General features: G+C 45.3%; 2 protein-coding genes across 2 annotated transcripts; one reads left to right on the top strand and one right to left on the bottom strand.

Moving 5' to 3' along the window:
* The first annotated feature begins 23,732 nt into the window (after positions 1 to 23,732).
* On the top strand, positions 23,733 to 79,088 carry CMTR1 (cap methyltransferase 1). The gene is made up of 24 exons (XM_046639058.1): positions 23,733 to 23,920; positions 25,879 to 26,016; positions 41,168 to 41,319; positions 42,861 to 43,019; positions 45,639 to 45,731; positions 47,168 to 47,239; positions 48,369 to 48,463; positions 48,580 to 48,652; positions 53,382 to 53,580; positions 54,353 to 54,471; positions 56,709 to 56,805; positions 57,134 to 57,266; positions 57,982 to 58,161; positions 68,381 to 68,437; positions 69,195 to 69,252; positions 69,754 to 69,822; positions 70,806 to 70,937; positions 71,824 to 71,946; positions 72,627 to 72,718; positions 73,539 to 73,607; positions 74,995 to 75,042; positions 75,919 to 76,031; positions 76,661 to 76,769; positions 77,607 to 79,088. The coding sequence occupies exons 2-24, from the start codon at positions 25,884 to 25,886 to the stop codon at positions 77,737 to 77,739; spliced, it is 2,508 nt and encodes an 835-aa protein (XP_046495014.1). The 5' UTR covers positions 23,733 to 23,920; positions 25,879 to 25,883; the 3' UTR covers positions 77,740 to 79,088.
* A 1,418-nt stretch (positions 79,089 to 80,506) lies between these two features.
* On the bottom strand, positions 80,507 to 95,509 carry CCDC167 (coiled-coil domain containing 167). The gene is made up of 4 exons (XM_046639059.1): positions 95,427 to 95,509; positions 82,583 to 82,677; positions 82,336 to 82,388; positions 80,507 to 80,858 (listed from the first exon to the last, which is right to left on the bottom strand). The coding sequence occupies exons 1-4, from the start codon at positions 95,466 to 95,468 to the stop codon at positions 80,755 to 80,757; spliced, it is 294 nt and encodes a 97-aa protein (XP_046495015.1). The 5' UTR covers positions 95,469 to 95,509; the 3' UTR covers positions 80,507 to 80,754.
* Between the last annotated feature and the right edge of the window lie 28,167 nt (positions 95,510 to 123,676).

Genomic DNA, 123,676 nt, shown 5'->3' with positions numbered 1-123,676 from the left:
CATAAACTATGTTTTTGAGCCATTGGAACCTGACTTCTTTCACCCAGCATTTGTAATTCTTTTATGTTGTTGCATATGTCAATAGTTTGTTCCCTTTTATTGCTTGTGTAGTATTCCATTATATAGGAATACCATAGTTTGTTTATCCGTTCTCCTATTGAAGAACATTTGAATGCTTTCTAGATTTTGACAATTATGAATAGAGCTGCTCTCTATATAAACATTGGTATTTCTTTTTTTATGAACATAAGATTCATTTATATAGGGTAAATAGCTAAGTGTGACTGCTGGGTGATAAGGAAAGTATTTCTAACCTTGTAAGATACTGTCAAACTGTTATCCAGAATGCTTGTACCATTTTGTATACCCACCAGCAACAACAGGAGTTCCAGCTGCTATGCATTTTCACCAGCACTTTGTATTGTCAGATTTTTTTTCCGATCATAGGCATTCTAATAGGTATTTATCTTACTGTAGTTTTAATTGGCATTTTCCTAATGGCTAATGATGTTGCGTATCTTTTCAGGTGCTTATTTGCCATCCATACATTTTGTTTGGTGAGCTATCTGCTCAAATCTTTTCCCTATTTAAAAAATTGGGAGTGGGGCTGGCCCAGTGGCATGGTGGTTAACTGTGCGCACTCTGCTTCAGTGGCCTGCGGTTCATGGGTTTGGATTCCAGGTGTGGACTTACACACCACTCATCAAGCCATGCTGTGGCAGCGGCCCACATACAAAATAGAGGGAGATTGGCACAGGTGTTAGCTCAGGGACAATCTTCCTCACCAAAAATAAGTAAATAAACAAACAAATAAATAAATAATTGGGAGTGACATCAGCATCAAGGTGGAGTGAGCCATTCCCCTCTCCCCTCTGAGTTACAGGGACAATCTTCCTCACCAAAAATAAATAAATAAATAAATAGGGCGTGACATCAGCATCAAGGCAGAGTGAGCCTTTCCCTTTGTCTCTCCCCTCTGAGTTACAAACAGTCGGACATCTGTTGACCAACAGAGGATTCCCTACATAGCACAACAGGATGCATAAGAGATCATGCATCTCTACATCTCAATGTGGGTGGACTGGATCCCTCAGGAGGCAGATGAAGTAGAGGTGCAGCCCTCTCCCCGTTCCCCAGCAGCAGGAATCCAGGGCATGGATCTTCATCCTGGCATGTGCACCTCTAAGCAGTCACTACAGAAACAGAAATAGTGGGTGCTGCGCCTTGCACAATCATGAGGGGAGCGGAGGCAGCAGGTGCCACAGCTCACGCAACTTCGAGCAGACATGGTGGGAGCAGAAAAAACAGGCACAGCTTGCTCCCTGCCTGTCTCCCAGTGGACCCAGCACAAACGCCCCCTTCCTCTCCCCTGGCAGTAGCCAGGTCTTTCCATCAGTGGAGGTAGTACACAAAACTCAGATATGCCTGGCTGGGGCAGGGTGCCCTGGCCTGAATTTTTAAAGCACACTGGCTAGCACCAGAGAACACAGGATGCACATAGAGCAACCACAACAACCTCTTTCTTCTTATCCCCTGCTCCCCCCAGCAGTGGAAGGAGGAAACTGCAACCAGAGGCTTCAGGAACCACAGCACAACTGGTGATCCAATTCCCAGTGGTGGGACCCCCAACACTGGCTCCACCAGCAGTGGGGGCTGCATAAAAATCCCCAGGTCTCTGGGCACATGGCAGTGACAGTGACACCCGTGACCCCAGAAACCCTGGCAGCAGTTCAACCAGAACCTGCAGACAACCTGGGAAGAGCAGTGCAGGTGATGCATAGGACAGCAGCATCCAAGCTCTTGGAGAGCCAGCAGAGGAATATGAGACCCAGGCAACCCCAAAGAAGCAGAAGTGCTCACTGCCTGGTGATCCTGGTGGCAGCACCTGAGACTGCAGCAACATCATAAAAAGCAAAGGACCAGCAACCTCAGAGGTACAAGCGGCACAAGGAGGGCATTGATGATGCCTCTAGCAAAGGTAATGGAGGGTGGAAAGTGCAGGCTTTCAAATACGACCAGAAGCAGCTCAGAACCAAAGTCCTACCCAAATAGGAAAGGTGGTTACTACCATAAATGTGCCAGCTTTGGATCAATTAATCAAATGCCATGAAAAACTACAGTAACATGGCAGAACAGAAAGAGAATGACAACTCTACAGAAACCAAACTTGAAGTCACAGAAGATTACAATCTGACAAAATTCAAAATAACTGTCATAAAGAAACTCAATGAGTTACAAGGAAACTCAGAGAGACAGTTCAATGTGCTCAGGATTAAAATTAAGGAACAGAAGGAATACTTCACCAAAGAGATTGAAACTCTAAAAAACCAAACAAACAAAAGTTCTGGAGATGAACACAATTAATGAGATGAAAAATAATGTAGAAAGCATTAAAAATAGAGCAGGCCATATGGAGGAGAGAATTAGTGAGCTCAAAGATAGAAACCTAGAAATTATTCAAGTGGAGGAGAGAGAACCAAGATTTTTTTTAAATGAAGAAATTCTTCAAGAAATATCCAACTCAATTAGGAAAAGTAGCATAAGGATTATAGGTATCCCAGAAGAAGAGAGGGAGAAAGGACCAGAAGGCTTAGTCAAAGAAATAATAGCTGAAAACTTCCCAAACCTGGGGAGGAAATTGGACATGCAAGTACATGAAGCTAATAGAACTCCTAATTACCTCAATGCAAAGGGACCTTCTCCAAGGTGCATACTATTAAAACTGTCAAAAGTCATTGACAAGGGCTGGCAGGGTGGTGCAGCAGTTAAGTTCACACATTCCGCTTCAGTGGCCCAGGGTTCACTGGTTCGGATCATGGGGGTGGACCTACGCATTGCTTATCAAGCCATGCTGTGGCAGGCATCCCACACATAAAATAGAGGAAAATGGGCATGGATGTTCGTTCAAGGCCAATCTTCCTCAGCAAAAAGAGGAGGATTGGCAGCAGATGTTAGCTTAGGGCTAATCTTCCTCAAAATAAACAAATAAATAAGTTTTTAAAAAGTCAATGACAAAGAAAACATATTAAAGGCAGCAAGAGAGAACAAAATAACCAACCAAAGAACCCCCATCACGCTTTCAGCAGATTTCTCAGCAGAACCCTACAGGCTAGTAGAGAGTGGAATGATATATTCAAAATACTGAAAGATAAAAATTATCAGCTAAGATATATTTCCAGCAAAATTATCCTTCAGATATGATGGAGAAATAAAAGCTTTCTCAGACAAAGAAAAGCTGAGGGGGTTCATTGCCTCTAGAATTGCTTTTCAAGAAATGTTGGAAGGAGCCCTCCTACCTGAAACAAAAAGGCAAAAGTTTACAAAGCTTTGAGCGAGGAGATAAATAGACAGACAGAATCAGGAAATTGCAGCTCTATGTCAGAATAAGTATGTAAACAGTTATAACAGAAAAGATAAAGGAAAAGAAAGCATCACAAATAACTATAACAACTTGAATTTGGTCACAAAGAAGAAGAATAGTTTGTGACAACAAAAACATAGAAGGGAAAGAGGAAAAGGATGGAATCTGCATAGGCTAATGGAGATAAGAGGCTATCAGAAAATTGATTATCTCATCTATGAGATCTTTTATGCAAACTTCCTGGTAACCACAAAACAGAAAATTAGAGCAGAGTCACAAATCATAAATAAAGAGAAAACTGAGAAAAACTTCACAGAGAACCACCAAACTGAAATGGAAGGCAGGAATACAAGGAAAGAGAAACAATGGATATATAGAACAACCAGAAAACAAAAGATAAAATGGCAATATCAAGTCCTCATATATTAATAATCACTCTAAATGAAAAATGGTTTGAATTCATCAATCAAAAGACACAGAGTGGTTGGATGGATTAAAAAAACACCTAATAATATGCTGCCTCCAGGAGACACATCTCAGCTCTCAAGACAAACAGGCTTAGAGAGGAAAGATGGAATATTATACCCCAAGCAAAAGAAAGCACTGTAGGCATACTTATATTAGATAAAACAGACTTCATGACAAAAAATATAACAAGAGACAAAGATGGGCGTTATATAATGATAAAAGGGACATTCCACCAAGAAGATGTAACACTTATTAATATATATGCATCTAACACAGGAGCACCAAAGTATATAAAGCAACTATTCACAGACCTAAAAGGAGAAATTGACAGCAACACAATAATAGTAAGGGACCTTAACACCCAACTTAAGTCAATGGATAGATCATCCAGACAGAAAGTCAACAAGGAACTAGTGGCCTTAAATGAAACACTAGATCAGATGGACTTAATAGATATATATAGAACATTCCATCCAAAACCAGCAGCATACACATTCTTCTCAAGTGCACATTAACATTCTCAAAGATAGACCCATATGTTGGGAAACAAAGCAAGCCTTAGTAAATTTAAGATTTAATAAGCTTAATATCAAGCATGTTTTCTAACCATAATAGTATGAAACTAGAAATCAACTACAAGAAAAAAACTGGAAAAATCACAAATATGTGGAAACTAAACAACATGCTACTGAACAACTATTGGGTCAATGAAGAAATCAAAGGAGAAATCAAAAAATACCTAGAGACAAATGAAAATGAAAACACAACATAGAGAAATTTATGGGATGCAGCAAAAGCAGTACTAAGAGGGAAGTTTACAGCAGTACAGGCCTACCTCAGGAAACAAGAAAAATCTCAAATAAACAATGTAACACTATACCCAAAAGAACTAGAAAAAGCAGAACAAAGCCCAAAGTCAGTAGAAGGAAGGAAATAATAAAAATCAGAGCAGAAATAAACAAAATAGAGACTAAAAAATCAATAGAAAGCATCAATGAAACTAAGACCTGGTTCTTTGAGAAGATAAACAAAATTGACAAACCTTTAGCCAGACTCACTAAGAAAAAAAGAGAAAAGACTCAAATAAAATCAGAAATAAAAGAGGAGAAATTACAACAGATACCACAGAAATACCAAGGGTTATAAGAGAATACTGTCAAAAGCTATATGCTTACAAATTGGATAGCCTAGAAGAAATGGGTAAGGTCTTAGAATCATACAACCTCCCAAAACTGAATCAAGAAGAAATAGAAAATCTGAATAGACCAATCACAAGTAAATAGATGGATACAGTAATCAAAAACCTCCCCAAAACCCAAAGTCCAGGACTAAAAGACTTCTCTGGTAAATTCTACCAAACATTCAAAGAAGATTTAGTACCCATCCTTCTCAAAGTCTTCCAAAAAATTGAAGAGACAGCATGCTTCCTACCTCGTTTTACAAGGCAAGCATTACCCAGATACCATAACCAGACAAGAACAATATAAAAAAGGAAAATTACAGGCCAATATCACTGATGAACATAGATGCAGAAATCTTCGACAAAACATTAGCAACCTGAATCAGCAATACATTAAAAGGATTACACACCATGAGCAAGTGGGATTTATCCCAGGGATACAGGGATGGTTCAATATCTGCAAATCAATCAATGTGATACACCACATTAACAAAATGAATAAAAATCACATGATCATCTCAATAGACACAGAGAAAGCATTTGACAAGATCCAACATCCTTTTATGATGAAAACTCTCATTAAAATGTGTATAGAAGGAAAATACTTCAACATAATAAAGTCCATATGTAACAAACCCACAGCCAACATCATACTCAATGGTGAAAAACAGAAGGCTATTCCTCTGAGGAGGGGAACAAGACAAGGATGCCCACTCTCACCACTCTTATTCAAAGGAGGAATCAAAAAGTACCTGGAGACAAATGAAAATCAAAACACAACATACTGAAACATATGGGATGCAGCAAAAGTAGTACTAAGAGGTAATAGCCAGAGCAATTAGGCAAGAAAAGAAATAAAAGGGATCCAAATTGGAAAAGAAGAAGTAAAACTGTCACTATTTGTGGATGACATGATTCTACATGTAGAAAACCCTAAAGATTACACTAGAAAGCTATTAGAAATAATCAATGAATACAATAAAATTACAGACCATATAATCAACACATGAAAATCAGTTGGACTTCTATACACTAATAATAAACTAGCAGAAAGAGAAATCAAGAATACTATCCATTTACAATCGCAACAAAAAGAATAAAACACCTAGGAATAAATGTAACCATGGAGGTTAATGACCTATACACAAAAAGCTATAGGACATTACTGAAAGAAATCAAAGAAAACATAAAGAAATGGAAAGATATTCCATAGACATAGATTGGAAGAATAAACTTATTTAAAATGTCCATATTACCTAAAGCAATCTACAGATTCAATGCAATCCCAATCAGAATCCCAATGACATTCTTCATAGGAATAGAACAAAGAATCCTAAAATTTATATGGAACAACAAAAGACCCTGAACAGCCAAAGCAATCCTGAGAAAAAAGAAGTTAGAGAAATCATAGTCCCTGAATTCAAAATATAACACAAAGCTATAGTAATCAAAACAGCATGTTACTGGCACAAAAAAAAGACACACAGATCCATGGAACAGAATTGAGAGCCAAGAAATAAGACCACACATGTATGGACAGCTAATCTTCAACACAGGAGCCAAGAACATACAATGGAGAAAGGAAAGTGTCTTTCATAAACGCTGTTTGGAAAAGTGGACAGCCATATGCAAAAGAATGAAAGTGGGCCATTATCTTACACCATACACAAAAATTAACTCAAAATGGATTAAAGATTTGAATGTAAGACCCAAAACCATAAAATTCCTAGCACAAAATACAGGTCAGTACCCTCTTTGACATCAGTCTCAGTGGTATCTTTTTGAATACCATATCTACTCAGGGAAAAAAAAAGAAAAAATAAACAAATGGGACTACATCAGACTACAATGCTTCTGCATGGCAAAGGAAACCATGAACAAAATGAAAAGACAACCCACCAACTGGGAGAAAATTGAAATCATATATTTGGCAAGGGGTTAATTTCCAAAATATATAAAGAAGTCATACAACTCAACAACAAAACAATGGACAGCCTGATCAAAGAATGGGCAGAGGACACTCTATGTATCTCTTTATCTGGTTATTCATTTGTATCCTTTATAATAAACTGGTGATTGTAAAAAAAAAAATGGGTAGAAGATATGAACAGACATTTTTCCAAAAAGATATACAGGTGGCCAACAGCCTCATGAAAAGATGTACAACATCACTAATTATTAGCAAAACGCAAATCAAAACAACAATGAGATATTGCCTCATACCTGTCAGAATGGCTATTATTAAAAAGACGAAGGAGCTGGCCCTGTGGTGGAGTGGTTAAGTTTGCACGCTCTGCTTTGGTAGCCCAGGGTTTTGCCAGTTTGTATCCTGGGTGTGGACCTAGCACTGCTGATCAGGTCATGCTGAGGTGGCGTCCCACATAGCACAACTAGAAGGACTTGAAACTAGAATATACTGCTACGTACTGGGGGGCTTTGGGGAGAAGAAAAAAAAAGGACAAGAAATAACAAGGGTTGGAGAGGATGTGGAGTAAAAGGAACTCTTATACACTGCTAGTAGGAATGCAAACTGGTGCAGCCACTATGGAAGACAGTATGGAGATTCCTCAAAAAATTAAAAATAGAAATATCATATGATCCAGGCATTCCACTTCTGGGTATTCATCCAAGGAACATGAAAACACTAATTCGAAAAGATGCATGCACCCCTGTGTTCATTGCAGCATTCTTCACAATAGTGAAGACTTGGAAGCAACCTAAGTCCCCAAGAAGTGATGAATGGATAAAGATGTGGTATATATATATACAATGGAATACTATTCAGCCATAAAAAGGACAAAATTGTGCCATTTGTGACAACATGGAGGGACCTTGAGGGTATTATGCCAAGCAAATAAGTTAGGCAAATACAAATACAGTATGATTTCACTTGTATGTGGAAGATAAACAAATACCTAGATAAGCAGAATAGATTAGTGGTTACCAGAGGGGAAGAGGTGGGGGGAGGGTGAAAGGGGTGAACAGGCACATAAGTATGGTGACAGATAAAAACTAGACTATTGGTGGTGAACATGATATAGGCTATACAGAAACTGAAATGTAATAATGTACACCTGAAATTTATGCAATGTTATAAGCCAATTTGACCTCAATAAAATAATTTTTAAAAAATAGATGATAAGATCTAAATAAATGAAGAGATGTGTCCCCCCCCTAAAAAAAAACTGAGAACTCAATGAAAAAAGTCTTTTAGAATATAAGATTTTCTAGGGCCTGGCCCTGTGGCCTGGTTGTTGGGTTCACAAGCTCCATTTTGTCAGCCCAGGGTTTCACCAGGTCAGATCCTGGATGTGGACCTAGCACCACTCTTCAAACCATTTAGAGGTGGTGTCCCACATAGCACAGCCAGAAGGTCCTACAACTAGAATATACCACTATGTACTGGGGAGCTTTGGGGAGAAGAAGGAAAAAAAATGAAGAAGATCAGCAACAGATGTTAGCTCAGGTGCCAATCTTAAAAAAAAAAAAGAGAATATGAGATTTTCTAATAAAATGTTGAATAGGTGATTTCTTAATTATTAAAATATGAACAGCTTGAAAATAAAAAAATATTGGGTTATTTTCTTACTCTCGAATATTGAGAGCTCTTTATATATTCTCACTACAAGTCCATTGTGGGATATATGATTTGCATATATCTTCTCTCCATTGTAACTTTTCTCTTCATTTTCTTAACAGTGCCTTTTACAGAGCAATAGTTTTCAATTTTGATATGGAATGGAGCTTCTCAGCTACTGGATAGGTTAAACAGTGACAATTCTCTGGGAGTGGGGCTTTTGGGGAACTTCAAGCCTGTTTTGGCTTCTTCACTGGCTGCTAGGCTGCTTGTTTTCAGTTACCCTAGCTGCAAGGTGGTTGGCTTTCAAGTCTACCAGGGAGCTGGCAATAAGGGGATAGGATTGGAGCAAGTTATATGCCACAACGCTCGTTGTTTTTACTGAGAGCTTTTTCTTGAAGAAACACTCGTTGGATTCTTGTCAGTCTTTGATTAATTTCCAGGTTCTGGAAAAGTTGATTTTGAAAGTTTTGCCTGTATTTTCCTTGCTTTTATGTATTTCAGAGTCCTTACTCTGCCATTCTAGAAGTTGGAATTCCTGAATCTTTTTTTAAGAGGTTGCTGTAGGGATTAAAATATACATACTTTTTTTTTTTTTTTTGCTGAGGAAGATTTGCCCTTAGCTAACATCTGTGCCAGTCTTCCTCTATTATATACGTGGGTTGCTGCCACAGCATGGCTGCTGATGAGTTGTGTAGGTTCGTACCTGGGCTGCTGAAGTGGAGTGTGCCGAACTTAACCACTAGGCCACAGGGCCAGCCCCTATATACTTAACTTTTCACAGTCTATGTATAATGAATATTTTACTACTTTCAGTGTAATAGAGAAAACTTATCACCTTATAGGTTCTTTTGCCCTCTCGTACTTAACGTTGTAGTTGTCACATATGGTACAACTACATACGTTGAAAACTTCATTGGACCATGTTATATTCTTTGCTTTCAGCTGTTATGTAAATTTTAAAGAATTTAAGAGAAGGAAAATAGTCTATTATATTTACCTAGATATTGACCATTTTTATTGTTCTTCCTTTATTCCTCTCATTTCTGATGTGCAATCCACAGTCATTCTAATTGTTGTCCCCATATATGTGATGCATGGTTTTTCTCCAGCTGTTTTTAAGATACTTTCTTTGCCTTTAGTTTTCAGCAGTTTGGTTATTACGGGAATAGGTTTCTTTGCTTTTTTTTTTTTTTCCTGTTTGGAGATTGCTGAGCTTCTTGAATCTGTACGTTTATGTCTTTTGCCATCTTTTTGAAGTTTTCAGCCATTATTTCTTCAAATATTTTTTCTGCACCAAATATTTTTGTTTCTCCTTTCCTTCTGAGACTCTGAGGACATGATTGTTAGACCTCTTGATATTTTTCCACAGGTCCCTGAAGCTCTGTTCAATACTTTTTGCTCATTTTTTCTGTTTGTTGTTCAGATTGGATACTTTTGATTATCCATCTTCAAGTTCAGCAACTCTCCCTGTCATCTCCATTCTGCTCTTGAGCCCATCTAGTGAAATTGTTTCTGTAACTGTATTTTTCAATTCTAAAATTCCCATTTGGTTCTTTTTTATATCTTTTCTTTCTCTGCTGAGACTTGCTATCTTTCTATTCATTTTAAGAGTTGCCACTCCTTTTTGGATCATGATTATAATAGCTGTTTTTTTCAATTGTAAAAAAATGGATAACAGAAAATTTATGACCTTAACTATTTTAAAGCATATGGTTCAGTAGTAACTATATTCATATTGCTGTTCAATAAATCTTTAGAAGTTTTTCATCTTGAAAAACTGAAACTATACCTATTGAACAACTCCTCATTTCTCCTTCCTCCTAGTCCTTAGAAAATACAATTCTACTTTCTTTTTCTATGAATTTGACTACTTTAGATACCTCATATAAGTGGAATCACAGTATTTGTCTTTTTGTGACTGGCTTATTTCATTTAGCATAGTGTCCTGAAGGTTCATCCATGTTATAGCATGTGACAGGAGTTCCTTCTTTTTTGAGGCTGAATAATATTCCATTGTATATATATATACACCCCATTTTTTTATCCATTCGTCTGTGGATGGACACTTGAGTTGCTTCTACATTTTGGCTATTGTGAATAATGCTGCAGTGAACATGTGTGTGCAAATATCTCTTTGAAGTTCTGCTTTCAGTTCTTTTGGATATATACCCTGAAGTGGAATTGCTGGATCATAACGTAATTCTATTTTTACCTTTTGAGGAAAGTCCATAGTGTTTTCCTTAGTGGTTGCACCATTTTACATTCCCACCAACAGTGTGTGAAAGTTCCAATTTCTCCACACCCTCACCAACACTTGTTATTTTCTGATTTTTCTTTTTTTGTAGTGGCCAGCCTAATGATTATGAGGTGATATCTCATTGTAGTTTGGATTTGCATTTCTCTAGTGAATTGTAATGTTGAGTATATTTTTATATGCTTGTTGGCCTTTGTATATCTTCTCTGGAGAAAGGTCTGTTCAAGTTTTTTGTCCATTTTATATTGGGCCATTTGATCTTGTTGTTGTTGTTTGTATAATAGCTGTTATAAGACCTTTGTCTCTTGCAGGATAGAAGGTTAATATACAAAACCCAATCACTTTCCCATATACCAGCAATGATCAAGCAGAATTTGAAATTAAAAACAATAGTATTTACAATCACACCCTCAAAAATGAAATATTTATGTCTAAATCTAACAAAATATGTACAATATTATATGAGGAAAACTATAAAACTGACAAATGAAATCAAAGAAGAACTAAGTAAATGGAGAGACATTCCATATTCATGTATAGGAAGACTCAATATTGTCAAGATGTCAGTTCTTCCCAAATTGATCTATAGATTCAATGTAATCCCAATCAACTTCTCATCAAGTTATTTTGTGGATATCAACAAACTGATTCTATAGTTTATATGGAGAGGCAAAAGACCCAGAATAACCAACACATTATTGAAGAAGAATGAAGTTAGTGGACTGACACTAACTGACTTTAAGACTTACTATAAAGCTATAGTGATCAAGACACTGTGGTATTGGCAAAAGAATAGACAAATAGATCAATGGAACATAGAGAGCCCAACAATACACCTTCATAAGTACAGTCAACTGATCTTTGACAAAGGAGCAAAGGCAAAGAACAATGGAGCGAAGATAGTGTTTTCAACAAATGGTGCAAGAAAAACTGGACATATACATTAAAAAAAATTAATCTAGACACAGACCTTATACCGTTCACAAAAATTAACTCAAAACGGACAACTGACATAAATGTAAAATACAAAAGTATAAAACTCCTAGAACAGAACATAGGAGAAGACCTAGATGACTTTGGGTATGGCAATGACTTTTTAGATGCAACACCAAAGGCATGATCCATGAAAGAAATACTTAGTATGCTAGACATCATTAAAATTAAAAAGTTATGCTCTGTGAAAGATCCTGTCAAGAAAATGAGAAGACAAATCACAGACTGGGAGAAAACATTTGCAAAAGGCACATCTGATAAAGTATTGTTATCCAAAATATATTAAGAGCTCGTGGAATTTAACAATAAGATAACAAAAAGCCCAGTTAAAAAATGGGCCAAAGACCTTAGACGTCTCACCAAAGATGAAAAGATGCTCCACATCATATGTCATCAGGGATAAGCAAATTAAAACAACAACAACAAAAAACACTACACACTTATTAGAATGGCCAAAATCTGGAATACTGACAACACTAAGTGCTAGTGTGGATGTGGAACAATAGGAACTTTCATACATTGCTGGTGGGAATGCAAAATGGTACAGCACAATGGTATTTTGGAAGACAATTCAGCAGTTTCTTATAAAATGAAACATACTTTTACTATATGATCCATCGGTGTGCTCCTTGGCAGTTACCCAAAGGAGTTGGAAAATTATGTCTAGGGGCTGGCCCCGTGGCCGAGTGGTTAAGTTCCCGTGCTCCGCTGCAGGTGGCCCAGTGTTTCGTTGGTTCGAATTCTGGGTGCGGACATGGCACTGCTCATCAAACCACGCTGAGGCAGCGTCCCACATGCCACAACTAGAAGGACCCACAACAAAGAATATGCAACTATGTACCAGGGGGCTTTGGGGAGAAAAAGGAAAAAATAAAATCTTTTAAAAAGAAAAATTGCGTCTAGAAAAAACCTGCCCATGGATGTTTCTAGCAGCTTTATTCGTAATTGCCAAAACATGGATGCAACCAAGATGTCCTTCAGTAGGCGAATGGATTAAAAAAACAGACAATGAAATGTTATTCAGTACTAAAAAGAAATGAGCTATGGGGGCCGGCCCGGTGGCGCAGCAGTTAAGTTCATACGTTCCGCTTCTTGGCGGCCCGTGGTTTGCTGGTTTGGATCCCGGGTGCGGACATGGCATTGCTTGGCACGCCTTGCTGTGGTAGGCGTCCTACGTATAAAGTAGAGGAAGATGGGCATAGATGTTAGCTCAGGGCCAGGCTTCCTCAGCAAAAAAGAGAAGGACTGGCAGTAGTTAGCTCAGAGCTAATCTTCCTCAAAAAAAAAAAAAATGAGCTATCAAGTTATGAAAGCACATGGAGGAAACTTAAAAGTACATTACTAAGTAAAAGAAGCCAATCTTGCAAGACTACCTACTGTATGACTCCAATTGTATGATATTCTGGAAAAGACAAAACTATGAAGACAGTAAAAAGATTAGTGGTTGCCAAGGGTTGACAGTGGGGATGAATAGGCAGGGCACAAAGGATTTTTAGGGCTGTGAATACACTCTGTATGATACCATAATGATGGATACAGGTCATTATACATTTGTCCAAACCCACAGAATGTACCAGAGTGAACTGTAATATAAACTATAAACTTTGTGTGATTATGACATGTCAATGTAGGTTCATCAATTGTAAGGAATGTGCCATTTTGGTGGAGGCTATTGATAATGAGGTAGGCTATGCATCTGTGAGGGCAGAGGGTATATGGGAAATCTCTGTGCTTTCCCCTCAATTTTGTTGTGAACCTTAAACTGCTCTAAAAAATAGTTAATAAAACAAACAAAAATAACCCTTTGTGTGACAATTCCAACCTATGTGTCCTCACAAGGTAAGAGGCTATTGATTTTTCTTTTACCTTAAAAAATATTGAAGATTTCCTAGTTCTTTGTATATTGAGCAGTTTTGTATACTTGACATTTTGAGTATTACATTATGTGACTGTGAGTCTTGTTTAAATCCTATGGAGAATGTTGATTTCTTGTTTGTTTTGTGTTTGTTTGCTTGCTTGCTTTAACCGGGAACTGACCTGTTTAGATCTAAGCCACAAATTCCTACCTACGGTCTATGGGCTGTGGTTCTAATGGGTTGTGAGCTATGCTGCCACTGTCACCTTGTGACTGCCTGAAAACTGGGGTGAAAGTGAATCACGGAAGCAAAATAAAAACCAGGGGTTTCCCCTACTTTCTCCATAGAGACCTCTTTATTGCTTCTGGAAGGAGAAATAGATGATTTCTCTTGGAGCTCTATCTGTACCTGTTATACAGTTCAAGGTTTCAGGCTGCCCTTCAGTCCTGGCTGGGAGGTACCAGAGGGGAAAAATTGAGAAACTCACCCCTGATTTGTTGGTTCTTTGACTTCTTGTTTCCTTCCACAATAATTCTGCTACCATTTACTTTTTAGAATCTTCAGATAGGTGTTCCATACATTCTGCCCAGGTTTTAAATTGCATTTAGTGGGAGAAATGAGATGGAATGTATTTTATCCATTTTGAGAGGAATTGGAATTTTCTGTTTTTCTTTTTATTATTGGGTATTATATATATATATGTTTTTTAGATACAAGTCATTTGTCAGATGTATGTGTTGTGAATGTTTTTCTCTCAGTCTGTGGCTTGCCTATTCAATCTCTTAACAGTATCTTTTGATGAGCAGGAGCCTTTTATTTTGATGAAGTCTATTTTATCACTTTTTATTCTGATTAATGTTCTCTGAGTCCTGTGCAAAAAAAATATTTGTCTACTCCAAGTCTGCAAGGATATTCTCCTATGTTTTCTTTTTTTTAATTCCCCTGCCTGTTTTATTGAGATATAATTGACACATAACATTGCATTAGATTAAGGTATACAACATAATGATTGGGTATATGTATATATTGTGAAATGATTCCCACAATAAATTTAGTTAACATCCATCACCTCATGCAATTACAAATTTTTTTTCTTATGATGAGAACTTTTAAGATCTACTCTCTCAGCAACTTTCAAATATACAGTACAGTATTGTTAACTATAATCACCTAAATTCTCTTTTATGAGCTTTATCATTTTAGCTCTTATGTTTAGGTCTGATCCATTATGATTTAACTTTACACATGCTGTAAGGTAGGAATCAAGGTTCATCTTTCCTCTATATATTTTTATGGTTGTTCTAGCACTATTCATTGAATTCATTCATATATATTAAAAAATAAATTTATCTTTAACTTTCCTATTTAAGATAAATGTATTCCCCCATTATTTAATGCTTTACATTAAAATTTAAAACAGGGGGCTGTCCCCGTGGCCGAGTGGTTAAGTTCGCGCACTCTGCTTCGGCGGCCCAGGGTTTCACCGGTTTAGATCCTGGGTGCGGACATGGCACCGTTCATCAGGCCATGCTGAGGTGGCATCCCACACACCACAACTAGAAGGACCCACAACTGAAATATACAACTATTTACCTGGGGGCTTTGGGGGACACTGCTCATCAGGCCATGCTGAGTTGGTGATATCAAACCTCAAGTGAGTTTCCTCACCCATTGTGCAACAAGCCAATCTCTGACACCGGGTGAAGTGGAAGAAAGTAGGAATTTTATAATTGCACAGCGCTGAGCAAGGAGAGAGGGCAGCTAACGCTGAAATCCCAAATTCCCTGAAAAGCTAAAAGGAAGGGTTTTTATTTGGGGCTTTAGGCAGGGGAGGGGGAGCATATGGCCTTGATGGTCGGAGCTTTCCCACCAGCCTGTCTTTGGCCTTGAGACTACTTGCAGAGAGGAGGGAGCCAGTGACCTTGCCGGTCAGCAGCTTTCCCACCAGCCTGTATCTCTTTGCAGGGAGGAGATAATGAATCCAGGTGCTTGTCCTTGGTGGTGTCTGTCTCTATGGATGATAGTGGATTCTGGAGCCAAGAAGCCAGGGAGTAAGCAGGGAATGAGTGTTTTGGTTTTAACCCCATTTATGCTGGGTTTAATGTAGGGAAACTGATATCAGGGTCAGTATCAATTCCCCCCTATTTTATGTCCATCCCTCAATCTTGAGGGATTTGGGACAGCGACCAATCTAGCTACTTCCTGCTGAAATGGGGAGTAGGTTGTTTCATCTCCTTGAACCAGTCTTTTAATAAGGCGGTGATGCTGGTGGGCTCCCGAAGTTAGGCCTGTATCATGTTAGTAAGTAGCCAGGTATTTTATAAAAAGTTTTTCTAGAGAAACAAAAAGAGAAAAGGTTAATGGTTGGAGCAAATTATAAACCAGTTTCTGAGCCTGGGGGCAGCCAATCAAGATTCCTAGCAGTCAGGGTCAAAGCATCTTTTGCAGTTTGAAATGTCTCTGATGGTGCCATTGGGCACTCAGGTAGCTTCTTGAGAGGCTTACACAGCAGCAGACATGAATTTTTATTAAGTTTATATTAAGTCCTCCAGCTTCAGTTTGCAAGGCTTTAGGAAAAAGGGCAGATTTAGTTTTCAATGACTCCAAATAAAAATGATGGGAAAAAAAACCCTGAAAATGTTAGTTTGGAGGTTTGTAGCCAGATATTTCAGGAGACTAGATGAATTCAAGATCTACTCCAGTTAACAGATGTAAAACAAAAATGTCAAAAACAATTGAAAGAACCAAAATCCAATATCCATAAATGTGTATTACAGTTTCTATTGAAACATAACTTTTTCTCTAAAATCATTCATTTTTATAAAGATAGCTAAATTAAGACTGACCGGTTTGCAAAATAAGTCTAGTTTTAATAAATTTGGCATAATTATTTACATAAGTACAGCAAGAATAGTAATGTATATAGGCTCTTTTAAATCTGCTTTGCTGGAACCTTATGAGGAATCTCAGGTTGAACTTTAAAGGCCTCTCGAGGCCAGGAAAGTCAGACCAAGAACTTGTTATCAGATTTTGCCTGTAGTACCTACAGATTTGGGTGAATTCCTCTCTTCGTGAGGTTCCCCAAAATATTAAGGTTCCTTCTACCTGCCAGAGGGAGCGACATTCTTTGCTCAACCTTACCAGGTCACTGAACCCATAAACACAGTACCAGGCCAATATTTCCAAGTGACTTTATTCCAGAATGTCAACCTTCATTCCCCAAAAGCTGTCTTGTTATATCCAAGCCCATATGTTTTTTTCAAATATGATGTTCCAGTCAAAGCCTTGGTAATATAACCAGTGTTTCCAATTGTGTCCTGTTATAAGAACAGATTCATATTGAACTTATGCAAACAACCATATTGCCATGAGAATGAGAATACTTACTCACTAAGACTTTCTAAATTCTGGAGGGCTCAGGTAGGGAGAGAAAGATAAATGCTTCAATTTTGTTTACAAATTGCTATAAGTCATAGTTCCTTAAGAGAATAGAGAAAAAGTTTTTTTTTTAAATCTGTAAAAACACAAAACATCAAAAATCAGCAATATCTCAATCAAAAAGCCATAAAAATTATAATCATCTCTATCGGTTTATTCAGTCCTGTGTAATTGGTTCTTGATCTTAATCTTCTATCAGCAGTTTGTGAGGTCATGAGTTTCTCTGTTAGAGTTCTGTAATTTTTACCCAGTTTAGTTTTACAATCTAAACATTTGTCAGAACCTGTACTCTAGAGTAAGCACCAGAGTCCTTCCCATGAATTTCTCTGAAGATGAAACACATTTGTAAAAACATTAAACAACTGTCTGTAAATAACAAAACATTTTAAAATGGTAATTGACAAAGACGCTTGACCATTCTTGTGACATATAATACTTTGAGATAATAACCAGAATTATGGCTGACAATCAGAACAGATCAGAATTTTAGATAATTTTTAAAATACTTATATCAATAACACTCATTTACATAATGCCATTTAAGAAAGTTTATTATTACTTATTTGACAATGCTTTCCTTATAGTCTGATATGTCAAACAAGCCTAATTAGTTTAGCACTTTTTCTTAGAGGAAGAGAGCAAATCTCTCTGAGAAGTCTCTGGGGCCCTCTGAAAGTCCCCAGAGAAACTCTTCCTCCTCTTCCAGTTCAAAAAAAGCTTTTATACAGGACTTGAATATTTTTGTGGGGGGGGAGGGAAGCTCCTCAAAAATATTAAAAGCTTTAAAACATTTGTTCAGATAGGAAATAAAGCTCATCACAAAACCACGTTCAGGTATCCATTCAAAGTGACAACAGAAACAGTCAAGGGGAAACAGAGTTAAAATAGTAAAAAAAAACCTTTTTATAATCATTTTATGAAGAGCAGATTAAAAGTTTAGGAAAATTATCCTTTTAAGAAAGAGGAGACCAAGTTTTAATTTTGTCCCAGTTGACTTTTGATATATAAATTTATTTACTTAATTGGATTTACTTTAATCTTAGCCAACTGGACTATGCACAAAATTTTACAGGGTTTTACTTTCACAAACCTTTTGTTGTTCATTTTACATTCTGAATTTGTCCCAGTACTTCAGGACAAATTTATCTTTCTTAACTCAAGAAAAAAATATTTCTATTCTTTATACCTTTTTACTGAAAGCATACATTTTACTTTCCTTGTATACAGACCATTTAGAAATCTATGTTTTCTTATAGAAAATTCCTCAGCATACATAAAACATGTTTATCAATAAGCCAAAGCATTTTTCAGTTTCTTTGATATAAGAAACCAAAGGGAGACAGATACATGCTTAGTAGTTAACCTTTAATATTTTACCTTATGTGAAAATGACCTAGATACCCAATAAATTATTATTTGATTTACCTTAATAAAGTTTGTTTCCAAAAAGATTTTGGAAGCTGTTTTTTAAGTATGCAGACTATAAAACATGATTATTGTACTTAAAACTCTTACCCAGTTTTAACAATTAATCTTAAAAACTTCATGCGACTTCACAGCAGTTAACTATTATCTTCAGTTGTTTTAAGTACCTACATCAGAACACATATAATTATTGTTAAAAAGTTTTTCCAAAACTTTTATTTTTTCCATTTATTTAGTTTACCTGTTCTTAACAATTATATTTAGATCATCTACAAAAAACCCATGAGACATTAAACAAAATTAGCTATTATACCGAGTTACTAGTTTTGCTGATATATTTTGTAACAGAGATGACATGAGCTCGTTTGACCAGTAAACCCAGGCTGTATGTCTGCATCATAGCCAATGCTGATAACTTTGAGGACATGTCTATTTTAAAGCAAACCAGCAAACTTAAACAGGCTTTCATTCATCAAAGTTAATTTTATATCATGTTAAATAACTTTGTCTCTTAGAAGTTTTTGCATATTAATTAAAGACTGCATTCCATTATGAGAGATTTGAATCCTCTTCTGAAACAGGTTTCCAGAATGGCCATTACAATTCCAAATTATCTCAAAAGTTTACTTATTTTTACTTGTTCAATTTTAGACCAGGAATTTTGGGGGAGTTGAAGCGAAGCTCAGCTTACTGGGAAGCTCGGCAAGAGAGTAGACAAAAGCAGCAGATTTGGGTTCGGCTGCTGGCATGTTTAATTATTTAATTATTTTCTCTTAAAGAGGCAGTAAAGTATTCCTAATTTTATTTAGAAGCCTCAAAAGATTAAAACAGGCTCCCTGTTGTTGCAGCTGGCTTTTCCAATTGCATACATCAGTTTGGGTGAACTGAAATTGGCCCATTTAAGTATATCAATTTTTGCAAAGCTTTATCTTAGTTTTACTAACCCTTATACTTTTAATTAGAACTTACATTAGAATTCCATTAACAAGTTTTGGTATCACAACATTGTGTAGGGGACGCATTCCCAGTTAGACATAACATTTATTCCCTAAGCAAACATTCAGGCAAAGTTGACATAACCTCTTCATATGATAGTAGCTTAAACACTTTAATCTTTATAGTCTTATTAACCTTAGTAGCCTAACTGTTGCCCCAAACAATTGCTGGTCAGGTTCCTCATTCTGATTTCTGACTCCTGACCTTTTAAATTTTTCAAACTGAGTTAAATATAACAGGTTTGTCTGAGGTCCTTTAATGTTGGGGAACCAATGGGGGGGGGTCCCTTTAGCCCATCCAACCTTAGGCAGTGTTTTATTAAAACCTTTGTTTGAACTTTATTCATGTCTGTTCCATTTATCCCATTTTTCTTTTAATAACTAGCTAAAGATTTTCATTCTGTTGAGATGAGTCCCGTGACTCTTCCTTTTCTAATTTCTCTTTGTTAATTTAATGTTTTCATTAGCATCTGTAAGACCATGAGAAGAAGCTGAGGCCCCCAAGTTTGATTAAGTCCTTATGACTTGTCATTGTATTTTCCTTTTAATTTAGTTTTTTTATAGGTACCAATAAAACAGCTGTTTATCATGAGAGCTCTCTAAAAAGTTTCCCAACTTAAGGATCTGTTGTTTGGCCCTTTTTTCCTCCGGAGACTAAAGAATATTGTGGCCGCGTGGTGTTACAAAAGAAAATCATCCCTCTTTAGACATTGGCTTATAACTATAGGTCGACCAGTTAGCCAAAGTTTTTCCTAAGGGACTCTCAGGTGGAATAGATGTGGCACCTACCATGTTAACACTTTTAAAAGGAAAGACAAACAGACAAACAACAACAAATACCAAACAAGCGCACTTTCCCAAAAACCCTCAGCCACAAACGGAAGCCAAAACAAGGACCAAAACCAAAACCAAAGTGCTTCCAGTCCCAGCTTAGTCCGTGTCCTACACTTGGGGTGCGCCCAACAAATGAATCCACTACGCAGCTCTTCCTAAATGAGCAAGGACAAGGGACCTCGGTTGTGCACACCCGGGGGACTTACCAAAATTTGGCCAGGGCGTCACAACTTCAAAACAAACGGAGGCTAGAGGGCTGCCGTGTACCCATTATTTTAGCCCAGTCCTGTTGGAAAAGGTTAACACAAAGACAAAAACAAAAACTACCAGCTACTTACAAGAGATGTCTTCCTAAGTCCTGAGCCTAGTTTCTTCCACTACCAAAGCAAAAGTGCCGTGGGCCAACAACGGCTGGTTAGCAGCCAGTCACTTGGGGCTGTCCCTGAGACAACAGGCTCAGGCAAGCTGCAGGACAGCTTTCAAGAGAGGCCTTTAGCCAGAAGCTGGTGTGCCACAGGCGAGACATCCACCTGAGACATTGTCCCATCTGGGTCACCAAATTGATATCGAACCTGAAGTGAGTTCACTCACTCGTTGTGCAGCAAGCCAATCTCTGACACTGGGTGTAGTGGAAGAAAGTAGGAATTTTATAATTGCACAGCGCTGAGCAAGGAGAGAGGGCAGCTAATGCTGAAATCCCAAACTCCCTGAAAAGCTAAAAGGAAGGGTTTTTATTTGGGGCTTTAGGTAGGGGAGGGGGAGCATATGGCCTTGATGGTCGGAGCTTTCCCACCAGCCTGTCTTTGGCTTTGAGACTACTTGCAGAGAGGAGGGAGCCCAAGACCTTGCTGGTCAGCAGCTTTCCCACCAGCCTGTATCTCTTTGCAGGGAGGAGATAATGAATCCAGGTGCTTGTCCTTGGTGCTGTCTATCTCTATGGATGATAGTGGATTCTGGAGCCAGGAAGCCAGGGAGTAAGCAGGGAATGAGTGTTTTGGTTTTAACCCCATTAAATGCTGGGTTTAATGTAGGGAAATTGATATCAGGGTCTGTATCAGAGGCATCCCACATGTCACAACTAGAAGGACCCACAACTAAAATATACAACTATGTACCTGGGGACTTTGGGGAGAAAAAGGAAAAATAAAACCTTAAAAAAAAATTAAATTAAAAACAAATCACAAAATATGTGATTTTCAATATAATTTATTTCCTTTGTAATCATATACATTTTATTTTATGCCCTTCACATTATTATTTTGAGCATGAGACCATAAGTTTTATAAGATTACAAAGGTGTCTAAGGCACAGCACATGTTAAGAACCCCTGATGAGGTGGAAAGACTCAGCTTTAGAACCAAAGAGACCTGGGTTAAAATGCTTATTTGCTGCTTCCTACTCTGTGACCTTGGGCACATTGTTTAACCCTCATTTATCTTCCATTCTTCCACAGATTCAATAAATGTCTATTGAACACCTACTTCCAGGCACAGTATTAAGGACTTAATACAGACAGACAGACAGACATAACCTTTCCTGTACAGAGTTTACAATTGAGTGAGGGAGGCAGGTGAGTCAACAGGTCATTACACAATACTGTGGTAAGTGCTTTAATAGCAGAAGGACAGAGTCCTATGGGAACTCAGGGGTGGGACTCCCAACCCAGACTTGTTGGGTCAGGAAAGATTTCCAGAGATAAGTCAGTAAACTGAGACCTCCAAGAGAAGTGGACATTAGGCAAACAAAGAGAGAGGAAGAGCAATCTAGGCAGGGGGATGAACCCTTAAGAGATATGGCATGTTTGAGAAACTGAGAGAAAACCAGGATGGGGAGAAGTAAGGGACTAACAGCACAAGGCACAGTAGCAGAAGGGGTCAGACTGGAGGGACTTGTAGCCACCTTAAGGATATTAGCTTCACCCTAAGAGAAGTGGGAAACCATTGATGGGTTTCATTTATTTATTTATTTTAAAGACTGGCACCTGAGCTAACATCTGTTGCCAATCTTTTCTTCTTCTTCTTCTTCTCCCGAAAGCCCCCCATACATAGTTGTGTATTTTAGTTTTGAGTGTCTCTGGTTGTGCTATGTAGGATGCTGCCTCAGCATGGCTTGATGAGTGGTGCCTTGTCTAGGCTCTGAACCACTGAAATCCTGGGCTGCTGAAGCAGAGCATGTGAACTTTAACCTCTTGCCACAGGGCTGGCCTGATTTTTTTTTTTTTTTTGAGGAAGATTAGCCCTGAGCTAACTACTACTAATCCTCTTTTTTTTTTTTTTTTTTGCTGAGGAAGACTGGCCCTAAGCTAACATTCATGCTCATCTTCCTCCACTTTATACAAGAGGCGCCCACCACAGCATGGCTTTTGCCAAGTGGTGCCATGCCTGCACCCAGGATCTGAACTGGCGAACCCGGGGCCACCGAGAAGTGAAACGTGTGAACCGAACTGCTGCGCCACAGGCCTGGCCCAGTGATGGGTTTAAATCATTGATGGATTGTGACAGATCAGAATAAATTTTTTAAAAAAATCACTTGGGTTTTGTGGAGCATGCACTAGAGGGATCACGACTGGAGTCAGGCACAGTGATTTGGAGATTATTGGAGAAATCTTGGTGAGAGAAGGTGAGTGTGTGGGTAGTGGCAATGGGGATGGAGAAGAATGGATAGATTTGAGAGATAATTAGGAGGTGAACTCAATGAAGTGTATATTGGAGGTTCTGCGTAATGAGGAAGATGGAGCATCCTCAGATTTCTGCTTGGACCAACAGGATGAATGGTGGTGCTATTCACTGGAAAAAGCAGGCTTAAGGGAGACCATAAGGTCAGATTTGAACTTATGGGTATGAAGTGACTGAGTGAGGATGTTCCGCAGACTTTTGGCCATATTGGCCTGAAAATCGGAAGACGGTTTTGGGATGGGAAGCCATCTGTGTCCATATGGTAAGATGCCATAGGCAGCATTTCTTCTTTCCTCCCAACTTGTTCAACATCTGTTGAGGATGTTGTTGGGGATACAGCAGTGAACAAGAAGACTGGGTTTCTGCCCTTAACCAGTTTGCCGTTTAGCCCTAAACTTGTTCTTTAGCTGTAAAAGGAAGACAATGAGATTAAATGAGATGAGGTTATGTGACAGCACCTGGCCCTTTTAATTTTTACATTTGTTTCCCTTCCCCAGAACCGGAAGAGAAGATACTTGCTGACTTTTGCTTTTGTATCCTGTCCCGGTTGGCTCTTCTGCGCAGGCTCCCTGGGCCGCCCGGGGGCGGGGCGAACCAGCACCCGAGCGGTCTTCCCCGGGGCCACGACCTGGCCGGGAGGAGGAAGCAGGCTGCCCTGTGACGTCATCAAGCTGCGCGGCCCGCAGGGCGGGACCCGAGTGCGACAGCACGGCCGGCGGACCGGGGCTGGTCGTGGGAAAACGAAACTGAGGGAAGCGGCGGCGGCTCTGGCAGTGGCAGGGCCAGGCTTGGTGGCTGCGGCGGCGGCAACAGCGGCCTGACCCCCCTCCGCTCCCTGGCAGCTCGCCCTCCCCCCTCAGCGTGAGTGCCGACGCGCGGCCCCTGGGGAGCGAGCGGGCGGGCGCGCGGGCTCCGCATCCTTCTCCCCTCCACCGGCGCCTCGGCCCCCTCGGCGGTCGTGACCCCCGCCGCCCCTTCCCTCTCCCTTTCATCCCCCACCCCCACGCCGCCAGTTCCTCGCAGCCCGAGCTGCCGCTGATGTACGTCCCTGCGCACTTGTCCACACACTCACGTTATCTTCAAATGAGAAGCCTGGCCCGGGGAGATGGGAGCTCTCCTCCTCCCTCTGTGAATAGGGGTGGCAGTGCGAAACCCAGGCCCAGGGGGAGAAGCCTGGGGAGGGAATTTGAACCCCATCCTAGGGGAACAGCAGGTAGAACCAGGCCTTCTGCCTTCCACTTAGAAGTTCCCTGCGAGAGCACATTCTTCTGGCCTGTGTAGGTCGCTTGAGCTGGGCATTGGTTAGCTGTGCGGCCTTCCCCGCTCGAGCCTCAGTTTTTTCCAGCGGAAAATGAGAGGGTTGGATTAGATGATTTGGAAGGCCCAAACCTAAGGTGGTCTGGGGAGGAGCATCAGTGTCTCCTGCCTTTCATACGACTGTTTCCTCCTTTCTTTTACCCACCCCAACATAGTCTGCATTGAGTTTCCCCTGCTTCCAGTCTCCCCCGCAGTCGCTAAGAATCAGAGGACTGTTTTTGCTTTGCTTATGGGCCTTCTGGGGGGGATTTAAGACTGGTTTAAAGCGAAGTGTGGCTCAGCCTGGTCTTGCTTTGTTCCATGTCTCCCCTTCTTCCTACTTCCCCAGCATAGCCCCAGCCTGTACCTGGTTAGAGGCTGCCTCCTTCGGAAGGATAAGATTATACATTGGGTTGACTAGCTCATCCTTGAACTGGAAAGAAGTGAACCATGTGATTCAGGGTTTTGTGAGGTTGAGGGGATCAGTTATGTTTGGATTGCCTTGCGCTCTCGCTGCTGTGACCGACCCATGCTGTAAGCCTGTTCTTGTGCCCCTGCACTTCCCTTTCCCCAAGGGATTGCAGCCCAGCTGGTCACCCACCTGTTTGCTCCTGTGTTTTGAGTCCTCTCTCTTTTCTGAGTCCTCTTACAGCCAATCAGTTGTGTGTAAACCACACTGTATTCACGACTACCTTTGCTTGCTCATTAACTTGAACATTCCTTAAGATTTCAGGGTCTCATGGTCACTTTATTCCATCTCATTTTTTATCTCATGTTTACTTTTCATGTACCTACCAATGGTGCCTGCCTGTTGCCATTCTTTGTTGTGGGGGTGGGTTCCTGTTCTTAAAATTGTTTTTGTACCTGAGTCCTATGATATGGCTACCTCCAGTCCCAATAACTTTCCTACTGTTCTCTTTCCTCAGTCCTGAGTCAACCACAGCTTCCATTCCTTTCTCTGGTTAAAAACTTGCCCAATTCTTTCATGTTTCCAAACTTCCTGAAGTAAACCAAAAACCAGTATTGGTATTATATTATGTAATCTCTTAATTGTCATGTTAAAATAATAATGGTGATGGAAGTATCATTCAGGGATGGTCTCTTTACCTTGGAAATATTGGTTGAAACTCATTAGGTTTCATAATTAATTTCCAGTGTACGTTGTTGTCATGCATGGCCAATATTGCATCAAAAGTATAGAAAACAAGTATCCAAGGCCTTTTTTCCTCTGTGGCTTGTGGAGTTCATCCATAACTTTTTGGTGCCTGAACCAATGGCCCAGAGGCCTTTGGGTCTGTGAGCACTACATTTTCCAGTAAAACTAACAGCTATTGCTGAAATCCAGAACTTGGCTACGCTCCTTCCTGGATTTCATTCCGAGGAAGAGACTATTCAAGTGCTGGCATCAGAAGCTGTTTGGAGTTGCCAAATCCCATCCCATTGATGATTTATACTTTAGAATCCCTGCTCTGATCCTAGTGGCTCTGACAAGGGCAGCTAACTGTCTGGATTTATGGTTGCAGTAACAATGAAGAGGAGAAGTGATCCAGAATGCACTGCCCCTATCAAGAAACAGAAGAAAAGAGTTGCAGAGCTTGCCCTGAGCCTCAGCTCCACGTCCGACGATGAACCTCCCTCCTCTGTCAATCATGCAGCAAAAGGTATGCTTCCCATGTGGTCTGAGGCTCCTGGCCTTCTGGTTGTTTGAATTCCTGGAGCCTGAATTGGGCAGAATGCCGTACACTGCCCTTTGAGGAAATAAGGCAAATTCTACAGAGTGATGTTGGCTGTAGACTCTCTTCCCTGTTGCCTTTCTCCTACTAGGAGTGGGGAACTTGTTTTTAATTAAAAAATTGGAATTTTTACAGAAGCGCGTTAGTTCTGTTGTGAGTCCTTCAGTAGGTGGCACTCTTTTGCTGCCTCAAGCCAGTTAGAAGTAGTTGTGAGTGTTGAGTCCCCTGTGCTCTTAATAGCTGTTAATGATCCTGGGGTTCTTTCACAGGGGGTGGACTCTTTGCTGCAATGATCTGGCCTAATTCCCCTCAGGTTTTTGCATTTAGTCTTCTCAGTTCCCTCAGCAGTTGTGATCAGAAATACCCAAATGAATTGGAGCATCTTTGTGTTCACTGTTTACATTAAGCTCAAAGGATGTCAATGATCTGGTTGAATAAAACTAGCATTTTACTTTGCCTTTTTTTTGTGGTATGGACATTCACAGTTTACACAGATGCTTTCCGTGAGAAATTGTAAAGTGTCTAGGAGCTTGCCTCAAATACCAAGCAATTAGAAATAGCTCTGTTTGCATTTACCTTGACTTGCAAGTTATGTTAATTTCCTAGGGCTGCTGTAACAAATTACCACAAATTGAGTGGCTTAAAAACAACAGAAATTTATTCTCCATGTTCTGGAGGCTAGATGTCTGAAATCAAGGTGAGAAAGGCTTTGAGTAATTGAGGTTACTAAGTGAGAAGGCAAAAAAATATTGGGTGCATTGGTTTTAGGGACTGTTGAGGAAAGGGAGTTTTGATTCTCACCTGGGACTTGAGCAGTATTGGGAGAAATGGCCTACAGAGGAAAAAAGGAGAGCATGTCTGGGGGAATAAATGATACTCAGGTGGTGGAGGTAGCTAGTTCTAAGTAGACCTTGGGGAACATTGCTCTCAAGTGACATCTCTTTGAAGGAGAGGACAACTCTGAGGTAGAGGAAGGTATATGGTTAAGGATCTTTCAAGAAAATCAGTCTGGTTTAAATTTCAGGCTTTTAAAAATGTGACTCTGTGGGCTAGCCCCATGGCCGAGTGCTTGAGTTTGTGTGCTCTGCTTTGGTGGCCGAGGGTTTCACTGGTTCAGATCCTGGGCGTGGATCTAGCACCACTCATCAAGCTATGCTGAGATGGCATCTCACATAGCAGAGCCAGAAAGACCTACAGTTAGAATATACAACTATGTACTGGGGGGCTTTGGGGAGAGGAAGAAGGAGGAGGAAAAAAAAAGATTGGCAACAGATGTTAGCTCAGGTGCCAATCTTTAAAAAGAAAGTGACTGTGAATTGAGATTATCCCCTCCCCCACCACAAACTCCCTTTAATTGTACCAGATAGCTTTAACCTTTTCTGGAAATAGCACCACATGACTCAGTCAGGATTGACTATTACTGTTGTGTGTACAGAATAGAAATCTAGAGGTGGCCAGTACCTTGTATGACTGCCAGTAGGCCATTTGGTCCCTTTCATTTGCAGAAAATGAGGTAGGAGGCGGAGGCAAACAAACATTGCTGGATTTCCTGGGTCAGTTTATTTTAGGAAAGGGCAGCTCCATATTGACACAAAAACTCTGAGGGCTAGAGTCTGGTGTCTTCATCAGCAAGATTGCTTTCTGTACCCCTCCCCTCCCAATCCCATGCCTGGCATGGAGTAAATGCTCAGTGAATATTTACGGAATAGAATTGATAGAAGGCAACAATAGTATCTTTTCCAAGAAGCTTAAAATGCTTCACCTCTTTCACTTTGCCTATCTCAGCTTCAGCCTGCAGAAGATCATTTCATTAAGTAATTAGCATTTATACCATCTCCGTTTTGTGTTGGCTCCTTTTAGGTGTTCCCTGGACAGTGTGCCCTGGTAGTTTACTGTTTGGCCAGAAACTACGTATCCCCTGAGATCTATACGCAGCTTTCCTATTCAAGTCATTGCATTCAAGCAGGTGTATTGCCTTTTGCTCCACTTCTACCTGGTCATACTGTTGAACAAGTGATTGAAAAATGCTCTTTAGGGAGTACAAATAGAAAACAGAAAAACTGTAGTTACTGTTTCTGTCTGGGCCTTTTTTTGTTTCCTCTGCTAGATCAATGTGATGACTCATTAATAGATCTATTTAGTTTAATCAGTTTGTTTATTTTACATTATTGACAAGGTAGCTACATTACCAGGTCGGAGACTGATGTTTGACCAGAGTAAAGAAGAAAAAGGGATGTTGTCATGGTTGCTGTGGCATCATGCGTTCTTTTGAGTATTTTAGGATGAGTTTTTATGTATTTAAGAGGAGTTTGAAGGCATTTTCAAGCCTTAACTCTTGGAAATTTGCTATTAAATAAGAACCTGTTGAAGTGAGGAGAGGCAGATGGAGGTCATCTTGTTCTTTGGTTGTTTCTCGCGGGGAAACTGTGGTCTCGACCTCCAGACAGTTTCCTTTCTCCTCAGCTGTGCATCCAGTGTGGCTCCTGGCCCTCCCACAGGGCGCTGCTTTGGAAGTTGCCAGGCTCCTTCCCCTCCACCAGGTTTCATTCTTCCCTAAACAGGCTATTTTCCCTGAAACACCATCGCTTTCCTGTCAGCCCAGATTCATGACCTTAATCAAAAACTTCCTTTATCCGTATCTGTTTAAATTGCTCTAACGAGTTGCCATTTGTCTGGCATGAAGGAAAAATTGAGTCTTTAAACAGGAATAAGTGTATTCCACAGCAATTGTTAGGCAAGATGTGATGTTTATTAAAATCCATAATTTATTCTTCTGTATCTGTGTGCTGCTCACCTTGGCCATTAGGGATTGGAGCTGCCCCTCTTTGTGTGTTGTCACTGTCATTTTTAATCTTGGCGTGTTTACCCTACTGTTCTATTGCCTTGTGAAAATTTTGCCAGTATCTGGGAAACCTCTGATTCTTTTATAAAGTGAACCTTTCTTCTTTAAAATGACTTAAGAGTAATGATTTCCATCAGGTAGAGAAGAAATCTTAAATAAAAACTCTAAAGAGTGTTTTGGGCTTCCTGGTAGGTTTTAGAAGGGGAGCTCCTGGGAAGGTAAATGGGAATGCCACCTAGCTTTGGCAAGTTCTTAATGAAACCAATGATTTTAATAGACTGACCTTATTACTCCTGTTAATTTATATCCTCATTACAGGATTGCTCAGTGTTTGTTAAATTCTTATCAGTCTTGGGAGGCTAAACCTCCTCTTTCGTTCCTGTTGCAGCCATGATAGTTATCTCCTTTTTGTCTAAAAAGAGTGGCCCCAGAGGCCCAGGGGTAAAAATAAGTAGTGGCTGTGGCAGTCTGTGGACATCAGGACTAATTTAGGAACTTTGTCTTAAATCATGTCAGGCTAAGAATTGGTTTCAAATACCACTTGAAATAAAAGAGAGAAGTAAGGCTTATCTACTTATTCAGTGCACTTCTGGATAGCACAAAGAAATGCCTAGTAGGATATATTTTAGCTTTCATCAGCCTCACTCTCAGAACCTGGACGGGACAGCTGTACGCTAGGTAACACCTAGGGAAGAGGAATGGAGTGCAAGGATCTTTGTGCCAGAGTCTGGGCTGGAATTTTGCACTAGAATTACCACCGATTTGCCTAATGAGACTTCCAGCCAAATTTGGTTCTCCCTCTCATTTTGGTCCAAAAATGTTATAAAGACAAAACAAAAGATCTCCCTGTGAGATCTGAGGGTGACAAGAAGCTGCATGCCCAGGAATGATGTTCGTACCACTGTCCTTAAGCAAACTTAACAGACTGACACCTCCCTAAAGCTGGACCAAGGGCACACTCTCCTTTGAGAAGGATACCAGATGTTCCTAAACTTTTCATGGATAGACCTGTGAATCCCCACATAGCTGGTGAAAGGGATAATAACTGGTTTAACATTGTAGCTTGTAATTAGTTAGGACCCTGGATCCTGGGCTGCCCAGAAGGAAACTTTAGGGCTGTGCTTAGGGAGCTGCCCGCAATCCTGGTACCACCTCTTTCTATAGAAAGCAGTACAGATTGAAGGCATAGAAGCAACCGAGTGAAGAGAATCTGCGCCTTTGGAAGCGTGCAGTTCTTTAGCATGTGGGCACTCTGTTGCAGAGCGCATCTCTCTCCTCTGCATGAGAGATAATAGTTAGAGGCCCAGGCTTAGTCTTGAGCCACTTAGGAGGTCTTTCCCTTCAAAGCTGTCTTCTGAAGATTTCTCTGGAAAGGAACCAAATTCTTGCAAAGGCCTGGAATGGTACTTTATTTCTTTATAGCTTTATTTTTTTAATCCTGATTTTCAAACTAATAGATTCTTTCTTACACAGAAAATGCAGAAAGGTGCAAAACAGACGATAAATATCACCTCACTTTTCGGTTTCCATGGTTACTCACTGTTAATGTTCTGGATCTTTCCTTGTGAGTGGTACTCTCTCGCACTCTGCAATGTGTGCTGCATTGGTCCATGTAAACGAGTCAGCTCTTTATTGAGGGAATTGGATAGCCACCTTAAGAGAATGGGGCAGATTTGATGCCTCTCCTACAGGGATATTCTCAACTAAAAGCCCTCCTTGCTAATGCTTAGGAGCTAGAATTTTGGTTTTAAGTTTATTCTGATTTTTTCACACATGTTCACCTTCCTTTTTTTTTTTTTTTCCTTTTTCTCCCCAAATTCCCCTAGTACGTAGTTGTATATTTTAGTTGTGGGTCCTTCTAGTTGTGGCATGTGGGACGCCGCCTCAGCGTGGCCTGATGAGCAGTTCCATGCCCGCACCCAGGATCCGAACTGGTGAAACCCTGGGCTCCCAAAGCGGAGTGTGCAAACTTAGCTACTCGGCTGCGGGGCTGGCCCCTCCTTTTCTTTCTTTTGCAAAATGTTATATCCTTAAAAAATGCATATTTATCTTAGCTATTAAATTTTTAAACTCTCTGAGGATAGGGTTGTTACTTTTGGATAGTACTCCATTGTATATGGCGTGGACCTCTTATAGAACAGGTCCTGAACCCAAGTTGTCCCCTGATCCATTAAACAATATCAGTGTTTTGTTCTCTGACAGATCTGACAGATGTCCTATTTCAGCCTAGGGCGTGGGGGAGGTGCTAACCACTAGTCCCAGGAGGACCCAGTTCTCTTTTTGGCTATAAATATTCCATCTTCATGCTTAAACTTTTTGTTGTTGTTGTTTAATCTTTTTGAAAAAGATTTTTTTAAAGATTTCCTTTTTTTGGAGCAGTTTAAGGTTCACAGCAAAGTGGAGAGGAAAGTACACAGGTATCTCCTAAACCCTCTGCCCCTACACATGCATAGCCTGCCCCATTATCAACATCCCTCATAGTGGTACATTTGTTACAACTGATGAACTCACAGTGGCATTATTATCCTGAGTCCATAGTTTACATTGTGGTTCACTTTTGGTATTGTATACTCTATAGGTTTGGACAAATGTGTAATGACATCTGTGCTTACACTTTTTAAAAAAATTTTATTGAGGTCGTATTGGTTTATAACATTATGTAATTCTGGGTTTACCTTATCATAAATCAGTTACTGTATAGACTGCATCGTGCTTACCACCAATAGTCTAATTTTTATCCATCACCATACATATGTGCCACTTTATCCCTATTGCCCAACCCCCACCCCCTTCTCCTCTGGTAACCACTAATTTGTTCTTTTTATCCATGTGTTATGAGCAAAATCATATGGTGTTTCTCTGTCTCTGACTGGCTTATTTTGCTTGAGATAATACCTCAAGGTCCATTCATGTTGTTGCAAATGGCACGATTTTGTCTTTTTTATGACTGAGTAGTATTCCATTGTATATATAAACCACATCTTCTTTATCCACTCATCAGTTGATGGGTACTTGGGTTGTTTCCACATCTTGGCTATTGTGAATAATGCTGCAGTGAACATATGGGTGCATAGATCTCTTCGTGTTGTTGATTCCATGTTCTTTGGATAAATACTCAGTAGTGGGATAGCTGCATCATATGGTAGTTCTATTTTTAATTTTTTGAGGAATCCCTGTACTGTTTCCCATAGTGGCTGCACCAGTTTGCATTCCCATCAGCGGTGGGTGAGGGTTCCATTTTCTCCACATCCTCTCCAACACTTATTATTTCTAATCTTGTTAATTATAGCCGGTCTGAGGTGATATCTCATTGTTGTTTTGATTTGCATTTCCCTAATAATTAGTGATATTGAACATCTTTTCATGTGCTCGTTGGCCATCTGTATATCTTTGGAAAAATGTCTGTTCATATTGTCTGCCCATTTTTTGATCGGGTTGTTTGTCTTTTTGTTGTTGAATTGTATGACTTTATATATTTTGGAAATTAACCCCTTGACATATATGATTTACAAATATTTTCTCCCAGTTGGTGGGTTGTCTTTTCGTTTTGTTCGCGGTTTCCTTTGCCTTGCAGTAGCTTTTTAGTCTGATGTAGTCCCACTTGTTTATTTTTTGTTTCCCTCCCTGAGTAGACATTGTATTCGAAAAGATGCTGCTAAGACAGATGTCAAAGAGTGTCCTGCCTATATTTTCTTCTAGGAGTTTTATGGTTTCAGGTCTTACATTCAAGTCTTTAACCCATTTTGAGTTAATTTTTGTGTATGGTTTGAGATAGTGGTCTACTTTCATTCTTTTGCATGTGACTGCCTGGTTTTCCCAGCACCATTTCTTTTTTTCTTTTTCTTTTTGTGAGGAAGATTGGCCCTGAACTAACATCTGTTGCCGTTCTTCCTCTTTTTGCTTGAGGAAGATCATCACTGAACTAACATCCGTGCCAGTCTTCTTCCATTTTATGTGGGATGTTGCCATACTGTGGCTTGACAAGTGGTGCTAGCTCTGCTCTTGGGATCTGAACCTGCAAACCCCAGGCTGCCAAAGCAGAGCACATGAACTTAACCCCTACGCCACTAGACCAGCTCCCCCAACACCATTTATTGAAGAGAACTTTCCTTTCTCCATTGTATGTTTTTAGCTCCTTTTTTGACGATTAGCTGTCCATAGATGTGTGGTCTTATTTCTGGGCTTTCAGTTCTGTTCCATTAATCTGTATGTCTATTTTTGTGCCAGTATGATGCTATTTTGATTACTGTAGCTTTGTAGTATATATATATTTTTTCTCTTTTTTTTTTCTTTTGAGGAAGATTAGCCCTGAGCTAACATCTGTCACCAATCCTCTTTTTGCTGAGGAAGACTGACCCTGAGCTAACATCCATGCCCATCATCCTCTCCTTTATATGTGGGTCGCCTGCCACAGCATGGCTTGCCAAGTGGCGCCATGTCTGCACCTGGGATCTGAACTGGTGAACCCCGGGCCACCGAAGCGGAATGTGTAAACTTAACCGCTGTGCCACCAGACTGGCCCTGTCTTTGTAGTATATTTTAAAGTCAGGGATTTTGATGCCTCCAGCTTTGTTCTTTTTTTCTCAGGCTTGTGTTGGCCGTTCAGGGTCTTTTGTTGTTCCATATAGATTTTAGGATTCTTTGTTCTATTTCCATAAAGAAATTGGGGTTCTGATTGGGGTTCTGATTGGGATTGCATTGAATCTGTAGATTGCTTTAGGTAATATGGACATTTTAGCTATGTTTATTCTTCTAATCCCATGAATGTGAAATATCTTTCCATTTCTTTATGTCTTCTTCGATTTCTTTCAATAATGTCTTATAGTTTTCAGTGTATAGATTGTTCACCTTCTTTGTTATATTTATTCCTAGGTATTTTATTCTTTTTTTTTTAAGATTTAAAAAAATTTTTCCTTTTTCTCCCAAAGCCCCCCCAGTACATAGATGTGTATTTTCAGTTGTGAGTCCTTCTAGTTGTGGCATGTGGGATGCTGCCTCAGCGTGGCCTGATGAGCAGTGCCATGTCCGTGCCCAGGATTCGAACCAGCGAAACCCTGGGCTGCTGAAGCAGAGCACACAAACTTAACCACTCGGCCATGGGGCGGGCCCCTATTTTATTCTTTTTGTTGTGATTATAAATGGGATTGTAATCTTGACTTCTCTTTCTGCTAGTTCGTTATTAGTGTAGAGAAATGCAACTGATTTTTGTAAGTTGATTTTGTACCCTGCAACTTTGCTATAGTTGTTGATTATTTCTAATAGATTTCTGGTGGATGCTTCAGGGTTTTCTGTATGTAGAATTATGTCATCTGCAAACAGTAAGAGTTTTACTTCTTCCTTTCCAGTTTGGATACCTTTTATTTCTTTATCTTGCCTAATTGCTGTGGCCAAAACCTCCAGTACTATGTTGAATAGGAGTGGTGTGAGTGGGCACCCCCTGTCTTGTTCTGTTCTCAGAGGGATGGCTTTCAGTTTTTCACTGTTGCATACGATGTTGGCTGTGGGTTTGTCATATATGGCCTTTATTATGTTGAGGTACTTTCCTTCTACACCCATTTTATTGAGAGTTTTTATCATAAATTGATGTTGGATCTTGTCAAATGCTTTCTCTGCATTTATTGAGATTATTGTTATTTTTATTCCTCATTTTGTTAATGTGGTGTATCACATTGATTGATTTGCAGATGTTGAACCATCCCTGCATCCCTGGTATAAATCCCACTTGATTGTGGTGTATGATCCTTCTAATGTATTGCTGTATTTGATTTGCCAATATTTTGTTGAGGATTTTTGCATCTATGTTCATCAGTGATATTGTCCTGTAATTTTCCTTCTTTGTGTTGTGCTTGTGTAGTTTTGGTATCAGGGTAGTGTTGGCCTCATAAAATGAGTTAGGAAGCCTCTTGTCGTCTTCAAGTTTTTGGAATAGTTTGAGAAGGATAGGTATTAAAATCTTCTTTGAATGTTTGGTGGAATTCTCCAGAGAAGCCATCTGGTCCTGAACTTTTGGTTTTTGGGAGGTTTTTATTACTGTTTCATTCTCTTTACTTGTGATTGGTCTATTCAGATTCTCTATTTCTTCTTGATTCAGTTTTGGGAGGTTGTGTGAGTCTAAGAATTTATCCATTTCTTCTTGGTTGACCAGTTTGTTGGCATGTAGTTTTTCATATTATTCTCTTATAATCCTTTGTATTTCTGTGGTATCCATTGTAATTTCTCATTTCATTTTTAATTTTATTTATTTGAGCCTTCTCTCTTTTTTTCTGAGTGAGTCTGGCTGAGGATTTGTCTATTTTATTTTTTCAAAGAACCAGCTCTTAGTTTCACTGATCCTTTCTATTGTTTTTTTAGTCTCTATTTCATTTACTTCTGCTCTAATTTTTGTAATTTCCTCCTTTCTGCTCACCTTGGGCTTTGTTTGTTCTTCTTTTTCTAGTTCTGTTAGGCGTAGTTTAAGATTACTTATTTGAGATTTTTCTTCTTTGTTGAGGTAGTCCTGTTCTACTCTAAATTTCCCTCTTAGCACCACTTTTGCTGCATTCTGTAAGAGTTGGTATGTTGTGTCTTCATTTTCATTTGTCTCTAGGTATTTTTTAATTTTTCCTTTGATTTCTTCATTGATCCAATGGTTGTTCAATAGCATGTTGTTTAGTCTCCACATATTTGTGACTTTCCTAGCCTTTTTTTTGTAGTTGATTTCTAGTTTCATAGCATTGTTGTCAGAAAGGATGCTTAATATGATTTCAGTCTTCTTAAATTTATTGAGGCTTGCCTTGTTTCCCAACATATGGTCTGTCTTTGAGAATGTTCCATGCGCACTTGAGAAGAATGTGTATTCTGCTGTTTTTGGATAGAGTGGTCTATATATTATCTATTAGCCCATCTGGTGTAGTGTTTCATTTAAGGCCACTATTTCCTTGACTTTTGTCTGGATGATCTATCTGTTGATGTAAGTGGGGTGTTGAAGTCTCCTCCTATTGTGTTGCTGTCAGTTTCTCCCTTTAGGTTTGTTAGTAGTTGCTTTATATACTTGGGCGCTCCTCTGTTAGGTGCATGTATGTTTATAAGTGTTATGAACTCTTGGTGGAATATCCCTTTTATCATTATATACTGCTCCTCTTTGTCTCTCATTGTCTTTTTTATCTTGAAATCTGCTTTGTCTGATGTAAGTATGGCAACACCTGCTTTCTTTTACTTGCCATTTGCTTGTAGTGTTGTCTTCCATCCCTTTACTCTGAGCCTGTGTTTGTTTTGAGAGCTGAGGTGTGTTTCCAGGAGGCTGCATATTGTTGAGTCTTGTCTTTTAATCCATCCTGCCACTCTGTGTCTTTTGATTGGTAAGTTCAAACCATTTACATTTGGAGTGATTATTGATATAGGAAGGCTTAGTACTGCCAATTTTGTATTTTGTTTTGTTTTTTTGAGGAAGATTAGCCCTGAGCTAACATCCACCACCAATCCTCTTTTTGCTGAGGAAAATTGGCCCTGAACTAACATCTGTGCCTATCTTTCTCTATTTTTTATATATGGGACACCTGTCACAGCATGGCTTGAGAAACGGTGCGTAGGTCTATGCCCAGGATCCAAATTGGCAAACCCTGGGCCACCAAAGCGGAGCCTGCAAACTTAACCTCTATGCCACCATGCCAGCCTCAATACTGCCATTTTATCTTTTGTTTTCTGGTGGTTCTATATTTCTATTGTTTCTTTCCCCTTGTATTTCTGACTGCCATTTGAGTTTGGTAGTTTTCTGTGATGTTTTTCTCAGTTTTCTCTTTATTTATGATTTATGGCTCTGCTTTGACTTTTTGTTTAGTAGTTACCATGAAGTTTGTATAAAAGATTTCATAGATGAGCTAGTCCATTTTCTAATAGCCTCTTATCTCTATTAGCCTAAGCAGGTTCCATCCCTCCCTCTTCCCCTTCTGAGTTATTTTTGTCACTAATTGTTCTTTTCTGTGTTGTGAGTTTGTGACTAAATTGAAGTGTTTATAGTTGTTTTTGATGCTTTCCTCTCCTTTATCTTTTATGTTATCATTAAGTGTTAACTAACTTGTTCTGATATAGAGCTCCAATTTTCTGAAGCCGTCTATCTCCTTGCTCAAGGTTTTTTAGTTTTAGATGAAAAGTTTTAGTTTGCTTTTTAGTTTCAGATGAAAAGGCTCCTTTCAACATTTCTTGTAAGGCAAGACTAGTGACAGTGAATGCCCTTAGCTTTTGTTTATCTGGGAAAGCTTTTATTCCTCCATTGTATCTGAAGGATAGTTTTGCTGGATAGAGTATTCTTGGCTGAAAGTTTTTGTCTTTCAGTGTTTTGAATGTGTCATTCCATTCCCTCCCAGCCTGTAAGGTTTCTGCTGAGAAATCTACTGAAAGCCTGTTAGGAGTTCCTTTGCAAGGTATTTTCTTCTGTCTTGCTTCCGTTAATATTTGTTCTTTGTCATTGACTTTTGCCAGTTTTAATAGTATGTGCCTTGGAGGAGGTCTTTTTGCATTGATGTAATTAAGGGTTCTGTTGGTTTCCTGTACTTGTAAGTTCAGTTCCTTTCCCAGGTTTAGGAAGTTCTCAGCTATTATTTTTTTGAACAAGCTCTCTGCTCCTTTTGCCTTCTCTTCTCCCTCTTGAATACCTATAATCCTTATGTTTCTTTTCCTAATTGGGGTGGATATTTCTTGAAGAATTTCTTCGTTTTTTTTAAATATTCTCTCTCCTTCTCCACCTGAAGCATTTCTGTATTTCTATCCTCTAACTCACTAATTCTGTCCTCCATAACATTAGCTCTATTTTTTATGGGTTCTAGATTATTTTTTATCTCATTAATTGTTTTTTTTCCATAACCAGAATTTGTTTGGGTTTTTTTTAGAGTTTCAGTCTCTTTGGTGAAGTATTCTTTCTGCTCATTAATTTTATTCCTTAGCTCATGGAACTGTCTTTCTGAGTTTTCTTGTAACTCATTGAGTTTCTTTATGATAACTATTTTGAATTCTCTTTCATTTAGATTGTAAATTTCTGTTAGTTCAGGATTGGTTTCTGGAGACTTGTCATTTTCCTTCTGCTCTGATGTGTTAATGTAGTTCTTCATGGTGTTTGATGAAGTGATCCTTTACTGGTGCATTTGTGGTAGTATCAGGGGACAGATTCCACCTGCCCCTGCTGTGTCTTGGGGCCAGGAGCTGTGTTTTCTGATCCTGCCCCATCTACTGGAAGTTGTGCTGGTGGGGCTTCTCTGTGTTTGCATGCTGGCCACAGCTGCTTGGCCAGTCATGCACGCACGCACAATCAAGGCCTCTGTGCTCTGCCAGCGGATTGTTCTGCTCTGGGACCACTGTGCTCAGCCAAGGACTGACCGAGCTGGTGCAGTAGGCGGGAAAAGAGGGGCACTTCTTTTCATGCTTGGGCTGGCTCTGTGCTTGCAGGCGGCTCAGCTGAGCTGCTGTGCTTGGTGGGGACTCCTTCACAGGGACTAAGTCGTGCCACTCAGTGGGGAGTATTCCCACGGGCAGGGCTTCCATGGCACAGTGGGTGCTCCCACAGGCTGGCCTACAACTCCAAAAGCATTTGTGCAGGCCCTGGTGCTCCCGCCTCCTCTTACAGTCATGCTGGCCACTGTGTGAGTAGCCACGACCTAGATCACTGCTCCTGGGGAGGGGAAGGGGTGCACTCACCTAGTTTCACGGCTTCCCAGGGATCCACTCCACCCACCTTCAGATGCATGGCTGCATGGATTTCTCAAATGTCCTATTGTGCTGTGCAGGGAATCCTCTGCTGGTTAATGAGTGTCCACGTAGTTGTAACTTAGAGGGGAGAGACAAAGGGAACAATTCATTCTGCCACGATGCTGATGTCAACTCTCTATCCTTATACTTCTGAGGGGTGTGAAAATCTTGCACTACTTGTGTGAGGTATTGTAAGAGGAAATATCTTAAGGAGCTATACACTCAGTAGGTTCTTAGCAAAGATGACAACTGGGTAACAGTTCTTGAAATTCACTACAGTGAGCATTGAATTAATTTCTATTGAGTAAAAAGCTTCTGTCCAGATGTTGGAGATAGAAAGTTGACTGTGACACAGTTCCTGCTTTCTAGGAGTGACCCTGTCCAGTGGGGTGGCATGTGACGATAACTGGCTCTCAGGCAGTGTGATGAGTGCTCTGCTGATGTTGTGAATACTTGTGCTTCTGGAGCACAGTGGAAAGGAGAATTAGGTCAGGGTGCTGGGAAAGGCTTCGCTCTTCTCAAATGTCAACCCTTAGCGATTTTGTGTTCTTGGAGCGAAATGGATGGATCAGTGCAGAAAGGCTTTAGAATTCTGATGTCATCCTCAAGTTATGAATGTCAGAATGGTGATCATCTTGGGCATAATAGGAATTGTTTTACATCGCTGCCCTTTGTGCCTTTCCTCAAGCAGCCAAGCTTTGACTCAGCATCTCTTCTTGGGGACTTCCTTTCTTCCTTAAAGGAATTGGACCACATTGCTAAGTCATTTTTTTAATGTTTATTTTAAGTTTTAGTAGATAATATATTCACATGATTGTTAAATCAAAAAATATGAAAATATAGCCAGCATAAACTCTAGTGATATAAAAATGTAAATCAAATTTCACTTCTTTCACTTTCACTTATTCCAAGTAATCATTTGGTGTTGTCTCCATGCCTCAACCCCACATGTGAGGATCATCAGTTCTCTTGGTCTTCTTGTATATCTTTCCTTCCAAACACCCTTTTGGCAATTACAATAAATAAAAATATATATTCTTACTTTCTCTCTTTAGTGCACAAGAGTTAGAATGCCATTCTTATGCATATGGGCTAGCTCTCCTGTTATTCATTTGACAGCGTGTCTTGGTGATCTATCCATTTCAGTATATAGAGCAGCACTTCTCAGGTGTTCTTGGCACCCTTTGTGTTGTCTTAACTTTTTTCAGCATGACCCTAGGCCAAAAGAAATACCTGACAGTTCAGTTTATTAAGTATTTAGGTCTAAATAGCAAGCATTCGTATCTTGAAATCAAATACATGTTTGAAAGAATAGTACACATAAATTGAAAACAATTTTTATTTTATTCTTAAGCACAATTAACTTATTAATGAGATGTGTATGCTGTTGAGCACAGTACAGTTTTAAGCCTCAGGATCGGATGGGACACCACCACTCTCATTTCCTGTTCTACATTCCTCCTGGCTTGCAGTTTATACCATTTTCATTGGGAATATGCAGAAATTGTTGACCAGATTTCTGAGATATAGTCTATTTCCAGATTTGGGTGGCTTTGCCTGAGAAACTACATGAATAAAATTACACTGGATTGAAATAGCTTTCAATTTAAGAGATTCATGTATCTATAAAGGAGAGAGAAAGAGCCAGTCACAGTGAATATCTAGACCGTGGATCATCCCCCTTTTGGCCAAGAGACAGGTACTGCATTACTTTTGGCAGCTGCTAAAGTGGTTCTTATTTGAAGTCCTTTGGCAACAAGGTTGTTGACCATGAAGATAATGGCTTAGCTCACTCAGGCAGCAGCTCCCTCCTGGAGTATTTAGATGCAACTCCTCTACTCTCCACCTCAGTTGGTACTGCTGCCTAAGCATCTCCCCTCTTTCCTGTTTTCCTCTCTTTCCTCCTCTTCCTTCTCTTTTCTTTCTTTCCCTACCCCTTCTCTTCTTCCACTTCTTCCCCTTTGAGCCAGCTCTTCTCTGGAGCTGTGTTATAGACCCACCCTCTCACCTATAAGTTTGAAGGACTGAAAACGGAGGAAACTAGGAGATTAATCAATCGGAAATTGTTAGTCCAATGATAGGATTGTTGAAAATGGAACCAGGCGCCAGTGTTTGGAATGATGTTCAAGTAATAAACAGCAGCAGCAAAAATAACAATCATCTTCAATAAATACATTTTATATTTGACAATATACTTTCAAATACGTTATTTCATTTAATCTTCAAGCAACCCCATGAGGTAGGTGTAACCATCCCTGTTTTATAGGGAAAGAAATTGAAAGAATGAGAAAGGAAAACTGATATTGTTGAGCTCCTGCTGTGTATCAAGTACCATTGGGAACTTTCAGTGACTTGCCCAAGATTATGCAGTGAGAAGTAGAGAATACATTTGACCCTGGGTCATTTTGTCAACTTTATATGTGCAAGGCATATACTTAACACTACTAGTTGAATAAATGAAACTTAGAGGCTATTTTGTGCCATAAACTCACCTAAGTATTTTCTTTTTTTCTGTTCCAGCGTCTGCCACAAGCCTAAGTGGATCTGACAGCGAGACTGAGGGGAAGCAGCGTAGCTCTGACTCTTTCGATGATGCATTCAAAGCAGACTCCCTTGTGGAGGGAACTTCCTCTCGCTATTCTATGTATAATAGTGTCTCCCAGAAGCTTATGGTATGTCAGCACTTGGGTTGTGTTTCTAAGCTCCATTAGCAGAGTGAGAGAAGGGAAACTGTATTGGTATGAAAAGAAGAAAAGCTAGGGCGTGAATTTTTCCTCTGCTTTTTCAGCTACTGAAATTTAGTAGAGAGAGTGTGGCTGCCTTCTTGATAGACATATCTATCACATTGGACTCATTCATAGGAAATGGCTGCTCAGGCTGCTTCTCCTGTCCTGTCCAGAGCTGGATCACCCTTTGGTCTGCTTAGTGATGAATTCTTATTATGAGCACATGTGAACATACTTCCCTACACATGGATGTGTGTCAGTGGGTAAAGAGGCTTCATGCTGTGAATTTTTGTTCTAGTGAGTGATCTCAGAAAAAATGACTAAAATTCTGCCCACCCCCGGATGCCTAAAATAAATGAGAGTAGTACAGTCTTCTGTGTTATTTCCAAAAGAAGGCACAATTCTTCTTCCAAACTTCCATACCCTGTTGATATGCCATAAGAAGGAAAGTAAATAGGAAGACCTACTCACTTTCCTCGTCAAACTTTAGTGTATGTACATAGGTTAGGGAAATCCGAGTTTGCCTTCCGTCTGGCTTCAGGAATATTATAGTTGACTTCTCCATTTTCTGTTGGATTTATTTGAGAATGAGAACTGCCACTTCTTAAGTCATAGTCAGGATTCTAGTTTCAGGGCCACAAACTTTGGGGAAGTGGAAGATGGAGAGGTTTGTGACTCACTCAGCCTCTTTGACCTGGGGGAAGGATTTATGTCCATTGTAGGAATTCCATGCAGCTCTTGAGCTGGTAGTGCCCTTCCCAAAAGCAATATAGACCCTCTAGGAGGACTTAGATCTTCTCAGGGTTGCAGTTCTTTTATTAGGTAAGGGTCTGTGGGGTTTGGAATTTGGGTCTCTGATTTTTGGAGTGTGCTACTTGGGCCTATGACTCTAGAGTTTAGTGTAAGAGCTTATAGACGGTTGTGACATTTAAAAAAATATTTCTGTCCAGCATTTTATAGTGCCTTCCATAGCTCAGTTTTACATGGAGTGATTTTTCATTTTATCTCTTAGTTGAGCAGGCTTCTACAAGCCCTCATTGTCCTTGCCTAATAAGACTGTTTGACTGGTTGAGGGTAAGGTAGAAGTTGCTGCTTAAAGCGGTTCCATTTTAAATTATGTTCTCCATCATCTCTACTCTAGATCTACTTCTCACTTAATCAGACAAATTAGCTACAAGGGTGGTTGTGCAAATGTCCCATGAGATTCATTAAGTACTCTTGGTGCTTTTAATTACAGCTATGAGGTCCCTTCTTATTTATCCAGCTTCTGGTTGCCCTAGATTCTCGCCTCCAGGATAGACAGCCACTGGGGCCACAGTTAAACTGTGGTTATTTATTTCTACTTCTTTTCTCCATTAGGCTAGAAGGAAAACTTTAGACCTTACTGATCTACATTTCTCAGGGGTTAACACAATGTCTGGCACATGATAGGGGCTAAATAAATGTCTGCTTATTTATATAAATTCTTCATTACTTCTCTTTTTCAGGCCAAGATGGGCTTCAAGGAAGGTGAAGGATTGGGTAAATACAGCCAGGGTCGGAAAGACATCGTTGAGGCCTCTAATCAGAAGGGTCGAAGAGGCTTGGGTCTGACTCTGCAAGGCTTTGACCAAGAGCTGAACGTAGATTGGCGAAGTGAGCCAGAGGTAACTGGTGTGGGGAGGAGGAGACAGGAAAGCCACTTGTGTTTTTGGATGCGTGGCTTTAAGTAATCATATTAACAAACTAAAAGTCTCCAGAAGCAGTATGATCAGGGTGGTTAGTGGGGATTGGAACTAGTTTCTTACCTGGAAGGTAGTGGAGATGTCCAGAATGGAAAACAGAAGACTGGAGGAGATGTGATAAGATGTAGATTTGTTTCCTGTTGCTTCATATAGGACTATGTAAGACCAATGAGTAGAAGATGCTGGAAGGCAGAGTTTGACTCCACAAAGAAGTTTAATAAATAAATATAGCTTTCCACTAGTGATTAAGATACCTCACAAGGTAGTGAGCTCCCTCTGCTGAAGGATTCAAGTGGGCTGAATGAGGACCCACCCTCTGACTATGTGAGTGACTGACGGGATAAGGTGCCCTTTAAGGTCCTTAAACCTCCACAGGTTTATGACATCCCAGTTGTAAATAGGTGTTTGTTTATGCCATATTGCTTTTCTGTTCTGGGTTTAGTTTGATTATCTACTTGGGCACCAGTTTGTTTTAACCCCGAATACCCAAAAAGACTCTTGTCCCTTTCCATGGCACAGATAATGTTGAGATTTTATTTTTATTCATTTATTTATGTCATACCTTATTCCACAAAGGATTTGAAGTAGGTATAATAAAAACACCTAAAAATAATGGTGAAATATTACAGAGTCAAAACTGGAGAAAATAGAATACAAATGTCTAGCCTTCTACCTAGTTGCTACAGTTGAGCTTTAGATGTGGCTCTGAACTCTGGAAAGTTGATACTTTGTCTCTTTGATGTTCCAGTTCAGGAAAGAACTCCATGAACCTGCACATGATAAAAGTCTAATAAGTCTTCAGAGTAAGATGCTGACAAGCTAGGAGCTAATGGGTTCTGGGGGTGGTCCTGCTGTGTTGCCTTGTAGTTGTCAAGAGAGGAGACCAGCAGAATAGCAGATGAGACAGTGCAGAATAGGGCAAGTGTCTGTAATTGGGTGCTAGATGCAGATTTTCACCTTAGAAATACTTGGTGCTTTCCATATCCTCATTTGTGTGAAAACAAGTAGAGTCCCAGTCCTCTCAGTGGGGCAGAATTAAAACTAACATTACCAACGTGAAATCTGAAATTTGCCCATGAAATCTCTGTTTTTAATGGGGACAGTCTGTTGAAATTCCTTTTGGAGGCAAAACTATCCTAATTACCTTTTACACATAATTCAATTCTTTTCTTACAAAAGATGCCCTATGTTTCGGTTAAGACTTTGGTTCAACTGTAGTTGGTGGCCACTTCTTTAAGGTATATGAGTTTGGGTGGCCTGAGCTGAATATTCAGTTTCTGGAGTCACTGCAGGGAAAGTGCTCATTGGCTCCTACAGCCCAGGAATGTAGAGTGCAAGGTTTGACCTTTCAGACAAAGTCCACTTTGCAGGTAGCCTAAATGTTCAGATGTCCATGGGGAGATTGAGTCCGCTTTTTCTCTTCAAAGGGGCATCCAAAGTGTATATGAGCTGTTTTTTTCCTAGAGTTTATAATTTGCAACTATTTATGCTTAAAGGTGATGGATTTGACCAGGGGAGATGCGTGATTCCCTGCCAGATTCATTGACAAAAGGCTTCAGTAATTTTTCTTTTAAACTTTCTCTGTTGATGGTGGTTGGCTTGCCCTCAAGACCTTGCATTGTGTTACCATTTTATGCCTTTCAGAGCATGTAATATTACCTTTAATCATATTGCTTCAGTTTGCAATGGTGAATCTCTTCTCCACACTTGCTTGGGAGGCAGTGTGTGAAGCTGCCATGCAGGTTAGCCACCTGTTTAGGTTTTATAATCCACATCTTCTCTAACCCAGTGAACTTAGCCCTAGCTGCACATTAGAATCATCTGGGGACTTCTGAAAAGTCCCCATACTTTTAGCGTTTTGGTCTGAGGGTCCCCACCTCAAACCAAGAGAATAATATACTCTGAGGTAGAGCCCAGGCATCAGTACTTTTTAGAAGGACTGCAGATGACCTAATGTGTAGCCAGGATGAAAACCACTGTTTTAGCTTGATAAAGTAATTGAAAAATTAAGAAGCAGCAGCATTAGAGATGCCAGTTTCTACTCTGGCTTGGAATGAACAGGCGAAGAATCCTGTTTATTTCGTGAATAACACCTTGAAAGGCATCAGAAGGTGAGACTCACTGCCATTGAGTCTTCCTGATGTAATTACCTTATCATAGACTTATATGCCATGCGTACTTGTCTGTGTACACACTGCTCTGATTGTGGGCCCCTTGCATCAAGGACCATGTCTTTTAAACTCTGCATTCTGAGCACTTAGCCCATAGTAGGTATTCATCAAATAATATTGGAACAAATGAAAGAAACCTTGGTTTGGGAAGTTCCTGAGTGTTCAAACCAGAATTGGAGCTGGCCTTCAGAAGTGAAACTTAAGAATTCTGGCTCTCAGTTCTCATATCTGACCACTGCATTTAGCCTCAGCTTCCTGGACCCTTCTCACTCTGAGTCTCTCTTGATTGTTTTGGGGAAGCCCTGGTGGTTTGGGGCCTAGCCCTCAGGGTCTGTCTTACTTGACTTATTTGCCTCTCTTTTGTTTGTAGCCCAGTGCCTGTGAGCAGGTGTCATGGTTCCCAGAATGTACCACTGAAATTCCTGACACTCAGGAAATGAGCGATTGGATGGTTGTGGGAAAGGTAGGATTTCAGGATAATGTACCCTGAATTCTTGGCACTTAGCTCCTGACTTTCTCCTCTTCAAGTCCGATATATATGTATGTATACTCACAGTTTAAGAACATTATGAATCTGACCCTTCGGGCAGGAATAAAGCTGCGTCAAGAGAATGTGTCAGGGCCTTACAGATATGCCACTGGGGAGATGTGGCAGACAGGATTTTATTCTCCTAGTCATTTAACTTGCAAGGCAGTACAAAATGCCAAATGTCTGTCTTCCTCATGAATGCTTTTTTAGAGTAGCTTATTGTACATCTGTGTATATTCCGGTCACTCCTGGGTACTGTTCCAGGTAGGTGAAAAGATACTGTCCCTGTCCTCAGAAAGTAATGAGGGAGTTGATACAGAGGAAATTTGCTAATCTCCTTCTGGAAAATTGTAAGAATAGAGTAGATAACTACCAAATCAGTGTGGACTAGAGAGCAGTTCTCAAAGTGTAAGGGCCGCCGGGGATCTCCAAGACCCTTTTGGGGGGGTCTACAAGGTCAAAGTTATTTTCATAATGATATTGAAAACTTGTTTGCCTTTTTCACTCTCATTCTCTCACAAATGACCGGTGGAGTTTTCTAGAGGCTATGACATGCAATATCACAGCCAGTTGAATGGAAACACAGAGAGCAGAATATAGCTATCTTCTGTTAAGCCAGATATTAAAGATTTGCAAAGATGGAAAACAGTGCCACTCTTCTCACTAAATTTTTTTAAATATAGTTATTTTTCATTAAAATGTTACTTACGTTAACATAACATATTCTTTTAACTGAGTTAATATTTTAAAATTCTTAGTTTTAATATCTAATAATAGATAACAGATATCAATATACTCTCCACATAAAGAAAAGCTCTTTTGGGTCCTCGGTGATTCTGAGGAGTGTAGAACCTGAGGACACCAAGTTTGAGCATCATTGGTTTAGACCTAGCCTCATTCAGACATAGGGTTGGACTTGACATCCCTGTGAGGCTCCCTTGAGCCCTTGTTTCTGTGATGCTACCAGTTCCTAGTGTTCTGCATTCATACTCATCAAAGAGCAAGAGGCTTCCTGGTTGAAGGACAGCCTTCTGTCATTTGGGGAAGTCCCCACCCTTCTGCCTCCACGCTCTAGGGGTAGACAGCTTGAATGTCTCCTTCCTGTTTGCTTTTCTCAGCCCCATGAATATGAGTCTTGTATCCATATGGTGCTCTAGTCAGAGCACCCGGGGGGCTGCTTCATCTCAGAGCCATCTGGAGTATAGCCAGAAGGATTGAGGATTTTCTCTTTCCTTCCCTCAGGGGTTGATGTTCCTTGGCAGGGACTCAAGCTCCTTCTTGCTCTACTCACTTGGAACCCTAGTGTTTCCATTCATGCCCCCAAATGTAGTTGCACGTGGTCATTATCTATTGTTTTCTTCTCCCTATAGAGAAAGATGATTATTGAAGATGAAACAGAGTTTTGTGGGGAAGAACTGCTTCACAGTGTGTTGCAGTGTAAGGTAAGGCCTTCTGGCTAGAGCTGGAGTTGAAAACCTTGTGTGCTGGGCTTTTCCAGTTCTTTTGAGTCAGTTACGGGAGAGTGAAGTTTAGCTAAGATTTTTCCTGGAGGTCAGATGTATAGTTTGCTACATTTCTCCAAGGTGTCCTTTTTCCTGGTGACTGTCCCACCTTGTAGTGTTGTGCTGTCCCTGTAGTCAGTAGCCAGGAAAGGATCCACTTAACCTCAGTGAGTCGGCTTGTTGTAATCCTGAGAGGGCTTCATGTAGTGAAAGGTTTGGAATCATTCTTTAGCATCAGGTAGACCTGAATTCAAATCCTAGTTTTGTAACTTTTTTGCTATGTGACCTTGGGCTAGTTACTTTAGCTTTTCTGAGATTGAGTTTCCTCGTCTATAAAATGGAGAAAATACTTCCCAGGGTTGTTGTGAGAATCAAATGAAACAGCGGGTGTGAAGTTCTTAACATGCTGGGTGAATGTTAGCCTCCCCTTGATATCTTTTGGCCTGATTTGGGTCAGGAGGTGCATTGCCTGGGGCAGAATAAGCCAAGGAAACTCTGAGGCGGAAGTGGTTAGAGAAGCAGGACCAGACCAGGCTCACAGAGCTTATTTTTTGGCAGGCAGAGGGTTGGGAATATCCTTTAGGTGACTGGAACTCAGGTGAAGTGAGGCTTTTCTTTTTTCAGAGAGAAAATTGGAGAAAGGAGAAGGGATCCCTACTGTGTGCTAGGTGCCATCAGAATACCCTAGCCTTGTTTGCCCTCTGTCTGAGTGAGCCTTAGTATCAGAACTCGGGTCCCTTGGAGAGTTGCTGCTGGAGTGGAGAAACAGATTTGCTATGAAGATTAGCAATGCCAATCTGTGCATAAGCACAGGGGCCATTTATTAACCACTTACTATGTGTCAGGGACATGTTTACATTTTGTTTTTTACCATTTTGCAGGCGAGGTAGTTGAGGGTCAGAGTAATTGAGCATCTTGTCTGGGGTCACACATCTCGTCATTTCAGAACTGGGACACAGCGGAGCCTGGCTCTTCAGAGGGCTGTGAGTCGGGCTCCACAAGCTCTTAAGACCCTTGTCCCATCCTGGAGGGTGATGCTTACCTTGAGGTTCTGATTCTCTCTGGGCAGAGTGTGTTTGATGTCCTGGATGGGGAGGAGATGCGGCGAGCTCGGACCCGGGCCAATCCTTACGAGATGATCCGAGGAGTCTTCTTTCTAAATAGGTTTGCTGACATCACCCTCCCCTCCCCTGACATGTACTGTTCCACTTTTTCCTTTGAGCCTCAGCTTTCCATATGTCTGGTACTGAGTTGCGCTCTTCTGTCTTGCTTTGTTGCAGGGCAGCAATGAAGATGGCTAACATGGATTTTGTGTTTGATCGCATGTTTACAAATCCACGGGACTCTTATGGGGTGAGAACAAGATTCTGCTTCTGAATTTATAGTGCTAAATGGGCTTAAGCTTCAGTGGCTCAGAAATTGCTGTTTGTGCAATGCTAGTTTTCCTGCTGTGTGATAGAGATATATTTTGTGATAGATATTTTGCTTTGAGTTCCTCAGATAGGATTCCATAGTGCTGCTTATGGTCCCAGAAGTGCCCCAAGAAGCAGTTGTCTCTAGGGCTTCAGGCCCAGAGTCCCAGTCCTTGCCTCTGCAGATCCTGCTGCTCACTCCACGTGGAGGTGGGCAGGGCTTGCAGAATTGCAAAAGGACATTCCTGGGCAAAATCAGCAGCTCTGACATCTATAGGCCTAGGCAGCAGGGAGGTGAGGCCGTGAGTTAGAGCATGAGCTTTCCTTCTGCTTTAATTAAACATGTATTTATCCAGCCCTGACTTTGTGCCAGGCACAGTACGAGGCACCAGGAATATAATTTTGAATGAGATAGATGTGATCCCTTCCCCCATGGTGCTTAGGTTCTGGATATTCTAGTGGACTTGAGAGCTGGTAAAGGTGCAGGGTTGGGATGTTTGTAAAGCCTTTCTGTGCTCCTTGGTGTATGAAGGCCAGTTGCCACCAGGGACACTTAGCCTGCTGCCTTCCTACTGGATGAGGTAGATCATAAGGGTGAGTATGTAGTCCTAACAGTGACTTTATTTTCCAAATCGAAACTTGTCATGTTATCTGATTTGGGTGCTGTTTCTGGAATGAGAGGGGAGTGCTCTGGGAAATGTTTGAGTGTTGAATGAAAGGGAGGCATCGGGGTCCTTTCACTGGTCTATTTAAAATCTGTCTCATGTGTGAGAATCCAGGCTGTGTTGTTCAGTGGGGGTCGGTGCAGGGAGTGCAGCACTTCCATCACAGGTGGTGTCACTTCAGTTCATACCTTCTTTGGGTCTCAGCTGCCTCATCTCTGGAATTAGCCCTACTGACCTACCAGAGGGCTGGGGTAGGACCAAAAGGCTCTTAAGATTTATTCCAGCTCTAAGATCTGTGATTTCAGATGTGGCCACTTTCCCTTTCTGCCTCTGAACGAGCCTTGTGTGGGATCATAATTATCAGGCTTTAGCCCTTCTCAAGAAGTGGTAGAGGAAGATGATTTTCTACTCTGCTACACCACATTTCTCTGAACACAGGCCCTCCATAATGAGAGAGAAAGAAAAAAGGAAATTGCATGCTAACATTCCCTTCAGGATTTCAAAGCATTTTTACCCAGTCCTAGGAAGTTAGTTCCCTTTGATAGTGAAGGGGCCAGGAGCCAGCTGTTCCCAAACCTGTTTTTGCTTCGCTCACCCTCCTTCCACTAGGATTATTATCTACCGGCTTAAGAAACTTATTTTCCAAGTTCTTTAACGTTTCAGCTTCACCTGCCTAACTGCTTTCTCCATGCTGGCAAAACTGGCGTGTAGACCCCTCCAGCATCTTGTCATTTCTCTCTCCTAGGTCTCCCTCCCCATTTTCCAGAACCAGCAGGCAGCACAAAAGGGCTCTTGGAATTAGTGTCTTGAGAAAATTAGGTTGATATAATGTTGATTTAATTTTCTGAGCTCCAAATGATTTCCTTTAAATCCCCGCCTGGCAGAGGAGCTCTGTTAAGCTGATGGGAAATCACAGCGTCATTGTGGTCTTTTGAATGTAAACGCCTCCAGCAGCTGGTATCTGGTTACTGTCTTTTGCTGTCATGAAAATGAAGTAGGCCCCAGGGTAGTACCATTCAGGTTGAGGGTGGAGATGTTGGTTATGGAAGAAAAGGCAGTGATGTTTGTAACGCTTCAGGCAGCGTCTTGACCTGAATTGATTGTTAGTGGCCATGGAGAATTGCCCTTTCAGGGTTGTTTCTCTAAACTCCACTATAAAAAGTGATTTCTCTCCAGCCCGTAGAGTTTTCTTCCCTCTTTTCATCTCTGTTTTCTTCTGAGGGCCAGAGTGACAGCCAAGCCCAACAGGCTTGGTATGTTTTTCAGGCAAACAGACACCCTAGAGCAGTCCCCAGCAGAGGTGAGAGTGGCTGAAGCCCCAGGCACACACCTGGATTTGCTAGGGTCTCAGTGGCTCTTGGCTCAAGCAAATTATAGAATAAGAGCACAGAGAACTTGAAGCTTGGGGAATTGTGTAGAGGTGGGAGGTGGGAAGTGGGTGCGGAGGGACTCTGAGGTGATTCAGTGAGTTTCTCCTTTTACCACAATGCAGCTCATGGTCAAAGGAGAAAGACTAGGGTGGGGAAATAAAGAAATTGTAAACAAGAATTGGAAGAGGCGAGGGAAAGAAGAAAATTTAGATTCTTTGGGTAAATGGAAGCATATTATAGACCATAAACATTACGTGAGGGATTTATGTGCCTGGGGATATTGTTGAAGTAGGAAAACATTGTCTGTGAAGCATAACAGGAGACAAACACTGAATATAGATCCTTAAGTTTCAGCGCTGTCTTAGAGGACATAGACAGCACTTAGAAAATGCCCACTGAGTGTAGAGTACCGCACTAGGCATTGGAGGGTGAAAAAGATAGAAAAGGACAAGAGTTTTGACTCCAAGGAAATTGATCTAGTTAGTTGAATATGGTATCCTCTTTTGTTTGTTTAGTGTTTTACAGTTTATAAAGAACTTTGACATAGTGGTACTTTATTTAATCCTACAACAGCCTTAAGAAATAACCTGCATTAGGCTCAATTTACAGTTGCGGAAGCTTGAGCTTAAAGACATAAATTGTTTGCTTGCCCTTGACTGCACAGCCAGTAAGTGGCAGAGGTGAGAAGCCCAGCTGTTGTTTCTATGAAAAGACCTTCTGGCCATGGCCACGTGAGGGCCACACGTCTTGAAATCACAGAATGAAATCACATTTATGCTCTCTTTTTGGAAGTGAGATACTTGCATTGATTCATTCCCCTTCCTTCCACCAGTCTTCCTTTGGGCCAATGACTCACCCAGAGAGGCTGGAGCCTGGGGCTAAGGCATGGCCAGTGGTGAGAAACATTGTTTTTCCTCCTTCCAGTGTGTACAGGCCTTAAACTTGTGACCCCTGCCTCATTCCCACTGTGCTGCCTGGAAGGTGCTACATAATGTTCTTGGCAAATGTTATTAGGGTTTTTTGCCTGTGCAAATGAATATAATCCAAAAATATGAATAATTGCTGGCTCAAGAACAAAGAATGCTGGGGTGGAGTGGTGGGAAAAGGGAGAAAGAACTGATATATCCCAGCATGCCTGTGTGGGCTTGTCACGGGATGGTGAGGTTTATATTTAGCTAAAGTCACTTTCCCCAGACGTTGTCACTGTTCTGATAAAGCTAGATAGCTATCATCAGAGGCAAGGCTCTTGTCACCTAGGAAGTGACTGGATTGTGAATATTAGTATCTCCATTTCTTTCTTAAAACTGTTTCCCCTAAAGCTTTCTGATCTTTGTTGAGTAGTTACAGACCTCTGGACATGCACTCAGCCATCCCAAACCTGTAGAAAGGAAGGCTGAGCTGCCTGAGCCCCTTCCTGCTGGGTGTTCCTCAGGGTCCTCTGCAGTCATCGCTCTAGAGCTCAACCTCTTGTTGTCACCAGTGTATTTGGTACATCTTCTCTGCTGTGGAGGGTCGGGACAAGTAGAATTCACCATCTAGGGCCCAGGTATGTGACAGAGAAATGTAAACACACAATATGGTCCAATGCTGGGTTCAGCATAAATTTTAGATTGAGGGTTAAAGGTACTCAAGTGGCCAAAACCGTTATCCAATAAAACTGCAAATGACTCTTGTAATTTAGTTATTCCTGAGCTGGGTGGGGGCTCTGAGGGCTGCCTGGAAGCTGCGTACAGTGTCTCCTTCCCTCACTACCTTGTCAGCTCCCAGCTGTGTACTGTCCCAGACCCTGGCTGGCAGAGGGGCAAAGGCAGGAGAAAAAAGGTGTATAAGAAGGAGACAGAGTGCACTGTGGTATCTTGGATTGGATCCTGGAACAGAACAGGGACTCTACTGGAATCTGAGTCTGGTCTGGAGTTTAGTTAACAGTAGTGTACCAATGTTGGTTTCTTAGTTTTGACAAATGGCAATGTAAGATGTTAGCAAAACTGGAAACTGGGTGAAGGCTGTGACTGTCATTGGAGCTTTTCTGTAAATCTCAAATTATTCCAAAATAAAAAGTTAATTGGAAAAAAAAGGGAGAGCCAAGGAGGAAGGGGAAAAGGGAAGTAGAGGCTATGGTTTGGAAAGACAGGCCCTGTGGCTGGGGAAAGGTGATGTTAGAGCCCCAGACTTTGGTTGGACAGGAAGACCTGAGCAGCGGTCTGGCTGACTGGATTCTGATTTAGCTTTATTGCAGACTGGCTGTGAACAGGTCACTTTGTGTCTTGATGTCTCTTTTTCCTTATCTGTAATGTGGGGGATACAGCGTTTGTTCTCAGTAGGACTCTTGTAAGGCAGGATATGGCGAGGAAAAGATGCTGAGAAATAAAAACATGCACACTCAGATGTCCATTAAGCTGTTTTTATTAGGAGTCTAAACTAGGCCTGGTGATGTGAAAGGCATCAGGGGTATTTTGAGGTGAGAATGGGCATCTCTAGAGGGTGAGAATCACAGAGGATACATTTCCTGGGTGTTGTGGCCCTGGCGGGAGCTCTGTATTATGCTTGCTAAAAGTCTTATTTTATCTTCCTGCTTTCTCCTTCCTGCTCCCCATTGAGCCATTTTTTTCCCCTTCCTCCCGTCCTCCACTTGCAGAAACCACTGGTGAAGGACCGGGAAGCCGAGCTTCTGTACTTTGCTGATGTTTGCGCAGGCCCAGGTGGCTTCTCAGAGTATGTGCTGTGGAGGAAGAAGTGGCATGCGAAGGGCTTTGGAATGACTCTGAAGGGCCCTAACGACTTCAAGCTGGAGGACTTCTACTCGGCCTCCAGTGAGCTCTTCGAACCCTACTATGGTAGGGACACCAGGGACTAGGAGGGACAGTCCTCTGTGGGGACTTCATGTTGGAAGCGGTTATTATCCACTTACCATGTGTTTTTTCCTAGGTCTGTCAGCCTGGGGTTCTCAGTCCATGTCAGGAAGGTCTTGGTTCCCTCTTGACTGTCCCTTTTTACCCCAAGCCTGCAGAACACAGGTTAAACACTCCACTAGGCAAACTTTCATGAAAGCCATATTAATTCTTACTTTCTTCTCCTGTGGTGACAGGAGATAATGAAACTGCCTGATCTCCGGCTGAGAACTGGCAAGGTTATTAACAAATACAAAGCCCACGCCCATCTCCAGCCCTGTGTGCCTGTGTGGAATGCATCAGGAAATAGAGCTCAACCACCTGGCAGCAGTCCCCTCCATTCTATCTTGACTGTTATGATTTGGCAGCAAATCCTAAGTCCTTTCATAACAGTTCTTAGTGAAAAATTGATACTAGTTCCTAAAGGTAGGTGCTTTAGTCCTAAATGTAGGTGCTTTCAGTTTCAGTTGATGACTCTTGGCTGGTCAACTCCTTTTAGACTCTGGTTTATTACAGTAGGGCCATGTTTTTGCCTCCTTGTCTGTCACTGCAACGCAGCCTTGCAGTGTGGGCCCTGCAGTGAATTGCTCCTCACGGGCTTTTCTCCTGGACCTCAAGGCCCACTTGGTACCTGTGTTAACTGTCCCAGAGAGCATGTGTTCCAGCTCCTGGGATGTATGGGGCATGTGAGCTTACTGTGAATTTTGTGTCCTGCCAGGTGAGGGTGGGATCGATGGAGATGGAGACATCACCCGCCCAGAGAACATCACTGCTTTTCGGAATTTTGTCCTGGATAATACAGATCGCAAGGGTGTCCACTTTCTGATGGCAGATGGGGTAGGTGACCTGCTCTCCGTAGGGTGATACTTTAGGGACTTATTTTGTTAGAGGCTTGAGAATTCTTTTTCTTATGTTTTATTTGGTCCTTTAGCTGTCCTGGAAGGTGGTAGCTCACTGTTCAGATAGTAGGGATGTATGTTTTTATTCTTTTTGTACATATTTTCAATGATAACTTTGTAAAGCCTGTGATGTTGTTGACACCTTTGCTTGGAGCAAGTGGATCTTCTCAGCTCACTTCTTCAAAGGGCCTTGATTGGCTGTAAGACATGGTGATGGGAAGACCATGACTAAAATGAACTGACCGGGTACTGACTGGGAAGAACATTTCCATCATTTGTCACCTAGGTGCTGCTCCTGGCAGAGGCTGTCTATATGTGGCCACTCCTAAGCCTCTGGATGGGCTGGCAGGTGACCACATAACCAAAGGCAGCAGCTCAGGGGAATCCACAGGAGACTCTGTCAGTGGCTGGGCTAAAGTGAATGTTCAAGGAGCCTTGTTTCTTGGGCAGCTGCTTGAGACACAGAGGTGAGCCCATTGCAGCTTTCTCACCCAGTATCTGATGCAGCAGGTAGTCTTTTTCTGGAGTGAGCCACGACTTAGTCTTGAGTAGGGACAGAGAACGTGGCAGTTTGCTTCAGGGTCCTATGGCTAGAGTTGAGAAAAGCCTCTGGAGCTCCTTGGGTGGCCTCTCAAGCAGTCGCCATGTGGAAAGGTAAAGGAATGTGCAGGATGTTAGCACAGAATCTGAAGATGCACTGGCTCACCAAAGCTTTGTGTACAGCAGGGAACAACAGATAGACAGGTTTGGGGGAGGCCGGGGAGCGGCTGCTCCAGCTGAGCAGATGTGGGGGTCTGATAGTGCTTAGGAGGCAGCTGTTGCAGTGTGGCAGCTAGAGTGGCAAACGCAAGGTTGACTTTCTGCTTAGGCAGTGTGGACTAGTGACCTGGGGCTTTTTTTTTTTTTGACTGACCCTGTAAACAGGCATGCATTTTGAGAAGCATTTATAAATCTGGAAGACATTGCTAACGTTTTTTTGTTTTGGTTTTTTAAAGATTGGCACCTGAACATCTGTTGCCAGATTTCTTGTTTTCTTCTTCCTCTTCTCCCCAAAGCCCCCAGTACATAGTTGTATATCCTAGTTGTGAGTCCTTCTAGTTGTGGCATGTGGAACACCACCTCAGCATGGCTTGATGAGCAGTGCCATGTCCGCGCCCAGGAACCGAACTGGCGAAACCCTGGGCTGCCGAAGCAGAGCGTGGGAACTTAACCGCTCGGCTTTTGATTCTGAGTTGTTTAGCTATTACCTTCTCAGGACTGAGTCAGGAAGACCTGGCCCAGCTGGGGGGCCTGCTTAATGGAGGCCAGCCTCCGTTACTTTTTCATTATTGTGATAAAAAAACACATAGAATTTACCATCTCAACCATTTTTAAGTATACGGTTCAGTAGTGTTAAATATACTCATATTGTTGTGAAACAGATCTACTGAACTTTTTCACTTTGCAACACTGAAACTCTGTACCCCCTAAACTCCCCTTTCCTCCTCCTCCAGCCCCTGGCCTCTGATTTTTATGTGAGCTTGGCTCTCTGCTCCCTGCTGGGATCTCACAGGGAGGGAGACCGCTCCCAGTATAGCCAGCTGGTGGGAAAGGCTCTGTGCTCTTGGGACAGGAAAGGGAGTTTGTGACTAAAGTCTTGGTAGGGGAGAGAGATTACTATGACTGTCAGAGTTATGCTAACTTTTCCCCTGTCACCAGACTGGGGCCTCTTCAGTGGTCAGCACAGCGGCTGAGTGAGCCCGAGCAGAGTATTCATGCTGCACACACTCCCTGGGTCTCACTGGGTTCACCAGGGCTTTGTTTCCTGTCTTATAGTTAGCCTGTGACTAGCCAATATTTTGCTTCTGTTCTACCTTACTCTTCCTTGCATTCCCATGAGTCTTAACATTTTCCGGACTGTCTCCTTGGAAAAGCAGACTTGGTTCCATCCCCTGGAAGTGATAGAGCAGGAAAACAACTGCAGTATTCAGGCCTGCGTCTTAGTGCTAGCTTCATCCATAATGAGCCATATGACTCTGCCAAAATAATTTAAACACTAAGCTGTATCTTTATGAGTCAGATGGTGGAGATCAATGCACACACTTCAAGAAACCTCAATGAAGATGAGGTAGGGGTTGCTCTGTTCCTTCCTCCTCATTTCTCTTTCCCACCCCAATCCTTGTGCTCTTGTTTCAGGGTTTCTCAGTGGAAGGGCAGGAGAACCTACAAGAGATCCTCAGCAAGCAGCTGCTGCTCTGTCAGTTCCTCATGGCGCTCTCCATTGTCCGGACAGGTGGCACTTCCTCAGCTGTCTTCCCACCCCAGGACTCACTAGAGGCCCTATTGGACAAGAGCTTGTGTGGGGTTGGCTTGTAGTTAAAAAAAGGAAATCTATTTATATCAGGTGACAGGTGGCTGAATGAGGAATTGAAGGAAGAAAGGGCTGTAGAATCCCCAGAGTTCCTCTAAAGCAGAGACCCCCTTAAACTGCCTCTGACTTTTAATGGACCCAGGTGCTGGCCCCTTGACTTTGTCATATTTACTTCCTGAGACTACATTACCCACCTCCTGGAATAGAACCCACTGACTTGACTGCTACTGGTGTTTTCTTTCTAATCCAGGAGGCCACTTCATCTGTAAAACTTTTGATCTGTTCACACCATTCAGCGTGGGGCTCATCTATCTGCTGTACTGCTGCTTTGAACGAGTATGTCTCTTTAAGCCGATTACTAGCCGTCCGGCCAACTCAGAGAGGTGAGGCCTTCCTCTCCATTTTAGTAAGACTGGTTGGCTAAATATCAGAACAACAAATCCTGGTGCATCTCTCTGGCATGACTGCTACATTAAAATCCTTGACTCTAAAGAAGTTATTAGAGCCAATAGGAGTCAGGATTCTTGGATCTTATCGGTCCTGTGATGTGCCAGTTAAGCCTCTGCCTCCTCTACAAGCCTTATTCACCACACTTAGGTGGGGGATCCTTGGCTTGGCCCAGGAGGGAGAAGGTGACCAATAGTAGGGACACCTGGAGGGACACGGGCTGGGAAAGGGTAAGGGGGCTGCCAACCAGAGGCACTGTTGGCATCCCTGCTGGGACACAGTGCCCATGCACTGTGTGAGAGCAGATGCTGCCAATCAGGATTGCCAGGTAGCTTGTTAAAAACACAGATTTCTGGGCCCTGTCCCTGGAGAGTCTGTAATTTAACAGACGCCCCTGATGATGGTCTTGCAGCCAGTCTGGCATGGGGCACTTGGAAACCACTGTCATAGAGAGGAGAGATACAGCCCAAAATAGAACGGAAAGATTTGAGGTGAACGTCTGCAGCACAGAGTCTGTGCTGTTCCTTGTGTGTAGACTTGAGGCTGAATGGGGAAGCTGTTTAGCTTCATGACTGAGCAAGGGATTGGGGTTGGGGGAATGTGGGAGGGGAGAGCCCTTGGTCAGTGGAGTAACAGGGTATCTCCTGCCAGGTATGTGGTGTGCAAGGGCCTGAAGGTGGGCATAGATGACGTGCGGGACTACCTCTTCTCAGTGAATATTAAACTCAACCAGCTGCGGAACACTGATTCCGACGTCAACCTTGTGGTCCCCTTGGACGTGATTAAGGGAGACCATGAATTTACTGACTACATGATACGGTCCAACGAGAGGTAAGCAAACCAGGTGTTTTTTTGCTGGCACCTCTGGGGTATCAAGGTAGACCAGAGAATGAAGGACTAAATGACTAGCTCTTGGTTTCGCTTCATCAGCCTTGACAACTGGTAACTGGAATTGGTCTGCTGGTGCCAGGGCTCCCTGGGACTTTGGATACCTTGGGAATCCTTGTCCTGCCCCATCGCAGGGGTGGCCAGTGGGTGCCTGGCTGGCATAGCCCTGCCCACAGCCTGATGTGATAGTGAACCCAGACAGAGAACAGCCTCGTCCTGTGTCCCAGAGCAATTTCCCTTTGATTGCATCTGTTTGTAAAAGGCCAATTTGGTGGTTGCCTTGGGAAGTCCTCCTGTTGGGGACAGAAGATGGCTGGAAAGCAACTATACAGCCTGCTTTGGAAGTTTCTGGTACCAGAGCTTTTGCCATTTTGAGTTCCCCAGATGGGTGATCTGAATGCTGGTTTTTTAACCTTCTTTAATTGTTCCCCCTCTCTGTTAGTGGCAATAATTTAAAGTTGTGACAGTTGGCTCAGTTCTTCAAGTGGGCGAGCCTTAGAGAAAAGTGTTTTGAGGTAGGCTGGAGAGTTGTATAGTAGCAATGAATCAGTGAAAGTACTTTCTTAGGGGGCCAAACAGGTATTAGAAAGGTCATTTCTAAGGATGTAATCCCAAGTCTCCTAGAGAGGTTTGAAGGTATAGGTGGCCCTAGAGAATCATAGAAGGAGAGGAAATCTTTATCCATCTTATCCATTATCTCACAGTATTTTAACTTGCCACAGTGCTGCCACATAAGCTTTCTCATCTCGATAGTAATGCTAGGCACCAAGATGGAGCAGATACCAAGCTTCAGCATGTTACAGATGAAGAAGCAGGCCCAGGGGCTGGCCTAGAGTCAGGAAAGCCAGGGCTTTGTAGTATTTCTGGACTTCCTTTTTTTTTTCTTTTTTTTTACCTGCTACGAGTGTGTGTGGATGCGTGGCAAAACTGGACTTCTTCTCAATGTTCCCAAAAGCACAGGATGTTTAGGCAACCCTATAACCAGTTTCCTTTCTTTTTAAAAAAAATTAAGGGGCTGGCTCGGTAGCCAAGTGGTTAAGTTCGCGCGCTCCACTGCGGCGGCCCAGGGTTCGGATCCTGGGCGTGGACATGGCACCACTCGTCAGGCCAAGTTGAGGCGGCTTCCCACATCCCACAACTAGAAGGACCTACAACTAAGATATACAACTGTGTACGGGGGGTTTAGGGAGATAAAGCAGAAAAAAAAAAAAAGAAAAAGATTGGCAACAGTTGTTAGCCCAGGTGTCAATCCTTAAAAAAAAAAAAAAAGATTGGCAACAGTTGTTAGCCTAGGTGCCAGTCTTTAAAAAAAAAAAAAAAATTGAGGTATAATTCCATAAGTGAAATCCAGATCTTATGTGTGCACTTCTGTCAGTTTTGACAAATGCATATATCCATGTAGCCTGCATCCCTATTAAGATAAAAATAAATTACCGTCTCCTCAGGAAATTTCTTTGTGCTCCTACTTAGTAAACCCTGAAGTAACTACTCCTTTGATTTTTATTACCATAGATTAGTTTTGCCTGTTTAGAACTTTGTATAAATGGAATCATACATGTACACTTTTGTGTCTTTTTTTTCCTCCTCACCTTGTTTTTGAGATTCATTCACATACTGTTTATTCCTTTTTATTGCCAAGTAGTATTCAGTTGTATGGATATACTGTAATTTATTCTTCTGTTGATGGACACTTGTAGTATTTCCAGTTTGCTGCTGTTATGAATAAAGCTGCTAAAACATTCTTGTACAGGCCTTTTGGTGGACAGATATTTTCATTTTTCTTAGATAAATACTCAAGAGTGGAAATTCTAGGTCATAGAGGAAATGTGTATTTAACTTTTAATAGTGCTATATGGTTTTCTAAAGTGTTTGTACTGGTTTGTACTCCAGCACAGCATTAGAGTTCTGATTGCTCTGTCTCCTTGCCAACATTTGGTATTTTTAGTCTTTTTCATTTTAGCCATTCTAGTGGGTGTGGTATTATATCATTGTGGTTTTCATTTGCATCTCTGTGATGGGGAATGATGTTGAACCCCTTTTCATGTGTTTATTGGCCCTTTATGTATTTTATGAAGTGTCTCTTCAAGTCTTTTGACCACTTAAAAAATGGATTTATCTTTTTATTAAGTTGTAGGAATTATTTATATATTCTGAATACAAGTCCATTGTCAAATATGTGTGTTGTGAATAGTTTCCCCAGTCAGTGACTTGTCTGTTCATTTTCTTAATGGTGTCTTTTGATAAGCAGCAGTTTAAAAATTTTTTGTCATTTTTTTATTGTGGTAAAATATACATCACATAAAATTTACAATTTTAACCGTTTTTGAAATGTATAATTCAGTGGCATTAAGTCCGTTCACATTGTTGTGCAACCATCACGACTATACATTTCCAGAACTTTTTAATCATGTAAAACAAAAACTCTGTATCTACTAAACAATAATTCCCCATTTGCCCCACCTCTAGCCCCTGGTAACCTCTATTATACTTTCTGTCTCTATAAATTTGCCTATTCTGGGTACTTCATATAAGAGGAATCACACAATATTTGTCCTTTTGTGTCTGGCTTATTTTACTTGGCATGATGTTTTCAAGGTTCATCATGTTGTAGCATGTATCAGCACTCATTTCTTTTTAAGGCCAAATAATATTCCATTATAGGTACTTAACCATATTTTGTTTATCCATTCATCTGTTGATGGACATTTGGATTGTCTCCACATTTTAGCTATTATGAATACTGCTGCTATGAATATTGGTGTGCAAGCACCAACACTTGTTAGTTTCCCTTTTTTTTTAATCATAGCCATCCTAATGGATGTGAAGTTATACCTCATTTGTAGTTTTAATTTGCATTTCCCTAATGACTAATGATATTGAGCATATTTTCACATTTCATGTGCTTGTTGGCCATTTGTATATATTCTTCGGAGAAATATCTATTCAAGTCCTTTGCTTGTTTTTAAATTCATTTGTCTTTTGTTGTTGAGTTGTAGGAGTTCTTCATATATTCTGCATATTAATCCCTTATCAGATACATGATTTGAAAATATTTCTCCCAGTGGGTTGTTTTTTTTTCACTGTATTGATTATGTTCTTTGATGCACAGCAGTTTTTAATTTTGTAGTCCAGTTTATTTTTTCTTTTATTGCCTATTCTTTTGATGTCTTCTTCAAGAAATCATTGCTAAATCCAATGTCATGAAGATTTCCATATGTTTTCTTCTAAGAGTTTTGTAGTTTTAGCTTTTATGTTTAGATGTTTGTTGCATTTTGAGTTAATTTTTGTAGATGGTGTAAAATAAGGGTCCAACTTCATTCTTTCTCATGTAGATATCCAGTTTTCCCAATACAATTTGTTGAAAAGACTGTCCTTTCTCTCTTAGATAGTCTTGGCACCCTTGTTGAAAATCATGTGACATATATATGAGTTTATTTTTGAGCTCTCTATTCTATTCCATTGGTCTGTATGTCTGTCTTTATGCTAGTACTACACTGTTTTACTGTAGCTTTTTAGTAAGTTTTGAAATCAGGAAGTGTGAGTCCTCCAGCTTTGTTCTTCATTTTCAAGATTGGTGGGGCTATTTGGGGATCCCTTGAAATGTCATATGAATTTTAGGATGGGTTTTTCTGTTTCTGCAAAAACTGCTGTTGGGATTTTGATAGGGATTGCATTGAATCTGTAGGTTGCTTTGGGTAGTATTGTCATGTTAACAATAGTGAGTCTTCCAATCCATGAGCACAGGATGTCTTTCCATTTATTTATGTCTTCTTTCATTTCTTTCAGCAGTTTTGTAGCTTTCAGTGTACAAGTCTCTCACTTCCTTGATTTAATTTATTCCTAAGTACTTAAATCTTTTTGATGCTATTGTAAATGGAGTTTTCTTAGTTTCCTTTTCAGATTATTCATTGTTAGTATATCGAAATGTGAGTGATTTTTGTGTGTTGATTTTATATCTTGGAAGTTGGCCGAATTTGATTGTTATAACAGTGTTTTTGTGGAATCTTTAGGGTTTTTTGCATGAAAGATCATGTCATCTGCGAACTGAGAATTTTACTTCTTCCTTTTCAATTTGGGTAACTAGAATTTTAAAAGTTTGCTGATGAAATCCAATGTATCAATTTTTCCTTTTTGTTAGTGATTTTTGTTTTCTTTCTAAAAATCTTTGCCTCTGCTAAAGTCATGAACGTTCTCTGTTTTCATCTAAAACTTTTATAGTTTTAACATGTTTAGGTCTACAGTCCACCTGAAAATAATTTTTGTTTATGGTGCTGTGATGTAGGAGTCAGAGTTCTTTTTTTCCTTATAGGTGTCCAGTTGTTCTAGCACCGTTTGTTGAAGATACTTTCCTTTTTCCATTTAATTGCTTTGGCACCCTTGTTAGAAATTATTTGACTGTGTATGTGTGATTTTATCCAGGGCACTATGTCTGTTCCATTAATCTGTTTGTCTGTCCTTTGCCATATTATCTTGATGACTATACCTTGAAAAAAGTCATCTTCAGGTCAGGTAGTGTATAGTTATCCAGCTGTGTTCTTTCTCAAGATTGTTTTGGCTAGTCTAGGTTTTTTGCATTTCCATGTAGATTTCAGAATCAGCTTGTCAATTTCTAGAAAAAACCTGTTGGAGTTTTGATGGAGATTACATTGAATTTATAAGGCAATTTGGGGAGAATTGACATCTTAACAGTATTGAATTTTCCCATCCATGAACAAAAAAATCCGTATACGGTCATGCGCTGCATAACAACATTTCAGTCAGTGATGGACTGCATATAGGACAGTGCTCCCATAAGATTAGTACCGTATAGCCTAGGTGTGTAGCAGGCTCTGCCATCTGGGTTTGTGTAAGTATGCTCTGTGATGTTTGCACAATGATGAAATGGCCTAACACATTTTTCAGAACATATCCCATCATTAACTGATGCGTGATTGTATTTAGGTTCTCTAATGTCTCAACAATGTTTTAAAGTTTTCAGTATAGAGGTCTTACACATCTTTTGTTAAATTTATCCCTAAGAATTTTATAGGTGTGGATGCTATTGTAGATGGTATTTTTAAAATTTTAGTTTCCAATTGTTCATTGCTAGTATATGGGAATACAATTGATTTTTGTGTATTGTCTGTGTATCCTGTGAGAATGCTTAATTTACTTCTTAGTTCTAGTAGTTTAGTAGATTTCTTAAGATTTTTTACATATGTAATAATGTCTTCTGCAAATAAACAGTTTTACTCTTTCCTTTTCAATTGGTATGCCCTTAAAAAAATTATTTAGGGGCCGCCCTGGTGGTGCAGCAGTTAAGTTCGCACATTCCGCTTCGGTGGCCCAGAGTTTGCCGGTTCAGATCCCAGGTGCGGATATGGCACTGCTTGGCAAGCCAGGCTGTGGCAGGCGTCCCACGTATAAAGTAGAGGAAGATGGGCATAGATGTTAGCTCAGGGCCAGTCTTCCTCAGCAAAAAGAGGAGGATTGGCAGCAGATGTTAGCTCAGGGCTAATCTTCCTCAAAAAAAAAAAAACCCAAATAATATTCCCTTGTATGTATATACCACATGTTCTTTATTCATTTATCTGTCAATGGACATTTAGCTTGTTTCCACATCTTGGCTATTGTGAATAGTGCTGCAGTGCACATGGGGATGCTGCTGTCTTTTTGAGATCCTGTTTAGTTCTTTTGGAAATGGAATTGTTGGATCATACGGTGGTTGTCTAATTTCCACGCCTTATTGTACTGACTAGTTCTTCCAGTACGATGTTGAATTGAAATGATGAGAGCAGACATCCTTGCCTTGTTCTAGATTTTAAGTGTAAATTGTTTAACCATTAAGTATGATGTTACCTATAGGTTTTTTTGTAGATGTCCTTTATCAGACAAAGTTTTCTTCTATTCCCAGTTTGCTCAGAGTTTTTATCATGAATGGATGTTTAATTTTGTCAAATACTTTTTCTGTATCTGTGGAAATTATTATATTCTTATTTTATTCCACTAATACAGTGAATTACATTGAGTGATTTTTCAAATGGTGAGCAAATCTTGCATTTTTGGATAAACTCCAGTTTGTCATGAATATCACTCTGATATATTGCTATATATATATATATATATATATATTTTAAAGATTTTATTTTTTCCTTTTTCTCCCCAAAGCTCCCCAGTACATAGTTGTGTAGTTTTTTTTAGTTGTGGGTCATTCTAGTTGTGGCATGTGGGATGCCACCTCAGCATGGTTTGATGAGCAGTGCCATGTCTGCGCTCAGAACCCGAACCGGCGAAACCCGGGCTGCCGAAGCAGAGCATACAAACTTAGCCACTTGGCCACGGGGCTGGTCCCATGTTGCTATATTTGATTTACTAACATTTTATTAAGAATTTTTGTGTCTATGTTCATGAGGGATATTAGTCTCTAAATCTGTATTCTTTTGAAGTCCTTGTCTGGTTTAAAAAATATATATATAAAAATACATATGTATATTTATATATATATTTTTATATATACATATAAAATACATATACATATAAAATACATATATATTTACATACATATATATGTATTTTATATGTATATGTAAATGCTATGTTTCCCTGTTTATAATCCCTTTATTAATATATATATTAAAAGAAGAAAGGATTTAAAATCAAAGAAGCTAGAAAAAGAAGAGCAAATTAAGTCCAAAATAAGGAGAATAAAGGAAACAATAATTTCCTTTTATTTATTTATTTATAGCATGTAAATATATATGGATATTTATATGGATACATTTATTATTTAATATATTGTATATTATGTAGTATTGTATGTTTATGTAGACTATTGGATGTTATCTGTTCATTAATATGGTTCAAAATATTCTTTAAATTTCTTATTATTTGTTCTTTGGTTCATGGAGTATGTAGATGTGTGGTATTTGATAGCCAGATATTTTGGGGTTTTCAGGATATCTACTCGATTTAGTCCTATTGTACTCAGAATATACTCGGTATGATTTTGATCCTTTGAAATTTATTGAGACCTTTTTTATGGCTAATCACATGCTCTATCTTGGTGAATATTCCAACTTCTGTTGTTGAGTGTAGTGTTCTATAAATGTTAATTTGGTCAAGTTGGTTCATGGTGTTTTTCAAATCCTCTGTATCTTAACTGATATTTTGACTATTTATTCTGTCCATTGCTAAAGGAGGGCTGTTAAAGTCTTCAACTATGATTGTTTATTTCTTTAGTTTTATCAGTTTTTACTCCATATATTGGGATCTTTGTTATTAGTTACATGCACATTTAAGATCATTTTGTCATTATGAAATATCTTTATCTCTAGTAATACTCTTTGTCTTGAAGTCTACTTTGATATTAATATAGCCACATCGGCTTTCTTTTGCTTAGTATTTGCAAGGTTTATCGTTTTATGTCCTTTTATTTTCAACTTGTCTTTTTCTTTTGTAAATAGCACATGGTTGGGTCTTATCTCTTTATCCAGTGTGACAGCTCTGTCTTTTAACTGGGGTGTTTAGTACATTTATGTGGAATGTAATTATTGATATATTTAGGTTTAAATCCTCTCTCTTGGTTTTTTTTTTTGCTGGGAAAGATTTGCCCTGAGCTAACATCTGTTGCCGGTCTTCCTCTCTCTCATTTTCCGCCCCCTCCCCAAAGCCCCAGTACATAGTTGTGTATATTCTAGTTGTAAATCATTCTAGTTCTTCTTTGTGAGCCACTACCACAGCATGGCTACTGACAGATGAGTGGTGTGGTTCCATATCCAGGAACCAAACCCAGGCCTCTGAAGCAGAGCATGCCAAACTTTAACCACTAGGCCATCAGGGCTGGATCCTCTTGGTTGGTTGATTTCTGTTTATCTTGTCTTCTCTTTGTTTCTTTCCTTTTTTTTTTTTTTGTTTTTTAGGAAGAATTTACCCCCTGCTAATTCTGCCCATTCTCCTCCTTTTTTTTGGGGAGGGAGGACGATGGGCATGGATGTTTGTTCAGGGCCAGTCTTCCTCTACTTTATACATGGGATGCCTACCGCAGCATGGTGTGCCAAGCAGTGCCATGTCCGCACCCGGGATCCAAACTGGCGAACCCTGGGCTGCCGAGAAGCGGAATGTGTGCACTTAACCGTTGCACCACTGGGCCTGCCCCTTCTCTTTGTTTCTTTATTCCTTCCTTCCTTTTGGGGGGAGGGCAAAGTCAGTATTTCCTAGTGTCCCTTTTTATCTCCTTGGTTTTTTTTCTTTTTTAAGCCTTTTGTGTTATGTTTTAGTTATTGCTCTAAAGATTACATTATGCAGCTTTAATTTATCATAGTTTACTTTCAAAAAATATTTTCCTGCTTCATGAACTATGTAAGAACCTGATCACAGTAAACATATATTTACAGTCCTCCTGCCTTTGTGTTCTTGTTTTATATAAACCTACTTTCCGTTGCCATTATTTTTATTTTAAACAGTCTATAGTCTTTTAAAGAGAAAGATACATACATCTATATATGTACATCTAATCTTTTTTAAGAAGGTCCTTGATATTTACTAACATATTTATCCACTCCTTCATTCCTTTCTGCAGAACCAAGTTTCTATTTGGAATCATTTCCTTTCAGCCTGAAGAATTTCTTTTAACCTATTTTTGTAGTGCAAGTCTGCTGGAGACTAACTCCTTCAGCCTTTGTCTTTTGAAAATCCTTTCATTTCTTGAAGATATTTTCATTGGATATGGAATTTGAGGTTGGCAGTGTTTTTCTTTTGGCACTTTAAAGATATTCTTCCATTGTTCTCTGCCTTTCTTATTTCCCATGAGAAGTCAGCCATCATTCTTGTTTGTTCTCTGCTTTCCTTGTTTCTGATGAGAAATCAGCCATTGTTTCCCTGTAGGTTATGTGTCCTTTTTCCTCTGACTGCTTTCAAGATTTTCTCTTTATCTTTTGTTTTCAGCATGTTGACCATGATGTGTTTATACAGTCATGCACCGTATAACGACGTTTCGGCCAGCGATGGACTCATACAGCAGTGGTCCCATAAGATTAGTACACTATAGCCTAGGTGTGTAATAGGCTATACCATCTAGGTTTGTGTAAGTACATTCTATGATGTTCACACAACGATGAAATTGCCTAATGACACATTTCTCCAAGTGTCTTCCGTCATTAAGCGATGCATGACTGTATACAGTTTTCTTTGTATTGCTTCTGCTTGGGGTCCCCTGACCTTGGATCTGTGGATTAATTTCATTCATCAGTTTGGGAAAATCTTGGCTATTATCATGTCAATATTTTTGTCCTATTCTTTCCTTTGCTTCCGAGACTCCAATTATGTTAAACTGTTTTTTATTGTCTCATGGAGCTCAGATGCTCTGTTATTTTTTTTCACTTTTGTCTCTCTTTGTGTTTACTTTGGATTTCTGTTGACCTGTCAGTCCTCAAGTTCACTGATTCTTTTCTCTACTGTGTTCAGTCTGCTGGTAAGCCCATCAAAATCATTCTTTATCTCCAATACCATATTTTTCATTTCTAGAGTTTTTATTTGTTTTAAAATATAGTTTCTATATCTCTGCTGATATTCTCCATCTTTTTATGCATGTTGTACACCTTTCCACTAAATCCTTGAACATGTTTTTTACAGTTATTTTAAAGGCCCTGTCTGATAATTCCAATATTTGGACCATCGCTGGGTCTTGTTCTGTTGGATTGTTTTCTCTCTTGTGAGTGGGTCACGTTTTCTTGCTTTATCCTGTCTCATACTTTTTTATTAAATCCCAGACATTATGTGTGAAAGAACAGTGGAGACTAAAGTAGAACAGGCATCTGTTAGTGTAGGTGGTTGAGTCAGTTTAGTCTGTAGTTGAACTGAGTCTGGGCTTTATTGTTGGTTTGTGAAGGATCAGTTCACCACTGCTTTCAAATTTTTAAGGATGGGATCAAAACTTCATTTTAGCAGGAGTTGGGATCTGAGTGTCTGGAAGATTTGACTCAGTTCTTCTGCTTTACTCTCAGCCATCAGCAGCCCCCATATAACTGTACCTTGGAGTGTGGTCGAGGGGGTTCTCTTTCAACTCTCCATCCCCTCCCCTAAATATAGATGGCCTCTGCTCCAGCTAAATTTCTCTGTCCTGATGTCTTTTGGTTGTCTTTTTTTGGTAATCTTTCTGAAAGCAAATAATTTTTTTTTCTTGTAGCCACTGTAGTCTGCAGATCAAAGCTCTGGCCAAAATCCATGCCTTTGTTCAAGACACGTGAGTGTTTCCCACTTTCCAGAATTCATCTATTTCAAGGGAAGAGCTTTTCGTTTAGCTTCTCCCCCTGAGCTCTTTATTTCATTTAAACATTTAAAATACCTACTCTTCTATCTCATACTCTGCTGTGGTCTATGCAGGATCCCAGAGAAGCATATGGCCTGAACCTTGCCCTCAAAGACTTTGTCTTTGGGCAGATAAGAATAGCCCAGGAAAAGGATGCAGGAAAAGTTCCTAACAGTGGATTAGAGTGTGTGGAGTGGCACAGCACGAGTAGAATACATAATGTTCAGGGGACACAGAGTAAAGAGTGATCAAGAGAGGAGAGGTAGAACTGTTCAAGGAGAACCTCTGGTAGGGGGCAGACCTGAGCTAATTCAGCTTTCTGGGGCAGAGTCACATGCACTGGGATGGACTTGAAGTGGCCTGTATTAGCAGAGGAAGAGCCAGAACGTGCTGATGGGTAATTGGAAGAAGGGTATATGGCATCCAGGGTGGTCAGGAGGGCAGACTTCTCCCTTCCCTTTGTGGTGGGAAGGGGAGGTCATCCCATTTTGTGTACATCTGAGCTCCCATCTTCAAGAGACAGCTGTGTGATTGTTAAAAGCACCCTAGGCTAATGGCAACGTGGTCTCCAGGTGTGCATGCACATGTTCATTCATGCAGGCTTCCTTTCTGGGGTACTGAGGGGCGCACAGGAGGCAAATTCCTTGCATATCTTGGAGGTTTTAATCGCTTGCTGGCTTCATTTTTCCAGGACCCTGAGTGAGCCTCGGCAGGCAGAGATCCGGAAAGAGTGCCTCCGACTTTGGGGGGTGAGCATCTCCCCAGACCATTGTTGCTCCAGGGTAGGGAAGCTGTAGAGAAGAATGGGATTGACTCCCAACCCTGTCACCTGAGGGTCTCCCCCTGCGTGAAAGTGTCTGTCTACCCTCACAGCATTTCGGAGCTGGACATCTCAGCATTGTTGGGAATGATCTTGTCCCTTTTGCTGTCAGTTTGCTCCTACAGCTGGGTCAGAAAGGACAAGGGTGGTGGGTGAACAGGCCTCAGTTTTCTGCTGGTGGCTTTGTGTAGCAACACTCACCACAGAGAGCCCCGGTGAAAGGGAAGTGGCCTTTGGGGTGTGCTACCACAGGGTGTGAAAGGGAGCAGTGACAGAATTAACCACCTCCATCCTCCACTTTCTCCCCTCCTTTGTAACGTGCCATTTCCTCTTCTCCTGTTTGAACCTGTCCCCTCACTTACATAGATTCACACACAGCCTTGGTCAGAAGCACATTTGAAAGTCAAAGCTCTTTGCTGTCTCTTTTCAGATCCCAGACCAGGCTCGAGTTGCTCCTTCTTCCTCAGACCCGAAATCTAAGTTCTTTGAGCTAATCCAGGTAAATTTGGTATCTGGAGAAGGTAAAACTTTAGAGAGGCCTAACTCTAGATGTGGCAGGTTTCATGAGACCCCCAGATGCCTGGCCTCTACAGGGCTTGTGCAGCTGCCACCCGTGCTCCACAGGGCTGAGCTGAGGCCAACATAGGTGGGAACCTTTGGTATAGGGTATTGAGTTTCCCAAGACCCCATTGAACTGCCTGAAGATTCTTGTCCTGAGATGTGTTGTGCTCAGCATTCCCATGCCCAAAGGGTGGTGCTGGCTCTTACTCCCTGGCAAGTTCAGGGTCCCATGAGATTTGCCTGCAGGGGAGACATGAAGTATGGGATGACTTTAGATGGGGGAGCTGGGCAGAGGGCTAAGAGAGGCTACCAGGAGAGCTCCACAGTGGGGCTGGCCTAACCCTAGGCTCTTTGTCCTGTTTCTGCTGAGCTGGTCCTTGGAATTCTTCTGCCCTGTTTTTTTCTACCATCTGGTTTCCGGCTTCTCCCTGGGCTTCATATAAATCTGGCCCAGATCATGGGCCATTGTTGCTGGTTTTGTGGGTCAGAGACTAGAGAATGAGTTTCAAGATGGCCTTAAAAGACTAGCATGTGTACATTTTTGTGAATGGGGTGGAGAGAGAACTGCGCTCAGACCAACTGCTGGTGAGTCCTTGCCTTCAGTTTTATTGAAGAAGTGGCTTTTATATTCTGGTGACATTTCCTTATAGCCCTGCTAAATCGATCTGTACTTGGGGACTCGGTGTTCTTTCCTTTCCCAACCTCTCCTAATAGGTCCTAAAGGAGCACTCCAAGCAGATGGAATTAGATCCAGTTAGTGCATGGTTAGGTAGAGCAGGGTCACAGGGGGCATGTTTCAGAGAGCAAGTACTTCCTGTCCTTTCCTTTCCCAGCCTGCCCCCATCCCCCATGCAGGCACCCATACTGAGCGCCTGTCCCTTCCCCCGACCCAGCCCTGTTTTCTCTGACCTGGGTTTACAGGGCACTGAGATTGACATTTTCAGCTATAAGCCCACGCTGCTCACCTCCAAAACCCTAGAGAAGATCCGCCCAGTGCTCGACTACCGCTGCATGGTGTCTGGCAGCGAGCAGAAGTTCCTTATCTGCCTGGGGGTAAGTCTACAGCTGCCTTCTTACCTAGCCTGGGGTGGTGGAACCTCGCCTCTGTCTGTGGGAATCTGAACAACTGCCTACCACAATTGGTGCATGTTCTTCTTGGCACTAAGGAGCTGGGGCTTTGACCCCAGCTTTGAGTTAGCCAAGTGTCTTTCATTCTTTCATTTATTCATGCATTTGCTTATTCATCTCTACATTGCTAAAGTGAACACTACCTCCTTTCTTGTCATATGGAATTTCCTAGGCTAGCAGGATGGTTAGCGGGCTAATCTGGCTTGAGCCCATGCAGCTGTTTCTTTCCAACACCTCCACCATCCCATGTCATCCCTTGTCTTGCAAAGACACCACCTATCCTTACTCTGGGGCCCTTGGAGTCTAAAATGAGGTGAGGGAAAGCCTTGGCAGTTCTATATCTTACCTAATTAGGTAAAGTCATCATTGCTTTCTTTCCACTCTGACTTGTCTTTCTGTATAATTTTATCTCTTCTTGCTCACTTACTTTCTCTGTGTCCTCGCACACTTTATCTTTTTCTCTTTTTACTTCCTCCTCCTCTGCTCTCTGGACCCTTCACCAAACCCACCTCAGAGATACACCAAGCTGGATCTTTCTTGAAGGCCACTAATTATGAACTTAGGCCTTTTGAATGGTGCTCTGGGTCTGTTCCAACCACCAGGACCAAGCCAGATTACTCCTCCTCTTCCACTGAGGCAGTGCAGGACAGCACTATCCTTATCACTGAAGTATAAGTGACTAATCTCTCCAAGACATTGTCTTCTGACATTTTCAGCTTGTAGATGCCAACTAAAAGCCCTTTTGAGAACTGAGCCTCTCACCCACTAATCTCCATGCCTGCCTGACTCGGCCCTTTCTCTCTCCCCATAGAAGTCCCAGATCTACACGTGGGATGGCCGCCAGTCAGACCGCTGGGTCAAGCTGGACCTGAAGACAGAGCTACCCCGGGACACTTTGCTCTCTGTGGAGATTGTTCACGAGCTGAAAGGGGAGGTCAGAGGTGGTTCTGCTCACGTGTTCTGATCCTGCCAGCTAGGCAACTGGGGCACAGCTGAGCCTGGCCTTTTTCCCCGAGTTAACTGGGTTACCTTGCACGTGGTGCTTGTCAGGGCCTAGGGCCTGGGGAAGGCTTTGCAATTATTCCTTCTCTTCGAGCAGTTGCTCTAAGCCACAGTATATTCAGGCAGGAAGGACCATAGTCTCTATGTGTATAGGAGGAGCCCTTGATCCTCTCTGTGCATCAAGAGTCCTGTTGGAGCTACTGGGTTTTTAGCTGCTGATTTAGTTTTTGACCAGAGATCTGTTAGAAAAGAAGCATGAAGAAGCATTGTTATTTCCCATGAGCTTTGGGTATTACAGCCATACTGATGACTCTCAGAATAGTCAGTGGAACTGTTGGCAAGGGTGGGAAGCCAGGTCCTGGCTGGAGTACCATGGTGGCAGCCTCACTGGGTTTGAGGTTCAAGGGGGCTCATTATCCAAAACCTCAGATATCTATTCAGAAGCCTGGGCCGATTGGTGCTGAGAACCAGCTGGGAGGGAGGCAAGAGAAATATCCTGGGTTTTAAAGTCCTTCCCCCAGCTGTAAGTAGAATGGAGGCCAGCGTGCATGGTGGGCAGAGTGGGCCCCAGGCCAGTGCCTAGCAGGGTGGGCAGTGTACTTATCCTTCTAGGGGAAGGCCCAGCGGAAGATTAGTGCGATCCACATCCTCGATGTCCTTGTGCTGAATGGCAGTGACGTGCGGGAGCAGCACTTTAACCAGCGGTGAGACCTGGGCCCTGGGGGAGGGAGGGAGGGGTGGGCCAGAACAGCTCTGTGACAGCAGCGTCTGAGGCTTCGCCCTCCACCCAGGCCTCCTCTGCTTAAGGGCATCCTTAGTTTCCCTCTACTACCCACTGGCTGGTTCCAAGGACAGAATGGGAAATTGATGTTGGCACTTCAGAGTTTGTTAGAGCTTGGGCCCTGATTGTCATGGATACCAACATACTCCATTTTGCCACAGCTGTTCAGATTAGTGCTGATGTTTGTGTTAAGGTTGAGCAAGAGGGCAACCTTATAGGGTCTTCTCCTGTGAAGAACATGTCTTATGCTTGGGTGGTCCTATTTAAGTCCACAACTGGATTCCACAACTCCCACAGAGGCGCTTTTGTTCATGAATGGATGCCTAATCAGTTGCTAGAAAAGGAGGGATGTCTTATACTGCCATGATGCTAATGTCACTCCTGAGTTGGTTCATCTGAGTGGGTGTACTGTGGTATCTGTGGTCTGGGGTGATGGAGCAGACATATCCAGTAAAGATGATACTTGAAGTGACTGAGCACAGCGAAGGTACACATCGGGAAAACCAACCAAGATGTAGCGAAATTAGAGGTCAGAATCCAGAGAGAGGGGGAGGATATGCATAAAGACATCAGTGGAGAAGGGCACGGTGGGCTTCCTGGGGGAATATGAGTGCTGCCTCTTGGAGCAGTTTTGCTGCAAATTCAAGCGTCTTCTCCCACTGATGCTGTAAATATGCCCTGGGGGTGGGGGTGCTGGTGGAAGCACCCTTGCTTGCCTCTGAGAGACTCTGTTTGGATTGTAGAATTCAGCTTGCTGAGAAATTTGTGAAAGCTGTTTCCAAGCCCAGTCGGCCTGACATGAATCCTATCAGGTGAGCATATTATCTCTCTCTCTCCCAAATCCCCCTTCTTCATTGCTTCTTTCTGGCCAATGCCTGCTTCCCTGTCCTGTGGGGGATGGGAAGGCTCAGTGGAAAGGACCAGGCAAGGTTGGCATTAGAGGGAAGAGTGCCCTTGAGTGATTTGTTTAGGGGTGCGAGGAGGGGGCTCGTTCGTCCCAGAATATCTCCCATCCTGCCTGTCACAGTGGGTGAAGCTCCACAGGAGATTCATTCCTAGGGGTTAAAGCATCCTTATTTAAGACGTGCTTCTGAGAGCGGTAACACACCTCGGGAGTCACACATTCACGCTTGAGTATCATTAGCATATCACCTGGCCTTTTCATTTTTTTCAGGTAAGAAAAGGGTGCTGAGGGAATGGGAGTTTTTGAACATGAAATAGAGGAGGATGGTTTGAGGGAGTAAGATCCTTGGTGCTTGGGAAGAAGGCCAGGGTTTGTCGCCATGTTAGGTAGTGTGAAAGTTCTAGGCCCCTGAGGGAGGAGAGGAGGATGAGAAGAGTTAAGGAGCAGATAGGTGGAGAACAGACTTTTCCAGGCTGGGCCGAGGTCTTAGGTTATTGCCTTTGGGGCTTCATGGGACTAGAGACTGAGATGTATATTTATACTTTATCAAAATAATTTTTATTTTTATCTTTAATAGAAATTTACTTAGTTAAAATTAAATCCAGTAGTGAGAATGCACTTTATAGATGTCTTCTAAAAGTGCAACAGCAGTTTCTTCCTGTGCTTTAAAATGGCCTGTCTGCCAGGTCCTGAGAGGCAGCTTCCAAGGACCCTGCCTCCGTTGCTTGTGGTCCAGTTGCTGAGTCTTGGGGACCTGACCCAGCAGCAGCTCCAAAGGCATGTTCAAGGCCCCAGAGGTGGAGGGCGGGGCGCCAAACCAGGAGCCCTGCATCCTGGGTAGGGGCCTCCCCGCCCCCCTCATGGTAATTGGCCTATTAGGACTATTTGGAAGTAACTGCTACAGGAAGGCCTAAAATCCATGCAGACAGACCTGGGCAAGAGCCTGGCCCTTGGTGTTCTTGCCTTTGGTAATGGTGAAGGTGACCTGGGTGGGAATGCTGGCAGAGACATCGTTTTCTGCCAGACCTTCCTCTTGCTCCCGCCTATCTTCCAGAACCACAGTTATAGTCTGAGGGGATGCCTGGCTGCTCTGAAACCTAGAGCTTGTCTTTGTAAGACATCACTTCAATGGGCTTGGGATCCAGGCTAGGGGTGCTAGTTCTTGGCGGGTTGGGTAGTGTAGGGGCCCAAGGCAGAGGATTAGGACAGGCACAGCCTCCTGCCTACCAGCTGCTGCCCAGACAAGAATGTGCCCCCAGGAAGCCTTTGTCCCCTCTCCATCCCTCTACCTACAGGGTAAAGGAGGTGTACAGGCTGGAGGAGATGGAGAAGATTTTTGTCAGGTGAGTGACTCAACCAGGGTAGCTCAGGATTTGAGAGCAGTTGGGGTGGGGGTGCAGCAGTGTCCAGGATTCATTCTGTTTTTTTGTAGATGGGTTGGAGGTGGGGTAGTGAGTTGGCCCTGACGGGCAGCCTCTACCCCCCACCTCCTTTGCCTCAGCGTGGCTTCGCTGCAGCCAAGAGGCCCCTGGCTGAGAGCTGATTCAGCACCCTGTCAGGAGGGGAGCAGGGCGGGTGTGTGTCAGGCAGAAATACGGGCTCATTGATGCTGTAATAGTTACGATTGTCCCTGCGAGGGGCAGAGCAGCAAGCTGCCTGAAATACTATAAATCCCAGCTCCTGGTGCTGACAGAAAAATTGAGCCTGGAGGGGTGGAGGGGGCATAACTGCTTCCTCACATTCTTAGCAGTGTGAGGGGTGCTCAGATCTGGGGGGTTCATCCTGGGTGTGCGCCTGCTGTGGCCACGGGAGCTGGGCCAGGTCTCAGTGCTCTCATGTTAACTCTTTAGTGGCCACAGTGATGCCATAGGTGGTGGACTGACCCAGTGGCACCCATGATCTCAGATCTTATCCTTACTGGTTCACCTTAAACCCCCCAAACAGTAACAACATAGGAGGGGCATCTGTCACTCCCCTGCCTCCATTGCTTGGTTGGAAGTGCAGAGCCCAAATTCTAAACCCAATATTGCACTAGCTCACTTGCTGTGTGGCCTGGAGCAACTCAGGTCTCTGCCTCAGTTTCTTACACTGAAACAAGATAAAATACTGTGTTTGGTCTGCTTTTGATATTAGCTAGAGACTAGTGTTAGGACTTTCTCTCTCTCTCTTTTAACGCACACACTCACACTTCCTGTTTGCACGCCTACTTGGGAAATCAGGTTAGAGATGAAGATCATCAAGGGCTCCAGCGGCACACCGAAGCTCAGCTACACGGGGCGAGATGACCGGCACTTTGTGCCCACTGGCCTCTACATTGTCAGGACAGTGAATGGTGGGTGATGAGTAATTGTTCCCTGTGCCTCCTTCACTCAGCCAGGGTGAGTGGCCCAGACCCTGGCTGAGCCAGAGCCAAGGGCTCCCTACTAAGATGAGTAGCAGCCAGGCTGGCATTTATTTGAGGTGTATGTTGGGAGGGACTGTGTTGCCTGAGCCTTTTCTGTTCTTTGGTGAGTCCCAGGGATTGGGTTGGGGCTGGGGAGAGGAGCTCAACTTATATATGCACACATGGTCTCCTTGTGGTAGGAAAAGGGCCTTCTGGGTCGGCAGCAGCACATCCAGAAAGCCAAGCTTAGCCATTTGCATCCCATATAGAATCCCTTTTCTTCACTGCCCTCTGGCTAATAAAGTCCTGCTGCCTCTGCCCAGGTCCCAGAGATGTTGCCCTGGTGGCAGGATGGCAGGACTGGAGTAAGGTTATTGAGAAGTAATTATCTTAGTCAAACTCCTGGGGCCCCTTTGGGCTGGTGATAAAGGCAGCATCCTCACAGGCTGTTCTCTGCCTGCTTTTTTTGGGAGGGAAATGGAAGTACGGGAATGGAGGAAGGCACACCCCTGCACTGGCCTGACCTATCCCCCATGGGAATTTTGTGTGTTTTCTGGGCTTCCCCTCTTCCCTATCAGAGCCATGGACTATGGGATTCAGCAAAAGCTTCAAGAGGAAGTTCTTCTACAACAAGAAAACCAAGACCTCTACCTTTGACCTCCCTGCAGACTCCATTGCCCCATTTCAGTAAGTAGCCCTCCTCCAGAGCTGGCCCCTCAGCAGCCCTGGGTACTCCTGTCAGGACGCCAGCCAGCCCTCTTGGGGAATGCCCTGGGTCCTGAGATTGACTACTGCCCCCGCAGGGACTCCCCTGAGCATGGGCTGGGTGTCTCCCCAAAAGGGTGGGGATGGTGCCTCCCCCCAACCCCTTCTTCACCTCTGCCGCCCACACCAGGGTGTGGCTGGGCCTGGGTAGTAAGCTCAGTGAGAGGAGAGTGATGCCAGGACCTGCTTTGATGGTTTGGGGTCCTGGGTGTGAAGGGCACCACCCTGGCAGGGCATCTGCTCCATGGAGCAGCCACTGGTTACATGACTTTCTGACGCTGGCCTGGTGATGGGAACATGCTGAGGGCCCACAGCCTTGCCCCTCAGGACTTAGGGTTCTAGCTGTCCCTTGTCAGGACCCAGTGTCCATTTGCCAGATTGTTGTTCATAGATTTTGACAGTAGCCAGCAGCCTTAATGTGCCTGTAATTAGCCACTGACACTAGTTTCTGTCACCACACTAATACTGTTGTATTAGAGCAGCACAGACAGACCAGGAATATCAGTAATTGTAGGAATCCAGTTGGATGCAATTAGCAGTCACAGCTGTTTGTTGGGAAAAGCTGGTTCTAGAAGGCAGGGAGGAGGGACCTACTGGGTACCTTTTGGCTGCTCAACTGGAGTCACAGATAGACCTTCCCCTCTCTGCCCCGATTCTTAAGAACACCCATCCCCTAAGTCAGTTGCCAGGGGTGAGATGGGGATCTCTTGGTCCTGCTTCACCTGGGTGCAGCCCTTTGACCTCCTTTCTCCTCCCCAGCATCTGCTACTATGGCCGGCTCTTCTGGGAGTGGGGGGATGGCATCCATGTGCATGACTCCCAGAAGCCCCAGGACCCAGACAAGCTGTCCAAGGAGGATGTCCTCTCCTTCATCCAGACGCACAGCGCCTGACAGCCTGGGGACGCCCACCCCTGCCGAATGGCCCGTCATTCCCTGTCCGGGCGCTCTGCCTGGGGCCCACAGGACTGGTTCCTCTCCCATAGTGGAAAGGGACTGGGGAGCACAGGCACTGCAGCCTGGCCGTGAGGGGTGGGTGGTCTCCTCTGCATCTCCCTTGAAGAGCTGTCAGGGGCCTTCGGAGGACACTCACGTTCCTTCTGGGACACCTTTTGGACTTCGCTCCCCTGCCTGGGAACTGTCTTCCCTGCCAGGACTCAGCCTGAAGGACGCGCTCCTATGGCGGGTTTGAGGTCAGGGCCCAGGGCACATGGGGCTGGTGGAGGACATGTCAGAGAGCAGCAGGGCTTTGGTTCTGCCGGCCTCTCCTGTATCCTGTAGACTCACTTTTCTGAGTTGCAAGCATTGCCCTGAGGGCGGCCATGCCCCTGCTTTGCCCAACTTTTTCTTGGGCCAACCCTCATGGGTGGAAGCCCACTCTAGTGAGCTGGCCAGGAGCAGCTGCTGTACAAATCAAGGTTTTGTTTCTTTGAACTTGCTCTGTTTTGATGCCAAGTTGGAGAAAATTTTCTTGTCTCCTCCCTGACCCCTGTCCTGTTCTTCCCTGGAGTTCTTCCCAGCCCAGACCTCTGACAGTCCCGCAGGCCGGGAAGGGAGGCATGTGGGCCCCACATCCCTGACACCACATTGGGATGCAGGTAGTGCTGTCTTTGTGGATGTGACTGCCTCCTGGGGTTGTAGAGCCTTCCTGGGCCCCAGCCCCTTTTGATCCGAACCTTGGGCAGCTCTAGAAGGGGAGGAAGCGGCCTTGAAGACTTGCCTTTTTCTATGTGCCAGCAGCAGTGGCCCCACCGTAACGGGGGGTACCTCCCGGGTTGGGTCGCACCCAGCCCTCTGGCAATCATGGCACCCCTGTTTGCCACAGCCACCTTGCTACCCTCCCCCCCCCCTTTTTCTTCCTCAGTAGGAGGTACAGTCGCTTTTGTTCTTTTGTGGTCACTCCATTTCCTCTGTCTTGGCGGAGGGGGACGAAGGGAAGCTGGGCAGTAGCTTTGGGTGGGGGAGGGCACCTGTGGTTGTTTTTAATGGGAAATACCTCTCAGAGATGCTCATCCAGGCTCCCTAGGGCCCCATCCCACTGCTACACTGGTTTCCATGGAGACAGGGCACTGAGGCTCCCCATGAGGTTGGAATTGACTCCACCTCAGGGGTCTCCAGCCAGCCTCCAGCCCCTCCCCCCAGGTTGGCAGCAGCACCGCTAAGATGCTGTATTTCCACCCAATTCTGGGTATATCAGTGTGTCTTGCAGAATCCTGGGTCATTAAAGATAAACATATTTTTAATGCCTGTGTGGCTCTGTGCTGGGGCTGCTGCTGTTTGTCCTCGGTGCTTTGTGGTCTGGGACTGGCTTGGATGAAACAGCTTGGGCTGGAGGTGAAGGGGAGGAAGCTCTCCTTGAAGAGGGGAGAAAAGAGGGTTTGTTTAACCAGAGCCTTGTCCAAGCTCAGGGCTCCCAGGGCTGCTGCTTGCTGCTTGCTGCTGGGGAGGGAGCCCAAGGAAGAGTCGGGAAATTATGCAGCTCCTGTTAGAAGAGAATGAATGAACCTACAGCTCAGCAGGGCAGGGAGGTACCTTCCCCCTTAAATAAATCACACAGCTTACTCCGTGGTGGTACTGTGACAATCCAGGATCAGTCTGTGTGACTAAAATAACAGAGGCGTCAGACCAATTAGTGTCACTAGACTCGGGGGAGAGATGGTTTTGCTGACCTCTGGCCCGCCTCCCCTCTTCCATGGCTGCACTAGGGGAGGCACAAGGGGGTGGGGGCCGTGTAGGTGCTCATGGTGCTTCCCTGTCTGCTCCAGGCTGGAGTTTCTCACCAGTGCCATCACTCTGGTGCAGGTTTTCCCCGGGAGCCTGCCTACACTTTGCTTGGCTCCTTTCACCCTGGCCCCAAGGGTCCGTCCTTGATGTTTCAGTCTTAGCTCCCAGGGCAACTCCTTTCCTTGTTTTTCACTTAATTGGAATAATCTCAGCGCCCAAGCCCTTCATCCTTTTGGTTGCTCTACTCTGCTCTTCCTTGCCCCAGCCTTCCACTGCCAACCCTCCTGGCCCCTGTGCTTGGAGTAGATAGAGTTGGGGGGTGTGCTCAGGGGCAGCAGGTGATGTCTCTGGTTGCTGCTCCTGCCTCCCACTCCGATCAGCCCAGCCCCTACTGCTTCTCCTTGCAAACCCTGCCTCATTTACTGGCCACTGTCACCATAAGTCTGTCTGGTCATTACAGTGACTCTTGCTGCCCACTCGCTCTGCCAGGCCTCACCAGCCCTGCCTGCCTCTTGAAGATGGATTAACTCCTCACTCCTATGGGACTGCCACAGGACCATTTCAAGTCCCCAAGTTGCCCTTGTCTGCACAGGCTGCATTTTGTCTGCCATAATTACAGGCAGTGGCACTCAGTGGAGGGCAAGACAGTGTGCTTGGTGGGGGTGGTAGACAAGTGGTACAACGTCTGCCTCTCGGCCCCAGCAATGCCCCAGCCCTGAAAATGGCTCCCAGCATAGTTTTGGCTTGGCAAGTGCTTCTTGCCACCTCCTTATTCCCCACTTAAGCTGGGGGCTCACCTTCACAGCCCTCCTTCTCCCTTCTTTGTGAGTTCTAAACCAAGAGCTTTCTCTCGAACATTTCTTCCTTCATTCCTGATTGCCGCCCCCACCGCCCCCCAGCTGCAGTCAGACCATGACATTTACTCAGCAGACAGGAACAGCGTGGATGTTCTTTATTGCCATTCCCTTGGGCTAAGGGAGGGGCCAGCACACAGTCCTTCTGGAGACCCAGGCCCCATAGCAGGACCAGGAGGCAAGAGGGGCTGGGCTGACGGGAAGCCTTGCTCCAGTGTCTGGGTCTGGGAGAAATGCCCCTGTACCTTGGTCCTCCTAAGGCTTGAAGGGCCTGCTTGGTAGTGACCAGGGAGCTGAGGGGAAACGTGTGCTGACTGGAGAAATCTCAGGCTCACATGGTCCAGTAGGTGTAGACAAGGGTCAAGAGGACGAAGATGGCCACAGACAGAAGCATGTTTTTCCGGTTCTCCTGCCGAAGCAACTTGAGCTCCTTCTCTGGGAGGAAACAGGGTGGTAGACAGGTAGGTTGGGCTCATCTGCCTTCTCCTCTCCCACCAATGGGTACACACAGTGCTGAGGGCAGGTGTTCCTTCCCAGCCACTTCCTTATTCATAAAAATGGCTCTGTCTTTGATCTGCCTAGATCCTCACAACCTTTTGGCTACAGATCCCTGTCCAAAAATGTCCGAACACCCAATGCTGCTCAACCACTTTTCTTCAAATGCAGTTGAAGTTGAGGATGGAATATATGAGGGGGTCACCAAAAAGGCCACCCCTGAAAGCCAAGCTAGGTGGTGGTGTGGCATCACCAGGTGTGAGTCCTCTGACGTGTCACTGGTGGGCTCTGTGGTGCTCATCCTTCCAGGATGTCCCCTCTGGCCAACTAGGAACTCAGAGCAGCTGAGACCACCTTGGGCCTGACACTGGAGTAGGTGCAGGGTGGGGCCTCACCACCAGTGCTTCCAGTCCTGCCCTCTGCTGGATGCCCAGCTAAGCCGGAACTAGGGTTGCTAAGAGGAGGCAGTTTGTGCCCACAAGGTAGTTGGGCTCACCTCTAGAGGAAGCCAGTCCTGCTACTGTACAGCCACACTGTACCCAGTCATCCCCTTGTGTGACACGCAGGCGACTGGTGCTCTATGAGGGCTAAACTGAGCAGCGATGCTGCGGTTTTGTGTGAAAATTGCTAGGCTTGAGGGAGGATGTATGTCCTACTCCTACTAGTGTGAGGGAGTGGGGAAAGACCTACAGACCAGCTCTGGGCGGCCAGACTGAGCCCGTGGTGCAGGTAGATGTGCAGGTGTGTGTGTTTACAGTATTGATTTAAACTGGTCCCTGTGGGAGGTTTCCTGCCATCTAGACTGTTCTGGAGCTGATTCTTGGCTAGGTCTGGCCCTCAGGGAGAGAATAACAGACAACTCTGAGGAGCCTCTGCAGATTATTTCCCCACCCAGGCTGTGGGGTTGGGGTGGATCCAGCAGCCTCCCTCCAGCTCCATGTCCTGCCTGGGCTCTACCTTGCTCTGCCCCAAGCGCCCAGAAGGTGGCAGCATTGCTCCACCCACAGTAGCCCTTGTACCCCCGCACCCAAATGGGCGGTTCATCCTTCTTCACTCTGGCCCCTCCAGTCCCCACTCCCATCGCAGAGTTTTCATGGGAGGGAGTGGAGGTTTGGGAGAAGGGGGCAGGGAGGACAGACCTCCCAAGCCAGGGTGGATGTGGGAGTCTCTTCTGGACTGGGCTCAGCTACAGCCATATGCCTTCATCCCACAGGCTCTCCATCTCCCTTGAAACAAAGGAACGAACCTGCTCTTCTTCCAGGCTGCTAGGCCTACAGTGGGTTCCTGCATCCTCCTAGGGGCTGCTCCCTCTTGAAGAACCTCCCTGATCCCCATGACCTTGTGGGCTCCCTGGGCGTCTGCCCCTCCTGACCCTGGGACTAGGGAGTAGGGCTGGGAACAGAAGGCCCTTTCTTACCATAGTTGGAGGCTTTGTTCATCAGGCTGTTCTTCTCCCTCTCCAGAGACCTCCTGTGAGCAGGAAGGAGTTCTATGGCTCAAGCCCTTTTCCTTCTTTCCACCTGAGGGCAGCTGGCACACCAGGGCAGGCTGGACAAGGGCCCAGGTCTCCAGTGGCGGGGGTAGGAAGGGGGGGATGGAAGCTCAGGGCCAAGGCTCCAGGATATGTGTGAGGGGCCAGAGGAGGGTGGGGGCAGGAGCATTACCTGGCCTCTGGGCTCAGCTCGGCCCCATGGAGCCTAGAGTTCACAGCTTCCAGGGCTCTCTGACATTGCGACAGCTTCTCCTCCAGCCCATCGATCTGAAACATATGGCATGCCCGGCAGAGATGGGTAGCAGAGCTTTTCAATCTCAAAACAGTTGGGATCCCGGGATGGGGAGGAGGGAGCCTTTAGGAGGCTTCTCGGACAGCCCCTGCTCCGCCCAGCATCACTGTTTTGCCGTCCTCTACCTCCTCCTGTTGCAGCCTGGGCCCCACTGGAAATGGCTATGGGTGTTGCTCAGGTCCTCACAGTTGCCCTGACCCTCCCAGTAAAGCATGGGTTGGGGACAGATAGGAGCAGCCCCTCAGTCAGCTGTCTCCCCAGCACACACCCCAGTTGGAGCACAAACAGGAGCAAGCAGAGCTCCGAGCGTGTAGGCGCGCGCCACACAGGCCTGTCATAGAAAGAAACGAGATGCTGCGGGAGGCTCTGCCTTTCCACGGCACTCCACAGTGTGGGGCAGTGATTAGACATCTGGGGGCCAAAGCACAGAAGAACTTTTTGCATTGACACACTTATCTTAAAGTAGTCTAAGTTGTAAAAATATACATTTTTCCATGAGAATCAATAAAAATTAGTATAAAAAATGCAGCTGAAAAACACTTCTAGTTCTTTTTGACTTGATTCTTGTGCAAAAACATTGCCCATCATCAAGGTAGCTGTAACAGGTGGGGCAAAATAGCTAAGCTCCTGAAAGGCTGCTTGCCAGAGGGATCAGTTCCCCCATTTGTTTTGATCACAGTTTCAGAGATGTGTTCTTGGGGAAACCATTTGAGTTGTGGGAAAATAATTCTGTAAAATACTAGACTGGATCATCCAAAACTGGGTCCTGGTATCACACATTTGGCTGTGAAAGTTCATCTGTCTGTCCATCTGTCTCCACGTCTGTCTGATGGCCACCTCTCTGGGCCTGCTCTGCTTGCACCTCTGCCCTGCTGGCGGAAGCCTAGATTTCAGCGGGTGGGAAGGTTCAGAGGGCCTTGTGTCCCTCACAGCGGCTGACAACAGTGCCTTGGGTCCCCATAATACTCGATTTTCCATCTGACTTTATTCATTCTCACCACATCCCTGGGAGCAATAGCAAATGTGACCTTTATTTCACAAATGGGAGAACAGGCCCCCAAATGGAATGACTTTTCTGAGGGGTGAGAGTGGAGTACCCCTCTCCTTATAGGTCTCAGCTGATTCTCTGCTCCATTCCCTTCTGGAGTAGCCCCTGCAGAGACTGCAATCAATGACTGCAAGTATGACTCCCAGAGTCCCAGGCAGGTGTTCTGGGGCCAGTGTCAGGAGAATTGCACTTGAAGTCTCTGGGCCTTCTGCCCCCTCTCCCTGGCCAGTACCCATCCTGGCCACCTCTGGGTCAGCCACTTTCCCTCATCCCAGTGCCCACCCCAAATGACACACCATCTCTCCCCTTCCCTGCAGCCCCAGCCCACTGCCAACTCCAGCGCTGGAAGACAGGCCCTGTGGGAGGGAGCAACTGCAGAGCCTTGAGTTAATTGCCTGGTTAATTGTGGCATTTCCCTGCTAATGGGCACCAAAGGGAGGGCTGTCCTGGGAACAGGAGCTGGGGCCTGTACCTGGGGAGGCCAAAGCCTGTCCTGGAACCTGTGCTGTAGAGAAATGAACACTGGGGAGCCAGGCTCAGGGAACAGCAACAGCCTGATGCCACTGTTCGTGGAGCCAAACCGGGAGGACCAGGTGTTTCAGGCCACCATGTGGCCCACCCTTCACAGCAGCACCCCCAACACACAGCCCAGCCCCTCAGCACCCTTAGACTTGCTGTTTCCATCCATGGTACAGAAACCACAATCAGGGTACCAAATGCTATATTGGGTCCCAAACAAAGGGTAATTCTTAAAGCTCTCCCTCCTCCATAAGGCCTTCTCTGCTGCCCTTGGCTGGAAGGGTACTGCTTCCTTCCCCTGGCAAATTAATCAGTCCTCCTCTCATGAGGCTGAGTGCACACTGTCATCCTAGCTATGGATGTCCAAACCTCATCTTCCCAAACTCTGGGAGCCCCCAGGGCAGACAGTATAAACCTGCAGCCCGGGGGTCACGTCTAGCCCAGATTGGCTCATTCCACTTATGTGACTGCCTGGCCTCTAAGGATGCCTGACTTTGGCACTCCTGTCCTAGAAGGCATGGTGGCCATCAGTCTCCTCTTTGTGGCCATCACAAGGCCTGGCCAGCTGCAGTCTTTGTGGTTGTAGCCATGGAGGAATGGGTAGGGCTGGGTGTGGGGCCAAGGGGCTGGGGATGGATTTAGGCCTCATGTAGCAACTGGAGTCTGAAACACTCCCCGTGTGTTCACAGAACCTGGAAGCAGCTAGGAGGAGAAGTAACTACACATGCACACAGATTACGTACTTTGTGGATTACCCAATGCAAGTCTTAGTCCTAGGTTAGATTTCTCCCTGTCACCCCTTGGGCCAGGCCGTGGTTTGCGTGTCATTCTGGAAGCAAGTTGGGGATTTCCAACCCTAAACACTTCTGAAAGGCTACCAGGTGCCCGAACAAGTGGTAATTGGCTCAGAGCAAGGCCAGGAACTCATGCTAAGCAAAATCTTTAAATCGAGGTTGGCAAACCCCAAGTGGCCAAGCCAGTCTGCTGTCACGCTCTGGGCAGGGCCTGCAGAGCTGGCAGTCGGAGGCCTTTATCTGAACAAGCCCAATTTATCTGCAGTTCCACTGAATATCCCCACTTTCATTTACCACTTTTTAATGAGGCTTAAATGGACGAACACAAATCAAGGTTTTAGGGACTCAAGCTCTAACCTCCCTCTATGAATATTTATGTCCTGCTGACAGCTCTCTCTGATTCCCTTCTAAATAGCAAGTTCCCTTCTTTATAACCCAGCTGCTTGATGTGGGCTGAGTGAGGAGAGGCTGAGACTGTCAGGAGGCTCTTCCGTAGGTCACAGACCCATCCTCAGAAGGTGACCCCGCCTGCAGTCAAACACCCTGCAGCATTTGCTGAGGCGGAAGCCAGCTCTCGGGCAGCTGTAACAATGGGTACAAAGATTCCAGGTGAGCTCCTGGCTGCAGAGAAGGCAGGGAGGGTCATGAAGCATCTTTTAGTTGTGACTGGGGTCAAGAGTGGCGACTACAGAGTGAAGCTGGCTCAGTAAGATGGGCCCAGAAATGGGGGAGAGGACTCAGAAAGCGGGCCTTAAAGGAAGCTCCTAGTTGGATTTTCAGTCAACTCTCAATGACATGCACATGCATTATATACTTTGTGGATTCCCCAGTGCAAATATATAGTCCTTGGTTAGCTTTCTCTCTGCCACCAGGCTAAAAGCAATGGAGGACAAGATAGCCAGGACCAGGAGAGAAGGCAGGGGTTAGGACCAGAATAAGGAGACAAATGTCAAGAAGATTCTAGAAGCATAAGGGTCAGAGCTGAGCAAACAGTTGGGAGCCAAATGCCTAGAAGCCTGAAATCGTGGGTCCTGAAAAGTGTGGTAGTAAGGAGTGTGGGCTCTAATCAGGTGCTCAGCTTGCCGCTCACTTGCCGATATCTAGGTGACTTCCTTAATTCGGTGCCTCAGTTTACTCACGTGTAAAACAAAGATAATAATGTTTCATATTTCAAAGAGTTGTTAGGATGATATGAGGCAATATGTGTAGTAAGGTGCTTAGAAGAGTGCCTAAGACATAGTAAGAGTTCAGTAAATGCTATCGTTATCAGAGAAGGTTTTCACTGGATCTTTGTGGAATAAAAAGAAAACTGAGTTAATTTGTGGCAAGAGAAAGAGGTAGAAGTGAGGGTGTGCGATGGACAGAAATCTCCATTGGTCACTGGCTGGCAGCGGTGGGAAGGGGAGCCCCTTTGGCTCGGATACGGCCATCTGAGTCTATGGAGGGATTCAGTGGCGGGGTCGGGAAGGGGGCTGCAGGATCAACCATCAGAACAGCAACCCCTCTACAGGCCAGTGCATCTAGCTGGCTCAGGACCCAGCATGCTGGGAACCTCATGATCCTGCCCGGAGATGAAGCCCGCTGGTCTGGAACCAGCACCAAATTGTAGAGGCTGGGCCTGGTGGAACCCGAGGATGAGAGGCCTAGAGCAGTGTCCAAGGGCAGAACAGACTCATGTGTGGTCTGGGCACCAGTGGGCATCTGAGGATACCTGGAACAGCAAGTGGAGCCTAGCAGTTGGAGACTGGATTCAGCCACACCATAGCTCTACGGGGCCTGGCATCCAGCTAAGCTGGGAGCAGGAGTGCAAAGTCCTAGGACTAAGGCAGAAAGAGGCCCCATCAAAGAGATCGGACCAACTCCAATGGGAGGAGAAGGTTATACTCTGGAGGCCAGGAGGCTGCCAGGACTCTTGCCTGACAGGCCAGACAGAGGATCAATTGGCAGGAAGAACGTGGCTGACCTGAGACTGGCTCAGGTGCCAGGACTTTCCTGGAGCTGTAGTGGGCAATACTGCTGGCTGTGACTGTGACAGGCAAATAGGAACAGCCAAGGTGGGCACTGACACAGGGCACTCATTCAGGCAGTGCAGGGGCAGAGAGTGGATGCCGGTGGTGCACAATGTTAGGAAATGTCCCTGCATTATGTTTATATTCACAAGACCAAGTGTCTGTTTTTATGCAGGGTAAAAGAACATCGTGTCTGAGTCACTGAGATGACAGTCAGTAGGTGAAACACAGCTACGAAGGGACCCAAGGAAGTCAGAAAGGCAGTGGTGTGAGCTCCCTCTAAGTTAGCAAACTGTGCCTCTGGAAGCTCACAGTGCTGAGGACCTGGTAGGTTTTGTGTAAATCTGTTGTGCAAGCAGTTCAGGGGACCAAGAAGTAGGTGGTGAGCATGCAGGGTGTCCTGGTGGGAAAGTCTGTTCTTGACCCTGAGACCAGCAGCGGCTAAAGCCTGCCCATGGGGACTGCTGGTCCGAGCCCAGGCAGGGAAGACGCAGAGCATTAGGGGAGAAGGGAGGAGGAAAAGGAGGGAGAGAGAGGTTTTTAAGGTAGGGAGTGCGAAGGAGCACCCCTCAAGGAGGAGGAAGTTAAAGGTGCCAGGGGAGGCCCTGGAGACTGGGTCCAGGACGTCTGTACTCGAACAGGAAAGGCCCAGGAGGGGTTCCACCGCAGTAAGGATGAGATCTGCTGCCTTTCTTAGCTGAGCACAGACTGGGGAATCGGGGCCTGGTGGGCAGCTTCGAGTGGGCAGAGGAGCAGGCTCAGTGAAGAGAAGTATAAGACCGAGGATTCTCCACAGAGGTGGGGATGCTTCCTGCAGAAGAACGTGAAGATCTGAAGTCAGCCCAGCGCCAAGGTGGGCAGAGGCCTGAACCCAGCCAAGCAGGGCCATCGCTCCCGCTGGTAGGTACCAAGGGAAGAAAGGGCTTCTTCGTTTCCAGTCATCGGGGCAGAGACTCCTCCGTGACCTTCCCCGAGGGCCCCGCCCTCAGATGCAGCTCTGAGTGCTGTGTGCTGCAAGGTGCTCCACTAGCACATCAGCAGCCCCGCGCCAGCTAAGCAAAATCCCCTCTGCCACCTGACTTGGGGAATAACACCTTATCCTTGGAGCTTTAGGGATGTCTCCCTGGGGTCCTATACACCATAAAACTACTGTGTTAAGAGAAACTGTAAAATTCTCTGAAATCCCCATGAGGCATCTTTTCAGGAGTATGGAGCCTCCTGGAATTGAAGCCCTGAATGAGGCCTCTTCGGGGGCAGGAACGGGAGTACCAGCTCACGTACAGATAACTGCCCAGCACACTGGTCAGGTCAGGCCCCAGGAGGGCCAGCTCCAGATGGTGGCTGCTGCTGCAGGAGGCCTCACTTGAAACTTTTATTCTGCCAACAAGAACGAGCCACAGGCTGTCGCTCTCCTCGTGAAGGTGGCTGAATGGCGCTCCCACAAGCACTGGACAGCCTGGGAGGGGGCTCTCCACACTCCCTAAGGAGCCACTGTCTAGGCCCAGACTTTCTTCTGGGAAAGGGCAGAAGGCACCGCAGGGCTGGGCTGTGGGTCACACAGCCCTCTCTGCTTTCTGGTTTAGGAAGTCGTTTCTGGTCCTGCTGGTCTTGATCTCAGGAGCTTCTGCCCTTGAGTGACAGAAGTTGCTGAAATGGGTTAACCTCAGGAGTCAGGCAGTGGTCATGGGGCAGAGCCTCCACCTGCCTGGCCAGGTCCTTGCTGGGCACCAAGACCTAATACAGAGCATGGTGTTGGGGTATCTGAGTCCAACTCAAATCACGGAGTTCCATGTGTCTGGATGGCGCGGCATGAGTCAAAGCAGCCTCCGGAAGTCAAAAGTCCATACAAAACTAGACCACAACAATCCCAGTAGCAGCCAACACTTCTGTAGCACGCACTATGCCAGGCACTGTAGTCAGCGCTTCCACTGAGGCACAGAGCGCTCACCATAACCCCATGACGGGAGCGGCAGGATCAGTATCCACCGTTTTGCAGATGAGGAAACCTGGGCCATGGAGATGAAGTAATTTGTCCAGGGTCACACAGCCAGCACAGGGGGGAGCTGGGCAGTCCAAGTGTGTGCTATTAGCCACCACCCCGCATCGAGAAAGCAGAGAAGCACCAGCTCCGAACCGCTCTCAGTTCCTGGGTCCACCTCCACTCCTACGCCCTGGGCTAGGCAGACTGTGGGCAGCTTCGGGTATGCCACCCAATGTCTCCATCCACTCTGCAGAGAAGGCACTGGCCCAGTTTTACAGAGAAGCAAGATCCCTGCCTAAGGTTGTGTAATTGGGAGGTGGCAGAACTGGGGTCTGAATCTGGGGTTTTCTGCTTCAGAGCTTATGTTCTTTCCACCACTTCAAGCTCTTTCTCCAAAATCCGTCATGAAAACATTCATGACAAAGAAGGGTTCTGTGGTACTAAGCTATTCCACATCCCAGTTGAAGCCCATCTAAGCTTGCTGATTTGGCTCCAACAGATTCTCGACTCTGAATAATCTTGTACAAGGGCTTTGCTTGGTCTCTGTTCACGTAGTAACCGATACTCCCCATGAGGGAAGGACCTGATTGAAATCTGTTTGCTTGGAGACAGTGAGACAGGAACATTGAAGACAATTACCCTCCCACTCCCAGCTTCACAAACATCCCAGGCACCATCCCCCAAATTACCTAAAACAAAAGCACCCTGCAAAATTCCCAAAACAGATCCAGTTTCTAGAACGAAAAAGGTGGGCTAGCTGGCCCTGATAAGCCCTTCATTCCCCAATGGGTATCAAAGCCTTTCTATTCACTTGCTAATTCACAGCCCAGAGAGTGGCGTCAGCTGTTTCATCTCCAGCCCCAGCAGCCTGGGAACTGGATTTCTTGAAATCCACTCATTTTCACATGTCAGGGAGGCCCCAGGACGTTTATTATAATGGGTAAAGAAGCCAGACGCCTGGCCTGCCCAGATGGTCTCTGGCAAGAGCGCTGGGGCTTTCCATCTGGGGCCTTCAGGCCACACAGCCAAGTTACACGGGCGTCACAGGCCTCAGTTTTCCAGATGACCAGCCTCAAACCCCAAAGGGCTGATTACTCTGACACCGCTTAAGGGGTGTTTCCCTGTGGGGGCAGAAAACAAACCTGCGCCCATGGCTCCCCAAACCCTCAGGCCCTGTGAGAAGTTCCTCTCTGGGGCCGAGCAGATGAAGACGGTAAACCTTCCCAGTTTTTAATCAATGAACAATTTCCAGGAAAAGCAGAGAGCCAAGGGGCTTGTCTTTCCTCTGGGGAGTCACCCCTGCCCCAGGTCAGGAAGTTGAGGGCCGTGCTGAGGCCCATGCAACCCCAAGACATTCTGGCATGCTGAGCAGCTCTGTGAGCAGAGGCACGGCCGTCCTTGCCTGAAGCCTTCAGCTGTCCCTGGGCCAGAACGTTGTTTGGGGTTTGTTTTCTCTTCTTCCCCCAATATATATTTTTTGATAAATTAGCAAAAGCTTCTTCATCGCTGAAAGGCTCAAAGCACTTTTCAAGAACTGGCATCCATCCCGTGCCTTATGAATTCATTAATTAAGATGCTGGCAAACAGCCACTCCACACATGCTGACATCCTGCCGCGTTAGGTAATGAGGTTTTAGTCTCCTGACCCCCGTCAAGTGGAGCGGAGCCAGACGTAAGCTGCTGAGAGAAATCACCTGCCCAATGGCGACCTGTCGCTTGAGCCTGGCGACAGGTGAGGCTCATTTAATGGTCAGTGGCCCTTGAACAGTCTCTGCATGCTGCGAGCCTTTCTGCCAGCCCCTGGCCGGGCAGCTCCCCAGCAAGGTGGCATCCCGTCACCTGCCCCACTGTGGCCACCTAACCTATGACTGGCAAACCACTCAACGGGGCCCAGATGTCAGGGGTGAAGGTTCAAGTGCCTCCTCCAGCCACTCAAGCCAATTCCTAAGTATTTATTGACAATCCACTAAAGCTGCTTCTATGCCCTGTCTCAGAACACTGCTAGTTCCCCTCGGCCTTGTGCATGGCCTGTTCCAGAAGTGAGCCTGTCTCCATCCACACTTTGTGCTGCTGTCCTTAGGGAGCTAACAGCAGTGGCCGACACGAAACAAACTGTCCTTTCCTCCTGGTGCTCATCACGCCTAAGCCATTTTCTCCCCTTGACCTACGACCTCTCCTTAATCGTCACTGATCCAGGCCTCTTTTTCTGATAAGGATTCCAGTGAATTTTAAATGACTCCCATTAACTTTTACTCCTTATAGCAGATATTATTAGATGGCCAATACACCATCAATTCCCAACCCCTCCTCCTTTGCCTCCCTCTGCCTTATAGATGTTAGAAAAGCTCACCAGATGCTTTCCAAGCCTCACTGCAGCTAGGGATGGTCATGACCCAGTTCTGGCCATTGAGATGTACCAGAAGTCAGCTAGGAGACTCCTGGGAAAGCTTATACTTTGCTGATAAAAAGGACCAAGAGTGCTGTATTTCCTTTCTCCTTCTTCCTGACTTAAAGTTGGATATGATGACTGGAGCTGTGGCAGCTATCTTGTGACTAAGAGGAAACAGCTAAGAGAATGCAGCAATACCAGCCCTGACATAGCTGGGCTTTTGAACCAATGCCAGTAGCCACCTACCTCCAAATTTCTTGTTATGGGAATATAAGTATTCTCCTAGTTGCTTAGGTCACTGAGGCCAGTTTTCTGTAACTTGTAGACAAAAGCTTTCCAAACGGATACATTTTTGTCCTTTTTAACCAAGGGACCAGATTTAACCAAGTTATCTCCTTTAAGATGTCAGCTAAGATATTGCACATGTGTTAACTTAAAACCAACTGGCTTTTGAAACATCTAAAGACACCAAATTGAATGGGCCAGCTGTGAAAGAAAAGTACAATGACCACAGAACAGGTCATTATTATCAGAGATTAAAAAACGAAAACAGGTTTTACATCAGCCAAAATCCTATCAGTTTAGACTGAAATGCAACCTCTCCCTCAGCTAGAATTCTTCTATCAGGTTAGACTGAAATGCAACCTTCCCCTCCTCCCACACAACATTAAAATCAGTACCGGAGCTGGGGATTTCTCATCTGAACTGTAATTCTCTCTCGTTCTTCAGAATTAACTCTCAGAAGCTAAAACTCATAGCCAGTTTTTTCCAACTCAGAGATCTCACAAGGTGGCAAATGAGCTGGATAAAAAGGCCGTGAGAGAAGCCACAAGTGGAGGAGGCTGGGTGGTGCTTGGCTCTCCTGGGAGGTGACTGCCCGGTACAGCTGGCCCGGCCAGCACTGGGGGTGAGCGCCGCCTGCTCAGTAATTGCTTCATTATAACAAGTGGAGACTGTTTGCAGGTGCTGAGATCACTCACTTGTGGGGGTTTTATTGCACTCATCAGATTAACAAACATTTTTGATTAAATCACCACTTCATTGGCTCTGAGCACACGACTTTTAATAAGAGGACAATATCTACTGCTACGGAGCATCAGTGCACATTCAATACTCAGATCCGCTGGGGGCAACGGAGCGACAAGGTGGGGAGACAGCCAGATGCCAAGCTTTTTTTAAGGCACACAGTTACAGATCTCAGATCTTAGAATATCCAAGTAGAGCCCAAGATGGCAAATGTAAACATCTATATTGGTATCAATAGGGGGAAAAAAATGGGCCAATGTGACCGGTAAAGGCACCAGGAGAGCACACGCCCCACGCCCCTTAAAACCCATGTCAGCCAAACAAGACATCTGTGGTCTGTATTTGCACCACGGTCAGTGAACCTGTAACCCCCGGTGAAGCTCAAGTCCTCCACGTTACAGACGAGGAAACGAAAGTCTAAACAAGAGGGCTGACTTAGTCATGATGGGAGGCTGCAAAAGAACTACAAAGGCTACTAACGAGAAAGCTCTGTTCGTTGATCATGCACCTGTGCCAGCACGTGCCAGGCACCTTCCACACAGCGTCTCATTCAGTCCTCAACACCATGCTGCGAGGTACGCTGCAATCTGCCGGGGAGCCCGCAGGCCCGCCACTAAAGCACACTGGCCCCTTCTTCCACAGTAAGGGTGCTGCAGCTGGGCACGCGGCCTCCTAGCCAACCAATGTGTTTCCCAGCTCCCCCGTGCAGTTAGGAGAGGCCTCGCGTCAGCTCACATCTCTGCCAATGGAAAGTGGGCACTCCGGGCCAGGAGTGTGAAGACAGTGGGTGCTCTTCCTCCACTTTCTCTCTTTCCCTGCCAGTGGACACATCAATGGGGTGCGACCTGGTTTCATTCTTGAGCTGACAACAAGGCCCTGGGGGACGGCAGAGTCACAAGATGGAAGGAATATGGCAGACAGTCCTGGTACTCTAGACCAAGGGGTGGCCAAGTACAGCCTATGGGCCAAACACAGTCTACTGTCTGTTGTAAATAAAGTTTTATTGGAACACAGCCACACCCATTAATTTACATCCTGTCTACTTTTGTGCTAAGATAGCCCACCAAAGTATAGCTGATTCTCCTTATTCATGGTAGTTACGTTCTGTAAAGTTGCCACCAACAATGAATTAGCAAATACTGAACCAGGTTAGGTTCCTGTGAGCCTCTGATAACATTTTTATCAACTGATCAATACAAAAACTTGTTTTTTGTGTTTCTGTTTAAAGGGACCTTATTTAATACACATTGTTGACTCACTAACATTGAGCTCGCAGCCAACGGCACTACCACTCAGCCCTGAACAAAGCTTATGTCGCGCATATTTTCTCTGTGAGGCATGCACAGCCTTCCTGCACTGAGGAAAACGAGGCAGTACTTCAGCACTACACTCGAGGGCCACTTTGAACAGCAAAATCACCAACAAAAAGCACAAAAATGCAAAAAACATGGCCCTAAACAGACCACAAGAAGGACACATTTACAGTCTAAGAGCTGAAACAAGAAGACAGAGCATCACCTCGTTCCTTCTTAGCTGGCTACGTGGGCCTCAGGTCATGGAAATTTTCACGGCTTTGAGTTTGTGAATTACTGCAAAAGTGTCGCGAGTATTGATTTGGGGGTTACAAATACATTTTAGCAAGCAGGCAAATTCACAAATACAGAATCCACAGATAATGAGAATCAACTGCAATGTGGTTCCAACAGAGACCACACGGCCCACAAAGCCCAAAATATTTACCATGTGACCCTTTCCAGACAATGTCTGCCAATCCCTGCTCTAGCCTGTTAGATAGAAAATAAACTGTCTTGTTCTTGAAGCCACTGCATTTTCCGGTTTCTCTGTTATAGCAGCTCGTCATGTCCTAATACCGGCTGTAAGGTCTATGGTCTTCTCACTACATAACGCCATCTCACTTTACCATCTGCATTCTTTTAGAAGGAGATTCACATTTCCATCAACCTTTTTTTCCTACCAAGTAGGCCAATATTTCTCAAGGGGTGGTGCTAAAACCTCCTGCATCAGCATGCTTGTGTGTAGATTGTTAAAAATGCACACCCGAGTCCTACTGAAAGACTCAGGGTGGGGGAGATGCCAACTCTCCATTTTTAACAAGCTCTACAGATGAGTCTTAACCATTCTTAAGTTTCTTAGCCTGCATGCTCTAAGGGAGCTGCAACACAGGAGCCAAGATGCACTAGAAGGCAAATCAGCTGTGCTTGATTCTTGCTCCTCCACCGCAGTCAACCCGGGCTCTCCCTGAAACTTCAGTTTCCTCATCTGTTAAGAATCCCACAGGCGTGTAGTGAGAATCCACTGAGAATGCAAATCCAGTAGCATCCAGCAGTTGCTCCATATGCATCAGTGCTCTTTCCCTTCCACATGCGGTAATTTATTTTCAAGCTCTATGGGAACACCACCATTCCAGATTTCTCTACCAATTCCCACAGGTTCCCAAAGTAATTTTCAAACTACAAGCTTCAGGACTCCAGAGGAAAAATTTCCCATCTTAGGGGATATTTAAGCCACTAGTAACGTACCAAACAGTATGGTCTCCCTCACCTTTGGGGATCCCCTCATTCACAGGTCTCCACTCCTTTGGGGGCCCCCTCACCTCCCAGTGCCCGCCCCTTTTGGGTACTCTTATTTACACGTCTGCCCTCAGGGCCTCCTGATTTCCGTGTCCCGCCCTCTTTGGGGCTCCCCTTCACCTCCATGTCTCTACCCCTCTGGCGGTCCCCTCACTTTCCGGCTCCCACCTCTGGCGCCCCCTCGGGCTCCCCAACCTCCGGGTGCCCCATGGGGCCCTCTCACGACCCTCGCGTCCCTCCCCCAAACCCGCGTCGCCTTCACTTCCTCCCCTCGGCTCCTCCTCCAACCTGCAGCGGGGCCGACCCCTTACTCCGCCGCCGGGAGAAGGCAACTAACCCTGCGGCCCACCCGCCAGGGCTCCCCTCACCTCTAGAGCGACGCCCACATTCTCCCGCTTCTTTTTAGTCATGTTACTTGCCGGGAGCCCCAAGTCATTATTGGACGCGCCCACTGGTGGCACCACGCATGCGCAAATACTCGTGCTTCTCCCTCATTGGTCGCCAAGGCGGCGGGCTGTGGGTGGTCCGGGAGGGACAATGACCCGCCCAGGGGTGGGGCTTCTCCTTGTTTACTAATTCAAAGCCAGTTTACAGCACTGAGAGTGTTTTTTTTCACCCCATCTTCTGTGCCCTCCATCCTTGTAGTGACCACCCTGCCCAGTTTGAGACCTACCCCCAACCCCCCCGCATTCAAATTCTCTCCAACCTTCAAGGCCCATCCTGAAGCGCTGCTCCTCCAGGAAGCCCCGCCTTGAGCCCCTTGGCCTTTTGGGATCTGATGATGACCTTCTGTTGCTATTCCTCCTTTTTGTCTTGTATTCTTACTCATTTTTCTTGTTTCACTGTAAGGACAGCCTGCAAACATGACAGAAAACTTATAAATGAAAAACAGCATCCATCATCCTACCACTCTGAACACAGTTCCTATGTTTGTTTCCGTGTATTCCCTTCCAGGCTGGGTCTCAGACGTAGTATCTCATCCTGTTTTAATCCTACTGTACAGTACACTGTGGACCCAGCCCTTCAAAATATTTTCTTTTTTTTCAAAAGATTGACACCTGAGCTAACATCTGTTGCCAATCTTTGTTTTTTCTTCTTCTTCTTCTTCTTCTCCCCAAACCGCCCTCATTGTATATTCTAGTTGCAGGTCCTTCTAGTTGTGCCATGTCGGACGCCACGTCAGCATGGCTTGATGAGCGGTGCCATGTCTGAGCCCAGGATCCAAACCAGCGAAACCCTGGGCCACTGCAGCGGAGTGTGTGAACTCAACCACTCGGCCACAGGGCCAGCCCCCATCAAAATGTTTGACTGTGACTCCGTGATAAAAAATATTCATTTGTATTATGGCCCATTGCCCGTATAACCAAAACCAAAGTTTCCTGATAAACACCTTTACCACCACCTATGATGCACTCTGATATTTTCTATTCTAGCCTTTTTCATTAAAAAGAGAAAAAGTTGGTGGCAGGAGACTTATTAAGTTTATTTCATGACCTATTAATGGATATTGAACTGCAATTTGAAAAACACTGTCATAGACATTTTCCCATGTCTTTGAAATCATTGTTTGTGATGGCTGTCTATGCCACCAAGAGAATACATCCCATTCTTGTATTGGACATTGTTTTATTGGACATTACCTCCAAATAATGCTAAAGCAAACATCTTTGTGTATATAGCTCTGTCTTCTGAATTCTTTCTTTAAGATAAATTCACACAAGTGCAATTATTGGGTCAAAGAGTATGAGACCAGAATCAAAGCTCCTTATTTTCCAACCGGTTATCTCTCCCTTGGAGACTGTGTTTCTGTGTGTGAATAACAACCCTGACTCAGTGTTTGGGAGGAAAAAAAAATGTTTTCAGATCTGTGTTCTCTTCTTGATAGAGTCACTGAATGATGGAGCTGGAGAGGACCTGAGATCGCATCTTGCCTGGCCCCCTAACTGAGGCCCGCAGAGGGAAAGTGCAGTAAATTCTGTCCGAACAGGAAGCAGGCTGTTGAGCAGTTGTTTAGAGCAGTTCTCAGTTTAACACCCAGCACAGGAAAAACTTACTCAAGAACATTGTCCATCAACTGTCAATCGACAGCATTTATTGTCAGAACACTCTTCATAGCATTGGTTCCAATCCCAGAAAAGCCAGACTCTGTGCTTCCCAATTATCACAGGCTTGGGCCCATGGGAGGTGAGAAGAGGAGGAAAAACACTGTGTTCTTTTCAAAGTGGCTCCTTCTGCGTTTGTTTGGCACCAAGAAAAAGCCACGGAGATCTGGGTGCGCCTCATGTCGGCCCCTCATCTCTCTCCCATTCCCCCATGAAATGATGGGCAAGCTGTTGTCCTTCTCCCAGAAGGGCCTTGGGTTTTCCAAAGCAAACCTTGTCCCACGGTTCTGATAATGGGACAAATACTTGAAATGGGGCTGGACTGAGAGCCTACGTGGATTGCAGCGAAAGAGGGGACTTTTGGAGTGAGATTCACCTGGATTCCAATCCCAGTCACTTAGCAGCAGTGTGATTGGGGCCTGATGCTTAAGCTCGCTGAGCCTCGCTTTCAGTGTCTGTAAGACGAGTTCGCTGGGCCAGGCTTATAGGGTCGTTATGAGAATCACTAAGTGGTGGGTGCTGTGTCTTGTGAGTGACCAGGAGAGGCTCAGCAAGACTGACGTGCTTGCTGCCAGCTTTTCTTTATAGGATTTCGCTTAGCAATTGTTGCCATTTGTATTTTTTGTTAATATTTTGATATTGGTTTATATGAGCTTTGACACTATCGTAAAGTATCTGTTGTTAGGAGTTTGGAGCAAATACTTGCATTGTTTCCTGCTATCAAGGGTGCCCAGTTCACTGCAAAAGGCCACCACCAACATACAAAACCGTCTCTCCACCTCTCTATTCATCCTTCCTGCTGAGACCGTCATCGAATCCTGGGTTTCATGTGCCCAGCATTACAGACAGTGGTGACCCCCATGGAGTTAGGGAGGCTGAAAGAGCCCTGGGTAACCCAACGAGGTGCTTTCATCCCCCTGGTACATACAAAGACCAGCTTTGAGTCCCACAGGCACTGTTTGCCGAGCCTAATGCAGCTTGGCCTGGCTTCGTGCTGGAAACTCTGCCCACAAGCAGATGGACTACTGTGGGCCTGTCTGTCTGTGTTCTCCAGTGAGCTGCGGTTCTGCACTGTCTATTTGGGAGTTTAGAGGTAAGTGTTTAAGGGGAATCAAGCACTGCACTAGCAGGCAGGAGAACCGGGTTCATTCCTGGCTAGGCCAGCTTCTCACGGCCTGACCTTGGGCAGGTCAAGCCCCCTCTTTGGCTCTCAATTTCCAAATCTGTGAAATGGGCATGGGGGGAGAACTAGACAGCTTAGACACCCTAGAATTCTGTTTTTAATGACCTTGTTATTTGTAAAGTGCCCAGATGTAATGCACCATCCTTGGCTGTAAGGTAGACATATAAAATAAGAAACAGTCATTACCCTCAAGATATCTTCAATCTAGTTAGAGAGACAGACTGACAACGTGAAATAGTGAATGCCAGACGTCATATAATTAAATGCCAGCTGTCTGGTACTTACTGTTGATGTATTAGGAGCTCAGAAAAAAAGAGAATGCCGTGGGTACTGGGGGCGGCTCTGTGGTGGCTATGGGTCCTGGAGGATAGACACCATTGGGTTAGGTGAAGATTGGGGAGAGGGCACCCCAGGTGGGAACCCAAGGGGCTCCCTGTGCTTATAGAGGACGCCCTTTTCAGATTTGCACAGACCGTATAGGCTAGCCACGGCCCAGGCTTATATGTCACTGAGACAGACCCTTGGGTCTATTTTCCTATCCCTTGCCCCATCCTGGGCTTGCCTGACCTGCGGGGCCCAGACCTGGTCCCCCACCATTGCCCGAGGGCACCTCAGAGCAGGAGTGAGGGAGAGTGGAATTGTTCACTGTCAGAAACATTTCAGGCAGGAAATGAAGAATTTCGTAGGTGGTTAAAAATACAGTGGAGGCTGATTTATGTTTGAATTTTGTTCCAGGACAGCAGATTATAGCCCAAGTTCTGAGGCAAAGGCAGCGGTGTCTTTATGGCCTGCTTGGATCAGTTTTATGTCTTCGTGATTTTTATGTTTCAGCTAAGCCAAGATGCTCAAAGTTTTTTGTCCCATACTTCGCTGGGGAACACATGTACCACTCCTTACACCCAACCTCATTTTACCATAAAAAGAAAAAAAAGCAAAATAGGTGAAAAAATGTTTCTGTCTTGCTATTTAGCTAGTATCCAGTACTTTTAGCTAAATTAAATCAAATCATAAATAGATGATGAATCCACATGAGACCCTGAAGTAGATGTCAGATGACATTGTGGAAACAAAAAGACAGGGATCTGAATATTGTTGAATATGCAGATCACTCCATGTCATAATATCTTCTTGAAGAGAGGAAATTTCTGTCAGGCATGAGTGCCAAGATAACCTATGCGGCCTTTCCCGCCATGCTGATATATTTTTAACTTATGGCCTCTGTACCTTTTGTAACTGATCATGCTTCCCACTTTTTTGTTCATGAGGAAGCTCAGATCTGAACTTGTTCGGGGATTCTAAGCACAGGTTTCTGTGTCCTAGCATTCTCCCTGGCTTTATTTTATTTTTCTACCCTTGTTTTCCCTTTGCTGTATGTCTATTTTTATCCCACTGTATTGTGTACATTTCGGTAAACTACCTCAAATCCCTTTTTGGAACACAAAGGAGTATAAATAAATCAATAAATACATCCTGTGTTTGTAAATGTGGCACTTCTTTCTAAAGCAATTTTCGCATCCATTAGCTCTTGCATCCTCACACAGCTCTGTAAGGAAAGTTCAGCTGGCTCAGTCACCCCCATTTTGCAGTTAAGGGAGCTGAGGTACATCCATGAATGAAGTGGCTCGCAGAAGAGCACAGGCCCACCCCTCCATCTACATAGACGACCACCTGAACCCCTCCGAGGAAGGTGACAGGAATATGAAACTGACAGCCCATTAGGTGATTTTTATTAGTAGATGTGGATTGAGAAGGAAGACACCAAGACTGGAGTAACCAGTTGGAGAGGACACAAATGGGGATGACCATCGGCTTCAGAGATTCCCCCAGAGTCCATATCTGTGTTGCCATCTCCGTCCCCCACTCCTAACAGTAACAGACCCACTCCTGCTAGTCACATGGGTGGCATGTGATGGAAGCTGGGCAACCAATCATAGAACCACATGCTGTTGGCCATAGCGATTGGTTCAGAGGGGACGACACATGACCTGAGCTGGGCCAATAGGAGTTCTTCACTGAGATTTTCAATCTCTAGCTGGGAAATGAGATCCTATCTCAGTTGGGATGTGATCCTGGAACTGCTGGTAGTTGTGTCCGTCCCCTTCCAGGAGCAGAAGCTCGTGTGGAGTACGAGAGGAGGCAGGCAGCATGCATAAAGCAGCAGCTGTGGGAGAGAGCGAGCCTGTGGATGTTTGGAACTCGGTATCCGGCTGCCTCACCTTTGGCCCTCCCAGGATGGAGGGCAACAAATCCCCTTTTTTGAGTAAGCTATTTTGAGCTGAGTTTCTTTCACTTAAAGTCCAGAGATTTCTTAATTCATCTAGTTTTTAGACTGAGTTTGTGTGTGTGTGTGTGTGTGTGTGTTTCCTGAGGGAATAAGCCCTGGAGTTCTGCCTCTCTGGAATCCTAGGTTTGGTCTTCTAGGTCCTTACATCTGGAGCCTCAATGGTTAGCTTATCTAAGGGAGCTTAGGCCCTGGGGAGTAGTAATAATAATTCCCCCCACATTCTGTGTCTGTCTCCAGCTGGGCCTACACAAAGGCAGTAGAACTTAGTTCAGAGTGTGCCACCTGGCTCTGTTGCTCATCAACTGTGTGACCTTGGGCAAGTTACTCAACCTCTGGGCCTCAGTTTCCTCATCTGTAAAATGGGGATAATAATAGTAGGTCCCTCATAAAATTCTTGTGAGGATTATACAAAATAATCTATTTCAGCACATAATGCTGTGCCTGGCACCTAGTCAGTGCACCATAAATGTAGTTCAATTATTTTGGATAATTTTATCCACAACATCCCTCTAGGATGCCTGTGAATGAGGCAGACCAACTTTTCTCTTGTCTGTTTGGCCAGTGAAGACTCTGGTGTTCAAGGGGTTAAGTGACCCACTCAGCTCACGTAAGTCTGGAAGAGTCCAGATTCTAGACATTGGAGTCAAATCCAGGGTCCTCTCCTTTGGACCACATTTGCCAAGTGGCACTGTGCTGGCTATTGTCAGGAAGCCAATTTCACAGCTCCTAAAGGGCACTATCCCGCCAGGCACAGAGGCCATTAGAGGAGCCCCAGTCTGTCCTGAAGGCTGCTTGGTGAGGACAGAGGATCGGCACTGGAAACACGTCCAGAGGAAGGACCGCTTAAGTCGGCTTCCCCGGACAAGCGTCTGTCCACACTCCTCTCCGTCTTCTCCCTCACTGACGGCTCCCAACGGCAGCACACCTCACATGGAGGAATTGTAGAAGACAGATTATCAGAACCAGAAGGCAATACAGGCATCACTCAAGCCTATTCATTCATTCAACAAACATTTTTTAGACAACTACTATGTGCCAGGCATAGCAGATGTAATGGTGAACAAGACATAGATCAAATCTCTCATTTTACAAATCAGAAAACTGAGTCCCAGGAAGGAAGATGTCTTCCCTAAGGTCTACAGTGAATTAGGAACTTTGTTAGACACCTTCTAGAGACATCTGCCTGGCTCACAATGGCCCCCCTTTCCTGAGATTTATAGGATCTCACCTTCCTTGTCACGGCTGATTCGACCAGAGAAAAGCAGCTGACTGAAGCTGGGGCCAATCAGGTTTCGTCTCCCAGGAATTTGACCCTGGGATGAGATGCTGGTCTTAGCCCAGAGAGAGAGGGACAGAATGAGTGCCTGGTCCGATCAATGGTCCAGTTCTTGGATCAACACTTGGGTGTCTTATGAGCACCATCCATCCCTTACAATACATCTTTCCTCTTCATTTTGAGAGTTTTGAAGTTATTAATGAATTTTTTTTCTTCTCACAACGAAAATAACCTTAACGAAGACTGTGGCTGAGATTGGATTAAAACTTGAGACTCCTGGATCCCAGACCTGTGCTCTTTCCATCATGCTGCCTGGCACAGAGATGCCCTTCCCAAGGAGCTCTCAGAAGTCCGACCTTTGCATATGACCTTGGATATACCAAACAAAACCATGCCATCCAGTGGAGTTCTCAGGGTTCAGAGAAGGTGTCTCTGGGAGATGCCAAGGTCATGGATCTCTAAAGCAATTGCCTTGTGTGTGTGTGTGTGTGTGTGTGTGTGTGTGATGGTTTCCAGAACAGCAGCAGAGGATGGGGATTAAAAGTTTAGGCCCTGAAGTCGGACTGCCAGAGTTCAAACCAATCCAGGTCACCCAGTCACCAGCTGCTTACCTTGGGCAAGTCGCTTTTCTCAGTTTCTTCCTCTGCTATTTCCCCCTAGGGTTCTTGTGAGGCTCCATGTATGCATAGAGGGCTTAGAACACTGTGCAACAAATGCCGGCTGTTTACCATGTGAGTAACCTGCTTTTTTTAGATTGCATTTGCCTACAAGACATTCCTGGATCCTTAGGGTTTAGCTTTCACTCACTTCTTTGGCTACTGCCAGTCCCCTGAGATCCACCTTGGTCTCATCACATTTTTAGCATAAAACAAGGATCACTCAAAGCCCAAGTCAGATACCCACGTGAAAAGCCACCAGTGTCTGACCTTTTCCACGCCTTGGTGTGTGTATTGTACCTGCGATGAGTTAGTTGTGTCAACTCGTACACTCCCTCAGGGCAGGAGCTGACCGGCCTGATTAAAGTTTCTCATCAAACCTTCACTCAACAATTATTTGCTAAGCACCTACTATGTGCTGAGCTCTATACTGAGCCTGGGGGACAGGGGCTCTCTGTTTGGTGATGGGCTAAAAGATAAATGCTATATTACCAGCATTGGGAAGGAGGCAAGCATGAGGAGCTATGGAGATGTCAGGAATGTGGAGCTAGTTCAGAATGGGGAGTCAGGGAAGGAGGCTCAGAGAAAGGGAAAGATGAGTAAGAGTTAGGCATTGCAATTTCACACCGTCAGATCAGCAGACATCTGACAAAACCAAGTGTTGACAAGGAGTGAAGCCATGGAAACTCTGATACACTGCTGGTGGAGTGTAAATTAGTATAGAACTTAAAAAAGCAAATCAGGGGCCAGCCCTGTGGCCAAGTAGTTAAAGTTCCATGCACTTTGCTTGAGTGACCTGGGTTCATGGGTTCAGATCCCAGGCATGGACCTACTCCACTCAACAGCTGTGCTGTGGAGGCATCCCACATACAAAGTGGGGGAGGATTGGTACATATGTGAGCTCAGGGCTAATCTTCCTCAAGAAAAAAAAGAGGAAGGTTGGCAACAGGTGTTAGCTCAGAGCCAATCTTCCTCACCAAAAAAAAAAAAAAGGAAAAAAAACCAATCAGCATTAACTAGAAAAGGTGAAGATGCACTGGTGCACTAGTTGACATATTCCAAGAATGTACTTTGTTTTAAAAGCAAAGAATTGGAAACAACTTAAATGTCCATTGTATTAGTCAGCTACTGCTGCAATAATGCTGTGTGAGAAATAATCCTAAAAGTCTCCGTGACTTACAACCATATTTACTTCCTGTCACAAGATTTCAGGTTAGCTAGGGTGATTCTGCTCAAGTTTACATTGGCTCCATGTGTCTCTCATTTGGGCACTCAGGCCAAGGAGGTGACCGCTTGCTGGGAGCTTGCTCTTCTCATGGCAAACAGCAGGAATGCAAGAGGCCAAGCTAAACCATTTCAAACCTCTGATTGCCTCACATTCTCTTTGTTAAATTCCTTTAGACCAAATCCAGAGTTAATGGGGCGGGGATATATTCTCCATCTAGTCCATATGGCAAAGGGGGTGAATGTACAGTTCTTGACAGTCATGGAGTAAAGAGTTGGGGATAATGATTCAATGGGCTATATCCATCAATAGAAGACTGGATCAGCGAATTGTGGTGTAGTCATAGAATGAAACAGTACACAGCAATGATGGTCTAAAGCGGGGGTCAGCGAACTGCGGCCCACAGGCCAAATCCACCTGCTGCGGGTTGTTGTCGTTAACTTGTACTGGAACACAGTCAGTCACGCTCACCCATTTACATATCGTCTATGGCTGTTTCACACCCCAATGGCAGAGTTGAGTAGTCGCAACAGACTGTTGGGCCCACAAAGTTTAAAATATTTGCTATCTGTCCCTTCCAGAAAAGTTTGCCGACGTCTGATCTAGAGCTACACACATCAACATGGATAAATCTTGCAAACATAATGTCCTATTAACAAACAAGTTGCAGAGGCCTGTAAACCATCTGATACCATTTCCCTGAAGTTTCAAAACCTTCACAATATTCAAAACAATACTGTATATTACTTAACTATTCCCATATATGCTGAATAAATAGTAAACATCCAAAGCAGGACAGTGATTATCCCAGTAGCTGGGGAGATGGATGTGGCGGGGGACAGGGCCCAGGGGGCTCCGACTGTGTTGGTGATGAGTTGTTTCTTCAGCTGGGTGATGGTGGTAATACAAGCGCATTAATTTCACTATTATTTATACTTTTTATATAGGTCCTAAATATTTCATAATAGAAAAAAATAGAGTTGGGGAGCACAGAAGATGGGTAAAGGGTGTTATAGGCCCAGACCCAAGATGCAAAGAGGATGGCATGAGGATGACGAGAATGACTGAAGCATGACGTGCACGGGGGAGGGGAGGCTGGGAAGACAGGCGCAGTCTTCAGATCGCTCTAAGGAGTTTGGTTTCCTCCCAGGGCAGAGGGGCGCTCCCGGGCAGTTCTGAGCTTAAATGGCATCGTGATCAGATTCGTGTTTTAGAAGCGTCAGCCTGGTTGCAGTACAGAGGATGGTGGGGAGCAGGGCTGCAACACGACCCTGTGAGTGAGCACCTCCTTACATTTTGCCCCCGAGGGGCCTCGCTCTCCTCACTCTACTCCCAGCCCTGGTCTGGAAGGCGGTGAAACTGGAGGCAGGGAGCAGGTTAAGAGGCTGTGGCCGTGTCCCAGGGCCTGAGCCAAAGCAGTCACAGTTAGAGTGGAAAGGAGGTGACGTCTTGAAGAGCTGTGAAGAAAGAGATTAAAGAGGGGATATGGGCAGTAAGAGACAGGAGAGTCTAGGAAGCCGCTCGCTCTTCTGCCTCGGGCCAGTGGATGGTGTTGCCGTTTGCTGGGCAGGAAAGCCAGGCAGAGTGGCTGATTTAGGAAGAACAATGGCGAGGTCAGTGGAGTGGCAGCCTGGGGACTGGACCCCAAGGTGCATCGTAGATGGGGTGGGAGGGCAGGTGGGTGGTTGAGGAGCCTGAGGTCTTTGTTTTCCTTGGGTTCCAGAAGGGCAGCAGTGGGGACTGGGATGGGTGTGGCAGACACTGTCTATCGCCTACGCCACAGCATTCCTCCTCCCGGGCTCAGAGAGCCCTGATTTTCTCCAGGAGTCAATATGCCCAGCCCTGAGATGAATCACGATTGGTCCGAATCAATATGACCACCTGTTCCCTCTGCCAGTGATTGGCTTAGGAGTAGACGTGTGACCCTATTCTGGGCAATGGGACATAAGGGATAGTCTGCTGGGTCTTCTGGGAAACTGTTTTCCTCCATAAGAGACGTATATGAGGAAAAAGTCTTCCTGTCTTCTCTCTCTACACATGCATTTTTCTCTCCCTGACCCCTTCATTTCTACCTGGGAAACTGCTGGGAGAGGGTGTGAGGCTTGGAACTGCAGCAGCCATCTTGTCACCATGAGGAGATACACTGAGAATGACAGTATAAAAACACAGGAAGAGCCTGGGTCTTTGATGACATCTGTGAACTGTTAAACTAGCTTTGGGACCCACTACCTTTCAGACACTTGCCCAGTACATAATATACGTCCTTATGGTTTAAGCCACTGCCAGTTGGTTTTTCTGTTACTTACAGCCAAACGCACTCTAACTGGTACAAGGAATTTGAAATTTTGAAATAACTGAAGTGTGGCTGGGAAGAGGGAAACCAGATGAAGTGTCGAGGGTCCGGTGGAGGATGAGGATCTTACTATAGCCTATAAGGCCCTCCACAACTGGATTTTTTTTCACTAACTCTCCACTGTCACCTCCTATTATTTTCCTTTCTCACTCTACCCCAGCTACACTGGCCTTTTGTGTTGCTCACACATGCCAGGCACACTCCCACCTCGGGTCGTTGTACCTGCTGTTCCCACTGCCTGGAATGCTCTCCCTCCAGATGCCTACATGTCTCCCTCTCTCACCTCCTTCAGGTCTTTACTCAGAAGACACTTTCTCCGTGAGACCCTCTCTGGCTACTCTCTTTAAACCCCCTCCCAAGTCCCCTTCTTCGTCTTCCTTTTTCTTCATGGCACTTACTATATATTTTGCTTATTTATTTTGTTTATTGTCTCTCTACAATAGAATGTAGCTCCGTTTCATTTACTGATGTGTCCCCGAGGGCCTAGAATGGTGGCTATAAATACTAGATGTTCAATAAATACTTGTTGAATGAATGAATGAATGAATGAATGTTTTTGTGGGGACTCCAGGACTGACAGGAAAGTATCGTTTTCTCTTGCTGATCTCAGCATCCTGGAGAATGAAAGCAGATGGCTGGACCGATTCAGGGAGGGGGCTCTGCTCAGAGGGAGTAGCAGACGGACGGCAAGAGGGGCGAGGGCTTGGAGGGGCTCCTCTGGGGGAGGGTCTCTTCCTCTGTGGTTATCAAGATACACGGTGTGTGTTTGACAGCATGGACTTCGGGAACCGTATCCGGCCCTCCCCGCCAGCTCACCCTGCACACACAGTACCTGCCCTGCCTCCTTCCTGGGTGATGTTCCTGTTCCAGCCTCCTGCTTCTACCTGGGCGACTCCTCTCCAGCCCCGCTGAGCCACACCCCCTGCCTCTCCAGTCCCATTCCCCGCTTCTCGGGATTCCTGTACGCCGAAACCGTCCTGCTCCCTCACATCTCAGGGTGTTTCCCATCTGGGTTTGTTTGATCTCCAGTCCACCTGCCAGCCTCCCCCGCTCCCTGCTCCAGGGCAGCCCACAAGGCCGTGTAGCTCAGTAATCCCTTAGCGGGGAGGGAAAGGTCCTGCTATTTCAACAAGACACATTTAGAGACGTGCGTTCCTTTTGGATATTCCATAAAATGGCACTTGCCCACCATCCTCCGTTTCTTCTGGTGAGGAACATATGCTTTCACACGTGTTGTCGCATTTACTCCTCCAAGAACCCCGGGAAGCGGGTGCCATTATTGCCACTTTCCAGATGAGGACACTGCGGCCCAGAGAAAGGCAGGAATCTGCCTAGAGAGACCCAGTGAGAAAGAGGCGAGTGGTCCAGCGGCCCGGAGGGAAGCCCCTCCCCTCCTCTGCCAGCGCCTCCGCCCCTCCCCAGCTCTTTCAGAGCCCCCTGCTCTGGAGGGGAAGTGAGAACCTGATCTGTGGATTTTGCAGCGAACAAAGGCACAGGGAGCTCTTGAACCGGCTTGCTGCAGATGCCAGCGTTTTTATCCATGGCCTCCGTTCCTTGCCTCCTTTCTTTGAGGTTAGAAGGAATCAGAGAGCGCGTGCCCTTCCCTCCACCTTCCCCCTGGACTCCCTGCTGCGGTGGGTGCCAGCTCAGGCCTGGAGTCAGCCTGATCTGCCCACCTGCATACACTGCCCAGCCTGCGAGAAAGCTCAGACTTCCTCCAGCATCCCGTGTGCGCCCTACCTGGGGGAGGACTGTGTGCAGCTGGGTGGTGGTCACCTCCGAGGGCCTGAGGGGCAAGGAGCCTGTGGGGTGGGGGGGGTCATTTCCCACGCTGTGCAGGACCGCTTCCCTTTGTCCCTCCAGATCCACACCCCACCTTTCATCACCCTGCTCCCTGCTCCCATGGATGTGATGTTCCAGCACCCTGCTCCCTGGCCTCTGACACATCCAAGGGTTGCCTTGTCCTCTGGCCTCCAGCTGAGTTTGGAGGAAGGGAGGGGAGTGAGGACCAGGAATGTATTACCCCAGCTCCCTCCCTACAAGGTCACCCTGGCTTGGCTGTGACAGGGGCACTCACCATCAGGCAGCCTCTCCAGGTTGCTGCTCTCTCTGCTCCCTACTCTCACTTCCCCTGGGGTGCTGCCCCCCTTGTCAGTGTCCCTGAACCCTGCCTACACCTTTGTAAACAAGCTCTTAATTAAGCTCTCCTCATGTTAGCAGGGTTAGGCTGTCATCACGTTGCTCCCAGGACCCTGAACTAATCAGGTGCCTGCCACTTGAGAAACAGCTGAATCCCCAACAGGAAATGGGGACTGGGAGAGCCGGCCTTGGTGAACCGGCGAGCCGAAGGGTGCGGCCACCACTCGGGGGCCACAGTCTTCCAGAAGGAGGAGCCACAAGTGGGCGTTCAGTAAACTCCTTCAGTGAAGCAGACTGTTTGAAGCTTGGAGGGGAGAGCCTGCTGCTTCCCAGCTTGGAGGGGAGAGGCCACGCTGAAAATGCGGCTTCCTCTCAGGAAGGGGAGACTGTCTTCAGGGGTCCAGGTTCCAGGGCACCAAACGACAAACAGACACCACACTGGGCCGTAAACAGTGATCTCCAAATGTTTCCATCACATACCCCTGTGGGTAAAATGTTTTTGAGGAGGGTCCCAGCAGGAAACAGATGTCACGTTTAAATTAGGGTAATCCAAGGAGGTTTATTTACAAAGGACTCTGTATGAAGGTGTGGGCAGAGAGGAACCACCAGGGACAGTGCGGTAAGCAGAGCTGTGACCACCACTCGGTCTGCAGGGGAGTGGAGGGGGTGGTTCTCAAAATTTGGAGGGAGAGAGCCCACCCCTGGAGAGCTTCCCAGTGAAGGAGCACAGCCCTCCACCCCCCACCCAGGTGGTCCTGCAGGGAGGGAGCCAGTGGGACAAATTCCCTGACTGCGCTTTCCTCCTCCCAGCCCTTCTGAGCCCTAGGAGAACCCTCAGGGCAGGAAGCCTGGGCCACCTCCAGGCAGAGAGCCTCAGGGTGGCGGAGGGCCGAGGGAGCCTGGGGACACGCGGGAGATATTCAGCTCTATCTCCAGCAAATGTATGTTTATTTATTAATAAATTCTAAACTTGCACAGCCACGCTAATATATTATGTGCATTATAAAGCACACACAAAAAGGGAAATTGAAAAGGCTGAGAGAAAATAGATAGAAGTGGAAGTTCTCTTAGTTTCTTCTGGCACCCTAATAGATTCTTTCGTGCGCCCTTGGGGTGCGTACTCTCTGCTTGGATGAAGACTGTTAAAGACCCGTGCCCCTGAAGGAACATTCCAGGGGGGTGGACCTGTCACCTTGACCTGCGTGGTGATTATATGAGTGTACACATAGGTAGAAACTGATCAAGCTGTGCACTTAAGATTAGTTCATTTGACTGCAGGTAAATCACACACATCAATGCACACACACGCACACAGGTCTGGGCCCAGCGGGTTCCCACTGTTCTTCCATTGTTCACCCAGGAGGCTGGAGCAGCCTGTTGCTCCCTTTCTTCTCTTCTCTCTTTTCTCCCTGTCCCCATACCACTGAAGAGGCCTGGCCGGGGGCACCTTCCTCCCAGAGGAAGCCCCCCACCTTGTCCTCTCAGAGCTATAATGAGTCGCACTTCCATAGCTCTTTCTATATGCTGGGAGCTGCTCCAGGCACTCAGTGTGCATTAACTCACTTATTCCCCACAACAACCCTGTGAACATTGGTACTATTTTTACCTTCATTTTACAAATGAGGAAACTGAGGCACAGAGAGGGCAAGTAACTCACCCAAGGCCACACAGCTAGTAAGGGGTAGAGCTAGGATTTGGCCCCAGGGTCTGTGCTCTGACTCACAGCTAGGCAGATTCTCTTGGCTTCTCTGGGGCCAGGAAGGTAGCAGACTCAAGCCTGTCCCCTCCAAGCTAATCTCTTTTTCTCTCATATTCTCCAGATCCCTGCTCTCTTCCTGTCACGTGGTGATTAGTGTGGGACCCAAGTCCAGGCCCGGGCTAGCTTGGTAGTGCTGTGGCAATTAATGAGCAGCACCCAAGGGTGAGTGGCCTGGGAGGCAGGAGGCAGGGCCTGGGCTGGGCCTCTGTTCTCCCCCGCGGCCTGGAAGAGGGAGGGGCTTACGTGTGCAGACACCCTCACCTTCCCGCGGGCTGGCCTCCTCCTCCTCCCTGTCTAGCTGGCTGTTCCTGACCTCTGCTCCTTGCCGGCGCCCTCTCCCCCCTGCAATGTACTCCTGTCCCCAGCCCTTCCAGGCGGAGCTGGAATCCCACTCTCCTTCCAGAGAGTGTCCTGCCCACCCCCGTTCCATTCTGAGGGCCAGACTCCCCTCCTCATTGCGGGCTCAGGGAAGGTCAGAGCCACATCAGTCTTGCTCACTGTCACCACCTGGACACTTTCCTCAAAAGTGCTCAGGACAGAGCCGGCAGCTGATGATTGTTTGAATGAGCAAAGGAATGTTGAGATGTTCATGAGTTTTGACATCGTTCTCTGGGCCAACGGCAGGGCGTCAGAAGTTTTTCAGCACACGGATTTCATGATCAGAATTCTCCAAGTGTCCCTGGGGTGTTTGGGGCTGGCGTCTTCTCTCCTTTCTGAAGAGTGTTTGCTGAGAGCTGTAGCAGCTTGACAAGACTCTTCCCGAACGGCCACAAGAGAAACGGTGGCCCAGGCTAGTTAGCAGCCAGGGGGGCAGTGCATCCAAGGCCGGCTTTGCAGACTGCTGACACCATTAGTGCCCACCCAGTGGGGGCCAGCCTCGTGTCAGAAGGCCCTGGGCAGACTGAACTCTGCCGCCTCACAAGACAGGTCATTTCCCTCGCGAGCTTCCAAGCCTTTACCGGAGCTGTTTTCTTGTCCCTTAACTCTGTTGGTATTGAAGTCTGGGCGGCCTGACAGCCCTGGCAGACAGCCCAGAGGCCAGCGCCCCAGGCAGACACTCTCTCTGCCTTATTATGCAGCTTCAGTGGCCTCGCCGCCATTGGGTGGCATTTGTGAGCGCGAAAGAGAAGCCGTGAGTAGTCAAGAGGCCCTTTCAGGAAAGGGCGCCGCAGGCCTCCCTGCTAAGAGGCTCCTGAGGTCCGTGGGCATCTGTTTGCAGCCGTCCAAGCATTTCTGTTTGCATCCTGGCCCTGGCCCCCCAGGCACTTCAGTGGGTGGGCCTCTGCTCACCTGCAGGTGGCAGTGGTGCGGAGAATTTTACCAGGGCCTCCCTGCCCGGAGGACCCAGCGCTGGATGCCCAGAGTTGGAGTTACAGTCTTCCCCGGGCCCAGGTACCCTGTTTGCCTGCTGTCCCACAAATGGGGTGGCGGGGTGGCATCCTTGGTCGGTCCCCTCCCACAGGTACTGCACCCACCTGCCCTCCTGCTACCCGCTCTCCTCTTTGCAGGCCCCACTGAGAAGTGAACAGCTGCAGCTCTGCTGCCACCACAGTGTAGCTGCGAGTCAGCATTAAAGGGCCAACTCCCTTAATTGGTGCCTCGTGTGATTCGGGCTCCTTTGTCACCCACATCATCATTTGTGGTACCCAGATCAAAGCTCCTGCCAGCTGTGCACCGAGCCTGCTCTCGGCAGAAACAGCGGACAGGAGAAAGCGAGGATGAAAGATGGAGCTCAGGATGGAAGGTGTTTTCCTTGACAACAGCCTCTGGCCGCTGCTGCTCCCCGCTGGCCCCCACCCCCAACCTTGTCTCTAGTCCTGGGAGCAACAGGGCTTTGAAAAATTCCACCCAGAAGTGGCGCCCTGGTTCCCGGCATGCCCTGTGGCCGTCTGTTGTTGATTTGAAATCTGCTCGCCCGGGAGTTCCAGTTCGCCCGGGAGTTCCAGTTCGGCTCAGCAGACAGCAGTATTTGCTTATTAATTTGTTTATTGATTTACTGGGCTGTACTTGGGGCTTCTCCCGGGAAGAATTCCAGACGTGTGGGCCGTCCAGCATCCAGCCATCAGTCAGACTCAAATTTGGGCTTAAGATGCCACAGGCCTGGAGCGGGTGGGCCTGGAGCCAGTGTGAAGCCCTGTGAGGACTGACAGGCGGGGCCATGGGGCACTGGAGAACTGAGGCCACAGGGGAGGAAGTGGGCCGGCTGCGGCCGCTCCAGGGCGTGGGCATGCTGCACTCTGTGGGAACGGCGCCCCCTGGAGTTGTGCAGTGTGGCACTCCTGTTCCGGGCCTCCTCCCACGGAGAGGTTATTACAGACCCGTGGCCGCAGAGAAGGAAGCACACCTCTCCATCTGGGGAGCGGCCCTTCTCTGGCTCAGCTGGAGGGGCCGCCTTCCAGGAGGCAGGGGTTGGAGGAGAGAACTGGTCCAAGGTCTTTGGTGCCCGAAGGCGCTCAGCTTCGTGTCTTAGGACGGGTTTTCTGAACGTGCCAGGACTGAGTAAGGCAGAGGGTGTTTCTAGCAACGACTCTCTCAGCTCTTGCATAATAATACTACATTTTTTAAAACCTCTGAGGACGTCTGTGGCTTTGTCGCCTTTTTGAGGCATATGTTGACTACAGATTGTGGTAGCAGAATGGGAGGGGGAGGGGAGGGTGGTGAGGGAGGAGCAGCGGCATCTGAACAGAATTCTGTCACAGATATAAAGATCCCTGACTGAGAGCTTGTGAGTGAGGCGACAGTGAGTGAGAGGCTGGGGGTCACACAGACCTGGGGACATTCCCGGCTCTATCATTTATGAGCTGGCCCACCTCAGGCAAGTTACTTACCATCTCTGTGCCTGTCTTGTCTGTAAAAGGAGGGTGAGAGTGTCAACCTCATAGAATTGATGTGAGAGTTATAACTGAGATAACATAGGTATGCACTAATATAGATGGCCCTTATCTCCCGATCTTATACACGAGATGAGAAACAGGATGTTCCCTGAGGGAACTCTCACCTCTAAATGAAGGGAGGACCCTGTCTGGATAAATCCTGGGCTCCCTTTTCAGATGTGCCTTTCTGCAGCAGCTCCGGACTTCCCTGGGCCTCCTTCTCTTCTCTTTCCCTTCAGGCCAAGATCAAAATCTCCCAGTATGCTGCTAGCCAGCCCTCAGAGGACGCCAGGTGTGGGCGGGCTGGGCATCAGGGCGTGCAGAGGGGAGGGCTGGGCATACCCTCAGTGATGCCCTCGGCCCCAGGAGCGGACGTAGGGTCTTGGGGGTGCACACAGGCTGAGGAGTCCCACTGCACAGACTCCAATCCCAGCCCGGCCGTCCATTGCTGTGCAGCCTGGAGCAAGGGGGTTCGTCTCCCTGTGCCTGGTTTTGGCATCTGCAAAAGAAGATTCTGAGCGTACTTGCCTCATAGGGCTGTTGTGAGGTTAAGCGAAGGACTTGGACAGCCTGAGGCTGGGAGGAAGGGCGTTCCTGGCAGAGGAACAGTAGGGGCAAAGGCAAAGAGGTCGCGACTGAATGGCCTTGGCCCGCTGAAATCCTTCTCAAGAGACTCTGGCTCCACTCACTCTAGAAACCTTTCGTGTTCCCTTGGGACAAAATTTCTCTCTCCGCAGTCTCCCCAAACTCTCAGCATATGTCTCAGGTATGGCACATTCACCCCTCTGCCCATACTCCCACTATCTTGAAAACGCCTCCCTATTCTTTGCAACTCGCTGTAGGTGTCACTCTCTCCAGGAAGCCTTCTCGGATCTCTTTCCCCTACCTCCCCCTCCTCCTCTCTGTCAGGTGTGACTCTCCATCCTCTGTCTTTTTTGCACAGTACCCTGGTGCATGTGCATTACCACCACACTTGGCAGCGTTGGTCTGTTTCCTTGGGTGCCTCCCCCAGCTGACCGTGAGCCTCCAGCGATGTGGTCAGTATCAGTTAGGATTGAGATGGGCTGTAGATAATAGTAATCCCCCAAATAATGGTTTCTCTGACTTGGAAGTTTTATTTCTTTGTCTCTTGAAAGTCTGGAGTCCAGGGCTGATATGGTGGCTCTGCTCTATATCGTCCTCTGGGACCCAGGCTCCTGCTATCTTGTGGCTCTGTGATAGGTGGATTCCCTGACCAAGGTCCCCTCATAGACCAACACAGTAGCTCCAATTCCAGCCATTACATCCACTTTCCAGTCAACTGGGGAAGAGTGAGTGTCAGCTATCTCTTAAGGAGAGTTCCAGAAGCTATCACTTAACACCTCTCTTTACACTTTATTGGTTAGAATTTAGTCACATGGCTATGTCTAGCTGCAAGGGAGGCTGGGAAATGTAGTCTTTATTCTGTTTGTGACTGCCTCAAAGTTCCAGGATTAGGGAAGAAGAAGAGAATGGAACAGAGACAAATAACAGCCTCTGCCATAGGGCCCTAGCCTCCTTTGCCCCTGAGTTGTGCCCCTGCCACCCCGTGGCACATTGCCCAGCACACAGCGAGTGCTCAGTGTTTGGGAAAGACAGAGCCGTACAGACAATCACAGTGTGCGTTTGCCTTCCCCACCAGAGTGGGTGTGTGGCAGCCTCTGATTGATCTGCGTGTTCCCCCTCCCACATTCACTCATTCAGAAGTATTGGTTGATGCCTCTGTCATGCTGGGGGTTATTCTAGGTGCAGGGATAAAGCGGTGAGTGAGAGACAAAGTCTGCACTCTCCTGAACTTACACCCCAGGGGCTTCCTAAAGATTATTAACCCACTCGAGAGGGTACTCAGAGTTGGCATCTCTGTTTTACATATGAGGGAACTGAGCACAGGAAAGTCAAGTGAGTTGCCAAGCTCACACAGGTTAGAAGAGACAGAGCTGAGATTGAAAGGCCGGTGGCCTGGCTCCAGAGCCTCTCCCCTTAGCCTCTGCAGGAGTGGCTTGCGACATTTTTACACTATGCTGCTCTTACCGAACATACTGTGCTGTGTCCTGCTTTCTGCATGTAACTGTTGCCACAGACATTTTCCTGTAATTTTTGTAATCACTGTTTCTGGTGGCCGCATGGAGGAGGGCGGGGCAGGGCAGCTGTGGTCTACGTGTCTGGGGGGAATGGAGAGGGTAGCGGTCCCTGTGTGGGGTCAAGAAAAGTCCGTGTGCATGTGACTGGGAGGGGCCCGTGGCTAATAGGCCCAGAGCCCGGCTGGCCTGGGTGACCTTTGTTTTCTATCCCTCTTTGACCATCCAGCTGGGGTCTGTCTTCTCAGCTCCTCTCCACTTGACCCTGCTCCTCAAGGAGGCTGCTGGGCCTTGAGCCTCCCCGACCTCCCTGGGCTGGTCCTGTGACTGACTTCCAGGCCTCAGAGGCATTTTCCCCCCTCAGCCGGTGGAGGCCTGAGGGCGCCCTCACCCCCACCTTGTGGGCTCTGTAGAGCACCCCTGTCTTCCCAAACCCTTTCCTAGCCCAGGAGGAGGGTGGAGAACATACCAGACCCCTGGAGGCAGGCAGGGGTAGCAGAGAGAAGATGCTGGGGCTCACATCTCTCCCACCAGTTGCCCTCTACTGTGCTTCAGGGAGTGGAACCAAACCCTCCTGCACACCTAGGCCCCATGAGAATGTTATGTTTTACAGGGTAGAACGTGGGCTCAAGGAGGACCCATCCCTGGCCCTGTATCCCTGACTAGTTGGTGGCAGGGTGAAGATTGAGACTATGCCCCTAGCGGTGGGCAGGGAAGGGCGGCGGGGGGGGGGGGGGGGGGGGCAGAAAGTGGCTGCCCATTTTGCAGATGGGCACATCAAGTCCCAGAAATTTAGTTAAGCTGTGCCTAGGCCACAGGTTGCACTATGAGTCAGGGATGGAACTTGGGTCTTAGGGACTCCGGTCCAGGGTGGCCCCATCTGACTCCAGGTTCAGCCCCACAGCTTTGGTTTCTAAGACCCCAGAGATCTCAAAGCATGTGTTTAGCCTGTGGAAGTCCTCGTAAGCAGCAAATGCTTGTGGCCAGGCAGAGTTGTGGCAAGAAATGGGTGAAGTGCTGGGGGGGGATGCAAAAGAAATTAAGATGTGATTCTTATTTGGAGGTGATGGTGGGAGGGGGTTCCAATTGGGTTTGAGAGATGAGGACTTGGAATAAGAAATATACATCTAACACTCAAATATTTCAATAGGTGGCAATGCCCTTGAGTGCCTGAAAGCCGGTGTGGACTGAAGCAGTTAAGAAAGCTTAATGGGAGAAGAGAATTTGAGCTGAACCTTAAGAAGTAGTAGGAATTAAACTCATACACGAAGGATGGAGAGAGGGTGGCGGGTAGGGGTACCAGATTGAGTAAAGGCACAGAGGCTGGACTGAGATGACACACGCCAGGTACAATGTGAAGCCTGGTGTGACTGGGGTGGGCTTGTTGGAGAGGAGTGGGCAATGATGCTGGAGAGGGGCCAGACAGTGGAGGGGTCTGAAAGAGCAGCAGAGGCATTGGGACTTAATTCTGTAATCCAGGGAAGACAGCCCTTCAGCATGGGTGCCTCCAGTTCCCCTCTTTCATCCATGGCAGATACTGCTCCCTGCTGAGCCATGTGGGGCCTTAGAGTCCTCTTCAACCCAAAGCTCCAGGCAGGCCCTGCCAATGGTTTGTGACTAAGAGGAAACCTCATTGCTGTGGGTAATTGGGAGCCACTGCAGGTTCTTGAGTGGGAGACTGAGTGTCAGAATGAGTTTTGTATTCCTGGAGCCTGTGTGGACTGTTTGCCATGATCTCAATCAGCCTTGAGTCACAATTGTGGTGGGGCCCTATGGGGACTCTGATGACCACAGGGCAGCGGGGCCTCTGCCTTCAACCCTCCAACCATCCTAACCCAGGCTTGCCCACCCAACCCCCATAACTCACTCCCAGGGAGAGGGCCCAGCGTTTCTCATCATGGAAACTGAGTGGAGAGGGAGAAGCAGTCACACCACTCAGGCGAGATTGAATTCTGAATGAGGCCCTGCTTGGCTGCCCTCCTGCCAAGGGAGAGAGGAGGCCCAGCCAGGGCTGAGTGGGTGCCACCAGCGACCCAGATTCTAATTTAGTGAGTTTAAATGCAACTTTAAAATGCATAGAGGTCCAAACAAAACACATCCGTCATGGTTTTCAGGGTGAGAGGGATCCATCCACCACAGATATGTATGTGTATATGTGTGTGTATATATATATATACATATTTTTTCCTTCTTCTTCTTTCCCAAAAGTAAGTATCGATTTTCAGTGACTGTAAACAGGCCATAAGAATGCTCTCAGGCATCCCACCCTCTGATTTCAACCATGCAGATATGACTCTGAGATGACACGCCTCCTGCACTTCTGGTTTGTTTGTCATTGCTGGAGTGTGTTTGTGTGTGTGTGTGCATGTAGTGGGTTGTGAGAAGCACAGAGACTAGAAAGGTGGGGATAAGAAGGGACTTATTCCACTGCCTGGAGCTGCTGTGGGCCCTGAGGGCAGGTGTTTGTCGGTCCGGTCGTGGGTCTAGGAGGCTGGCGGACAGGAAGGGAGCGCCGATGAGCCTGGAGTAGGGAGCTGAAGGTCCCCCGCTGCAGGTCCCTGGACCCCCAATCCCCCTCCAAGCTGCAACTTTATCCCTGGGTGGGGAAGCCTGTTGATAACCCAGCTCCCTGGTGAGTGCCAGGGCCGTGAGCAGCTGAGAGATATGTTTATTTCCTTCTAATGTTGTTCAAGGTTCAATTTACCCGGTGGCACGCTAGTAAATAAATAAGAAAACCAAACCTTTGAAGGGGGAAATATAGAGTTTTCCTCCTACATTCCTGAGTAATATCTCAAAACTTTTGTGACTCACGAGGGCCTGCAGTGTTTGGCTAAAGGAGAAAAAAAAGAAGAAGGAAAAGAAAACCATCTCATTTCATATATATTTGTCAACAGCTTTACAGCAAGTGGAGAATATTCTATATAATGTGGCCCCACGCACCATCAGCACTGACACCAGGGTCCCCAAGGTCTGTGGCCGTGTCTGAAGCCGGAGAAGTGTAACCTGTATAATTGTATCTCTGTAAAGGGGGTCGTTTCCTACTGCCCAGAACCCATTACCCACCAAATCTCCTGATACTAATCTCCCAGGCCTCCAAGATCTAGGCATTGGGAGTAGGGAGTTATTGCACAGAAATCGTTCAAATTCTCCAGCTCGGAACACAGTGGCAGTTAAGGGGAAAAAAAGGCAAATGAGAGAGAAGCTGTTACAAGTGAATGAGGCAATAGCAGGCGAGACCAGCGATGTGAGAATGACAACTCTGCATTCTGTTACATGTTTACCTGGAAAACTTTGTTGAGACCCTGTGTGCCAAGCACTGGGCAAGGCACAGGGCGGGGAGGTAACAATAACAGCAATGCAATCATGATCATTGTAATAATAAAGGGGCAGTATACTGAGCATTTACTAGGTGCTGGGTGCTGTGCTGAGCATCTTACCTTGGAGTTCAGCTCCTTGTTCTCAGGAAGTTTACAATCTGGTGGAGGAGAGAGGAGCCAGGTCAGCTGCCCACTGAAAATCCAAAGAGAGTTCTGGTCTTGAAGCATAGTTGGGAAAACCCCAAATTGGGGAATTTTTATAAATTTTGAAATTTGGGCTCTGATTGATGTTGGAAACCTCAGCCCTATCTTTTTGAGGGAGTAAAGGCCAAGGTTAACAGGAACCCTGGTAGTTTAGGTTTTCCTGGGAAATCTCGCCAAATTTAGCATAAATGGGATGGGCAAAGGAGTGAAGAAAGGAGGAGGCTGGGGAAATATGACAGAGAGAGAAGGGGACATTCAGGGCTTAGAGAAAGGTAGGGGGCAGGAAGAGAGGAAGGACTGGGGAGATGTCTGACCACTAGGGTGTGACATGAACAGGGCCTTTGACATGCAGGTGAAGGCTGGGGGACTTGGAATCCCTCAGCCCAGGGCACAGTTTTTTGTTTTTTTTTTTTTTTTAGAAAGTTTAGCCCTGAGCTAACTACTGCTAATCCTCCTCTTTTTGCTGAGGAAGACTGGCCCTGAGCTAACATCCATGCCCATCTTCCTCTACTTTGTATATGGGACGCCTACCACAGCATGGCTTGCCAAGCGGTGCCATGTCCGCACCTGGGATCTGAACCAGTGAACCCCGGGCCACTGAGAGGCGGAACGTGCGCACTTAACCGCTGCGCCACCAGGCAGGCCCCAAGGGTACAGTTCTGAGAAGGAGGGAGATGAGGGCTGTCAGCTGGCTGGATAAGAGCCAGGTCAATGGTAACCGAGGTCTCTTGTATCCTGAAAGGAATCAGTGAAGGTGACCGAGGACAGAATTGCTCCTTCACTTGCAGGACAGAGTTTGAAGATGTGCCTCCCAGAGAGGGAGAGGGGAAAGGAGTGGGATCTGAGTGGAATCCAAGGGGTGGTGAGTGGAGGGAATTGCTGGGGAAATGGTCGTTCTCAGTGGGCTCCCTGGTCTCAGGCCTGCGTGGAAGATAAACACTGAAGGGAGATGCTGGGAGCTGTCCAGGACCCCAAGTGCTGAAAAGGATTCCTGAAAATAGCTCTTTGATCCCTAGAAGCTGAGAGCCTCCTACCCAGTGGTTCTCAAAGTGTGGTCCCTGAACCAGCAGCATCAGCACCACATGGAAACTTGCTAAAAATGCAAATTCCCAGGCCCCGCTCAGATTTACTGAATCAGAATCTGTGGGGAGGGGGTGTATGTGCAACAGCAATCTGTGTTTAATAAGCCGTCCAGGGGATTTCAATGCCATTCAATTTGGAGAACTTCTGCTCTAACCAACAGCTTTCCTGTTCCCAATTCCAGGTGCCCAGTCCTTTCTTCCATAGTCAAACCCCAAATGCAGCTCTACCACGGCACTTGTTACCCTGCTTTTAAAGCATCTCTGTTTGTTTTCTCAATAGTGTTGAGCTCCATGAAGGGAGGGTAACATCCTACTCAACTCTGAACCACCAGTGCCTGGAACAGACTGTCACACAGTAGGTATGCAGTAAATATTGTTAATGAACAGATGGAAGGAAGGATGGATGGATTCTAGAGAAGCAGCTAAAGTGACTTTTAAAAACATAAATGAGATCAGGTCACTTTCTTCCTTAAAATCCTCCAGAGGTTCCCAGCACATTTAGAATGAAATCTAGCTGCTTACCATGGCCTGTGAGGCCCTTTGGTCTGGACCCTGCAGCCTTGCCACTCTGACTTATCCTGCTTTCTGCCCCCCACCTCAGTCACTGTTCTCAGTCTTCCAAAGACCCCAAGCTCATTCCCACCTCAAGGCCTTTGCATGGCTGTGCCTTCTATCTGGAGTGCTTGCTGCTCAGATGGTCACAGAATGGGCTTCCTCTCACTTCTCAGGATTCGGCTCAAATGACACCTGCTCAGAGAGGCCTTCCCTGGCCACTCATCTAAAGCATCGCCTCCCTCCCCATTCCATTACCTCTTTGGTTTGTTGGTTTTCCTCTTCATGGCAATAGTACAGGTTATAAGGGGTGTCGAGAGGGATCTCTCCCCTCTTTCCATATGTCCTTCCCAATGTCCTTCCACATAAAAGAAAAATCCTCATTCTTGTGGACAAATGAAATTTCCTCAATTTTAAAAAACTTTCCTATATTTATTCAGATTTTAATAAAATCATTGTGTATACTTAGGAAACCCACCTTCAAGATGAGCTCTCTTCTAATCATCATGCTTCCTTCAGTCCCTTTGGATGGGACTTCTGGAATAGCCATGGACTGAACCCCTTTAATCCCACCACAGTGGGAGTTATCAACTTGGGGCAAGATGGCCCCTGTAATCTGGGGTGTTCCATTGAGCAAGAAGAAAAATGGGCCACCCAAGGAGGACACAGAGATTTTGGGCAAAGACTCCAACACATTCAGAGAAGTATAGGAAGAATGGGTACTTTGACAGGAGTGCAAGACGTGTTATGGTTAATCAGAGAAGGCTTTCTGCATAACTGGGCATTTGTGTTGCATTGGGAAGATTTTAAAGGGAAGAAGATGACTAAGAGAACCATAATAGCAGTTATTCTGTATAGTGCTTGACGCCATGCTAAGCACTGTTCTAAAGGCCCATATTCATTTAATCCTTATAGGAGCCCTGTGAGGTGGGTGCTGTCTTCACCCCCATTTCACAGATGTGGAGACTGTGGTACAGAGAGGTGAAGCAACCTCTCCAAGGTACCCACAGTAAGAGGTTGAGGCAGGAAACCCAGCTTGAGCCTTAATCATCACTCTACTGACTCTCCAATAATGACATCAGCAGTACTTTAAGTTTCCGTAGGTCTTTACTGTTTCCCAAGCCTGTCCCCACACTCTACTGGCTCTTAGTGCCCACGAGGTAGCCAGGGCAGGTGTTTCACCTCCATCTTTTAGGTGAGGGTGCTGAAGTCGGTGAGGCTAAGCAAATCACCTGAGACTCCACAAAGACAAAGAGGGGCTCGCATCCCTGCCAGTAAGGCTGGGCGCCTGCCTGCAAGAAAGCCTTCGGGGTGCCTGTTCTCCAGTCAGTCAGCAAACCCCGGCCTGGGTGAGTAGAGGGCATTCGGGAAATGATATTGAGAAGCCAGCAGGCAGGCAGCATTCCTGCTCCTTCCCCAGCCCACCCCCTCCTCTCCCAGCCGTAAGATATATATAGCGCCAACGGAGGAACGAAGCCCGTGTTTGTCTGCAGCCCCTTCTGCAGATCCATCACGGAGCAGTGCTCGGTGCAGATTTTGCAAACAGCTTGAGATTACTGAATTAATTAGAATAAAATTAATCAAAACACCCACCACAAAGGAATCTGAGCGTGTGGAGTGTGACTTGGGTGAGGGAGGAGGCGCAGGAGAGAGATGGCACTACAGGCTGGACTGGCTGTCCGCCCAGAGCCCGCTGGGGCAGGCCAAAGCCTCTGGGGCGGGCCTCTGACTCCTGCCAGTGCTCCCACATGCTCCCCAGCCCCTACTTCTACATGCTGGGGCTCAGAAAGGAGAGGACTCTGCCCCTTTTGTCCAGGACGTACATTTTGTAGGGACTGAAGTTTGGGTCCTGTCGGAAGGTTCAAGGAGGTGATGAACGGGAGGGAGGCGAACAGGCAGGGATAACGCAACAGATTAGAGGTCAGAATACCTGCGGTCTCTGAGCGTCATTATCCCAGGATGGATGGATTTGACTTTACTCACTTGTTTCAACCTTTGTAAGTTGTAGAAAATAGACGAGAGGTTAAGAGCATGGACCATGGGCTGGACTGTTGGCTCTTCCACTTACTGGCTGCGTGACCTCAAGAGAGCTGTGTAGTCTCTCTGAGCTTTAGCACCCTCATCTGTCAAGTGGGGATAAAAAATACTACTTCGCCTATGGGGTCTGGTATACAGTAAGTGCTATATAAGTATAAGCTGATATTATATCTAACCAGCCAAGAGACCCTGTCCATCCTCCTTCAACTTGGCTTTACATTTCCTTTTTCTTTCTATTGCTACTGTCTCAGTCAGGCCTTCATCACTCCATTCATTCATTTATTAGTTCATTATTTTATTCATTCATTCCATAAGCATTTATGGAGCCCCCACTATGTACCAGACACTGGACCAGAGCCCGGGGATGCAAACAAACGTAAGACTCAGCCCCTGTCTTCGGGGTTTTCCCCTCTAACAAAGGGATGTGGATGCACCTGGCCAAACTCCTGGGGGTCAGGGAATGCTCCACAGAGAGTTTTCTGCTATAGTTCTCCAGGTGTACAAGCCTGGGAAAGGCATTCCAGGCAGAGGGAACAGCATGTGCAAAGCATTGCTACCGGAGTTAGCATCCTAAAACACAAATTTGATCAAGCCATGTCCTAGCTCAAGAACCTATAATCAGCTCTGTTAGCTCACAGCAGACCGTGCTGTAGTCAATGGAAAGCCCTCTTCTCGGGTTTCGGGCTTCTCCCCAGATCTGCCTCCATTTACTTACCCCCATGTGCTCCCACTCCAGCACCCTCCTGTAAAACAATGGGGTTATTGTGGAACTTAAATGATTACATGTATGCAGCAGGTGCTTAATAAATGAACCCCCCTGCGTGCGCGCGCACACACACACACACACACACACACACACTCTAAGCTGCTTGGTCTGGTTCTCTTTGTTTCAAACGTGCGCAGACGGTTGTGCCACGCAGCGTTCAGAGCGCTGAGCAGGGTTCCAGGGCTCAGCAGAGCAAGTTCTAGTCCTGACTTTGCCTCTGAGCGGATCCACCAGCTGTACCCCCGTCCCCGCCCCAAGCGGATCCTCCCTCTACTGCTTCTGCAGAATGAAAGGGTCCCGGAGTTTCTCAGTAGGGGTGCTATGGGTATTTTCGGGGGAACAATTCTTTGTTGTGTGAGACCCTCCCATGAAGGTGAGACAGTTTAGCGCCCTAGCAGCACCCCCAGGCATCGAAGCGACCAGAAGCATCCCCTCACATTTCCAACCCCTCCCTCCCTGCCCCGGGGCACAGACCTCCTTTTGGAAAGCATTTTCGTGGTCCTTTCTGGCTCTGACCTTCTATCTGTCTCAAGCTCCTCAATTATATGTCTAATGTCTTGAGGGACTCTGCTTGCGCACCCACACAGTGCCTAGAGGAGTTGGGGGCACACTATAAGGCAGTAGACAGGGAGTCAGGGAGCACTTCCTGGGAGCAGCTACAGCCCCGGCTCTGGAGCCACACTGAGAAATTTCAAATCTGTCTCTGTCACTTAC

The sequence above is a fragment of the Equus quagga genome, chromosome 15, assembly GCF_021613505.1.
Source record: "Equus quagga isolate Etosha38 chromosome 15, UCLA_HA_Equagga_1.0, whole genome shotgun sequence".
Taxonomy (NCBI): domain Eukaryota; kingdom Metazoa; phylum Chordata; class Mammalia; order Perissodactyla; family Equidae; genus Equus; species Equus quagga.
The sequence above is the reverse complement of the archived record's forward strand: the minus strand, read 5'-3'. Positions and strand labels throughout refer to the sequence as shown.

Coding starts and splice junctions, on each gene's coding strand:
- CMTR1 (XM_046639058.1), top strand. CDS start 25,884: ATGAAGAGGAGAAGTGATCCAGAATGCACTGCCCCTATCAAGAAACAG. Junction 43,020..45,638: donor ATTGGCGAAGTGAGCCAGAG/GTAACTGGTGTG, acceptor TTTTGTTTGTAG/CCCAGTGCCTGTGAGCAGGT. Junction 69,253..69,753: donor AGTGCCTCCGACTTTGGGGG/GTGAGCATCTCC, acceptor GTCTCTTTTCAG/ATCCCAGACCAGGCTCGAGT.
- CCDC167 (XM_046639059.1), bottom strand. CDS start 95,468: ATGACTAAAAAGAAGCGGGAGAATGTGGGCGTCGCTCTAGAG. Junction 82,678..95,426: donor ATGTGGGCGTCGCTCTAGAG/GTGAGGGGAGCC, acceptor CATATGTTTCAG/ATCGATGGGCTGGAGGAGAA. Junction 82,389..82,582: donor GAGCTGAGCCCAGAGGCCAG/GTAATGCTCCTG, acceptor TCCTGCTCACAG/GAGGTCTCTGGAGAGGGAGA.